This window comes from Podarcis pityusensis, assembly GCF_964106645.2.
Source record: "Podarcis pityusensis genome assembly, chromosome: 5".
NCBI lineage: Eukaryota > Metazoa > Chordata > Lepidosauria > Squamata > Lacertidae > Podarcis > Podarcis pityusensis.
The window spans coordinates 17364935-17509113 of NC_138032.1; the positions used below are offsets into that span (position 1 = coordinate 17364935).

General features: G+C 42.5%; 1 protein-coding gene across 1 annotated transcript; it reads left to right on the forward strand.

Annotated features, from left to right (window-relative positions):
* The first annotated feature begins 32526 nt into the window (after positions 1 to 32526).
* BCHE (butyrylcholinesterase) lies at positions 32527 to 86913 on the forward strand. The gene is made up of 4 exons (XM_081008022.1): positions 32527 to 32653; positions 39176 to 40688; positions 80448 to 80614; positions 84970 to 86913. Exons 2-4 carry the CDS (start codon positions 39181 to 39183, stop codon positions 85092 to 85094), a joined length of 1800 nt encoding a protein of 599 aa, XP_080864148.1. The 5' UTR covers positions 32527 to 32653; positions 39176 to 39180; the 3' UTR covers positions 85095 to 86913.
* Positions 86914 to 144179: the final 57266 nt, after the last annotated feature.

A 144179-nucleotide genomic window follows, 5' to 3' on the forward strand; every position in this document is an offset into this window, starting at 1 on the left:
CATTTATAATTCCAACAATAAGCCCCGTTAGTGGTGGCATAAGAAAATGATTGTCTGCAGATTCACTAGTATTCCCTCATCACTAATGTGTACATCACATACAGTTTGGGCCCTAATGAATTGGATTCTGCAGATTTAGACCTCTAAACAAATGTGACCTCCAACATATAAGAGCAGGGTAGGCACAGTAGGGTGGGGGCAAGGGAAAGACAAAACTGCCCTGGCTCCTGACAGCAGATAGCGATAACATGACAGCAGACAGCGTTAAGTATCGCCTAATCCAATCCAGGGGAGAAGGGTGGGCAAAGATGAGCCTGGCGTAGTAGCAAGGGCCAAGGGTCACACATCCAGGATCAGTGATAAGAAGTTCAAGACTACACAGGAGTTGAGAAGCTGTTCCAATAAGTTCCCATGCCCACCTACCAAGCTTTAAACCCAAGGCAATGCACTCCCCTTGCTCCCAATAATCTCTATTCTGGGGAAAATGTCTAGCTTGCAAGTGGGTTCATGTCTTTTCCCTCCCTAGAGGCAACACCTTAACCTGAGGGAGTGTCAGGGTGAGGGGAACAAACCAACTGTTTCAGTAAGGGGTATCCCGAGAATATCCATGCATTAGCTACTGAGCTTAGTGGAAACTCCAGTTCTCACTCTTCCCCTCAGCTTGTATATTGATTTACCTGTCACAGTGGGTTTTAACTCCTTGGTCCTGGAAACAAGGCCACTGGTGTCATTCTCACACTGGCCCTTCTACCACTGTAAAATATGAAGGGAATAATCCAAATGCTTGGGGGGGGGGGGAGCATGCAGAGAACGTCTGGTGACGTGCCTAAGTGAGAAGGCCTCACCTCATGCTCATCCTTCCTTCCTCTAACACAATGTGAAATTTTGAGAGAATTTTCATTTTCATATATAAGTGGAACATCTAAGGAAATGTAAGGGAAATAACAATGGTTTCAGTAAGATGAGTGATGATTCAAAGGGGTTTCATACCTCTCTGGGGTGAGAATGCTTGACTTGTAGGCATTCTTCAACACACCATGTTTTATTAAGCACAGAACGGTCTGATTATTATTATAATTATTGGCTTATTTATATGTCACATTCTCTGTAGAACTCATCTGAGAAGATCTGCACAGTACAGAATTTAGGATGACACAAGAAGAGTTCTGGTGGATCAGGACAAAGGCCAACCTTGCCTAGCATCCTCTTCTCACAGAGGCCAACCAGAAGCCCATGGAAAGCACTCGAGCAGGAACTGAGCATGACAGCACTCTCTTCTCCTGTGACTTATGACAACTAGCATTCAGAGGAATACATTGAAAGCAGAAAATGGCCATTAAGGCTAGTAGCCATTGAAATTTTTTTCTCCATGAATATGTCAAATCTCCTTTTGAAGCTCTCCAAGTTGGTGGCTATCTTGTGGTTGTGAATTCCACACTTTATTTAAAAGAACTGCATGAAATACTTTGTTCACTAGTACTTGGTTTTAGTATTATGATAGAGGGAGAATTTTCCCGCTCTTTACCCATTTTTTAATACCATGCACAATTTTATACCTCCCTATCATTTCCCCCCAACTCACCTTTTTTTCTAAATCAAAAAGCCCCACATGTTGCAACCTTTCCTCAGAGGGGAGTTTTTTCAACCCCTGATCATCCTGGCTGCCCTTTTCTGAACCTTTTTGAGTTCCATAATACCCTTTTATTGAAGAGAGGCAATAACAGCAGCAATGGTTAACAATCATGATCCCAGAGAACAACCTCAGCAGTTTGCCATCTACGCAGCTACTGGGAAAAGCTTCTGCAAGAAGAAAGGGTTTTCTATTCCTGGCAGAATGGCAGCAGGGCTGTAGTTCACATTCAAATAGGGTGTTTTAAAATATGGATCTTGTCATCTTAAGATGGAAGGTGAGTTCAGACAAGCCTCTGGAGTGGCAAGGGAAGCAGTGAAGCCACCAGCTCAGGGCGATTTTAATTTTGTCATAGTAGACATTTGTGTGAACACTCTGACCCAAGCAGCAAACAAAGCCTGCTGGTGGGGAATAGAGTCTGCCAATCAAATTGTGATCCTTTACATTATTTTTCAGTGGCGGATGTCTCACATCTGAACCAAGTCTGAATTCACCATGTAGGTGATGAAACGTCATGTCACTGTATACTTTAGACATTCAGTAGATGGGAATGTGAAACCCAGGACTTTTTGTCAGCCAGAACATAGTTCTGGCACTTCTCAGGTAGAGAGAAGTGCCATTATAAGAGAACATTGCCATTATAAGAGAACAATTTTCACTCTGAAGCTTTTGTCTGTGTGTGTGTGTGTGTTGTGGGGTTGGTGGTGGTGGAACTCTAACTATTTCATGGCTGTTGACAGCTGTTTCAAGCTTGGATACCTGTTTATGTCATTCCTTCTTGAGTGATTCTAGACAGAGGCAGACCTTGGTAATATGGCACCCTGTGCGAGGCCAAATGTCCTGCTCCCAGCCCAAAGCCGCCTTCCCAAAGCTGCGTAAGGGAGACACTGGCTTTGGGAATGAGGCATAAGGCTTTGGCAAGATCCTCCTCTCTCCTTCCAAAAGCTTGGCAAACACTAACTAGGCTTTGGGAAGGAGGCAGGAGGACTCTAGAACACTTTCAGATCCCTAATGTGTGGTTCCCGAAGCAAGTGCTTATTGGGCTTTGGGAAAGAGGCGAAGAGGCTGGAAGGTGGCCTCTCAGCTCAGCACTTTGTGTGCCCAGTCACATTGCCCTAAACCCACCTGTGCAGAGCACTATTTGGAACATCAGATTTGGCTATGTGGTGTGACAGAAAGCAGCTTAAATGATCTAAATAGCTGCAAGGGTAGGAACAGTTCTCTGTTGTCGAGGCTAGCAGGCCATTGCTTCTTGTCATGCTGTCCACACTCGGACCACAATTTCATATCTCATCTTCCAGTCTGAGCTTAAAACATTCTTTCCTGGTTCAGCTGTGATGGGTTCCCCAACCTCCCGGTCTGAACACATTTCCCTGCATTTAAAAATCAGTCCACGGAATACAAAATGGATGTGTCAAATGTTCCAAGTTAAAGGCAGAATTTTGTGGGAGGAACCATAAGCGGCCAACAAATTGTAACAGCATTGCAACATTAAAGATGTATAAAATGTAGCGTTTTTATAATTACAAATAGCATTGGTCATAAAATGAAACACTTCCAGAATACACAATGGTCTCTATAAAATATTAATTTCCCAATTTTACTGAATAAATTAAAATTGACTTTGTGTTCAGGAATTTTGAATAAAACATAATAAAGACAAGGCCTGTGCAGTTTATGTAGATCACAATTTTTGGAACACATTTCACTTTATTACTTTAAACAGTGAAAGGTTATAGAACAGAAAGTCCCTGATTTATTTCTCCCCCACTTGCCCCAATTTTATAAGGATCCCACAGAGATCTGTTCAGCATTATATACTAAATTTGGGCCGAAGTGGATGTGGAGTTCCAGCCCCCTTGGAAGGGGCAAATTTCACTGAATAATTTTTTTCCGGGGGGGGGGGGGAGAGAAATTAGGTGATGTGGTGGATTTTTTTCTTTGCTTCTGCATTTTTTTTAAGCCTTGCAAAGTCAGCTGTACCAACTGCAAATCTGATTTTCCTTCTGGGACCAGAATGCAGTGGGAAGATGCTACATGGGTACCCTGTAAAGGTGGGTGAAACTTTCAGTTTGGGTATCTCTCCATTTTGCGTTAAGGGGGAAAACTCTGCATTCCACTTTGATCTGGTTTGGAGGCAGAAAAGAAAAACAATAGTAAAATCTATAAAGCTGTTGCCATATGTCAGTGACAATATGCAGTTCAGCTCTCAGGTTCAAAGGCACGTAGGACTGAGACAATTTGCATTCAGAAATGCAGCCATGACATTGCTTCTTTAGCTCAAAGAATTATTATTATTATATTATAAGTCCATCTTACTCCATATGGCCTACACTGATGGGCAGTGGTTCTCTAGGGCTTCAGGCAAAGTGTTTGAGGACCGGGACATTCGCAGAGAAATCAAAATGCTTGTTTACAAAACTATTGTACTACCAATCTTACTGTATGCTTGTGAAACATGGACCACATATAAATGCCATCTCTAACGCCTCGGAAGAATCCATCAATGGTGTCTCCGAAAATTTTTACACATCACTTGGGAAGACAGGTGAACTAATACCAGTGTACTGGAAGAAGCAAAGATCACCAGTGTTGAAGCAATGATTTTTCAACAGCAACTGCATTGGACTGGTCATGTTGTGTGAATGCCTGATGACCATCTTCGAAAGCAACTACTCTATTCCGAACTTGAAAATGGAAAGCATAATGCTGGTGGTTTAAAGAGCTTTAAAGACCGTCTCTAGGCAAATTTTAAAAAAATGTAGTGTAAACAGCAACAATTGGGAAACACTGGCCTGCGAGCACTCCAATTGGAGAACAGCCTTTACCAAAGGTGTCATGGACTTTGAAGACACTTGAACTCAGGACGCAAGGGAGAAACATGTTAAGAGGAAGGCATGTTTGGCAAATCCACACGGTGATCAACTCCCACCCGGAAACCAATGTCCCCACTGTGGAAGGACGTGTGGATCCAGAATTGGCCTCCACAGTCACTTAAGGACTCATTGTTAAAACTGTGTTTATGGAAGACAATCTTACTTGGCTATGAGTGATCACTAAAGAAGAAGCTCAAAGAATGCATTACATGCATGCAGGGTATACTTGTGGATGGAGTAGAGCAGCTGCGACTCATTATTAAAAGTTCTAGGCAACTGAGGTCCCTGACTGTGTGGATACACCGATCACACAGAGCCCTACATACAAGCGCTCCATGCAATCAGGACACACAAATAAGAATGACAAAGCTGAAAACATTTATTGCTCCTTAAGTAACACAGCAGGAGGCCACCTCTAATCTACAACATGAGAGTCACTTTGAATGTTTTACTGTAAATATTACCTCTCTCCAGATTCCCCTCTTTATTGAGCATTCATCCTGATTTGCTTGAGCAAAGCTTACACAGAGGTTTAACTGTGCCTGGTCTTTATTGAGCATTCACTGTGATTTGTATAACCGGGTGGTTATACAACAATGATCGTTCATCCTGATTAGTTTTGCATGGTGTTTACACATCTTCCCAATAGCCATTTGCTCATCTCACACTTTTCAGTGCGTTTCCTTGCCATGTTCCTAACTGGAAAACAACAAAAACAAAAACATTTCCTTTAGAGTAGATTTATCGTGTTAGGGTGACAGAGTGCTTTAATCTGCTTTAATTGCATAAACCTACATTCCCAGGAGGCCTTGACAATCTGGAGGTGACTCCTCTCTCTCTCTCTCTCTCTCTCTCTCTCTCACACACACACACACACCCAAATATAGTGTGTTACCTTTGACATTCTGCAGTTCTGCTGTCCAAATTCTAATGCACTTCTTATGCCTACTGATAAGATAAGATGGGATCAAAGGATTCATTGCAACTTTAAAAATGATGCATAGGCACTTCAGAAATTCACCGCTGGGTGATATATTGTCACATTTTTCATAGAGCTATCCCCTGGTTAGGATGCTGTTGGCTACAAGAGAAGAACATATGGTGGAGGAAAATAAGGTAAGAAACACGTCAGAGATATGGCATCGCTCATCCTAGATTGAGAAAACAATTTTGGTGAATTGACGGGATTCTCATTTGGCAAATTCAAAGGCATTGCAGTGGAGAGATGAGATAAATGAAGGGCTACTTTTTCCAATATAAACCCAGAGAGAAGCATCAGATGGGGACAATCACAATGCCAATCAAAAGGAGCTGAGCTTGGTAACAGAATTGGAAGCGAGAAATGGAAACCTATCTCTCATTCTCAAAGCTTAACTGGAAGATCCCTTCATTTCCTGCCTCTGCTCCTTCCAAAACAAATTGCTGTTATGCATACTAACGATGGTTGAATTTTTTAAAAATATATTGTTACCATTTATTGTCAAACCATTATATGTAAAAGGCCAGTGCTTACAGGAAAGGCATGATCCAGACACTCAGTGCATCTCCCCACACCTCTTCAATGCACGGGAGTTTTCTGCTCATCTAAATCTCCAGGGAGGTGAAAGTGGGTTCACATGTGTCAAACCTACACGCGTTCAGTTGAATGACCTTGAAAAACAAGAGGTCCTGATCACATGAAGAGAGCCCTGTGCACATTTATTTATGTAAATATTTATAAACCATCATACACCGCCATGGGATTTTGTATAACCATTTTATTTTTTTTACAAAAGAGATAAAAGACCATCAAAAACATGGCATGCGTTGGGACACTTGCAGATGTTATATTGAGGAAAGGCTGTAGCTAAGCTTTTATGCATAAGGACTCAGATTTAATTGCCAGAATCTCCTGGTAGGGCTGGAAATGTACCATGGGCGTAGCCAGGAATTTTGTTGGGGGTTGCAGGCTTTTGTCAGTGGGGCAGAACCCCACTATTAATTCATATTGTTTTTATTGATGTGGAAGGGCAGCTGCTCCCCTTGGCTACACCCAGTCTGGAATCCTGGGATCCATTGGCAGTCAGTGCAAACAGTACTGAGCAAGATGGAGCCATGGTCTGATTAGGAACACAGGAAGCTACCTTTTATATTTCTGGAGGTCAGGTGTGTGTGATGGTGGAGAATTTCAAGTCTATTCACATTTAAAAGTGAACCTGCATAATTTTCACCTTCTGGAGCAATTTGAGAACTGAAACAGCCATCCTTTGACATTCACAGTCCTCAAGATTTTGCAATGCAGTTCTCCAGCCATGTAATGTGTACAAAATGACAACACTGGAGCAATATGCACATAAAGGCATGTACAGTATTAGTGAAAATAATGCATTATATTAGGGAGGATTCAATTTCAAGATCAATTTCAAGACCGTTTGAAAGTGACTGGGGTAACCCAGTCAGATGGGTTAGGTACAATTATTGTATTATTATTATTAGGTGATATAATTGGAAATCTTTGGAGAGTTTTGTCCTTTTCAAAACCTTCAAAAGCATGGTCATTAAATATGTTGGTGGGGGCGATCATGGAGATAGACACTAATCTCAACCTACTGAATGTCTAGTGGGCATTGGAATGGCACGCCTGTTTGTGCAGAGCTCCTGATCTTTTATCTAGAGCCCTCCATACTTCATCTCTGTGCATGGAGCTCCATTTGATGAATTCATGCAGGTTGGAAGGACAGCCTGTTGTTCTTCCTCCTGTTTACATTTATTGGATGTTTGAAGAGGGCCATTATGCTGCTGATTGCCTCAAAGGTTTGGTCGTATGGGTTTTGCATCAATATGAACAGCCAACACAGATTAGGCAGATGGAGAGAGGAACTTTTCTGTAATGGTGCCCGTCATGGAAACTCTCTCCCTGGACATTTTAACCTGGCACCATCATTGTTACGTTTCAGATGCCAGGTCAAGTCTACCCTGCTCGAGAACACAGATGTTAGCTGTGACTGCATTTAATTAGTGTTTGAGTTTCTTGTACTATTGGCATTTGAACAGTGTTTTGTAATCTCTCTTGAAAGCTTCTGAAGTGGAAATAAAACAAATGAGATCCAGTGTGGTATAGAGGTTAGAATGGACCAGGACATTGGGAGACCAGGGTCCAAGTCTCCACTCAACCATGAAGTTCATGGTGTGACCTTGCGACAGTTGTTGTCTCTCCATCTAACACACGTCACAAAGTTGTTAGGAAGATAATATGCGGAGAGGAATAGCAGTGCAAGCCAACTTGAGCTTTATGAAAGAAAGATAGGCTATTAATATAATAAAAACAGACAAACAAACAAACACAGTCAACTCATCTTCACTCATCCCAAAGCAGGCCATTAGCACAGCTGGAGCAGTACATCAGCTATTAATAATAAATAAATAAATAAATAAATAAGCAGACATATACAGTCAACACCCCCAACGCCAAATGCTGTGATTCTGATATTTCACACATGCGCACACAGTGGCTACCAATAGCATTTTGTTTAGAAAAAATATACCGCAATGGCCTGAATATAAGCCTCACTTTCCCCCCCAAAAAAATTCAGACCGTGAAAAGTTAAAGTGAGGCTTAAATTCATGACCTTACAAAACTAGGCTTTTACGATATCGCTGCTGAAACAGACATATGGTAAAACGGAACGGGTGTGAGTGCCTGCGGAATTTTAAGGGAGCGGCTTATATTCGGGTATTGTCTTTTTTTCTCTCCCCCGCCCCCCCCGGAATTTTAAAGGTGCGGCTTATATTCGGACCAATACAGTATACGCATGTGTAGTGTGACCCTCCAAGATTGGCTCCCATTCAGCAGATCTCAATAACTGTGTGTAGGAGCTCATGCTCACTCAGAATTTAATTTTCTTCCAATAGATCTAAAATGTATTTCTGCATAGTCAAAACCTGCAACATGTTTTCAATGTCACCAGAACTTCTTCAGCGATTGATGGACATGTTTATCAGTTCTTTTTAAGGCAGGGCGGGGAAAGGAGCTATGAAGACTATTATTCTTCCTATCACAATAAATTCAGGGCTCCACATGTTTAATTGTGGAGCATAATGGAGGAACAGCTCTCCCTCTCTGTTTCCATGAGAATTATACTTCTGCCAAAGTCCTTCCTCTCAGTCAAACTTCAATCAGAACTGCTAGTTTGGAACACAAGGGGAAAGTAATGTCTTTTAATGTTAGTGTTCTGCACCTATTTCCTGCTATGAAATGACAAATTAAAGCGTTCTTCAAGTTTTCCATCACTTTTCAGCTCAAAGTTAATGGGTAGGTTATATTTTTTGAAATGCAGCTATTTTTCAAAATGTCTTTACATAAAGGTATTGTTTCCCCTCATCCGTGGCAAAGCTTAATTTGTTTCCATTTTTTTTCCTGATTAGCATTTTTACAAATCTCAAAAGGCATTATTTGTCTTTTGCTCAGTGATAGATCTTGCAAGCAAAAGGGGTTTTATTGTATTCAATCCAATAATAATGCATCTCATGGCAATGGGATTACTGATGCCTACTACAGTTATTTCCAGTCCTTTACAGTCCTACAATTTCATTAACAGAACATGGACAGGATATTGGTTAATAGTAGATCTCAGGGAAAAATTAATAAGAGTATCCTATTCTGAATAAATATTAGAGACTGTCAGCAGAAAGACAAATTGAGCCAGGGCCTGAACCAAAAGATGGATTCATATTTCATTTTCCAGTGTTGCAAGAGAACCCGAGCATGCATGTTGAACCTAAACTAGAGAACAACCAAGGGAAAAAAGTGCAAAACCAAGCTCAAATCAGGTCAAAATAAGAATATATATTGTGGTGGAGTATTCTCTGCTCCCCTGTCAGAATAAGAGGCAATCTATTAAAGTGGAAAACTACGTGGTGCAGCTTTTCCTAGCTTGTACCAAATTCAGTTTGAGAGTAGACTGATGTTCAAATAATCCTGTGTGTCACAGAAGATAGCTTGATATGAATTTTAATAGTGAACATGCTCCAGCAGCCTTCTTTGTGGCGGAGCTGGACAAAGCTCTTTTGCTACCTGGAACAGAGGACAAGAGGACCCCATTACCCATTCCATGTATATTAGGATAAATTTCCCCTGAAATTCTGATAATTTTTTGTGAGGACTTGAAAAATTCACAGACAGATGTCAAAAAGTGGAGAACAGAACTTAAGTTTGGAAAACTGAGAAATTGAAACTGACAGAATTGCCCACCCCTGCCTCTCCTGCAACATCTTCCCCTTCCTGGAATCCTGAGCAAAGAACGGCCGCCAAGTGAGGGAACATGGCAGGCAATCCATTTGTGGCACCCATGTCTTCTGCTTCATTGCCTTGATGTTTTCAAGCAAGGACCTCATAGCTGGCAACAGGGAACCCCTGCACTGATACGCCGTAGAACCCAGCACATTGTTTAGATAGCTAGCTAGGTAGCTAGCTATAGATAGTTATAGATAGATGATAGATATAGATAGATGATAGACAGATAAATAACAAAAGCACCGAGGGTGTCTACCAAAGCTAAAGCAAAGCTCAACACTGTTTGCAATTTGCTGAACAGCAATATATTCAGACATCTCTGATAGCCTCCATGTAGCAATTTATGCGGCAGCAGAGAAAGCGCTTTTGTATCCAATTTAAAAACATGAATGTTCTTGTATTTACCCTAGAGCTTCGAGACAATTTACAGAAGTAGGGAAGTATGAAGCATTGCCACAATAAACTGTTGTTTTACTTCCTTTTTATAGTTAAAAAGAAGAAGGAGGGAGGGACACAACTCATATTGAGACTTGAAATATATTTACAATAAACATCAAAATAAATAAAAGCCACCAGGCTTATTTAATTTCAGCATTCTCCTTCATCATTCAAACCTTTTGCAGGATCCAATGTGATAGTAGGGTGTTTGGGGTTTGGGGGGTTTTTTGGGGGGCGGCGGAATTGAGAACCAACTTGGTCCTTTTGATGCGCATATCATCTACTACCATGCTACTTGTATCATTTTGCGGGTGGCACTGTGGTCTAAACCACTGAGCCTCTTGGGCTTGCTGATCAGAAGGCAGGCAGTTCAAATCCCCCAAAGGGGTGAGCTCCCGTTGCTCTGTCCCAGCTCCTGGAAACCTAGCAGTTCGAAAGCACACCAGTGCAAGTAGATAAATAGGTGCGGCGGCAGGAAGGTAAACGGTGTTTCCGTGTGCTTTGGTTTCTGTCACGGTGTCTTGTTGCGCCAGAAGCGGTTTAGTCATGCTGGCCACATGACCCAGAAAGCTGTCTGTGGACAAACGCTGGCTCCTTTGACTGGACTTAACTGTCCAGGGATCCTTTACCTTAACCTTTTTACCTTTACCATCTTGCTGTGCACCAGATTTACTAAGAACTAAGGGGACAAGTTCAACATTTCATATAGCCCTTCCCCAGTGACCACTGAGACTTTCTGCTGGGAGTTTGAGGGCATCCCTGCTCCCCCTTTCAAAGTGGATGATTTTGAGGCACACCAGGAAGGGCACACCCTTCCTCTGAACCACCTCCTAAAGTGTTTCCTACCCTGGATTCCTTTGGGTAAAAAGGTGGAATACAAATGAAATTAATAAATAATAGATAGATATAACCCAATACATTAAATCAATCAGATCTACAGTGGTACCTCGGGTTACCGACGCTTCGGGTTACACATTTTCAGGTTGCGGAGTGCGGGAAACCCAGAAGTACCAGAAAGGATTGCTTCCGGGTTTCGCCGCTTGGGCATGCACAGAAGTGCTAAATCGAGCTTCGTGCATGCGCAGAAGTGCCAAATCGTGTCGCATGCATGCGCAGACGCAGCGCTGCAGGTTATGAATGCTGGGGGTTGCGGATGTGCTTCTGTCACAGATTACATCTGCAACCCAAGGTTCCACTGTATTACACACACAAAAATGCCCTACATCAGTTAGGAAGCATGCTTTCTTTTCAGGCAGATACTATAAATCACACAACATAGCCATTCCTCCCTTTTTCTTCTCAAACCTGCATGCGTGTCATGTCTCCAGCCTTTTAGCTGATAATTTTTTTTTTTTTTTTGCTCTTAAGACTTGTAGATTTTAAGGCAGATCTCAAGCACGCTTCTTTATCATCAGGTGTGCCGCTTTAGAAGAGATTAATTGCCATGGCTAGAATGGTTCCATCATATATCAGTGTTATTAGAGCACTTGAGTATCATAGACCACAGATCACTTATTCATTTCTATATATAAATATGTCCTGGCCATGTATCTGGAGAGGTCATTTTCTTCTTTTAAGTACCTTGCGAAAAATGATGCAATAACCACACAATGCCTCTAAATTATTTCATAGAGAGGGTCAGTGTTTGCAAATCACATTTAATTCAGATCAAAGTTTGTTCAGGAACACAACCTAAGCAAAATAATTAAACTTTCTTGACAAAAATCAGAGGGCCCTTGCTCTAGATTCCAGGTTGACTAAAATGTTACATTGTAAATATTATTGGGGGGTGGGGGTGGTTGGACCTAATAGAGAAACTGTCTGTATTGGTGAAAACAGCTCTTTCCAAATCCTAAACCAAACTGGGGCAATTTGTGCCATATGTAGATCAGGTCAAGGTAGCTACAGATTGTTACAGATTGGGTTGAATGGACCTGAATTGCTCTGGGACAATGTGTACTGATCTGGAACTAAAAAAATGATCTCTCTGAAGCCAGAAAAACTGTCTCCAAAATGTTTCAATTATTAATTAAATCACTTTGTTAGGAGAGGGGGACAAGGGGACCTGAACTTTGCTCATTGAGAGCTCTAGTTTCCAATCCAGGCTTAGAATCTCATCCAATGCTCTCCAATCACAGTGCTTGAAGGAAGGGATGGTGAAGCCTTAAAATGAAGCAAGCTTACACTGTCTCTCAGAAAGACTTTGGTGAAGTTTGGTGGCATTTGCTCAGCTTGTGTTTTGTTTCCTTCACAGTATCCTAACCAGCCTCATACCTGTTAAGTGTCATCATTTCCCAGTCAATCTCAGTCACATCCTTATACAAGCAAACATCAAAGCCTCTCCTCCCTACAAGAGGGGAGGTGTTGTGGGCGGGACGCGATTTCTGCGTCAGGCAGGGGGCGTTATGCCCCCTGCCCCCGCTCACCTGGCTGGTGCACCATGCCCACAGGTAAGCGCCCAGCTGGGCGGCTTGGAGGGGGCGTGGATTGCAGTTTAAGTTACTGCTGCACCAGCCTTTCTCCCTCATTTTCCGCCTTCCTGTCGCGAGTCAAGAGATCGTCGTCACTACGCTCACGGAAGATAGGGAAGTACTTTGCCGTGAGGCTTGGAGGGGGGTACTGCGTTCACTTACCCCTTCAATTTTGGGTATTCCGTTAAAGGAATCCGGCGGTCGTGGATCCTGTCCAATGCCTGTGTGGCGGGGGGCCATGGCACGACCCTCAGTGACATCAGGGGAGAGCCTATAGTTGTATTAGCATCAACAGGCTCCACCTTCTGGTGAATAAACCCCCCTTTGGGCTCACCCCCTCTCCGAGTGGGTGGAGTCAATCTGTCGTGGTCCAATGCCTAAGCCAATACCTTTTCACTTGCTGTAATCAATAAAGTTGTGGCCTTTTCTTGCCCATTAACCTTATATTCTGTGTCTGTGTGTCTTCATTCCACAAAGCAGGGATCGGGTCCTCGAACCACAACAGAAACTTTCTTGTCTGTGTCTTAGTCTTGGTTACTTAGACAGTATTTACATTTATCATTCCCCGCCAAACCCCCCCCCGTTTTGTTTTAGATAAGGATTGCATATCATTTGCAGCCATTTTCTATATAATTTGTTTTCCACATTGCTGCCCATCTTGGCTGCCTTCCTCTGCGCTGATTCTAGTTTGTTTGTATCCTTCTCAAAATGCCACATCATGTTCCCCACTGGAAAACAAGATTCTAAGCAATATTTAAATAAATAAATGGGCAACTTGCATGTATTTTTACAAATCTGCTGTTGACTAAAACCCACAGCATGTTTCCCTTTGGGAAACTGATCTCTAGGCTCCAGTGAGATATATGGATGGATGGATGTTATGATCTGAATAAAGCCATCTTGTACAGTGGATCCTCCGGATACGAAATAAATTCATTCTGAGGGCCTGTATTTAACCTGAAAAGTCCATAACTGGAGGCGCCACTTCTGCGCACACATGCGGCGTGATAGAGCGCTTCTGTGCATTGTGTGCAGCGCATGGAGCATTTTTGCGCATGCGCTCACAGAGAAACCCAGAAGTACCGTATACACTTTCGGGTTTGCCGCATTCGCAGCCCGAAAGTTACGTATCCAGAGTGGTATGTAACTTGAGGGTCCATTAACACATCCATCTGGGGACATAGATGCAGGTTGATATTTGAAACTGCCTGAAAGTCACATCGTGGTCCCTACTGGGAAATACATCTCTTTGTAGATTAAACCCCATTGTGAGATGTACTGTGATCTTCAGAAGAGTTGGTAGGGAACCCACTTTCTAAATGAGAGAGTATGAACTTCTGCATCCAGTCCCCATTTTCTCCACCTGTCTTCTCTGGGGTTCAACTGGAAACATTCACAACATTCTTACACCTGCTTCATATCCAGGAATCAAAATGATCTGCAGTACAGCTACTTAAATCACCACCCACTGGTAGATGGTGATGTTGTTGTTGTTGTTGATGATGATGATTTAGTAAACAGAAAAGTTTTATTTAAAGTTGCAGATAAGTCAGCTTATCTCTCTGGTCAGCAATTAAGTCCTCATTTGACTCACCTGTTTGCTTGCCCTGTTTTATGCTTGATTACTTTGAGCAAGGTGGAACAAAGAAGGCTGACATTACCCCCTTCCAGTCTGCTCTGTTTTCAGGGCAGGCATGGATCAGCTTAACAGAACCAAAGCCAGCTCAGAAGAACAGTGGGAGATGCTGAAATAAAAAAATTCCTTCCTGTAGCACCTTAAAGACTTTAAGGTGCTACAGGAAGGAATTTTTTTATTTCGACTATGGCAGACCAACACGGCTACCCATCTGTAAGTGGGAGATGCTGGCATTTGTTCTACCTCTTAATGAATTAATACTGTAAAAACAGAGTTGTGGCATTTAGTCAGGAGTAGGAAGTGAGAAGATGCAAAGGACAGCAACATTTGCAATTCAGAGGGATGTGTGAAATTGCACTTCTCAGGAAAGTGTGTTATTTATTTATTTTTTTAAAGCAAGTTTAACATTAAAAAAGTGAGAAAAAGGTAAAACATCAGCTTACATTAATAATACAACATCCATCTCAGTTCAAACCTATCAGGCAGTGTATGCCATCCAAATTTCATGGCAGATATTCAAATGAAATTGACATTTTTAAGAAGAAAAAATGACCAACTGTTGCAAAGGTGATAAGTTCCATAACAGGTAGGTGGTATTTGGATATATGCTTCTGTTGGATAATGCCTGGATCAGAACATAGACATGTTTTTTTATGACTGCACAATTCAAGAGCTGTTCCTTATATTTTCAGAAAGTGTGGTGGGGAAGAAGAAGAAGAAGAAGAAGAGTTCGGATTTGATATCCCGCCTTTCACTCCCCTTCAGGAGTCTCAAAGCGGCTAACAATCTCCTTTTCCCTTCCTCCCCCACAACAAACACTCTGTGAGGTGAGTGGGGCTGAGAGACTTCAGAGAAGTGTGACTAGCCCAAGGTCACCCAACAGCTGCATGTGGAGGAGCGGAGACGCGAACCTGGTTCCCCAGATTACGTGACTACTGCTCATAACCACTACACCTACTGACTCTCAAAGTGACCACATTTCTTATGCAATCTTTTTTAAATAATCCAGTTACTAACTTCATTTTAATTGTTCTTTTTAAAACTTCTCAGTGTCCAGATGCATTCTTTAGTCTGGGAAAACTTCCAGTCCTGTAATTAAAAGATGTGAGATATTTTAACAGGCCCTCCAAGAGAGTGTAAATTCACAGCAGCCGTTTTGGCATACCTGTACTTCTGTTGCTGCTGCTGTTGCTGAGATCCCATAATAAGCAGGGCTCTCATATGTACAAAGAGCTCCACATGAACAACAGTGCCCTGCGCACTTCTATATCAGTGGTTGTTCCATTTGTACATCTCCTAAACCTTAACCTTAATGGTGCACATGCACGAGTTTGTGTGTGTGTGTGTGTGTGTGTGTGTGTGTGTGTGTGTGTGTGTGGAGTTTGTGACATACTTCCTAAGCCCTGCAAATGGTTGTAATGACCTTCTTTTGTTCGATCCCACATCCTCCAATGGGAAGGAAATAAAAATTTCACCTCTCGAATTGAGGCAGTTTCTGGCTCTCTCTTTTTGTGGGGCAAGGGGGGTGGGTGTCATGGAAACGAAGGCATCTAGGATCCTGTGGCTACCCAAAAGACTGGTCACTCTAGGCCACTGTCACACCTCCTTGCACCATGCTCCTTCTTGCTAGCGGTGAACCACTGAGTGGTTCCACCACATAGTGGTGGAAAACTCTGACAGGAAGACCTCCATCAACAAACTTCCCTTCCTGTACTGCAGATAGACCTACATAGAATGAGGCCTTCAGTATTCCATGATGCCCTCCAAGGGATTGCCCCAGTCCTTGTTTAAGCATATTAAATGTATAGTATATACCACAGAAAATCAACAATTTTCAATAAGATGCACCCATCAATTATTTATTTATTATATTTTATTCCCGCTCTTCCTCCAAGCTGCTCAGGTAGGGCACATCATTCTTACTGCACCCATTGTAGCCTCGCCGCAGCCCTTTAGGCTGTTTTGTTAGGCTGACAGGTAGTGACTGGCCCAAGCTTCATAGCTGAGTGGAGATTTGAACCAGATTCTGCCTAGTCAGAGTCTGATACTTAGCACTAGCTCTGAATTTCATCTGTAACAATACAAATTCTAACCAAACATTGCAATAGTTGGAGAAGTGTGCAACATGGTAGATAGCCAAGTTCTGGTCCACACAGTGGTTTAAGAGGTGCAAAACTTGCCATTTCATATTGAAATTCGCAAGCATCCCTTGCTACAGTCTTTCTGCTGCTAGTAAATTTCTGAGCTTTGCCTCAAGAGACAAGATCTTTGTCTTCTCCATTTCAGCAAAACACTCACCATATCAAGTGTCTTGTTGGAGTGGAAACCTACTCAGATATGCCAATAGTCCTTTCACTGGCCAAATTATATGTAGGGATAAGTGGCTCAAAAACACACCCACATCAAAATCACCATACTATGCAGAGTTTACATGTTGGGAAATGTCTAGCCATGTATTCATATTCAGGGAGATTTTGGCATGTGGTTGGTTTCAACCCAATCCTGTGAATACTGACATGGTACAGGTTCCCATCAGTAGCAATACATTCAAATCAAACCCCCCAGAGTCAGAGAGGTTTGTTTTTGTTGTACTCTGGGCTGGTACTTGTTGTTGTTTAGTTGTTTAGTTGTTTAGTTGTGTCCGACACTTCGTGACCCCATGGACCAGAGCACGCCAGGCACTCCTGTCTTCCATTGCCTCCCGCAGTTTGGTCAAACTCATGTTCCTAGCTTCAAGAACACTGTCCAACCACCTTGTCCTCTGCCATCCCCTTCTCCTTGTGCCCTCAATCTTTCCCAACACCAGGGTCTTTTCCATGGAGTCTTATCTTCTCATGAGGTGGCCAAAGTATTGGAGCCTCAGTTTAACAATCTGTCCTTCCAGTGAGCACTCAGGGCTGATTTCCTTAAGAATGGATAGGTTTGATCTTCTTGCAGTCCATGGGACTCTCAAGAGTCTCGTCCAGCACCATAATTCAAAAGCATCAATTCTTCGGCGATCAGTCTTCTTTATGGTCCAGCTCTCACTTCCATACATCACTACTGGGAAAACCATGGCTTTAACTATACGGACCTTTGTTGGCAAGGTGATGTCTCTGCTTTTTAAGATGCTGTCTAGGTTGGGCTGGTACTTAGCTCCCCACAAATGCCTGGCCATATACATCAATAGATGTGACAAATTTCCAGTTTTTGAGAGCAATCCTAACACCTCCTTAGATGTTGAAGAATGGGGATTGGCGTAGAAGTGTAGGATTGTGCATACTGGCCCTTCCTCCAGTCTCTGTTGGCACTGCCATTTGAGTGCACTCTGCCATAGTACTGGTCCGAGTTTCTCCCTGATGGCCGGAACATAAGAAGAGTTTGCTGCATCAAAGCAATGGCCTATCTATTGGAGCGTCTTGTTTTCACCATGGCCAACCAGATACCTATGGGATGCACACAAGGAGGTCTTGAGAAAAACAGTCTCTTCACTTGTGATTCCCAGCGACTGGTATTTAGCAGCTCTGAAAATGAGGCATCTGGGGGCAGGGAACTGGTGGGTTTGGATCCCCCTGGACCCCCATCCCTGCAGATCATGGCAATCACCCAGCGCTTGAGCCCCTTGCCTACACCAGCTGTGAAATTGCAATAAACTTTGCCTCACCTTCCAATGTGTTGAGCTGTCAAGAAGATCAGAAGATCTGCCACATCACACACACGTGTCCCTCTGATCTGAAATGGCTAAACAAGAATGAACAGAAGAGACTCAGGCAGTTTCATGAAAACTGAATAGTAAAAACATGCGAGCCACTAAAGCAGGTTAATATAATGTGAAATACAGAAAGATCATTTAACTAAATCAGGGCAAGCCTCCTGACCATGTCCATATGTTATACTTAGGCAGACCACGGCCATTACGGATCCTCAGGGCATTTCTCTATTAACCTCTTTCTATGCTGAGAATTAGCCATTTGTACTCATCCTCTCTTCCCTCTGTATTTTTAACCACTTTTTAAATCCATGGTACAGACATTTTACCTTTTACCCTGTGGTTTCTGAGTTCCTGTAATAACGTTTTGTGATAGATTTTTATCAGGAGCCTTTGAAAAGTATAAATAATTTGCTCAAATTGCACTCTACATTTTTTTATCTTTTACAGAATGTGAACGGGTTAGGCACAGCTTTTATTTTCCTCGTGGAAATTTTGCTGGTTTTTACCAATTCTCTTGTAATCTTCTAGGAGCTATAACTCTCCCTTAGTTATGTCTTTGAGCAATAAGAAATATATCTCCTAGGTTTAAACTTAAGAACCTTTTCTGGTAGTGGCATCTAAATATCATGCTCAGCAACCCTTGTAGACTTTTAAAAGTTATTACGTTGGATAATGGAAAATTTGAGGACACAAGGTAAATGTGAAAATAGCTGGAGGACATTTGATGCTTCTATATTGTTACAAAGAAGCAGATCTCATTCTGGTGTATAGCTGGATGAGGAAGAAAAGTACCATGAAAGTCAGTTGAGATTCCTAATTTTTAAATGGTACACACACACACGGAGAGAGGGAGGGGAAAAGAGATTTTGTGACACCAACATGTAACTTTGTTAGCTACTAAAAAGCTTATACCAGGCATAGGCAAACTCTGGCCCTCCAGATGTTTGGGACTACAATTCCCATCATCCCTAGCTAACAGGACCAGTGGTCAGGAATTATGGGAATTGTAGTCCCAAACATCTGGAGGACCAGAGTTTGCCTATGCCTGGCTTATACATTTTCTCTGGAATGCATATACCAATGATGGCCAAACACGGCCCTCCAGCTGTTTTGGAACTACAGTTCCCATCATCCCTGACCACTGGTCCTGTTAGCTAGGGATGGTGGGAGTTGTAGTCCCAAAACAGCTGGAGGGCCAAGTTTGGCCATCACTGGCATCTACTGTCATAGATCTGAGGTCCAGAGTCAGTTAGTGAATGGTAGAAATTAACAAATGTTGGTATTTAGATAGTATTTGGGATATGGAAGGAGAATGCAAGCTGCAGAACTGTGCCAGACAATAAATTCCTGGGTTGCCAAAGCGATGTCATGGGCGAAAATGTGTCCTTTTTGAAATCTAAAGGTGTTCTGGGAACAAGAAGGAGGAAGTAGGCAGACCATTGTAGTGTTGGCTAAAGGAGGCTGTACCAAGGGACTGGGAGCCATGACAGACTGCTGCATTGGAGCCAAGTCTGCTGAAGCTCTGAGAGGGTCAATGAGAGACACCCTTGGGGTATAATGTTCTGCGCCCCCTCCACTCTCCACATTTGTGACTCCCAGCAACTCCCATGCTCCTTCCAACAGTGGAGGGAGAATAGCTGGGCCTGGCTACTGGCCATTGATAACCATGTCCCCCATGAATTTGTCTAATCCACCTAAGATGGTAGCCATCATCACCACTTCTTGTATTCAAAGAACATTGGTTGCAATACTAGTCTTAATGAATGAATGGTGTCCTGCAAGATGAATGGACTCCTAAGACCACATTCCTCCAATATATAATCACCCGAGATAAATTCCCATTGAACTCAATGCAGCTTTCTTCTGACCTGACATGTTTATGTTAGCTTTGTAGTTGCCCATCTTTCGAGAAGCTTTGCATCATATGCTTTTCCAGGTGAGTTATTTGTTTCCTGTGGCATATGTTCACAGTTCACGGCCAGTGAACACCGCTGGTGCTTGAATGATGGAGCCAAAGCTCTCCAAGAGAATGCTAAGCAGTTAAACGAAGGAGAAAATGAATAATTCCTTGCCTCTGTGCTCCGATGTTTAAGTTCCTTCCCAGAGACAAATGTCAACATCAGAGAAACATGGTAACACAGTTCTACCATTGTATATATTTATGGTGCATAAGTGCAACAGCACAACCTGGTGGTATCTGATTATCATGTATCAATAAGGGGAACATGTCTTTTTAATTTATTAGCAACTATTTGTTTGCAGCTGGCAGAAAAGAACTGCTTTTAATTAAATCGGTTGTAGGACACTGGGCTACCCCAGGCTTCATTGGGAGTCCGAACATCATGCAGGAGAATTGTGGGGGTGTGTGGGGGTGTTTTCTCATTTCTTTTTAAGATAGTGTGTCCGCTGAACAATGTTGAGTTTGATTAAATAGACCTCATCCTTCTTAAATGATCCATAGACTTGTAGCTGTAGCTGTGGCCAATTGCATTCTGTGTTTGGGGGACTGGATGTGTTTGGAGCTCTGCTTTGTTCCAATCAATCTGCCAGAGGCAGCTGGCTAGCATGAAAATGCTGCAATAAGTTATAAAATACACTAAGGGGTAAAAATGTTCAAAGTGGTTGGGGAGTGGGGGAAGCACCAGTTTATCTTGCTAGATTCTATATGTCATAATGAAACGGAAGACGAGCAGTTTGCATAGGCTAAAAAATATTCAAACAGAACAGAAAATAAATATGTTTCCCCCCCTCCCCTTTCTTCGGCTTTTTTGGGGTATCTGCCAGGTCTTGGACTGTGTTTTTGGAATGGAACAATGGAAAGAAATGGGGCTCTGAAGGGATTTTCAAAAACAATTAACTGAATTTTCTATTTTGCTTGGTGTTAGAGGACTTGTGTGGTTGATCGAGATGCACCTGCAAGCAATGTGGTGGTAGCTGAGAGAAATGTGTGCCAGCTGTTTCTTTTTTCTTCATAAAACCACTGAGCCTCCTGGGCTTGCCAGTCGGAAGGTTGGCAGTTTGAATCCTCTTGACGGGGTAAGCTCCATTGCTCTGTCCCAGCTCCTGCCCACACAACAGTTCGAAAGCACACCAGAGCACGTAGATAAATAAGTACCACTGTGGCGGGAAGGTAAATGGCATATCCGTGTGCTCTGGCTTCCATCACGGTGTTGCGTTGCACCAGAAGTGGTTTAGTCATGCTGGCCACATGACCCGGAAAGCTGTCTGATGGCAAACGCCAGTTCCCTCGGCCTGAAACAAGATGAGCACCGCACCCCATGGTTGCCTTCGACTGGACTTAACCACCCTGGGGTATTTTACTTTCTCTTTGTTTAACCTTCTTCTTCTTCTTCTTTTTTATTTCCAGTATAGCTGCTAGCTGCTAGTAATGCTACATGATACTGAATGCAAGGTGGTGTCAGGGACTGGGCCAAGGAGGAATGGTGGAGTCTACCTCCCCAACTTGACCCTTCCAGGGAGGAGGAAGAGAAAGACACTTTAGATTTACAATGGGGCTTGAGGAAGGTCGTAGCTCAGAGGAAGATGAGGGGGAAAGTTGAGAAATAATGGGAGAGGAAGAGGAGGAGGAAGCACCAGGGTGCCGACAGCTAATGGACAAAATGTATTTAGAATAAGGTTACCAGATGTCCCCGTTTCCCGGGGACAGTCCCCAGATTTACAAATCAGTCCTCATACAAAATCCATTGAAGTTGAAAAGTGTCCCCGGATTCATTGAAAAAAATCTGGTAACCTTAATTTAGAAAGCATTCCAGATCCCACCCACTCCCAGAACCCAACGAGTCTTGAAAGTAGGAGAGCGAAGAGCTCAAAGACAGAGGGCATGTAGCAGCACCCATAGGAGAGACGACGACAATCATGAATGAGGAAGAGGGAGAGATGGGGCGGGGTGGACAACACCATTATGTATGGGTTCTATAGCCTCTCTCTGTAAATACTGGATAAAAAGTGGACGGTAAGAAACATTCTCTTTTCTTTGTATGTTCCTGGGCAACCAGCCGGGAGTCGTTGGCAGTAGCCTGACAGGTGGGGTGGGAGGAGGTTTTCGGCCCCAACAGCTATGTTGGAATCAGGGCAAGGCCAGAGAAGATTGTGACAGTGCTCTTTCTGAGAATGGTAGGGGGAACAGGATCAAGCAAAATTATTTGCCTGTTGCAACATTTGTATGTATTTACTCAGCAATCATGATTTAGGACAATGGGGTTTTCCTCTGTGCATTTGTGTGTTCCAGGAGCTTGTTCTACATTGGGCCCCATCTCCCCTGTACATTTAAGTGGTATCATACCAATATATACCATATGTAGTTCCCCTGCACACAAACAAAATCCTGTGAAGTGTAGAAGAAGAAGAAGAAGAAGAGTTTGGATTTGATATCCTGCTTTATCACTACCCGACGGAATCTCAAAGCAGCTAACATTCTCCTTTCCCTTCCTCCCCTACAACAAACACTCCATGAGGTGAGTGGGGCTGAGAGACTTCAAAGAAGTGTGACTAGCCCAAGGTCACTCAGCAACTGCATGTGGAGGAGCGGGGACATGAACCCAGTTCACCAGATTACGAGACTACTGCTCTCAACCTCTACACTACACTGGTGTAGCTTGTTTACAGTACTGAGAGTTGCTAGGAGAGTCCTGTTCCCTCCCACAGAGCTGCATGAGAGCATCATCTGAGTGGAGATCCACTAGGACAATTCTAGTGGTGGAGGGCAATAACACACCCCAGTGCCCACCACAACCATTGGCTTGGGATACTATGCAGAACAGTGTGGGAAGTGGCTGTGGAGACTGGAGAAGTAAAAGAGAATCAACAAAAGTCACCTCTGCTCTCTGCCGGTACAGCCTCTCCACTGGATCAAAAGCCTTGCATGGATGGAAGGTTTCTTTCTGCCTGTGGACAGTGATCAGTTTGCCCTATATGTCTTCCCTTGACTGCTTCAATCTATGGAGCTGACAATGTTTCACTGCCACAATAATACTCATTTTAGATTTTTAGATTTTTTAAAGTTTTTTTAGTTTTTTTTAAAGATTTTTTTTAGATTTTTATGTTGATAATTTTAGTATTTTTTTGCAAACCACTAAGAGGTTTTACCTCATTCAAGCAATATATACATTTGGTTAAATGAATGAGAATAAGTAAGTCTGGTTCCAGATGAATTGTTATGTTTGGATAAGTGTATGCATTTTCAATTTGATGTTATGCTTCTCCCTCTGAGTCTTGCTGAGATCATTCAGTATATGCTTCCTTTTTAGGTAGCCCGTGCTAACTGTATTAATTATTCTATTCTATTTCTGTTCCCTCCGAAGAACTTCTCTTACTCTAGCATCGACAGAGACAACAATAATTACCAACCTGACAGTGTTAATGTCTGTCAGGTTTAAGCCAATGAGTCAACATGAGGTTCTGTGCTGTTAAACTTTCTTCCAGAGTTTGCAGGAGTGTGGACATCTTTATTGCAAACAAACTAAATCCTATAGTCCTCACCTCCTCCGAATTTTTGACACCATTTGGTATTGTAGCATTATGCGCTATGAATTATGCAGTGACAAATTGACATACCAGCTCCAGGCATCTGCCAGTCTGGCCAGGGACTGATGTCCATGTGGGTGTACAATGCTGAAAGGCAGAAAGAAAGTGTAAAACCGGTTGTCACAGCAGTATGAAAAGTACCAGAGTTGCAAGGACTATTCAGGCATTAAGAGCTGCCTGATTTATAAGATCCCTGCCTGAATCACTGAGATTTCCTAGGGAGTTTTTATATATATATATATAGTGATAACTCATGGCTCATATCCACCAGATGGTGATGACAACAACAACAACAACAACAACAACAATTTATATGCCACCCATCTGACTAAGTTGCCCAGCCACTCTGGGCAGCACCCAACAAAAAATTATAAAAGCACAATACAACATCACATACTAAAACCTTCCCTGAACAGAGCTGCCTTCAGATGTCTTTTAACCATCACATAGCTGTTTATCTGTTTGACATCTGCTGGGAGGACGTTCCATAGGGCGGGCACCACTACTGAAAAGGCCCTCTGCCTGGTTCCCTGTAACCTCACATCTCACATTGAGGGAACCACCAGAAGGCCCTTGGAGCTGTATCTCAGTGTCCGGGCTGAACGATGGGGGTGGAGAAACTCCTTCAAGTATATAGGGTCAAAGCCGCATAGGGCTTTAAAGGTCAGCACCAACACTTTGACTTGTGCTTGGAAATATACTGGGAGCCAATGCAGTTCTATATGGTCCCGGTGACTGCTCCCAGTCACCAGTCTAGCTTCCACATTCTCGACTGGTTGCAGTTTCTGAGTCACCTTCAAAGGTAGCCCCACATAGGGTGCATTGCTGATCTTGGAACTTCCTCCCAGCAGAGATCATACAAGCCCCTGTGGAACATCAGGCTCCTGATGAAGACGTCCGTATCACATCAGGCATTTAAAGGAAGCACTGCATTTTGCAAGGCTTTTCTACCTCCATCACATTCCCGGTGGCCCTGTTGCACCATATGCTGCTGGTGAAGGGCTGAAACTGGGAGTCACCTGTAGCATGCCTAGGCTCCCCATATGATTTGACCCTTGCATGATCAAGGTGACAAGCATAGGCATGGGGAACCTGTATAGAAATGTAAGTATCCCTGGTTCAGACATGGACCATCAGGTTGGAGCCATCAGAGTCAGGGGAGCATAGCCAGTAGGATCAAGTGATCCAGAGTGAAATAGCAGCAGCCGGGGGAGGGGAGCAGATTTAACCCTTTCCCTGAATCATTTCCCCTGAACTACACCCCTGTCCCCTCCTTAAGGAGTGAAGAAAAGTAACGGGTCATCTTTCGAGGAAAGGAAAAGAATACTACCTATTCATAGATAAATGATTTGTCTCATCTTGTTCTGGATACAACAGGATGAGAGTTAAGAAGACCTTAGTCTGCTGTCTGCCCCCTCTTTGTGATTTGATCTTTTCTTATTTCCTCATCTTTGATTTGGCCATTCTCCACTTTTATCATTATTTCACAGTTATTGAGGCTGCAACACCTGTTGTGTCAGGGATTCATTAATGAGAGGTTACCTCATGGCAGTCACTGTCCTTGCACCCCTGCCTTGCTTCAAAGATCCATTTCGCCATTTTGTAGAATGGATTGACACATGTATTATATCAGGTGACTTGTGAAGATGTTGTTAAAAGGTCCCCTGTCAAAAGCAGATGTGTTAATAGCTCCATAGCTCACACTGGCGCAAGGCTTCATGACAAACAGTCCCACTTGTTAACGGCACCATAGCTATTACCAACTTGATATGTAATGTCAGGAACCCACCTGTTAACAGCTCCAACCTATAAAGTGACAAAATAAAAAGAAGTGTATGTAATGTCAAACACCTGTGGCAGATGAGCTGAGGTGTCCAACAATTCATTTCACATATTATTCTGACAAGAGGGATTTTCATGGCAATATCTTATTGTTAATTTACATCAGAATGCAAGTTTCTTACAAAGCTAAGCCTACATTTTCTTCAACATATTCCCTGGCCACTGAAATTTGAAACCACTATAATGCAAGGCAAATATGGCTATTTTGTCATATTCCTATTTTCTCCTTAAAATTTTGTGGTAGTTTGGGAATCTGCTTGATTTTGATGAACCCCCTACTCATTCATTGTGTACTAGGATGGTTTTACCATTGTCACATAGCAATGCATACTATGTAGTCTTGTGGTATCTGTGATCACAGATCCCGTGATCTTGGGAACTGGCCTCTTGTGGTGAAGGGTAGTATAAAAATCAAATAAATAAGGAAAGGAAATGCTAACATTTTTGTGTACTGTAATATCCTGTGATGATGATGACACTTTTAGACTGTAATAGCCATGATGCAATGCACAAATAGAGAAATTTAAAGCCCTATACGACCTAGGACCCTCGTACCTAAGGGACCGCCTCTCCTGGTATGTCCCACGGAGGACCTTACGGTCTTCAAACAAAAACATATTGGAGGTCCCGGGCCACAGGAAGGTTAGGCTGGCCTCAACCAGAGCCAGGGCTTTTTCGGCTGTGGCCCCGATCTGGTGCAACGCTCTGTCACAAGAGACTAGGACCCTGCGGGACTTGACATCTTTCCGCAGGGCCTTCAGGACAGAGCTGTTCCACCAGGCCTTTGGCCAAGGCACAGTCTGACCCCCTCCTTTGGTAATCCTCACAGAACGCTAGCCCAATGGTTGTCATTAATTTGTTTTTGAATTGATTTTAAAATGAATTGATTTTAGAATGTTGTGTTACTTTTTGTTAGCCGCTCTGAGCCCGGCTTCGGCTGGGGAGGGCAGGATATAAATAAATTATTATTTTTGTTGTTGTTGTTATTATTATTATTATTATTATTATTATTATTACTATTAAATAATAATAATTATTATTAAATGACTGTTATAAGTACAGTGGTACCTCGGGTTACATATGTTTCAGGTTACAGATGCTTCAGGTTACCGATTCCGCTAACCCAGAAATAGTACCTCGGGTTGAGAACTTTACCTCAGGATGAGAACAGAAATCACACAACAGCGGCAGGAGGCCCCATTAGCTAAAGTGGTACCTCAGGTTAAGAACAGTTTCAGGTTAAGAACAGACTTCCAGAACAAATTAAGTTCTTAACCCGAGGTACCACTGTAATAAGCTCTAAGCTCTAAGCTTATTACTGCTATAAGCTCTAAGCAAAACTGAGGGGGGGCATGTCTTGTCTGGACAGCACAGGACCTCCATACACACTGCCCGGGGTTGTGCCCCAAGTGGGTCACTTCAGTGCTGCCACCACAGCAGTTTGACTTCACCCCTGGAGGCACACTCCATTGTCTCTCAAGACAGATGGATGCCAACAACAGCACCTAAGTGTGTATAGGAGTTCAGGTCACAGTATTAGTACATACATGGGACTAAGACCCAGGGCTTTTTTGCAACCAGAACTCACCTCTTTGGTGCATTCTGGCCTTGTAGAATGGGGTGGCACATCCCCACATCCCCCCTAAAAAAAAACCTGCACAACTTTGGCTGGGTCAAAGGTCAACAAGCAACTCTTTTTCTAGAAAAAAAAAGCCCTGCTAAGACCCATTAAACTAATTTGGACTTACTTCTGAGTAGGCAAGACTCAGATTGCACAGGCAGTCACTACGTGACCCCAGACCACCATCACTGAAGGGAGATTTTCAAAGATCTCACCATATTATGCTATTTATGTCCTTATGTTTTGCTCTCCGCTAAAACCAACCTGTTTTGAAGTCATTTTCAGTGGCATGCTTTACGTATCAAATATATCTGCATACTTGAACACATTTACTATATTTTCCCACTAACACACCCTTCTGACAAGCCATGTCTTCTAAGCAGATGGTACCGTGATATACTTACACAGTATGCAGAAATCGTGACATATTCCTGGAAATTTTTCACAGATGTTTATAATGAGATCTTCATGATCACACACCAATTGCATTTTCACAGACTGACAGAGCCTTCTGTTCCGAAAGGAGTTTGTACTCTGAAGTTGCTTCCATTTTGCTTTGTTCATTTTTAGTACATTTTAAGACTATGCAGGCTAACCAGGAAGCTTTTTAGAAGTGCCCAGCAAACACCAAAATAATACATTTATTTATGTGCAATAAATATACCAGAAAAATATATTCATAAGAAATACCTAGCTATGACAAGAACTATACCAAGAACCATTTTTTCATTTAGTCTTTTCCTGATTTTTTTCTGTAAACTAGCAACTTATAATTTTACTAATGAATAATTTTTTTACAACAAGCTATAATTAGAGCAATAAAGAGAAAATTATAGCTCTGCATGATATACTGACATATATATATAAAAGAAGTATTTCACTGGTTGTAATGTAGTTAAAGATATTCCCATTTGCTGAAATGAGCAGGTAAGTAGCGTGAACTTTCCTAATATTGGAAAGTTATTCTACAGAAACATATATCTATTTCACCTTTTCATTGTGAGAGAATTATTGGGGAATTTTCATGTAATACAAAAAAGAAGAAGAAGAAGTCTAAAGCTCTGCCTAAGTATTTTAGACCATATTAACTTTCCCTTTTTTATTGTAGTAGTGGGGGACATCTGGCCAATGGGTTCCTGGCACAGGTCTCAATTTGACCTGCGAGGCCATTTTCCACACCACCCACCTGTCCTACATCAGGTGTGGGACAAGTAAAGACATGGCTACAGAGGAACAAAGGAAGGCCCCAAATCTTCCTTTGCAAGTGGAACTTGTTGATGCAGGGCCATCTTACCTATAGGTTCTAGGGGTGTGGGGCACCCAGGCGCCGGGTTTTCAGGGGCGGCAGACCAAGAGTCCTGGACTGGGATTTGGAGTCCAGGGATTGGGAAGAGCCAACAGCCGCTGCCAAGTGGATCAGAATCCATCAGAGTGCCTCAGCTCTTCTGTTGTGGGCGAGTGAGCTGCTGAGGCAGCCCACCAGCTCCACCCTCCTGCGCACATGGGATTGGTGGGCCATCAAGAATCTGCTCACATCAGGTGCCCAGCTTCGCTCATTCACCACTGCTGCCTCGAGTTCGACTGCTGTTGCACTGGACTCTGCTTGCCCCCCCCCCGGCACCCGGCCCCGGCCTTACTCTGCTGTCACCACCTCCTCGGGCTCCTCTGTTGTTGCTGAGGTGGGCGGCCCCAGGCCAGCTCTGCCATGCATGCCTTGCCGGCCCACCCTAAAAAAAGGTTGACAACTTTGGGGTTCCCCCCCTAAAAAAAGGTCAACTGGGGTGGGGTGCCAAGCAGATCTTTGCACCCCAGCACTGCGTATGCTTAAGACGGCCCTGTGTAGATGGCACCAATCAGCTGATTGACATCAATGAGCTCCAATAGGATTGGCTATACAATGCTGTTCCCCACCCCTTTCATGGGCTGTGAGCTCCTTTTTTCTTTTTTCTTTTCTTTTTTTGGAAAGTTTGCTTTTGTTTCATTTTATAATGTATATATATAACAGAGAGAGCAATTATAACTTATGAAAATTAAAAGATGAAAAACAAAGCTATAAAATTGGCACATAGAATGAATATATTTGCATACTGGTTAAAATAACAGCATTCAAGTGAAGACTATCGCTATTACCAAGACTGTGCTGGAAAGGAGGCACAGTCCTTACCAGGGAAGATTGGCAGATTAAACTGATGGACCATGCAGAAATGACAAAACTGACCGGAAGAATTAGGAATCAGGATGACCAAAATTTCAATAAAGAATGGGGAAAATATATAATTTACCTTAAAAAATCATTGTAAACAATTAAAATTATTACTAGGATTGGAATGACGCTTGTAGTTAAACATTGGACTATGGTTTTTTCAGAGATTTAATGGAACTGAACTAACAGAGAAGATGCAGGAGAAAAAGTTAAGATAAGGGCCCACAAAAGGGAGGGGGAAAGTCCAAGGGAACTTATGGAAATCGTTTTATTTGTTTGCTTGATGACTGTTTGTAAATCTGAAAATTTAAATAAAGTTATTTAAAGAAGAAGAAGGAGACTGTGAGCCCCTTGGAAGATCCCTTTGGACTCTGAGGCAAACAGACATTTTTCCTCTTCAGATGGGTAGCTCAGTTGGTTTGGACGTGGTGCTGATAACGCCAAGGTCGCAAGTTCAATCCCCATGTGGGACTGCTGCATATTCCTACATTGCAGGGGGTTGGACTAGATGACCCTCAGGGTCCCTTCCCGTTCTACAATTCTATGATTCTATGATTGGTGGTTACAGGGAACCCCTTTGAACTTTAACAGATATGCATCCTTCGTCACCTGTCACAGTTGGCCCACAGGGCTGGAGGCCCACCTAGGTCCAGACTCCCATCCCTGCTTCATAGGTTTAATAAAAACTGAGCCTGCAAGCCTATACATATGTACCTGGGAGAGCATACAATTGAACTCAATGGGGCTCACTTCCAAATACACTCGCAAATCCTGTGTGCCTTGCTTCTTTTGAAGTATATCATGTGGTTTCTTCTTCCCAGTTTCTGTAAGCTTAAGTTCCACCATTCTCAGCACTACTGGGCTCAAAGGAATAAGTAATAATCACAACAATAATTGCAACTTAGTCCCCACTGTGGGTTCCAATCTCCCTTCCCAAGCATTTACATTTACTACTTTATTCAGGTAAAACGTTATCTGCACCATCATTTGCATTCATGGGAGCATGGAAGTGTTAAACTACTCATTGGAGAGTTTTTAAATGCACTAAAGATGCACTCAGAGCAGCAAACAAAATCTAAAGACTCAGCTAGAGGCTAAAAAAGTGTTTTAAGTGCAAACTTTTCACTTCTCCACAGCACTGGCATAATTTTGTACAAACTAGGAGCTAAAGAGAGAGAAAAAGGACAGATCTAAAAAGAAAACCTTGTCAACAGCTTTGAGTAAACCCAATTAAACTGTCCTCACCTTGACCAATTAAAGTGACAGAAGCAGGAGCACAGGCTGTTTTAACAAGAAAGGAGGAAATGCTTTTTAAAAATCTATGCTGCGTTCACACAATGATGTCACTCCAACAAAGTCAGATTTATGCAAATTAAAAAGTCCAGAATGTTGACTTATTTGTTCCAAGATGGCACGGTATTTTTTGGACTGTACCGTTCTTCCTCCTTGACATTCATTCTCCTGACTTGAATTCACAAATTTAAATTCAGATTGAGAGTAGTCCTCCCACACACAGTGTGTGAAGAGAAACAGACACTCATTTAAGCCAGAAGACTGTTTTATAGGGTGCAACTTGAACAGCTGCTGAAAGCTGCATCCAGTCAAAATTCTTTCCTGTTTTTCTGCCTCCATCTCCTCCAATCTGCAAACACGTCCCCCCCCCCTCTCACACACACATGATGTCACAGCCGACAACACCAGCCACGCCACCATCTTCTTTCTTGGAGGTTTTTAAGAAGAGGTTGGGTGGCCATCACTCTTGGGTGCTTTAGCTGAGATTCCTGCATTGCAGGGGGTTAGACAAGGTGACCTTGGTTGTCCCTTCCAGCTCTACAACTCTATGGTTCTATGAGTTTAAGGATCAACTCCAGGTGTGCACAGATACAAAGATGGCACACTCAATGACTGTAACAGGTGAACACGCTTTGTAGTAGAATTGTATTTTATGCTGTTTTAATGTTTTATGATGCCTTGTATGCCTTTCATGCTTTTGTATGCTGCCTTACACTTTTTACACATACAAAAAAGGCACATATAAGTGGCTTAATAATATAAACAAACAAACAAACAAACAAATAAATAAATAATGTTATTTATACCCCGCCCTCCCCAGCCAGAGCCGGGCTCAGGGAGGTAACACCAGTAAAATTACAGTAAAAACATAATGGGGGGGGGGGGAAACCCAATTTAAAATACAGCTTAAAATGCAATTTTAAATGCAGCCTCATTTTAAAAGTAGCCCATAGATCAAAACCATAAGGGGAGGGAAACATAAGGGTCAGACTGAGTCCAAACCAAAGGCCAGGCGGAACAGATCTGTCTTGCAGGCCCTGCGGAAAGATGTCAAGTCCTGCAGGGCCCTAGTCTCTTGTGATAGAGCGTTCCACCAAGTCGGGGCCAGTACTGAAAAGGCCCTGGCCCTAGTTGAGACCAATCTAACCATTCCTGGAAAGTGCATTCCTGAAAAGCATTTGGGTAGGGTCTGCTCCACAACTGAGCAAAGTGCCTCTGGTGGGTTGCAGGAAATTTCAGTGGTAATAATAGCGGTGATGAACAACAGCAGTACTGAAATTGGCACTAGGTGGCTTGCAGCTCCCTTTTTAATTCATCACAATTCCCCCTACATAATGTTGCTTCTGGGCATTGTGGGGGATTTTAATGATAGCCTCCATACCCGAGAGATGGAAAAATAATACCATGGGGGGGATCTAAATAAGTCTCTGCTAGGTGGTCCAGATATCAGGTGGCACACCTGGGATTTTATGCATTATCTGTAGCTTGTTTGACTTTGTTGTAAACCATCCTGGGGCTTCTATGAAGAGCAGTATAAAAATCATCTAAAACAAAACAAAACTGTAGTGTGTTTTATTTTGAATTAAATTTAAATTTATTTCTCTTCTGCATTATTATTTTCTCTCTCTTCCTCCCACCCACCCCATACTGGTGATGGTGCCAAACAAAGTCTCAAGTCCCACCAACCACTCATATGATAACAATGATTCCTCTAGACCTGCATGTGAATGTTACTAAACATGGGAAAATGCATGGAAAAAGCTTCATTGTTTTTATACTTTGTACTTCCAATGGACTGGCTTTTCTAAATATGTATGCACTTCCTTCATTTCCCCGTCCCTGACGAAATCCTGAAAATTGGAATGCTCCGATTCCCTACTTGACTTAACTGCAAAGCCTTTCAACAATGATGGCATTCTCCTTTGAGCAGATGTCAGATATTAAGACCGCCTGCTTTCAGATCAAATTGCTGTTGCCAAGTCTCGCGAGCTTTCTCTTAAACAGTTCATTATAATGTCAGCACAGTCCAATTTGCAAGCATTAAAGAAGCAGCTGAACACTGCCTTTTGCTGAAGTATTAAAGATCTTGGATCTTAAAAAAACACACACTTTGGCATCTCTGTAATACAAAACGGGGTAAGAGATTCTCTATTTACGTTGATCTCTATCAGCATAAGTTATAGTTAAGCTCGATTTGTATGGGAATTGCAGTCTACTAAAATGTTATGCTCTGTCCATTTGTTGCTCTGCTGGGAATACAAAGTCTATTCTGCAAATGGAACTGATGGAACAAATAAGCAGGCATGTGTATCGAACCATAGTATTATTCAATGGATTCTGGGCTAAGTAAATTAAACTGAACTAAAAAAAATCATTTATTAATTCAACTATCTGCTGAATTTAAATAGAGATTACACAGCCTTGTGTATAGATTTCTTGGTTGGCTAAAGATTTGCAAGGAGAGGAAACAATCATTGAAATAAATTGTATTGCTTCACTGAATGAGAATACCGAAGTCTGTCCTGTTGAACTTTCATGGATAAAGACTAATGGAAAAAAACTTTAAAAAGAAAAGAAAAGTAGATGCATCTACCAATGTATCTCCATTTGGATGACAGCCTAAAAGAATCTTCTGACTTCTTTTGTTCTGGAAGTAATAAAGTGAGTTTTATTTTCTTCAGTCTGTTTCACGTTATCCTAAGCACAGGATCAAATATTTCATACCAAACAATGGCAGTTTAACTTTTAGCTGAGAGTTGGCTTTTGGAAAATATTTGAAAGGGAACTTCATACCTGCTCTTGAGTGCTTTGCTCCATCATGCAGGAAAAAATAAGTCAGCACAAGCTGTTATAGGGATAATTGTGACATGCACAACATTATGTGTGGTTCCAGTGTGCATATTTAATAGCTGACACTTGGCTGCAAGCCAGAACATTGTTTTATGTATTTGCACCATGTGGAAATTAATTGGACTAACTGTGTCCTAGAATACCATTAGGACACAGCTTTCTTCGCCTTTACTTGGGAATAAGGATGGACAAATTTTTTAGTTTTGATTTCTTTCAATTTCTTATTTTTCCAGTCTTAAACTCAGCTCTTCACATTTCCACATCATGAAAACTCTTCAGCATTTTCTGCATGCCATATACATGTTTGCAAGCAATTTCCCCTAATATAATGCATTTTTATGTTATTTTCATTGACACACACATTTTATGCCCATTTCACTAGTATATACCCTTTTGTATCCCAATGCTTTCTTGGTGAATTGCGTTGCAAAATTCGGAGAAGTGCAAATTTTGAATGACGCCTTTGGTTTTAGGAAGTGCAAATTCAGCAGAATTTGAACTGAATTGGGTTGCTTCTTTGTGCCTACTTGAAAGGAAACCCATTGACCTCAATGGTGCTTCTTTTTGGCATGGGATTTGCAATCACTGACTAATGCAAAAAGGAAAAGGAAAAAGAATTACAATTTGCTATGACCTATTTGATTTGATGGCAAAATTGTTAGTAAAAACTTGTCTGCTTGATCAGTTCTCACCATTTGCAGAAATCATTGCCTTCGATTCTTCAGAGAACTATGTGGAAGTTGTGTAGCTGTTAGGCTGTTAATTGCCCATTATCACCATCCATTTGCATTCCCACAGGGACATTGAAATGTGTATTGAGGTGTGTGCAATGTGAAGTCATCACAACACACTGCTTTAGTTAGTTTTAACAGGATCATGTCCACTTTGTGAAAAGAAGTATGTGTGAAGGGGTGAGTTGCCCTGATATATTGTTGCTTTCTTTTTTTAATCATGTATATATTATTTGCCACAGGAAGACTGGAAGAAGTCAAGGTGAATCAGCCTGCAAATCATAGGCACGCTTTGCTAGGAAATAAATAGGACTGAACTGGATAGGTTTGACTTCTGAGTAAATGTGCATTGGATACAGTGCAAAGTTCTCCATACCCACCTCTCACAATCTCCTTTCCTCCTTTTCTGATTCTTTACTTTTTTATCTCCTTATCTTGCTCAGAAGGCAGCCTCCACAGTGCTCACTTGTATTTGTACTGTTGATAATTAACTTGCAAATCAATTCTTGAATCAAATTGCCTGTTGTACCTTCTGCAGTTTGAAACCAAAGCGCAACCTTTAAGCCCGGTAATCTTGTTCATTTTACACCTATCTCCCCCTCCTGAACTGAAACCCAGGCTCTCTCTCTAGGCATACACAAACACACACACACACACACACACAGAGAGAGAGAGAGAGAGAGAGAGAGAGAGAGAGAGAGAGAGAGATCAAAACCAGGGCAGGCAAGATTCTTTATAGATTTTTGATGATTCCTCCACGTTAATTCAACATTCTGGAAGTAAAGGAAGTCCTGTTGAATTCCATGGAGCTTACTCCCATATAAGTTGGGTTAGGACTGCAGCCTCACTGAAGAAGTTGGTGGGGTGTAGGCAGGCAAGCTGAAATCTGATACGCTTAGGAATCAGCTTGCTTTCTTCTGAAGTCATAAAAAGCCCCATCCATCACTCAGTCTTTTGCCAACTATGTTGAAAAGGCTGAGACCCACCTACTTCTCTCCCTCTTATGTACATTATAATTTCTTAAAAGTACCCATTTATAAACAGAAAAGCAAGAAACAGAATTTCACCAACATAGCCACTTTACTACTCTCTCTGTGTGTGTGTCATCCTCCCCCGATTCCTCCTCTCAGGCATTTGCAGTACAACAAAATAATATATTTTACCATTATTTTCCCCACCATGATATTTCACCATTATTTCTCCCACTTAGGAATGGAAAGTATTTGTGTTTCCTGCCCTGATGCTAAACACATTTAGTTGGGAATGAGCTCCAATCTGTTGTAGAAAGGGACAGTGTATTTAATTAATTAATTAATTAATTAAATTAATAAAATGAGTGCCTCTAACCAAGCACATGCCTGGCCACCCGTGCTTTGATCATAACATTCCTGTGGGTATGTCATTCCATGCCCATTGACTTCTGTGCTCCGGTGTGTATGTGATACTGTACCCATTGACTTCTATGTCACTGCTTTTGTCTTTTTAAAATAATTTTTTATTGGTTTTAAAACAACTGTGAATACAATAACCATTAAACACTTAGCCAGCAGTGCAGCCAATGGTGTTTGTTTTATCCATCGCCTCTAGACATAAACTTACATATTCAACAATCAAACATATTACTTAACGTAACATCTCCAAGAAGATTTTGGTCATTTCTGTGAACACATCATCCATCTAAATCACCACGTGGATGTGCTCTAAATCATGTTTCGTGTCCGGTCATTAGAAGGACTTGTAAATGACAACTGGCACTTGAGTTTTCTTATCTCCTTCTCTGCCCCAATCCACTTCCCTTTTGTGTCAGGTTTCTTCAAATGTAAGCCTGAGAATAGAGATGGTCATATTTTCATTGATATGTAAACTGCTCTGTGGGCCTTTTTTTGGTGGAATGTTGTGATGGCATGTTGAAGTCAATGGGCATAGCAGGACACTTTCAGGAACACTGAAGGCAAGGGGAATGGCATGACCCACCCAGGGGAACAAAGAAGTGAATGAACATCTTTCCCAGCCAAGTGATATGTACAAAAAATGCATATATTCATGAAAATATCATGCACACAGGGCTGTGGATCTCCATGTAAAACCTTGCGCAAGCATTCTGCATGCAAGCCCAGTGTCATTGCCAAACACCTGGCAAGCACAAAGTTCACAGGTGTGCAGTTTCCTGTAAGATCTTAGGTGAGCAAAGTTTAAGGATAGATTAATGCTCCTTTATCATGCTCTACAGTTCTTTATGAACCGCCCCAAGAGGCTTTACATAAAGTCTACTATTACTTTAAATCCTTTCCTTCAGTATTCGGCCTGTACGCCATGGCTTTTTATTTGCTCTCACATTCGACTGAATCTGTGAAATATTGTCTCTGATAATCCCCCTCTCCTTCTGTTCCTTTGATGCTCTCGCATACTTAGGAAGCACTTCAAGCAAAAATGTTCCTATTTTCCACTCTCAGCTTTCAACTGTAAGCAGACAGCCAGCAAAATGGCCCTCAATGAGCCACACAGCTGTATTTTGCACAGAAATTAACTCTGCTCCTTTTAAGGATAGAAGTACTACTCAATAACCTAGAACAGACTGTTTACAATGACAGTAATGAGGACACAGAATTCTTTCCTTTCCCCCATATCTTTTCACCCTCCTCAAGGAGAAATTACTCACAACGCCCAAGTTACTGCAATATCATTTTGGAGGTTGTTTTTTTTTTACTAAGGTCAATATCAAGGCCTGAATCTCAAACATAACTCCTGAAAGAAAACTCGATATGAAAGAAAGCGCAGTCGTTAGTGGCGTGATGAATAAACACACACAAAGTTTCCAGGAAAGAGTTTGGTGTAAAAATATGACTTGGCATAAGATATGGATATTTTGCTCTCCATGAAATGCCTCAAAATGGTGTCAACCTAATTCTTTTAGATCCTGTGAAGTAACCAAATGGTTCAGTCTGTAGGTTCCTCTGCATTCTTTTGTCTGAATCAAGTTGGGCAGAAACAAGAAAATACTTCCTCATACAGCACACAGCTAAACTATGGAACTCATTCCCACAGGAGGCAGTGATGACCATGTAACCTTCCTCTTCCATAGTCTCTGTATTGTCCTTGTAGACCTCATCAGGGTGGGCAAAACTTTTTTTTTTTTTTTTGAAAATGATATTTATTGAAGTTTCAAAAAAAGGTTACAAAAATAGGAAAAAGAAAAGAAAAAAAGAAATAATACAAAATACAGAAAAGTAAAAACATTTAAAAACAAATAAGTCTTTCCATGTCTTGTCTTTCATTTACTTGTTTCCCTGACCTCCTCACACCTCCCTTTTTTGTATTCCAATCCAGTTAGCTAATTCAGCAAATCCTTTCCCTCTTTGTTTTTATCCTAATCCTTTAACTTAATATATTGTAACTTTAGATTCTCACCTGTTAACAATCCATTTTTACATACTCCTTTGTAATATTGCTGCTAAAACCACGTAACTTCATTCTGACATCGTTCTAACATTCATTAATTTTACAGTATTTCTGTAAGTAGTCTTTAAATTTCTTCCAATCTTCTTCCACCAACTCTTCTCCCTGGTCATGGATTCTGCCAGTCATTTCCGCCAGTTCCATATAGTCCATCACCTTCATCTGCCATTCTTCCAGGGTGGGTAGATCTTGTGTCTTCCAATACTTTGCAATAAGTATTCTTGCTGCTGTTGTAGCATACATAAAAAAAGTTCTATCCTTCTTTGGCACCAATTGGCCAACCATGCCCAGGAGAAAGGCCTCTGGTTTCTTCAGGAAGGTATATTTAAATACCTTTTTCATTTCATTATAGATCATCTCCCAGAAAGCCTTAATCCTTGGGCACGTCCACCAAAGGTGAAAGAATGTGCCTTCAGTTTCTTTACATTTCCAACGTTTATTATCGGGCAAATGATAGATTTTTGCAAGCTTGACTGGTGTCATGTACCACCTGTATATCATTTTCATAATATTCTCTCTTAAGGCATTACATGCCGTAAACGTCATACCTGTGGTCCATAACTGTTCCCAGTCAGCCATCATTATGTTATGTCCAACATCTTGTGCCCATTTAATCATAGCAGATTTCACCGTTTCATCCTGAGTATTCCATTTCAACAGCAAGTTATACATCTTTGACAAAATCTTGGTTTTGGGTTCTAACAGTTCTCAGGGTGGGCAAAACTAGAATTAGTTTGCTCTGCCTGTCTGTCTGAAGCTCCAACTAGTGTTGGTCTGCCTTACCAGTCTCAATGGGCAGGAGCCACCCTTGGAGAAAGCACTCCTGGTGAATTTGACTAGAAATGGGAGAAGCTGACTATAAGTGAAAATGGTTGGTTCATTAAGCTGGAAGGGACCTCAAGCGTTACATGCCCTACCAATGCAGGAAATCCACTATGACAGAACCCCCCGATATGTGGTCATTCAGGGAGGATGGGGATAGTTGTAGTAGAACATCTACCTTGCATGCACAAGGTCTCAAATTCAATCACCACCACAATCTCTAGGTAGAATTGTGCTAGATAGACCAATATCCTGCCTCTACTGTGTACAACAACTTCCCGTGGTCTTATGATGAGGTCAATGCTTGTGTACCCCTCCCTTTTCATTTTTCTCCACTCCTATTTGGCTACATTTGTAGCCAGTGTGGTGTAGTGGTTAAGAGCGGTAGTCTCGTAATCTGGGGAACCGGGTTCACGTTCCCGCTCCTCCACATGCAGCTGCTGGGTGACCTTGGGCCAGTCACACTTCTTTGAAGTCTCTCAGCCCCACTCACCTCACAGAGTGTTTGTTGTGGGGGAGGACGGGAAAGGAGAATGTTAGCCCCTTTGAGACTCCTGAAGGGGAGTGAAAGGCGGGATATCAAATCCAAACTCTTCTTCTTCTTCTTCTTCTAATTCAAAGCACTAGGAGAGCTTGGTCTTAGGTCCTCAAGTTAGCTCATTTCTTGGTCTCCCCAGGGTATGCCTACTATTTTGTGATTTTTAATGCTTTTAGGCTATAGCACATTTTTCCCCTGAATGCAGTCACCTCTTGCATTGCTGCACTGAAAACATATTCCCCCTCCCCCATTTCATTTCAGGAAACATGATATACCCTAATGGAGCATGCACTCTCATGTGGCTTCTTGTGCTGTACATGTTTGTCAAGAAGGTGGTCCCTCAAGATGACACCGTCGTTGCTACTAAGAGTGGAAAAGTCAAAGGGTTGACGTTGCCTGTGCTTGGTGGAACAGTTTCAGCCTTCCTCGGGCTTCCTTATGGAGCTCCACCTGTTGGGAGACTTCGCTTCAAAAAGCCGCAGCCTCGGGAAGAATGGGGAGGGGTCTGGAATGCCACCAAGTATGCAAACTCTTGCTATCAGAACATAGACAACACTTTCCCTGGGTTTTCAGGATCCGAGATGTGGAACCCCAACACAAACCTCAGTGAAGATTGCCTCTACCTCAATGTGTGGGTTCCTTCACCCAAGCCTAAAAATGCAACTGTCATGGTATGGATCTATGGTGGTGGCTTCCAGACCGGGACCTCCTCATTGAATGTCTATGATGGCAGATTTCTAGCCCGTGTTGAGAGAGTCATTGTTGTTTCAATGAATTATAGGTTAGGAGCATTGGGATTCTTGGCTTTGCCAGGGAATGAAGATGCTCCAGGAAATGCAGGGTTGTTTGATCAACGACTGGCACTTCAGTGGGTCCAAGACAACATAGCAGCTTTTGGTGGGAATCCTAAAAGTGTGACATTGTTTGGAGAGAGTGCTGGAGCAGGAGGTGTCAGCTACCATCTCCTTTCTCCACAAAGCCATCCTCTCTTCACTAGGGCAATCATGCAGAGCGGTGCTGGGAATGCCCCTTGGGGTGCACTTCTACCCTCTGAAGCAACACGGAGAACTCTAGCTCTAGCTAAACTCCTCCACTGTATGAGCAGCAACGAAACAGAGATCATTATTTGTCTTCAGAGCAAAGATCCCCAGGATATACTTGCCAATGAAGTGTCTGTTTTACCATACAGGGCTCTTTTAGAGCTGTACTTCACTCCAGTAGTTGATGGCGATTTTCTTGCTGATCTCCCTGGAACCTTGTTGAAGAATGGGAATTTTAAACAAACACAGATCTTGTTGGGGGTGAACAAAGATGAAGGTACGGCTTTCCTTGTGTACGGAGCACCTGGCTTCAGCAAAGATAACAACAGTCTTATCAATGAAGCAGAATTCCGGGCAGGCTTGGCACTATCCTTCCCAGAAACAAGTGAAGTGGGATTGGAATCTATTGCTTTTCACTATACGGACTGGGAGGAAGAGCAGATCCCTTTCAATTACCGTGATGCTATGGATGATATCGTTGGAGATTACAATTTCATATGTCCTACTGTGGAGTTTGTAAAACATTTTGCCGAGGCACAGAACAACGCTTTCTTATACTTCTTTCAGCACCGATCTTCAAAACTACCTTGGCCAGAGTGGATGGGAGTACCACATGGCTATGAGATAGAATTTGTATTTGGACTACCTCTAGAGAGAAGAGCTAATTACACCAAAGCGGAGGAAACTCTGAGTAGGTCTATTCTGAAGTACTGGGCAAGTTTTGCAAAAACTGGGTAAGTTGTGGGTATGAAGGTGTGGGTGTTTGGGGAAAAATATTTTTATGTTTACAGCTTAGTCTCTTTCCTAGTTATTCATCGTACAAAAATTCAGAAAAATTCCATGCTATAGAGTATTTTTTCGGTGCTCGCTTGCAGAAGTGTGTGTGGGTGTGGGGGGGCTAATCTCTGAATCCTATTATTCCTTCTCCTTTCCCACTATTAATATGGTGGCAGTGGTGGTGGAACAAAAACTCTAGCAAAAAATAAAGTGCCAGTAGACAGTATGTAATGAAAAAAGATGATGCTAAAAAGAACTTGAGGAGCACGTCCCTAAGAACATTAAGAGCAACAACAAGAAGTTATTTAAATGCATTAGCAACAAGAGAACATCTAGGGAGGTGATTAGGCCCTCAGATGACAAGGGATCCAAAGGTGTGCCAAAAGAGGATAAGGAGATTATAGAGAAGCTGAATGAATTATTTGTATCTGTCTTCATAGCAGAATATAAAAGGCAGATCCCGGTGCATGAACTAACTTTTGCAGTAAAGCAACCTGAGGAACAGAGGCAGATAGTGGTGATGAGAGATGAAGTTTTAGGCCTAACAGAGAAAATAAAAACTGATAAACCTCCAGGCCCAGATGACATTCCCCCAAAGGTTCTCAAATAACTCAAATGTGACATTGTTGTTGTTCTAACAAAAAAATATGTAACTTGTCCCTCAAGACAGCCTCCATACCTGAGAACTGGAAAGTAGCCAATGCAACACCAGTTTTTAAAGGGCGATTCAGTGGGGAATCTGTGGGAATACTGGACATTACAGATTGGTTAGCTTAACAACTGTCTCAGGAGAACTGGTGGGAAGTGTTGTTAAAGGTAAAATAACCAAGTATGTAGAAGAAGACTTGCTGAAGCAGAGCCATCCGGGATTCTGCAAGGGGAAGTCTCAGGAACGCATCAGAGTTTCTGAGAACAATAATACAAACAGTGGTCATCCAGCTGACATAGTGTACTTAGACTTTCAAAAAGCTTTTGACAAGGTACCTCATCAAAGACTCCTAGCTAAAGAATAAGAGGAGAGGTCCTCTTTAGATCAGGATTTGGTTCAGTAGGAGGAATCAGAGAGATGGGGAAAAGAGATGGGGGAAATGGCAGAGATATAGAAAGTGGAGTCCTCCAAGGACTGGTATTGGGATCCATGATTTTTAACTTATTCATAAAGGATCTAGAGTTAGAGGTGAACAATGAAGTGGCCAAGTGTAGTGATCTTACTGAATTGTTCAGGGTCATTTAGTAGTGGAGCAGGAGAAGGAGGATACAGGTTGTGGCAGAAGTAGTAGAGAATACTGATAGTTGGAGCAGCATTTAATAACAATATGATTGGTTATGCACTTTCACAAAGGCTGCAAGGAAGTGTTCATTGCCTCTCAAGGCAAGATGTCTCCTATTATTTCCAGAAGCTGGCAGTATCAGATGTGTTTATAACAAGACAGGATATGGTTTCAGTGTTCTTGATCATTTGTTGCTTTACCTTACAAGTGAGCGGAACCTTATTTCATCACAGTAACAGCTGTTGCAAATGAACGCCACAGTTTTCAGTTGCAAAAAAAGTATTCTATTTACAGCCCCGTGACCCCTGGCACCGCCACCCTCTTTGGCTCTCTCACACAGAGAAATTAACTCCACTCTTCCCAAAGGCAGATATAATAACTGGGTTATATGACCTTGCATTCTTGCAAGCGCTCAGGAAGTGTCCATAAAGCATGACGTGAGAAAGAAAACATTGGATAAGAAATCCCCCACGTATTTTCTCAAACTTAGCTGTTGATATTGCTATTCTCACATTATATTGGTATATATATATATATATATATATATATATATATATTGGATGGGGTGAAGCCATGTCTATAAAACGTAACATAAGATGCACCCAATAATCTAAGCTTTAATTCCCAAATTTGTTACTGTACATCTATTCTGGTGGTGGCATCACGAAGGGCACCTTTCGTATTCCTCTTCTTAATTGTGGAGGTTACCCTTTTGAAAAAAAAGAAGGGTTACAACTATGCATTATTTAATTATTACAATTTAAATAAACAATCCCACTTTTTACTATCTAGGTCTCAAAGTGGCTTATAGTAAAAAATTAAACATAATATACAAAATTTAAAACCTCAAAAATTGAAAATCTTTTAAAAAAATAAAATCGCAAAATTTTAAAACAACAGAGAAGCATTCATGATGAAAAAGCCTTCTGAAATAGAGCAGTTTTAATTACCCGAATTTTAATTCCCAGTTTTAATTCCCGAAACCTATCGGGAATGGTGTCTGTCTGACTTCTATTGGGAGGAAACTCAGTAGAGTTGGACCCAGAGCAATGAAGCCACAACTTCTTGTTGATATGAGCTGTGGTTCTGCTCCATGGGGGGGCCAGTAATAGCACTTCCCCAGATGACCTAACTGACTAAGCCTATTGGTAATATGTCCCTAATGTTTTAGTAGGGATCTGCAACACCCTCTTGGAAAGAAAATATATTTATTGCTGGTCAAATTGATACTCCTTTTGCTTGGCACAAAATTCCTCAATATTAAACCAAGCAGAAGCATCCACATTTATGTTGAATTTTTACTTTAGGCAGAACTCAGTAGCAGCTCAGTTCTCTCTCTCTCTCTCACTCACTCTCACACAACAGAGAGAAAAATTCTTTGGAGGTTTCCCCTAAGCAGGAACCTCCACATTTGACTCAAAATGTTGCTTTAGGCCCAATTCAGCGGCAACTCAAATAACAGTGTTTATCTGTCTTCCTGGGATGCAAAAGGAGCAAGTGTCTGACATTTGCAATGCCCTGCTAGTTAATGCCAGACTTTCAGCGCAGATAACTGCAGCCTATTTGCAAGACAGCCATTCAAACAGGGGGGAAGAGTTTGCTACTTTAAAATGAGCAAAAGAAAAACAATTCTCACCACCACCGCCCCTCATCTGCCTTCAGAAACAGCAGTGGTGGTGCAAAATGGGATTTCTTAGCCCTACAGTCAATTTGCCGGCAAGACTTGGCTTCAAGTCAAGAAGATGTAAATGACAGGGTTGTTGTCCCTCTTTACACAATAAAGACAGTTCTCTTTTTGTTCCACGCTGCCACTTCCAAAGTAAAAGAAATGGTGTGTTCATTGTTGCTGTGTGTTTTTCTGAAAGCAAAATTATTCTGGTTACCTCGATTTTTCAAGAGGTTCCCATTCTTTCAGGAGTTCTGTGTTTCCCTTGCAAACACAGCTTCTACTTCCTTGCAGAGTCTAGCATTTGAGTAGGCAGCCAGTTAAGATGATAGGCTGTCAAAGTTTGGATCATCAACCTTGGAAGGTAGTGGTGTGTTTCATGGTTCTGTAATTGTCAGCCGCCTCCCCAGCCCCTGCCGCAAAGTTCTGATTTTATAATTTATTCTGCACTTGTTTCAACAATTGTCAGGTGCTGTTGCGGTTGCTCGAGAGTAAACAGGCAAGACTCCGACCTGTCTTTTACAGGCTTTATTTTGGTGCAAACTATTTACAGTGAAGAGCATCATGTCTGGCTCAATCGCTAGCAGAATCCGGGAGTGGTCTGTTTTTGTACCTCCCCCAGCATAAAAGTCTCATCACCCCCAGCCTTTTTTGCCCCTCCCTGCGCTGAAGACTACTGCAGAGGATGGGCAAGGGCGTGCTCCCTGCCTCTCCGGCTTGCTCAGGCTCGGTGTTAAGGCTCTCCCTAGCATCCTCTGGTCCTTGCACCTCTTCTCCACTGGAGGTGGGGCTTTCCTCCTCACTGGAAGCGGAACTGCTTCGCAAGATTTTCGTGGCTCCCTGTAACACAACTGCCCTTCTATCTCTCGACTCCGAGCCGATGGCAGTTCCCTGACAACAATTCATATACTGCTTAATTTACAGTCATCTCTACAGTCATTGGCAGAAGACCCAATGCAATAGAACTATTTAAAAAAACCCACACACTTTTAAAAAATCAGAATTCAATTTAAAAGCTTGTTGGGGCTGATGGGACTTGGAGTGCTACAGCATCTGGAGGGCACCATGCTAGCTACACTTCACACATTTTAGTGACGTCTCACTGCAGTCTTCATTTAAATAGAGATTTCTGTGCTCTAGAGTTAGAGTAGATTTCTCCAAACTGCTGGACTCCAGCTCCTTTCAGTTCCAGCCAGCATTTGTTGTTGTTGTTGTTCAGTCATTTAGTCGTGTCCGACTCTTCGTGACCCCATGGACCAGAGCACGCCAGGCACTCCTGTCTTCCACTGCCTCCCACAGTTTGGTCAAACTCATGCTGGTAGCTTCGAGAACACTGTCCAACCATCTTGTCCTCTTTCGTCCCCTTCTCCTTGTGCCCTCCATCTTTCCCAACATCAGGGTCTTTTCCAGGGCGTCTTCTCTTCTTATGAGGTGGCCAAAATATTGGAGCCTCAGCTTCATGATCTGTCCTTCCAGTGAGCATTCAGGGCTGATTTCCTTCAGAATGAATAGTTTTGATCTTCCTGCAGTCCATGGGACTCTCAAGAGTCTCCTCCAGCACCATAATTCAAAAGCATCAATTCTTCGGCGATCAGCCTTCTTTATGGTCCAGCCAGCATAGCCAATGGCAAAGGTGGTTTTAAGGTGGCACAGTGTGGGCACCATAACAATGCTGTAGATTGAAGTGCAAGAGGTGGGGGCACCAAGTTTTAGCATCGGACAAATTTGAGAGCCCAAAGTCCACCAGGGATGATGGGAGATGGGGTCCATCAACATCCACAGGGTACAAGATTTGGGAAAGCTAAGTTAATAGAGTAGGAATCAACTTCTCACCAGCTGTTCCAATTACGGACATCTGTTATTGGACTAAGTCTAAATCACTTGGATGTGAATTGTAATATTAAGTTACATGACCTATATTGTTGTTGGACTTCTTAATGTTTTAAATTAGGGATGAGTGAATCAATCTATTTCTTCCCCAAATTCCTTTACATGCAGGTATCTTTAAACACACCCCATCCTGTTTCTGCATTGATCTAGGATTTATTCATTTACCTGTCTATTTACATTAAAATATGTAAATAGGAAACATCCTTCAAATACAGTTCTAAACATTTTTTTTCTATTCAGATATGATTTTTGTAAGTATGTTGATACAGACAAAAGAACGTACGTCACACAGCACATTGTTAAATGGTGGATTTGGCTCTCACAAGATGTCATTATGGCCACTAATGAGACATTACAATGAGAACATCTTGGATGGCTTTAAAAGGATATTAGACAAATTCATGGAGGATAGTGTCTACTAGCCATGATGACTATATTCTCTTCCATTAATAGCCGCCCTGAGCCCGGTCTTGGCTGGGGAGGGCGGGGTATAAATAAAAAAATATTATTATTATTATTATTATTATTATTATTATTATTATCATTATATCAGGTACAATATGCCTTTGAATACCAGTTGCTGAGAACCAGAATTGTTAAGAGTGATGTTGCACTCAGTTTCTGCTTGCAAGCTTCTCAAAGGCATTTGGCTGGCCATTGTGAGAACAGGACGTTGGACTAGATAGGCCATTGGCCCAAACCAGCACAAACCTATACCTTTATATTTTCTGAGTCAAAAACGGAGTTAGTATCATGAAAGCTGATGGATAATTTTGTTCTGCTTCACACAGTTCAGGAGGTATGGATCAGACCAGTCTTACCTGGTATCCACAAATTTGTCAAGCATCCTAGATTACTTTAGACTCCTGATAATATGGTTTGTGGCTTGTGTTTAGGGGAGGGGAATCTTGCCATTCTTACAACTGAAAGGAATATGTACATTTTGTGTGAATTACATTAAATATGTGCTGTTGTGGGTAAAAAAAAAAACCCCTTCTGCAGAGTTGTGACATCATCAGAGCCAGAGTATTTCACAGGAAAAATAAAGCTTCTTTCTTGTTACGGCATTTTTAGAACTGGTTCATCTTAATAGCAGGAAATGCTGTAAGGGGAATCCTTATTTTTCATTATGCGTTATTTGAAATGCTTTTGTATTGTTTCAAAATGTAGTTGCCTGCTTTGAGACTAATGAAGAAGATATTTCATTTTGACACGTAGGCTGCAATTTGGGATGCTCAGAGTTCAAAGGAGAAAAAAAGAGTAAATAAATTCTTTAGGATGTCCACTTAAGAGTTGGAGTAATATTATTAACAAATGGACCAAAAAAGCCATCATGGAAAAGACAAATTGCTCCATCAAAACATTACTCTAGCGCTGTTCATAGAATCAATTACTCTTTTGTATCTGGCAATAGAATGAAGCTGTCATTTGGCCTGGAGAGATCCAGTGCAATGAAGGCCACAAATCCTTTACAGAAGAACACAGGCAATAACACCATGTTTATAACTATGTGTGTTGTGCTGTAGAAAGTTATTTTTCTCACAAAGTCACACTATGGAATTTGAAACCACAATATGTGGTGATGGGCACAAATTTAGAAGGGAGGAAAAGGCAGTCAATGTTACTAGTGATGAGTAAAGATGGATAAATCTGTCAATTTCAATTTCTCTCAGTTTTGTATTTTTCCATCTTAAATTTAGTTTTCCATCTTAAATTTAGTTTTCCACATTACTGCAGCAATTTGTGAATTATTATTTTTTGAAGGGGGGGTGGAAGTCCTCATGGAAATCACCAGTGTTTTAGTGCAAATTTCTCCTCATATACACATTTTGTATGCCATTTTGCCTGATGTACACTTTTTTTGCAAAGCAATTTCCCCAAATGTAATGCATAACAGTTTAATGAATATATGCATAGTTATGCTCCCTTTCCCCTACTATAAACCACAGAGCCTAGGGCTTGCCGATCAGAAGGTTGGCAGTTTGAATCCCCATGACAGGGTGAGCTCCCGTTGCTTGGTCCCAGCTCCTGCCCACCTAGCAGTTCGAAAGCACATCAAAGTGCAAGTAGATAAATAGGTACCGTTCCAGCAGGAAGGTAAACAGCGTTTCCGTGCGCTGCTCTGGTTTCTCCAGAAGCAGCTTAGTCATGCTGGCCACATGACCCGGAAGTTGTCTGTGGACAAACACCGGCTCCATCGGCCTATAGAGCAAGATGAGCGCCGCAAGCCCAGAGTCATCCGCGACTGGACCTAATGGTCAGGGGGTACCTTTACCTTTTTATGCTCCCTTTGCCCTACTATAATCTTTCTCTCTTTTCTCTTTTTTCCTTTGGTACACATTGCTTAGCTGGAAAATAGCATTGCAAAATATGAAGTGAAAATTTCAAAGGCCGTGTTTTAGTTCTTATGAAGTAGGTAGTTTTGCGAACAAGTGTGAATTGAATCAAATGTCTCCCCCATGCCTAGTCATGAAGGCTGTGTACAACTTCCAGGACCAGAGACAACATGCCTTTGAATACCTGTCACTGAAGAACCACAAGGAGAGAAGGCTACTGTGCTTATGTCCTGGCTGTGGGCTCTTCCTATACATTTGGTTGGCTATTGTGGGAAAACATGAAGCTGAATCTAATAGGCATTTGTTCTGATCCAGCAGGGCTCTTTTTATATTCATTCTGTTAAAATCCCTGACCATTGGCCTCAGTTGCTGGGGCAGATGGGATTTGCAGTCTGAAAACATCTAGAGAGCACCAGGTAGTGGAAAGTTAGATTATGGTGTTGGACTAGGAATGGGCAGACCCAAGTTCAAATCAAAGTCATAAAATTCACTCTGTGTCCCTTGACCACCACAAAAAGTTCATATGAGTTTGTAGATAAGAGGGGGGTGAATTCCTTGGAAGAAGTTTGGGATATAAACAAATACTGCTAATTCTGACATTTTGCATCACCTTTCTGTATAATAATATAATTAAAGCAATTACCTGATGAATTTAGAGGTTCTATGCATTGATAACTGGTCCCTCCCCACTTAATATGTGCAATCCTATACACCTTTTTTGGAAGACCCATAAGGTTGAGCATAAGACATTAGCCTCATTGATGAATTAATTTTATTACAGAGAAAAAATGCTGCCTGGAAAGTGGTTATGAATGAAGAGATGATAGGAAGCGATATCATGTGACACATTCTTGATCTGCAGCTGTCTCAGTGTTTTTCATGCTTTGGAGGGTGTAATTTTTTAAAATTTATTTTGTGGCCTTCAGGATATGCTTCAGGGGTCTTGATTTTTCAATAATTACACGATTTCCTGCAGCTCAGACATTACATTCCCTAAAGGGCAGAAGAAAGCAAATACCTCTAAGCTGTAAATAAGATTCCAATGAGTGGGCGTCAAAGCCTTGCCAATAGCCAGTTTCTGTTGCTCCATTAGTCACTTTAGCCTTTAGTCAATGGAACTGGAGTTCATTAGATGGAAATGTATTTGGATGGAGAGTTTCAAATTCCACAGATTCTGACTGTCCCAGAATCTGCATGGCTGAGAAATTGCTGTCCTACAGAGTAGTTTGAGGAAGATAAATTTCCTATTTCCCCCTCCCCACCCTTACATGAGAACGTAAGAGCTCTGCTGGATCAGGCCAAAGGCCTGTCTGCTAGTATCCTGTTCTCATAGTGGTCAACCAGATGCCCGTGAGAAGCTTGCAGAAGCAAGATTTGAGTGCAATAATGCTCTCTTCATTTGCAATTCCCAGCAACTGGAATTCAAAAGCATTTCACTGTTGATGGTAGAGACAGGACAAAGAAATTGTGGCTAGTAGCCAAGAAAGTAGCGTATTGCATTTTAGGGTTGCCCCAGGCGCAAAGTTGCTAGGGACTCAAAATTTCAACCCCTGGTTCTGCCTCAATACAGCTGCATGCTTCTGTCATGGGGCTCCATTGAAAATGACTTCTCCATGCAAACCAGGAAATGACCTCTCCAGACTCTTCTTTTCTTATCTCTGTGGCTGCGATTTCCTGGGTGACCTGGACGCAGTTAGGCAGTTGAGTGTGCATGTACACTCCATCTGTTTCCCTTTTTCCCAATCCCACCCTCTATGTGTCCCCAGGCACTGGAAACCCAAGCTACACTACTGGCTAAGGATAGCTTTATCTTGTATGTAGGCCATTCCTACCTTTCTTTCCAAATTTGAGAGATGCTAAGGTTCTGTTTCTGATGTTGGAGGGGAAAGAAAACCTGAGTCCCTCGTGCCTCTTGTTCCCACTGCAACATTAAGAGGTTCAGAGAACCCCACTCTGCAGATTGAAAGCACATGTGAGAGGTTAGTTGAGTAAAGTCAGGCTAGCTCACCCTTTCCTCAAGATGTGCTACCTCATTAGCTGCACAGTCTCCAACCAGAATCTAGGACAAAGATACATATTTGTAAGCAGCCAAGTGTCTCCTGTTTGGAACAGAATTTAAGCTAATGTCTTCAACTTGGGCCATGTTAAAGACAAGGAAATGAATTATTTGTGGGATTGAGTGTAGGTATGTTTGAACACTTTTAAGGATTGTATGAAATGTATGTATGTTTGTATGCTTGTATATTTGTGATATATGTGTATTAAATAAAATAATTTTAAAAAAAAAAAAAAATAAGGACAAGGAAATGCTTTTCAGTGTCACCAGACACTTCCTCTACCCAAACATTACAAAATCAGCATAGGTGAATCACAACTCAACATTTCCTAGATGAGATAGGTGAGCAACACACTCATTTTCAACTCAAGGAACACTGACCAAGCTCCATCACCAGCATTCTCATATGCTATATTGGTCAGAGATTTAACTTTTAGTGAGTCTTGGGAGACAGCTGAGCCCTGAAGTGTAGCAACGAGGGCTCCCCAAAAAGCAAAAAGGGAGGGACAAAATAATGACTTATTCTTGATTGGTTGAAAACATAAGGCCTGTCAGAAGAATTCCACAGGGTCAGAATATCCACGAGACAATACTGACTTATTAACTAATGTATTTTTATTGTAATTATATCCCCACAGAGAGTAGCCTGTGGCGCTTTTCTGTCTCAGATGGCAAAATAACATTCCTAGTCTAAGTTTACTGTGCCATCTTGATTTAGGATGTGTGTGTGGGGGGGGGGGTGACATTTGTTGTTCTGTCTCAGGCAGCAACTATATTGGACTAGCCCTGTATGCAATCATAGTGGTGGGCTGATTTTGGACTGATAAAGCTATTTTGTCCATGTAAAAGTTTCTCAGTATCTCAATACAACTTTTGATTCTTGGCCAATTTACTTCTCTGCAGTTATTTATATGAATATTAATCAAGGCATGTTTTCTTGGAACGAGGCTATTTCTGTCTGTGGTTTCCTCATGTGACTTATTTTAAGTTTAAATCCACGATGACAACTTAGTTACTTTTTTATTTATTTTAAAATACATTTTTATCCTCATTTTTCTTCTTGACTTTTGGTGTTCTTCAGAAAGCCTTTGGAAGTAAATGAGTGACACTAACCGGTACGATCAATCACAGTCAGCGGTATGCTCCGCTAAACCCTTGCAAGGCAAAGCTTTATTTATCATGGAAGAAAATGCTTGTCAACCAACACTAGAAGTTGCTAGGTTATGCCTTTTCCATTACTTTATTCATTATCTTTATTCAGTACCGTTTTCCAGACATGAGTGAAGTTAAAAAAAAACCTGACAAAAAGATAGACAAATCAGATGAAATGAAAGCTGCAAAGAAGTAAGTGAAGGGAACTCCCAAAAATACCATTGCTAGGCCTTTTGGGGAATGCTTCATTTAGAAGAACTGACAGAATACCATCTTTCTCTTTTCCATTCTAGGAAACAAATGCTTTGCAGGCTCTAATTGGGATCTGAGTATTTGAAATATTCCTCCTTTTATATTTTAAGACATCTTCACATTGCTTATTGTTGTGAAGGCATCCAAAAGGTTTTCATTGAGTTATTAAAGACCATCATGAAGAGACCTACTTTTAGCCTATCTAAGCTTTAGATTACTTAGTCATTGGAGTTTAAAATTTAAAAAAATCTGAATGACAGCCCCCTAACCAAATAGAACCTGTCAAGGCCCACACTCCAACAGGGTCCCACTGTCATTTGCATGTTCAGACCCAGAAACCTCCCCCCTACATAAATTCGCACTTGACCTAAATTTTAGTTTGGTTACAGAAAGTGACTGGTTGCATAGGCTCTGGTCGACTAGCTCCCTGTCATGCAGGTAGCACTGACCCAGGGTTCCAGCATAGGTCAGCCAAGGGTGAACACCTGGATAAGCGGAAAGCCAGGAACGGGCTAACTCCGCCACCCAAATGTCCCCCTGGACTCAGGCACGGGCACAACCCCCTCTCAGGGGTTGACCAAACCATCAAGTCCCTAGATTCTTTTAATGGAATACCCTTCACACGGGGATGGTGAGAGCGTTCTCCCATCCCTATCACCTGAACCAGAGCCTATCCGCAACCTTAGAAGTTGTGATGATTTGCTACGTGGCAGGCGAAACCCAAATGGCAACAGCCAATCAGCCAAGTGGGGAAATTCCTGCCGTGCCCGTGTCCCAACGACAGACGACACACGACGGCATAGCAAGGTCAAGCGTAAAAGCTCTAAATATAGGGAGAGGTTGGTGGTTGTTCCGAATGCACGCACCAAAAGAGGAAGCTCTGGGTCACGTGCATGGGCATAAATAGGTGCCTCAAACCGTTTGGACTGTGTCCCATTGGCCAGATTGTGCCCAGCTTCGAGGGACCTACGAATCAGGAGTTGTGGCTGTCCAATCATACCCACCCACAACACAGGGTGTCGGTTTTCCAGGTCTCACCGCAATACGTGCCCTCTTTAAGGGAGGACCCGATATCCCAAAGCCCACTGACATCACTGCCTGCTGTGCCTTGTTTCTACTTGTCCTCTCCAAGCAAGGGAGCAGTAACAGGACTAAGGACAAGTAGAAATAGACTCTATTTATCTTGCTTTCACTCTCTGGGTATGTTGTGGATGGGGCCCAGAGGAAGCTGACTTTCGAAATTCCCTTAGAATTGTATTATTTTATAATAAAATAACAGAGACTCAAGGCAGCTTACAGATAAAAAGAACAGTTTAAAACATAAAAAATAAAAAAATAAACATTGGTAGAGTTAAAATAACACACACACACACACACACACACACACACACACAGCATACAGAAAATTACAATAAAAACAGCACAGCACATCTTGCCACTACCACTAAAAATAATAGTATGGTCAGTACTGTTCAGACCGGTTACAATGGTGAGTATTTATAGGGGGAGGGACACTAGAAAATGAGAGGTGTTGAATTTTGCTATAAATAATATTTTCTTCACTTTATTTGGAATTTGCTGGCTTTCTTATCATAACAGGATGACTGTCCACACCTATTTAATATTGTGGGATGGTAACAAAAACCACTTAGCTGTTTCAATAAATTTGTGTTTTGGACTTGAGGCAAAAAACCCATAACTGGAGATGAATGTTTGACAATTTTATAAAGTTCTGGCTTGCGCACTGACAGGCTGTCAGAGACTCTCATAATTAAGCATATTTGAACCTGCTGTTGTTTGACAAAATAAGTTTGGGAACCAGACTGTTGATACTGGGAGGAGGGCGGGCATCTGCAAATTGTTCAGCTCCTTTAAATGACCTTCCTCTCTTTGTTCGTGAAAGTTCTAGGCTGCTGCAGTGAGGCAGTTATCAAAGGGGATGCTGGTGACACGCTTGCTTGCGGAACCAGTGTTTTCAGCTCGCATTGTCCTTGACCACTAGCCATGCTGGCTGGTGTTGATAGAAATGGGAGTCCAACAAGACTGGAGGGCTACACTACCCCCACCCTGGTAGAGCTGGTGGTCTTAATGGGAACCACAGCATACAGGGATTAGGTATTAATTGTTTCCCTAATGAAAATACCCTCTGTTCCTAAGGTGGTACCCTCTGTTCCTAAGGTGGTCTTTGCCATCATAGACAAGATACATGTAATATTTTCCTACTGGTTCTCATTCATGAAAGGGTGCAGGGATAAAGGGATAAGTCCCATCCACTATCCCCCTTTGCCAAGGTGTCAATCCAAATCACCCCCACAGCACACTTATCTACGTAGTCACCCAGTGGCTGTGAATTGCAAGTCAGGAGACCACTCTCCACCCCCATCGTTCAGCCCGGACACTGAGATCCAGCGCTGAGGGCCTTCTGGCAGTTCTCTCATTGTGAGAAGTGAGGTTACAGGGAACCAGACAGACGGCTTTCTCAGTAGTGGCATCCACCCTGTGGAATGCCCTCCCTTCAGATATGAAGGAAATAAGCAGCTATCTTATCTTTAAAAGACATCTGAAGGCAGCCCTGTTTAGGGAAGTTTTTAATATTTAATGCTGTATTGTTTTTAACACTCGATTGGAAGCCACCCAGAGTGGCTGGGGGAAACTCAGCCAGATGGGCAGGGTATAAGTAAGAAATTATTATTTATTATTATTATTATTATTATTATTATTATTATTACTCTTGTGTTCAGGTTCTGCTTGTGAGATTCCCATATGCTCGACTTCTTATGGTCTTATCTGCCGCATATCACCTAGTTTGGCCCAGAAACATTTTATTTTATTTCAAGAAAAAAGTTGGGGAAAAATATCCCAGAGGTTTCCTTGGTAGAAAGAGTATAAGTTAGAAACTTTCAAATCCCATTGGCTTCCATGGGGGATTTACAGCAGCAGCATAAACACGTTTTTATCCGAAAGCAGGTCTTTCTGTGCTCAGTGGGACTTACTCCCTAGAAAGCATGTTTAGCATGGTAGCCTTAAGCATAGACTTAAATCTCTCATCACTGAGGAACCTCAAGTGCTTATAGTGTTTTATTAACACGCACCACACCACTCCTTTTTTTCCCATCACAGTAATTTCAGTAATTTCAGAATCGCCACAGTTTGATGCAGAGTGCTTCTTGCTGTTCGCCTATGTACTGACCTTTCTTGTCAAACTAGCTTAGTTGACTGACCACCTACAGGATTGAAGTCCTCACTGCAGCCCTCATTGCTGGAACTGCATCTTCTCATGTCAACCCTTTCTTACCCTTTGTCATGACTCCTCTCTCCCCCCTTTCTCTCTTTTATTGGCTCTTTCTATATTTTCTTCCTCTGCCCTGCCTTCATTGTCTCCCCTTTTTTCCCAACTGTAAGCTCCTCCGACAAAGATCTTATGCCTTTCCCTCGTGTTATTCTATATTAACATCTTTTTTAAAAAAATGTTGACTTAATTTGTATTCTACCCTTCCACCCAAGGCTTGAAGGTAAGGGCTATTGGTGTTTCGCAACTTTAACCTGTTGCAGGATCTTAGCCAGACCGAGTTGAACATAGCAGAGCATACATAGACTTCCAGAAGCAATCAGTTGCAGGCAGGAAGGAGACGCTGCTACCAGTAACTTGGTTACTTAGAGGTGTTTATTATTTACAGTAGATTCACAAGTTACTATATACATGAACAGGTACGGATCTAAACTAGCTCTCTTAACAAACTCCAAACAACTCTCAGAACACCACACTGACCAACACACTATCCAGTAAGCAAGGTCATGAGTCATCATGCCTGTGTGGAGACCTCAACCAATAGTAGAGCTGTATCCAAGGTCCCCTGTATCTCTAGACAGAATAACTCCCTCTGCTCAGTCTTCTTGGCCTTTGGCCAACTCTTAATTGCTGTGTGTGAAGCTGCAAAATCCCAACAAGGGCAAAATCCCAACAGGCAAAATCCCAACAAGGGCATCATGGCTCAGTGGTAGAGCATCTGCTTTGCATGCAGAAGGTCCTAGGTTCAATCAATGGCGTCTCCAAGTCAGGGTGGAAGAGACCTGAAATTCTGGAAAGCCGCTGCCAGACAATACTGAGTTAGATGAGCCAATAGGTTGATGTGGCATATGGCAGCTTCCTATTTAAAATTCCTTGGGAGGTACATAGCAACATAGGAAACTGCCTTACACCAAGTCAGGCCAAAAGTCCATCTCACACAATATTGTCCACACAGGCTGGCAATGACTCTACAGGATTTCAGGGAGGGGAAATCCAGGCCCTTCCAGGATAAGCCAAGGATTGATCCTGGGACCTTCTGCATATGAAATGTAAAATACAGCCGCACCTTGGAAATCGAACGGTTCCATTCGACTTCCAAAACATTAAAAAACAACAACAAAGTGTGGCTTCTGATTGGCTTCAGGAACGTTCAGCTTCCAAAAAGTAGTTTGCAAACCAAAACAGTCACTTCTGGGTTTGCGACGTTCAGGAGCCAAAACGTTCTGGAACTAAGCTGTTCGACTTCCAAGGTACAACTGTATGTATAAAAACCATATAACAATATAGAACATCAAGAGAGGCAGACAGAATTAAATTAAGAATGAGAAATTGCAAACAGTTCAACAGCTTGTGCAAAAGCTCTCCACCAATACCATTGGCCTGACACTAAGCACTAACGCAGAGAACAGTCAAATTTCTGTGGGGATTTCTACACCCAGGGTGCCATAGTAGAGAAAGTTTTGCTCTATTTCTCTGTACTAGGGGTACCAAATTGAATAAAATATTGGGGGCTGGGGGGAGGTAAGCCCTTGGTATAACATTGGCACAGGTCACTGTGTGAAATTTTACACAGCAACTCATACTACTCTTGCCAGTCATTGCCACTGCTAGTTAAGCCCATTACTAAAATAGTAAAGGTAAAGGACCCCTGACAGTTAAGTCCACTCTGGGGTTGCTGCGCTCATCTCGCTTTACAGGCCGAGGAAGCCAATGTTTGTCCGCAGACAGTTTTTCCAAGTCATGTTAATTAATTAATTTTATAATGAATGATTTTAGAGTGTTGTTTGTGCTGTACTTTTGTACTGTTTTATTGTTGTTAGCTGCCCTGAGCCCGGCTTCAGCTGGGGAGGGCGGGATATAAATAAAATTTATTATTATTATTATTATTTGGCCAGCATGACTAAGCCACTTCTGGCACAACGGAACACTAAAACCAGAGCAGCGCATGGAAATGATGTTTACCTTCCCACCAGAGTAGTACCTATTTATCTACTTGCACTTTTTGGCGTGCTTTTGAACTGCTAGGTTGGCAGGAGCAGGGACCGAGCAATGGGAACTCACCCTGTCGTAGGGATTCAAACTGCCGACCTTCTGATTGGCAAGCCCAAGAGGCTCAGTGGTTTAGACCACAACGCCACCTGCGTCCCATGACTAGGGGTCTATTAATATAGGAGAACACACACTAGAGAGCACTTTGCTATGGGCATTCTCAAACCATGACCTGGTCTTCACTGCTCCAGGTGGTAGTCATGTCCTTGCTATTTATATATTTTTTATTTTGTCAGGACATACAAACAGGTGTCTTCTCTGCTGGTTGTTGTACATTCTTCCATCATCAACCATAACAAACAATTTACATCCTTTGGCAATAGCCTAAAACTGCTCTGCGTAATTCCTAGACCTGTTAATTTCTGTCTTAGGCAGTGTAGCTGCTCATAAAACTACCCTTCTTCCTTATCTTGGCTAACCATGACTAATGAATTGGCCTGAAATAAATGCGGTTGCAGAATGACTCATTCGGCCTTGGGAGTTATTGCAAATTGTTTGTTTTTAACGAGGCCAGTCATTACAGAGGGCATGAGAACAATGCATTCTTTAATTTCTGAGTATAATGGAGCATTATTTAAAAAGAGGGCTTGGGTTCTCGGGTCAATGCAACAGTGTACACCTTCTGCCATCAGTGGTGGACTTTGGGTTCTCATATTTCAGTAGTGCCCTGTGTGATGCTAAAATTTGGCACCACCTTATTGTGCTCTGTTCTACAGTATTGTTTTGGTGCCCACTTCACCATGGCACCCAGTGTGACCAAACCAGCCACATTAGCCTAAAACTGCCTCTGCTGTCATTGATATATTATACATATTTGAAGTGTAGGGGTAAATACACTGATCTCAGCCCTGCCTCTTTACACAGAGGATACACAAATGTGCCCTACCCTTACACCATGGAGGGGGCCTTCAGTCAGAAATGGGTGCCCCACATCAGTGCACCTATTGCATTGGAGCACCTATTGTCAACTTAGGTTGATACACCAACTATGCCCTTCTCTGTTCCGGGATAGTTTGGTCACTGTGATGTTACAGGTATAAATTTTATATCTATGAAATGCAATGTTTGTATGCATTCAACTTTGAAAAACTTATATAAAGATTTACATTTGGAAAGTCGAGAAGTTTGCATTGGGCAGGAGGTTTCACTCTAGCAAACATGGCAGAAAAAGTTGGATGTTTCCAGTCTTTACGCTAACTGGCGACTCATGCTGGAAAGTCAAGCAGAGGGAAGATGAAAACTGAGAACTCAGTATCTTTGTCTGTCGATGGAGCCAAGAGCATTAGCAGTAATGACTAAGTTCAGTGGTGATGATAGGTTGCATTGGCAATTTCTCTCCCTAAAGAAGAGGGGTGCACGTTTCTTGCTGTTTAAGAGCAATGTGTTACTTTGCATTTTGTAACATTTCTTTGTAACTATTTTAAGACTATTCACTAAAGCATTTCTACTCTGCACGCAGTCCACATCAGGGATTCAACTTGCATCAGCTCTCACATGTGATTCATGCACTGGTAACTTCACAGTTGGACTGACCTAGAGCTAAATCATACCTGGGCAACTACACTCAATGTGCAACTTGATGCCACTTCATTTCCTGCTCTAAATGTCATTTTGAATTGAGTGTCCCAAGGAATTTACAGCTAAGATTGCTGTCACCTAGTAGGAATGTCAATGGAGAGGACCGAACTTTATTTAGCATGTCTAGGCATCAGAAAATTGAGATGCTCAAGAGCTTCTCAAGTTTCTGGATGCCAGGATGAGAGCCAACTGGATCACAGACATTTCTCAAGGGATCAGAGGAAGGCATAATGTTTGCTTTTAATATCCTTTATCGAGATTGCAGTTTGTTTTTCTTCTACAAAATGTATGATTCAAAATGATATTCTAGGAATCAATTAGAAATCTTTTCAGAGCTAGATTGGAATATAAATGTAGTTTCTTCTGACCTTTCCCAGTCAGCTGGCCAAGAGTTTTAGTGGGGCAGTGGGCTTGGATACCAATGAGTACCTAGATTTTGGTTCTTCTGTCATTTGCATTCTTATTCAGCAGGTTCAGCATACTGGGTTTGAACTTGCTGAGACATTTCTCCACCAGTTGTTTGCAAATTCCTCCTGGCAGACAACTATATTTGTCAGTGGTTAAAGCAGTCTTCTCCAACCTGGTTCCATCCAGATATTTTGGACTAAAACTCCCATCAGCCCTGGACATTATTGCCAGTCATCAGGGGGCAATGGGAAATATAGATTTAAACATCTGGATAGCAACAAGCTGGAAAAGGCTGGGTTAAAAGTGAATGACCTGAACCGATGACATTAAGTTTGAGTAGTAGTAGGCTTAACTCACTTCAGGGCTACTCATACAATAACAGGAAAGCAAGAATAACGGGTCAAGGCAATGTACAGACAGAGAAAAAGTTCTACTAGGGTAACTCTAATTCTTTGCCCAAAAGCCCACCTGGTCTCAGACTGTATGAATCACACACATTAAAAACATTTACATAAATGTGCTTATTTGGCCCTGTTTTATTGTGCTAGTCATAGGAAACAAAAAGCAGACTTGGAAAACTCCCCCAGGACGTATTAACATCTGGTACTTCTTTGAGAAATCTTGTTCCTCAAATGCGTTGTTTGCACAAAGTGATCTTTTAAAAAGAGCTCTAGGTGAAACCCTTCAAGACGTGTTGAACTAGGTCACAAAGTTTGCTAATGTTATTGAAAAACTTGTTGTTCCTCTTCAACATTATCGGACTGGTTGGTCAACAGAGCAAATTCATCTCAAATTGTCACTTTGGGCAAAACCCTACTATAAATGATTATGGAGAGTGACGTGTGAACTTACCCCGTCAGAAACTGTACTCAGTTCATCAAATCCCACATTAAAAACTTGGATGAAAGTTCTCTGTTTTTTCCAGATCTTGTAACCATATACAATTTTTTTTTGGGGGGGGGGCTCTTTAGGGAGGAAAGGTAGAGTATAATAATAAGCAACCAAATAAGTTAGTTCATTCTGGCAATGTGTGATTTATAGTGCAATAGACTCACGGCATACATTGCGATGTCATGCATCACAAAGCTTCCTTCTCTGAGAAATTGTTTTCCTGTCTTACAGCAAGTTTGACTGTTGCTTCATAAGTGATCAACTGTAGATGGAGTTCAGATCCAAACTTTAAACCTAATTGATTTGACAAAGAGTAGCTAAAAGGGTTAAAATAACACCACCCCATGGGAAGCACCTGAGTATGCAGAATTTAGATGATTAGTTATGTGGAAAGTGCATGTACAAAAAAAATCTGGAAATGAACTCAGAATTAATTTAATTTTGAAATATGGTAATTTTAAGATCTGTTAGACAGATAGCTGGACTTGGTCACATTCAGCCATTTATGAACCTGATAGTTCTGGCATATGAGCCACCTAATTTTGAGTTTTGATGGCATCTCAGGATATGGGGCATAGCTTCTCACCCTCATGTCTTGCATGAGGACTTCTGGTTGGCCTCTATGGGACCAGAAGGCTGGACTAGATGGTATCAAGTCCTTATTTCCCCTTCAGCTTAGTCTTTGTATATCTCCCTGAATTCTCTGAGGTTATTGGACTTTCGCTGTGAAAGGAACTGAAATCAAACATTTCTTTAGTTCTAAGGAGTTGAAGCATTGTATTGTAGTGGTGCAGCCTTTTATTCACAGAACTTACATTAAATGGACAAGACAGATGGGTGGAAATGGGCTAGGCGAGAATGAGATGGCAGCAGAGAGGTTGGTGAGCTCAATCTTCTACTTTCCCCACAAATCATAAACCCTGGAGTCTCATCGATGCAAACTAGCATCATGAATAAAATCCGAAATTGCAAAATGAAATATTTCTGTCATTTGCCTTTTATTTTAGGCTTATAGGTATGAAAACCCTGAATAGACTTTTTTTGTGAATTAGGCATAAGGCATGATGAAATTGCACAGGGAATCCTTCACATCATTTGATGAGATGATAAATGACTAGCTGAAGTGGAGAAATGCTCTGAATTTAAAAAGAAATCTAGAGAGAGAGCTCATTATATCAAATCGCACATCAATGGGCCCCAATGACAGCAAAAGTGACTTCAAATGAAACTGAGCATTCATAAAGAGTGAGGGTGTCAGATTCCCATGTTATTCATTCTGGAGTGAAGCTTCTTCTAATTCTGTTATTTCAAGTGACATCATTTGGTAACTTGAGGAAATCAGAAGGGACCATTCACGTAGCACCTATAGCACATTCTTAAAGGACCCCTGACCATTAGGTCCAGTCGTGACCCACTCATCTCGCTTTATTGGCCAAGGGAGCCGGCGTACAGCTTCCGGGTCATGTGGCCAGCATGACTAAGCCGCTTCTGGCGAATCAGAGCAGCGCACGGAAAAGCCGTTTACCTTCCCGCTGGAGTGGTACCTATTTATCTACTTGCACTTTAACGTGCTTTCGAACTGCTAGGTTGGCAGGAGCAGGGACCGAGCAACGGGAGCTCACCCCATCGCAGGGATTCGAGCCGCCGACCTTCTGATCAGCAACTCCTAGGCTCTGTGGTTTACCCCCCCCCCCTTAAAGTCAGTGTGTATCCAAAAGGGAACTTTTCTACACAATAAACCTATCATTTCAAATGCATTGGATTGTAACAATCTGACAACTGATATTAGAGACCTTTGGAGAGGAACTTCACTTTGTAAGTCATCATATAGGTGGTTCCAGTTTGTGGTCGCACCACTATTGTATATTACCTTGCATTATCATTCTTCTGTTGGGCTTGTATCAGTGAAGCTTCCTGACACTGATTGACTGAGCTGGTGTGATGGCATGGAATGTTCAGCTGCTCAGGCAACTAAACAGCAGCAGTGGCATTTCTAAGAGGGAAGGGAATGTTGTCAGTTTGGCTGGGATTAAAGCCCCCTGGTAAAGGTGAGGATTGAGAAGAGGTTTCAGAATGTATGGAACCTGCTGTGTAGCAGGGGGACAGGTACCCTACAGCAGACTCTGGCATCCTCAGATATTGGAACACAATCCCCATCACCCCCTGCCAGTTTAGCCAATAGTCAGAATTGATGAGGGCTGTAATCCTAATATCATTTGGAGACCCAACTTTGAAGAAGGCTGCTCTAGAAGCAGAGGCCCAAGTCACAGCATCATAGAATCATAGAATCTTAGAGTTGTAAGGTACCCACAAGGGTCATCTAGTCCAACCCCTGCAATGCAGGAATCTCAGCTAAAGCATCCATGACAGATGGCCATCCAACCTCTGTTTAAAAGCAGAGAGTCCACCACTTCTTATGGGAGTCTGTTCCACTGATGAACAGTGTCAGACTGTCAGAAAGTTTTTCCAAATATTTAGTCAGAATCTCCTTTCCTGCAACTTGAAGCCATTGGTTCGAGTCCTACCTTCCAGAGCAGGAGAAAACAAGTATGTTCCCTCCTCCATGTGACAACCCTTAAGATATTTGAAGATGGCTATCATATCTCCTCTCACTCTCCTCTTTTCCAGGCTAAACATAGCCAGCTCCTTCAAGTGTTCCTCATAAGGCTTAGTTTCCAGACCCTTGATCATCTTGGTTGCCCTCCTCTGCACACGTTCCAGCTTCTCAACATCCTTCTTAAATTGTGGTGCCCAGAATTGGACACAGTATTCCAAATGTGGTCTGACTAAGGCAGAATAGAGTGGTACTATTACTTTCCTTGATCTGGACACTATACTTCTGTTGATGCAGCCTAGGATAGCGTTTATTTTATTTTATTTTTTGCTGCTGCATCACACTGTTGACTCATGTGAAGCTTGTGGTCCACCAAGACCCCCAGATCCTTTTCACATGTACTGCTAGTAAGCCATGGCAATGGAGTGAGAAAAGAAGGCTAATCAGCCTGAGGGAAAGTGCAATGGTGACAGAGAAAGCTGAAGAAAGAAAGGACTGAACAGAAAGGAGTCTGGGAACTCGCAGTACAGGAGAGCAAGATGGAGAATGCCACAGAGGATGGTTTAGAGAAAAGGTAGCTAAAGGTATATATTGTAGTTATAACAGAAAAGTTATGTTTCTCCAGCATTGTGATCAATGTGAGTGTAGGGTGGTAGGGTGGTTTTGGTGAAGCAACCCCCCCCTCTCTCTGTGTGTATATACAGTGGTACCTCGGGTTAAGAACTTAATTCATTCCGGAGGTCCGTTCTTAACCTGAAACTGTTCTTAACCTGAGGTACCACTTTAGCTAATGGGGCCTCCTGCTGCCGCCGTGCAATTTCTCATCCTGAAGCAAAGTTCTTAACCCGAGGTACTATTTCTGGGTTAGAAGAGATTGTAACCTGAAGCGTCTGTAACCTGAAGCGTCTGTAACCCGAGGTACCACTATGTGTATGTGTGTGTGTGTGTGTGTAACTTTGCATATCAATTCGCAGAAACTGTGACTCCAGGCTTCTAGATCTCCATATGGTAAACCAAATGTATATGAATGATATTAACACATGTGCTAATGTAGCATCACAGAGAACCGTAAGATTATAGAGAAAAAGGGAAGTCCCTAAGTGGTGGAAGCTTGTAGTGTACCCTTATTGTAAGAAACCCAAGATGCATTGCTGTGAAGAAGTCCACTTTCCATGTTGGTAGGAGCTGCAACACTGAATTGAAACTGCTGCAATATGCTTACCAGCAAAGGCTGCTTGGGACATCTGTGCCTCCCACCCCCACCCCTTGCCACCCTCATTAAATAAGAAATCACTAGCAGTGCTTGAATTCTTTTCTCTGTGGAATGAAGAGGTTGATTGCTTGCTTTTAGTCTGAATTGCAACTAGGTCTCTGACAGCTGATCTACTGTTGAGTTGAGTGCATGAAGCATGCATTTGTGCAACTCTTCAACAAAGTCTCCCATGCTGTTGAAATCACTAATATGTGAGTGCATCATGCCTTGGTGAAATCACTTGCTAAGGGGGGAGGTTTGTGAGCTGGTAGCTGGATCTTGCCTATACTTCTGATTGGCTGAATCTCTTTGCTGCCATCTGCTGGTTGGAATATAAATTTGCTACAGCCACCAGTTGGCTGAAGTATGTATTTGCAATGCACCCATATTCCTGGCTCTCACCTTCTGGAGAGCTGTCTCATGTAGTGCTCTCAAGATTTGCTTCTTTGTAGTAAAGACAAGGGATCACACATCACTGGCTGAATTAGCCGTGAGTTAGGTTCAAACAACAAAGATTCCATTGGCACATCTAGGTCTTTAGGAGGTGGACAGCTTTGAACTGGATGAGTGCTGCCAGGTTAGAGAAAATGGGGGGAGGAGGTGATCAGTTATCATAATACCAAAATCCAGGTCAGGATCCTAATTGATAGCCCAGGAATTGCCCCAAAGGGAGAGGTTCTTCCTCCAGTATGCTCCTGAGACCCACACTCCCAGAGCCAACCACCACAGCCAATTGCTATGGTCAGCAACCCAGTCAAACTTTTAAAGATGTATTGTGGTGGCAAATTCCACAGTGTGGGCTGTGCACAGAGGTTCTTTGTACTTCATCTCCCCAATGCACTTAGTTTTTCTCATTCTTTTGCGTCTCCTCACCACCACTGTACTGCCAATGTTCAGAAAACAGTACCAAACAATTTTGATATGACCGTAGATGTGCTTGCACCAATATTTTGGTTTGTGTGGTGTCTTACTGGCCACATATCTGCTCCCTTATGCAGTGATAAAACACCATACCCAAAGAATCATGATACCACCCAAGAGAAATATTGCAGCAGGAGAAAGATTGCTTTTATTTTATATTCCTTTTTTGAAACACACAGGCAAACTCATGGGTAACATTGACAGGGAGAAGACACAAACCAAGTCATGGAGCTTTGGAAAACTTGCATTGTATACGGTGGAATTTTTTGTGGGCAGAGACTCCAAACAATGCAGATTTCCTACTGCATCCATTCTAGTTTGGAAGCAAAGACCAGGTGCCTTAGAAATAGAAGATCTGGAGTGAAACGACAGATGGGGAAAATATCTGAAACATCCCTAATTCAAATAGATGGACGTTTGATTTGACCCAGAATAGTTCAGCTCATGTTTTTAATCAGATGTGGCTTAAATTCTTACTCCTCTTCTGTGAGAGGTTTGGATGATGGCAACATAAGAGTGGATCTTTCCTGTGGTGGCCCCCCTTGTGGAACTCTCTCCCCAAGGAGGCTCACGTGGCATCTTTGCTGCATATATTCAGACACCAGGCAAAAACACCCCTCTGCTCCTAGGCCTTTGGCTCATTAAACAATCAAGTTTTTAACCTGGGGGCGGTGGTATTTTTTTGTTTTTATGTTGTGAAGTGTCCTGTGTTCGTCAGGTGAAGGGTGGTATAGAAATTTAATGAATAATAAATAATAGTAACAATCAGGTGTGTTCTTTAAATGTAGATTGCAGGCACTTTTTATGATGGTACACTTTGCAAAATAATCAGTGTTTTCTGTGGAATATAAAAGGAGTCCTGCTAGATCACACCAAAGGCCCATCCAGTTCAGCACTGAGCAACCAGATGCCTCTGAGAAGCCAACAAAGAGGACACAAGCACATCAGCGTCCCCCTCTGATCTCCTGCTCCTGGCATTCAAAGGTCTGCTGCTTCTAATACTAGATCCCTTTTGCATCCCTTTTAAAGCCATCCTAATTACAGCCATCACTACATCCTGTAGTGAATTCCATAGTTTAACAATGCGCTGTATGAAAAAGTACTGTTTTTCGTCAAGTGGGGCCTGTTAATTTTCAGTGTCTCACGAACCTGTCAAGCAGCACAGTTTCTAAACACACACACACACAGAGAGAGAGAGAGTGGTTGGCTTGCTGGAATTCTATTTCCCGAACAAGTGCTATTTTAAGAGTAGTTCAGCCTCCTAATGTCAGCCTCTAAGAATTGAGTCTGGTTCTGTCAATAGGCAGAACAAAACTTAGGAAGCAGTTTCTGGGGCTAGAACAGCCCCTACCATCGGCCCAGAGTCTCCTAAAATGGCCTGCTCTGCACCCTTTAAACTATCATGCTGCCCTTGGGCAAGGTGGAGGAAGTTGTCACACCCTCACTGTTGAAGTAAGAATCAAATGGCAGCCTGTTCAAGTTCTGTAGGTGAAGTTGAGGAGAGGAATTTCTTCTTGATCTTCATTTGAGGCAGGCAGATGTGCTGAGCTGGCCCATTACTTGCCATGAAGCTAAGATGGAAAGAAAGCATGTCATACCATCCAACATTTTCTGATGCAAAACCAGGACACACATTTTCTGGGACGCACACCTTCCAGGATGTGCTCCCCGGCGAGTCACATGACGCATGCCTTGTTCTTGCCCCCCCCCCAAAAAGTGCAAGTGGGGGAGGGGAGAGCGCAGTGCAAAAGCACAGGAGAATGTGGCATCCAAAATGGCTGCCAAGGTCCTGCAAGAAAAAAACTTGGAAGATATGGTTTCTCTCTGTGAGATATAAAACACTGGTTCCTAAGGCTTAAAGTCCTAGGAGCCTTTATCCTTTCCCCAATTGCAAAATCCCGCCCCTGTCCTCCAGTTGGTTGGTGGGTGGCGCAGAGGTTACAGCCTACCAGACCGCCTGATTATACTCATTTCCCAGAACCCCAATGCCCATTCCTTATTGCCCTTACTTGGTCAAAGCCTCCCTAGCATTTACCTATTGACGTTAGCCTTATCCAACCACAAATTAACCTGAAACTGTTCTTAACCTGAGGTACTACTTTAGCTAATGGGGACTCCCGCTGCCACCATGATGCAAAAGGAACCCGAAGCGTTCGGAGCAGAGCGCGAGTTCCTGCTGTGCTCCGGAGGCTTCAGGTTCCTTTCGCTGAAGCCAGGAGAGTCTTGCTCCCCCGGCTTCAGCAAAAGGAACCCGAAGCCTCCGGAGTGCAGCGGGAGCTATCCCTGAAGCCTGGAGAGCAAGAGGGGTCGGTGCGCACCAACCCCTCTCGCTCTCCAGGCTTCAGCAAAAGCAACGCGAATCCTCCGGAGCATGGAAGGAGCGCTCCCTCTGCGCTTCGGAGGCTTTGTGTTGCTATCGCTGAAGCCAAGAAGCCTGCATTCTCTCCATAGGACGCACACACATTTACCCTTAATTTTTGGAGGGGGAAAAGTGCGTCCTATAGAGCGAAAAATACGGTAACTACTTAAACATTGAAACACATCAGTAAGAACTGGCTGGCAAAGATACCCTGGTTCCAAGCTCCACAAGGTTTTGCATGCTCGTACCTGCACCTTGGATTTAGCCTGGCAGCTTATTGGCAGCTACTGCAATTCTTTCAGCAGCGGTGTAACATGATGAATAGTCTGCCTCAATGAGCTGTCGAGCTGCTGCATTTTGCACTAGCTGCCATTTCTGGGCCAATCTCAGAAGCTGCAACCACATAACAATGATGCCAGCTATGCAACAGCTGATTTCCCTTGCTAATTAAACATGCATATGCACAACTTCAATTTACCTTTATATAAGGTGATAACAGCCTGGGAATATGATTCAGCTCTCCAAACGAACAAGCTTTCCTTTCTCTCCTACTAGCTCAGGGCTAAAATAAGCCATTTGTGGGGGTTAGAAAGAGACTGCTTAGTAGTAAATCTTCAGCGCCTCTCATTCCTGTCTGCATCTTAGAGCAGGGAAATTGCAGGAAGCGTTGTGCATTCTGTCACTGGAATTCTACTTCTTAACTCTCCCAGGAATTGCACAAAGGCTCATGATGGTTACTTGCCTTCAGTTGTTACACTGTGAGTACAGAATAGGAGAAGGTCTACACTGAAGATCGTGTGTCCTCCTGGCCTTTAGAAATTATGTGAGACATCTGGATGTGTTATGTCTCTGTAATGCTGCAAATACTTCTTGCCATTCTCTGATTGATTGATGACTTTGCACACACAGATAGCTGTGACTTGATTGTCTGGGGGCAGAGTAATCATACGTGGTTTGCTCTTCCAGCTTTCAAACTAATTAGGAGCATCCTTCTATCATGGACAAAAAAGGAGGAGGACTCTACTTCCAGTCATAAACAGTGCAATTTATTGATCTTCTCCAATAGGCTAGCAAAGGTGGTGCGCAGTTCAACAAAGATGCATGGTTATATCTAAGAGTTAACCTTCCTCTCAAGTAAGTTCACTATCCCAGAGAACTGACAAAGGTTTACTGAAAAACCCAGCTAAAATGGATACGGGCATCTGATGTGCTTGCTGTGCTTGGAGACGGGAGATGCTGAGCTTTCAAAGTGTCTTTGCTGATGGCTGGATTTCCTCCCCCACTTGCTGCATCCGTCCCCTTCCCTAAGCACGAAGGACTGCTTATTGAGGAAGGCTTTCCACACAGCAGGCAACAGAAAATCCCCCAAAGATGTGGCACAGTGGCACAACGGACTCTTCTCCCTCCCCTGAGCCCTATGTTAGTAAAGCACAACGTGGCAGCATCATTTTATGCTGGGGGATCATGGCAATTATAGCTCATCTTCCACGGTTCCCAAATATTGTTCTCCTGAACTTATTATAGTGGTTTGCTGACACCGCTGAATTGATTTACTGCCTTCACTAGGTTGTCTGGATTGCCTCAGTATTGCAAGATAGCATAGGGAGAGCATTATTGCTCTGACGTCTCGTTTGTCGGCTCCCCATAAGTGAGGAGATTTCACCCCTCCCATATCCAAGAATCTCCTGAGGAGTCTGCTGATTCTCCAGAGAGGAGGAGGCGTGTTCTGCTCTCTACTTATTCTGCTCCAGCACCAAGTCAGTCAGTCAGTCAGTGTCGGGGAGAGAGAGAGAGACTGAGTGTTAGAGATCATGTGTAGAGATAAGGTTGCTGCTAAGAGCAGCTGCAGACACTCAGTGCAGTGCAGCATTCATTTATGCTTAGACCTATTTAGCTCTGTATATAGTTGTATAATAGTTGTAGATAGAATAAAGAAGATAGTCTACAGAGCTGCTCTCCGAGTTGTTTATATACTCTGCTAGACTCTGCTGTACTCTGCTGTGCGACGACTGTCTTCTTGTGGGAGTGAATCCGGTGCTCACAACTCTAAGCTGTGAGTCCACAGCACTTTGACCTGTTCCTGTGCAGAAGGTGGTCTCTGGAAGTGCTACCCAGCTCGCCTAGCCCAGTCGGGGCTGAAGTGGATGAGTCCAGTTGGTGGCACTGGCTCAAGGGCGATGCTGACAATAAGCATCTAGTTGGCCACTGGATGCTGAACAAAATGGGCCTTGGGCCTGATCTAGCAGGGCTCTTTTTAGCGGTTTGTATGACAATGAAATAAAAGGAACAGCATGCTGCGGGACGCCTCTCTAAGTGAGAGCGATTACTATTAACTCTAATTGTCTTCATTGAAGATAAGGTAGCACTTGGCTTCCAAGAAAGGCTCTCTGGTTGGTTAATTGCAGGACAGCTCACCTATTCTGTTGGTGTCCTGGAGTGCCCAGGAAAGGTCTATGGCTTGCTGGTATCTGAAGATGACAAGCACTGGTAATCTTCCTTTTCTTAAGGTGTCAAGAAGATGCAGCCACTACAGTTCATTAATAAGTCTCTGTTGTGGGCAGGTTTTGTTTGGATGGAGCCTTATGGGGAAAAAATGCTTTTAGTGAAGCTTTGTGGGCACAAGTGTTGCACTACAATGTACAGTGGACACTTGGGTTGCGAACGTGATCCGTGCCGGATGCATGTTCGCAACCTGCAGCGTTCGCAACCTGCAGTGGCGCATCTGCGCATGCACGGGTTGCGATTTGGCACTTCTGCGCATGCGCGACCGCTGAAACCCGGAAGTAACCCGTTCCAGTACTTCCGGGTTTTGGTGGGTCCGTAACCTGAAAAAACACAACCTGAAGCATCTGTAATCCAAGGTATGACTGTACTTGAACAGTGTTATTATTGAATAAAAGTAGTTAACTCAAAGGTAGGCAATATGGTACCCTCAGTATGGTATGGGACTCCAACTCTTATCAGCGCCAGACAACATGGCCAATGCTCAGGGATGTTGAGAGATGTGATTAGCATATGAACGGCCACAACATTGGCTCCCCCTGGTTTAAATGTTACACTGACTTACGTTAACATCAGTTTCCTTGGTGAAATGGGTTCTCAGTGAATTGTAACAAAAAAGAGGACTTAACAAACTTGTGAAAGTTGTTTGTAGAGATTAAAAATTAAGCTGACTGCCTTTTTGCCTGTGAATGATAAGTTATCTATAACAATGTGGCTTTTAATAAAAAAAACAAGTTAATGTCTGCTTACATCGTGCTTTCAGTTTGCATTAATCATATTAGTGCAAAAACGATAATGGTCAAAAAAATTCATTTTAATTATGGAAGTTTTCCTTCCCAAGTAAAGATTTCCACTAAGGTTACTTTGTTGGACCAAAAAGTATTTATCTGTCAGCAGCGAATCTACGAAAGTCAGCTGCCAATAAACAGTTTCTTATGGAATTAGTGGCTAATAAGCAATTGCTTACAAATGTAATGTTTATTAAAAAGCAACCTTTAAAGGCAGTTTTACTGCTTCTGCAGAGTTTTCAGTGTCCCAAAGGCCTCATATTGATCCTCCACTAGCATAATGCCAGCCTAATGCTATTAACTGAGATTTTTCTAACTTGTAAATTTGGAGAGAGAGGCATGTCTTTTGATGGAATATGACCCTGCATGAATGGAGCACAGCCAATATGGAGAGATTACTAAATATGAAATATATTTAATAGCTCCACATCTAAAAATATTTAATCTCTGTAAACATGGCACCCAGATGAGATTTGAGATTATTTTTATCTGAAATCTGAGGGTAAAAAAAATTGACATGCAAATCAAAGAACAGATGGAAGATAAATATTGGTGGGAATTCAGACAAAATCTTGGACAATGTGTTGCATTTAGAGCTGCAAAATCTACATTTAAATTCATTGAGGCAGATGTCAGCCTGCTTCATCTCATTTACAGATAGGTAGCCGTGTTGGTCTGCCATAGTCAAAATAAAAAAAATCCTTCCAGTAGCACCTTTAAGACCAACTAAGTTAGTTCTTGGTATGAGCTTTCGTGTGCAAGCACACTTCTTCAGATACACTGAAACAGAAGTTGCCAGATCCTTCTATATAGTGAGAAGGTGGGGAGGGGTATTACTCAGAAGGGTGGTGGGAATGGGAGATTGGCAGATAGCTGAGATGAGCCTGCTGACGAATCTGAGATGAGCCTGCTTCATCTCATAGCTTCCTTCTTTCCTTTGCTTCTTCCTTTTGTTGCAAAGTTAAAAGAAGACAATAACATTAAAACTTTAGCTGTATCCAGGTATTCTAGACTGAGAAGGACTGGACATCAGTAAGAAGACAGACAGGTGTAGGATGGATGAGGGGAGATTGCTGTCCCATTAGAACAGACCAGCCTGTACTGAACATGCATAAAAACTCTGTTATAAGTTCTGCAACGTTTTTGGTGAATCTGATAAGTGGGAATTTCTGTGTATCTCCTGTTAAAGTACTATGTATTCTCTAGCAATGCAAGGAATATACATATATCTCAAAGTCTCGTGTGACAGGGCATTATATTAAACACATGATGTTTTCAATCACCTCCTACAAACTGATATCTGCATCCACAAGCATAGCCCCCTTCCCACCTGTAAAGTACAATTTGGAATGTCATGACTTGCTTCATAGGGCAGGAGTGCTTAAATGAATTCTGACAGTGCTATTAGTGTCCTGATCTTGAACTGAAGTACTAGTCAGCTCTGCTTAAGTCACTATTCTCAGGAGCCACAAATAAACATGCAATTAAATGGGTGCCATAAGTTAATCAGAGCAGAATTAGCGAAGAAGTGGGCAACTGAGGAACCTAGGAATTGCCATGCCAGATCAGATTAAGGGATATTTTAGACTAAAAGCTTGAATTCACTAGTGTCTGTCCAGTGGGCTTTCAGGAAGAGTTACTGTATTTTTCGCTCTATAACACGCACCTGGCCATAACACGCACGTAGTTTTTAGAGGAGGAAAACAAGAAAAAAATATTCTAAACAAAACAGTGGATGTATGATTTTTGTGGTTCATGCTGTGGCCACAGACATGTGATCTGACGGTGAGTTTGGGGTAGCCCAATGCAAAAATCCTGAGGATCCATGTGGGTCCATGCTGTGTAACCACGTTTTTGCGCCATTGCGGCCCCATGAAACAGTGGGTGCGTGTGTGTTTTTTGTGCAGGCTGTAGCCATGGACATGCTATGTGATCTGATGGTGAATTTGGGGTGACCCAGTGCAAAAATCCTGAGGATCCATGTGGATCCGTGCTTTGTAACCACGTTTTAAGTGGGGAGGGAAGGAAAAGCACTCAAGGGACAAGGAGCACACGTGGGGGGGGGGTGGAGAAGGATGCTGCTAATAATGCAGGAGAGGCTCCTCTCCAGCTTTGCTCCTTTAGAACAAGCAGGCTCTGCGTCTCTCCCTCCTCCCCAGCAAGGAAACCACGATAGTAACCACTCTGAGACAAATCAAGAAAAAGTGCGACCAACACTCTCCCCCAACAAGCACAGTGAGGTCAAAACACACACACACACACACAGAGAGAGAGAGAACTGGCCCTAAAGTTGCAGGGCGCTGGAAGTCGCAGGGGCGCTGGGGGAGTGAATGGGAAGCAAGAGAAGGAGAACGATCCCTCACACACACACAGACACACAGAGTGTCAATTCTAAAGTCGCAGGGGCGCTGGGAGAGTGAATGGGAAGCAAGAGGAAAAGGAGCCCTCACACACAGAGAGACACACAGTGTGGATTCTAAAGTCGCAGGGAGAGTGAATGGGAAGCAAGAGGAGAAGGAGCCCTCACACACACAGAGAGACACAGAGTGTGGATTCTAAAGTCGCAGGGAGAGTGAAGGGGAAGCAAGAGGAGAAGGAGCCCTCACACACACAGAGAGACACAGAGTGTCAATTCTAAAGTCGCAGGGAGAGTGAAGGGGAAGCAAGAGGAGAAGGAGCCCTCACACACACACAGAGTGTGGATTCTAACGTCGCAGGGAGAGTGAAGGGGAAGCAAGAGGAGAAGGAGCCCTCACACACACACAGAGTGTGGATTCTAACGTCGCAGGGAGAGTGAAGGGGAAGCAAGAGGAGAAGGAGCCCTCACACACACACACAGAGTGTGGATTCTAACGTCGCAGGGAGAGTGAAGGGGAAGCAAGAGGAGAAGGAGCCCTCACACACACACAGACACACAGAGTGTGGATTCTAAAGTCGCAGGGAGAGTGAAGGGGAAGCAAGAGGAGAAGGAGCCCTCACACACACAGAGACACACAGAGTGTGGATTCTAACGTCGCAGGGAGAGTGAAAGGGAAGCAAGAGAAGAAGGAGCCCTCACACACACAGAGACACACAGAGTGTGGATTCTAAAGTCGCAGGGAGAGTGAAGGGGAAGCAAGAGGAGAAGGAGCCCTCACACACAGAGAGACACACAGAGTGTGGATTCTAACGTCGCAGGGAGAGTGAAAGGGAAGCAAGAGGAGAAGGAGCCCTCACACACACACAGAGTGTGGATTCTAACGTCGCAGGGAGAGTGAAAGGGAAGCAAGAGGAGAAGGAGCCCTCACACACACACAGAGTGTGGATTCTAATGTCGCAGGGAGAGTGAAAGGGAAGCAAGAGGAGAAGGAGCCCTCACACACAGACACACAGCGTGTCGATTCTAAAGTCGCAGGGGCGCAGGGAGAGTGAAGGGGAAGCAGGAGGAGGAGAACGATAGCTCAAGCACACACACACACACACACACACACACACACACACAGCCCCTACAGTGGCTAATCCAAAATCGGACATCAGAAAACTGCAGGCAGGGACAGAGAGCAGGTGTTGTTTTAAAGCAGCCAACTCCCGCTCTGCTTCTCTCCCTCCTCCCCGGCTCCGCTAGCTGTTTCAAAGCGAGCCACGGACTGCTCACGACTGCAGCAGATTCCCCCGCCATCTGTAGGCATTCGCTCCATAACACGCACAGACATTTCCCCTCACTTTCTAGGAGGAAAAATCTGCGTGTTATGGAGCGAAATTTACGGTAAATGCCCGGAATGTAGTAACTAAAAGCAGAGCTTATGAAACGACCCATGAGTTATAGTTGATCCTAGTTTGCTATAGTTACTACTCCCTTCTCTCCATACATGTCTCTCTGTGTGTGTATCTGTATGAAGGTGAGGAGGATTCTAGTAATTATCTGGACTAGAAGAAATGAATTACGACTATCCATTACATTTATCAGTCACTTTATGCAACAAAATGTCTCAAGGTGATTAGACAAAGTAAAATGCAGCACATAAAAACAGCTTGAAACCATAACAGTTTTAAAACACTGAACAACCCGAAATGCATAAAATGCTCCTCCAGCAATATGTTAAGTCAGTCCTACCCAACCCATTAAAATATGTCCAGTCATGAAAACTATGTGGCTGTGCTGCTCAAGATAGTGATCTTGAGGCCCCATTGTCAGTCATGGTGGCTTTCACCATCAAGTAGAGTTTTGCTTAGCAAAGGGAATGTGTGCAGAGGAGGGCAACCAAGATGGTCAAGGGTCTGGAAACCAAGCCTTATGAGGAACAGTTGAAGGAGCTGGTTATTAGCCTGGACAAGAGGAGAGTGAGAGGAGATATGATAGCCATCTTCAAATATCTTAAGGGCTGTCACATGGAGGAGGGAACTTATTTGTTTTCTCCTGCTCTGGAAGGTAGGACTCGAACCAATGGCTTCAAGTTTCAGGAAAGGAGATTCTGACTAAATATCTGGAAAAACTTTCTGACAGTAAGAGCTGTTCAGCAGTGGAACAGACTCTCATAAGAAGTGGTGGACTCTCTGTTTTTAAACAGAGGTTGGATGGCTATCTGTCATGGATGCTTTAGCTGAGATTCCTGTAATGCAGGGGGTTGGACTAGATGACCCTTGGGGTGCTTTCCAACTCTATGATTCTGTGATTTGATGAATGGGTAGCACTGGCAACAGTCCATGCCAGTTTTGATTGGGACCCAAACTTTGGATGGTGTGTGTGTGTAGACATGGGATTGGTCTCAGGGTGGGCAAAATACACACATGCTTATTATTGAGCCTGCCCTCCCTCCACAGCCTGACATTCACCAGCTTCACTGTCTGCCACAGCAGGAGGAGCAAGGAAAGTTGCTTCCCATTGCTACATCTGGGTAGTCACTTCACAGAGTTGAGATATTCCAGGCATCCAGCCAGTGGCCTGTAGCAAGAACAGCTGGTGTTCTTTTCATTTTTGCATTGGCGGGTTGTTTACCTGTTTAACACATTTAGCTGTAGCATCCTTTGTTGTTTTAAAACAGCGATATGACTACCCAGCCCGTGTACAAATCGAGCGATCTGTTTCCAACAGCCTCCTGCAAAAGTGATTTTTCCTTAGATGAACATGAACCTTAAACCCAATTCTCTTTCCTCGAGGCCCTCCAGCTGCTAACCGTAGCATACATTAACAACCATGCCACTTAGGAGATTTCTAAAGCACACCCTGAAGTAAACATTTGCAGTCCAGCACTCTTTCCTAAAATGGCCACTCTTGACCTCTACTTCAGCAGTGGTAAACAAACTGAAACTCCCACTGTCTTCAGAAAGAGTTAGCTTTCTCTCGCTGGTTTTCCTGGCTGGAGACCATGGGAAAGGAGACCCAATTACTCTTCTCAGCCCTTGCACTTTTCAATTCTTTTATTGCCTTCTTCCTCTCTGAGTGTTGTTTAAATAATCATTCACGGCATTTTGTAAACCTCTTTTAAGAGAAGCTTTTGTAGCTTTCCTCTTGCTTTGGAGAATTTGCTTTGCAATTTCTTTGCTGTGCACAAGCTTGGACAGAGCCCTCTCTAGAGAGATGGCTGATAAACATGAATAGAAGTCAACAAAAGAAAACTCTGCTCCTTCTTCCTATTGATTCATGCTGATACCGAGCTTCTTAATTGGTGATGGGATGGGAAGCTGCCCCATAGAGAGAGTAGATGTGGTGGTTAGAGTGCCAGACTAGGGTCTGGGAGACAGGGGTTCAAATCCCCACTCAGCCATAAAGCTTACCAGATGACTTTGGGCCATCTTTCAGCCTAATCTATGGAGAGGGGGAGTAGTGTGTAAGTCACCAAGAGCTCCTTGCAAAAAAGGTGGAAAGGAATAATAATAATAATAATAATAATAATAATAATAATAATTTATACCCCGCCCATCTGGCTGGGTTTCCCCAGCCAATTTGGGTGGCTTCCAACAAAATATTAAAATACAGTAATCCATCAAACATTAAAAGCTTCCCTAAACAGGGCTGCCTTCAGATGTCTTCTAAAAGTCTGGTAGTTGTTGTTCTCTTTGACATCTGGTAGGAGGGCGTTCCACAGGGAGGGCGCCACTACCGAGAAGGCCTTCTGCCTGGCCCCCTGTAACTTGGCTTCTCGTAATAACGTAATAACAAACAAACGTAATAACAAACAAACAGATCGGGCTATTGGTCCCTCTACCCTACCACTGGGAGCAACTCTCCAAGATGTTGGGTAGGGACCTTTCACTGGATGAGGGGGTAATGTAATTCATCTAAAGGCAAAACTATCTAAGTTGCACTTTCTGAAATGGTATGCAAACTGAAACACAATTATCCTTCAAAATTCACAGTTCTCAGAATTTTGCCGTGCAGTTCTCCAGCCTAGTAATGCGTACCAAAATCCACCTGCAGTCCTAGGGTAAAGGATACATAGAAATGCATACACTGGTGAAAGTAGTATACAAAGATACATTGTATTGGGGGAAATTGTTTTGCAAAAATATGTACTTTGGGGGAAATTGCATACAAACATGTTTGGAGAAGTTCACTGTTGTGGAAATGTTGGGAACTGAACTTCAGTTTGGGGAAATGAGAAACTGTGAGAAAGCCAAATGATCAGAGCTTCCCATTCCTACTTGTACCTGATCCCATTTTAGCTGGAGACGGAAGCTGGGGCCAACAGCATGCAATATGTGTGTTCTACAAGTGAGCTACATAGAGCAAACATGCAGCAGGATCACACCAGTAATTCCTGTTCCCACTTGTGCCTGTTCACTTGACTGTTTCAACACATGTATGGAACCTATATGTGTCCCTTTTGCACATACATCAGCACTATACAGCCCAGCCTTCCCCAACATGGTGTCCTCCATTTGTTTTGGACACACCCATCAAGCTTCAGCCAGCTTGGAAAATAATAAAAGATGGCAGGAGTTGTAAGATAACAGCATGTGGAAGACAGCAGGTTGGAGAAGGCTGGTACAAGCAGTCTAGAGCAGAGGTGGAGAATTTGGCCACAGAGCCTAGGACTTGCTGATCAGAAGGTCGGCAGTTCAAATCCCTGTGACAGGGTGAGCTCCCATTGCTCAGTCCCTGCTCCTGCCAACCTAGCAGTTCAAAAGCATGTCAAAGTAGGACTTCCGGGGGAGGCGCCTCCGGTAATGGCAGAATTCCTCTGACCGGGAGGAATCTGCTCCGTGGAAATCTGGGTCTGGCCGCCACGGCGAAGGCGGAGACCCGTTAAAATCACAGGCGGGAGAAGCCTGTGAATGTGGGATTTGGCGGGCACCTTTTGCGCCTCCCCCACTCGCGGGGAACCCTGGTTTTTGGGGCTCCGGAGCGACGTGGGGTGAGCGGCACGGTGCATCGAATCGTCTGCTTCTTCCACGGAGCGAAGCCGCATAGCTGTTGCCAGAGAGCGCTGACCTTTTCCTGTGGACAATTTGACTTTAAAGTAATTACCCGTGAGTAGAGCTGAAACAGAAGAATTGGATTTCTAAAAGTTTAATTTGGTATCGTAATGGGGAGGTTCAAAACAGGAAGTCCGCTTCCCCTTTTGTAAATAGACTGAGGCAATGAAGTTGCAAGCTGGAGTCCTGGAAGGTCTTTTGTAAAAGATCAAATTTCCAACGGTAAAGAACATTAAACCCCCTCTTGGAGGCAGGAGAAGAGAGGGGGAAGTTGCGGATTGAGTATGCCTGCGGGAGAGAGTGAAGAGATTTAAAACACCGCCGCTCTGACCCTGGAAATGGGCTGCTAGTAGGACTGACGTCTTTTGGAATGTTCATTGACAGCGCTTAGAATGTTCATTGACAGCTAGCTAAATAAGAGAAATACATTGTTTCTACTGTCTCCGGCTGCTTTAAAAAGGAGTAAAAGTAACTGAAAATTGAAACTAATTTGAAACTAACTTTGGATTGTTTAAAAGAGGATACTATTGACTATTACAAATAGAAACTGTTTCCCCCTAGTGGAAGCCTTTGAAACTGGTTGATTTACAAGAGTTGGACTAGGGGAATTTCCAGCTGCAAGTTAAAAACCGTGAGACTCTGGGACTGACCTTGAATCTTTCAAATGTTATGGTAAATGGAAGAGGAAAAACAGACCAGTCAACTGTTGATAAAACATTAAGGTCTGGGAGGACTTGGTAACAATCCAGGAGAGGTCTATTATTAGGCCCTCCTGTTCTTTTTTGTTGCTGTCTTTGTACTAGTATATTTGAAACGAAGAGGAATGTCGACAGAAGAGGCTTTGGTGGCTGCATTATATAAGATAAATGACTCATTGGATCAGCTTCACAGGAAAATGGACATGATAAATGTGAAAGTGGATGTTTCAATTGTTGAGGTTGACTTGAATGCAGGGAGTATGGACAATACCAATACGGAAACCACCCAGAAATTGATACAAGAACCTATTTTGATATGGCAAGCTGTGGAGGAAGTCAAGGAAAAAGCTGTTGCTGTAGAAGGTACAGAAACACAACTGGAGAGAAAGAGAAAGAGAGCCCCAGCCCTACAGAGGCAATTTGATGAACATAAGTTGATGCTCGCTATGACTGAACTTAAGGAAAAACAGACGAATTTGAGGATTAGAGTTCACCTTTGGTGGACATGCCCAAGGATTAAGACACTCTGGGAGATGATTCATAACGAAATGAAAAAGGTATTTAAATATACCCTTTTGAAGAAACCAGAGGCCTTTCTCCTGGGCATGGTCGGTCAATTGGTGTTAAAGAAGGATAGAATTTGTCTCATGTATGCAACAATAGCAGCAAGAATACTCATTGTGAAGTACTGGAAGACACAAGATTTATCCATTCAGGAAGAATGGCAGATGAAGTTGATGGACTATATGGAATTGGCGGAAACGACTGGCAGAAATCCGAGACCAGGGAGGAGAGCTGGTGGAAGAAGACTGGGAAAAGTTTAAGACTATTTATAGAAATACTGTAAAAATAATGAATGTTTGAAAAATGTTGGAATGAAGTTATATGGCTTTAATAGAAATGCTATAAGGAATCAAGTATAAATAGATTAATAGTGTATTAAAGGGAAAATAAGGCTAGAATATGTCAAGATAATTATAGGATAGAAAACAGAGGAAGATGGAAAGGAATTGCTGAAATAATTAATAGAAGTGGAAAACAGAAAGGGAGGTGTGAGGAGGTCGTGGAAATAAGGGAACGAAAGATAAGACATTGAAATTGTTCTGTGTTTGAAATGGTTTGTCTCATGCTTTGTTAGTTTTATGTTTTTCTGTTTTTTCTTTTTTTGTTCTTTCTTTCTTTTTTTTGTCTTTCTGTTTTGTTGTGTTTAAATGGTTGAAAATTAATAAATATTATTTTTAAAAATACAAAAAAGCATGTCAAAGTAGATAAATAGGTACCACTCCGATGGGAAGGTAAACAGTGTTTCCGTACGCTGCTCTGGTTCGCCAGAAGCGGCTTAGTCATGCTGGCCACATGACCCGGAAGCTGTACGCTGGCTCCCTCGGCCAATAAAGCGAGATGAGCGCCGCAACCCCAGAGTCAGTCACGACTGGACCTAATGGTCAGGGGTCCCTTTACCTTTACCTTTAGATACTGTTGGTCAGCCCCCCTCCATCAGCTGTAATCAGCATGGCCAATGGTAAGGATGACGGCAGATGCAGTCCTGCAACATCTGGATGCTTCACTGGTTTTCTAGTCCTGGTCTACAGAGCATGCATAATTCAGGGCTGTGATCCTACATGCCCTATATAGATTCACCTTTTGCTCTTATATTGTCACTCAAGTGCTGAGCGATCCTTTAATGTGCATGCCTGTGGATGGAAGGATTTCTTTAGCTAGGAACTTTCCTTTCTTTAGCTAGGAACAGGAAGAGGGAACCTGTGCCTCCCCCCCAGATGCAATGATCCTGCAAGTCCCAACATCACCCACCTCTACATTACTGCATCATGTCCAAGATAATCAATTCCAATATATGACAGCACTTCTGCACATCGTCTCACATTAATTATTTTGAACAGTGGAAAGGTGCCTTTTTCCCCATTAGGAAACTCATTCTTTCTCCAGGATACAATTTTCGTTCATTTCACCCATATAGGCGCATATCTTTGCAAAATGTCTACCTTAAAAAAAATCAATATAGTATTCTTGCATATTTGAATAAGGCATTAGCATTCTTATTAAGAACTTTGGGCAATCCAGGCTAGTGAATTTATTGTCCTTAATGTTATCCATGAGATTGCATTTTCTCACTGACCTCTTGGGCTCATCCATGGAACTGATGAACAGTGATTTTATTACTGTATGCATATTTCTCTATTCTTAATTAAACTCCCCCCCCCCAAATTCCCATTTAAAGTTTGGGGATGTTGATATTTATTCCTATCTAGTTTTAAAAGTACTGGGGTAATTCCGTGCAACCCTACCAATCTTTGAAATAAAATAACTTTTCAGCAGTATAATTTTAAACTACTGATGTGCACAGGTAATTTCCCATGAGAGATCTAATGCTTCTCTTTAATCCTTTAGAACACCCAATGGGACTCAGATTAATGGGACAAGATGGCCAGTCTTCACCACCGCTGAACAAAAATACTTAACATTAAGCACAGACGCTTCAAAGATTCGTACAAAATTACGTGCCCAGCAGTGCCGATTCTGGAATATATTTTTTCCCAAACTCCTGGAGATGACAGGTAATTTTGGTGGCAAATGTATGTATGTACAGTAAATTGGTTAATGCAAGGTCACTTTGCTGCTACTAAATTTTAATTTCAATTTCAATTTCAAGGCATTTATGAGCAAGAACTATCTGTGTAAAATTAAATCCAGAGGTCCTTCAAAAAAGACAACCTCTTTCACTTAACTAACACTCCTCCCCCCCCCCACAATCAATTTGTGTAATATATAGTTTTGTGCAAGTTTTACATGCTCTCTTCAGCTTCATTCACATAAGATTTGTTGTCCATTCCATGAGCACAGTCTGCTGAGAACATCTGCTGCATGAGCCCCGTTGAAATGAAAGGGTGAAAGAACAGCTGCATTCCTACACAGATTCCATTCATTTCAAAAGCAAAATATGGAAGTGTGATAGTCCCTTGGAATCAAACCCTACCAAGATCAGCTGGACTTTCATCTTAGTAAGGGTGCTTAAGGTTACAGCCAGGGATGGGTGGAATCTGTCATTTCTTTTTCAGTAATTAAGCCAAAACTTGAACTAGTTGCAGACTTTACTTTGTAATAAATTTAGGCTGAAGTGCAATCTTAGAAGCAGCAATGATGAGCCTTCTAAAATGGGCTGAACTTCTGGCTTGTCAGGACTACTTCAGGGTTTTTTTCCTACTAGAAATCCAAGATCCACCCACCAATGGTAGGTGTAAAAACCTTTAGAATAAAGAACAGGGTGTCATTGCATCCAATGAAGCCATTATGCTCACAGAACACCTTCTGTTCACACAATGGAAATTCCTGTCCCTCTCGCCTCCTCACTCCTGCAGGTCCACAGATCTTGCCCAGAAGATTCCATTGCACAAACAGGCATTGTAGTAATGGGTAATGATAGAGTTATGAACTGTCTCCAGTTGTAAGGGGTTGAAGCTAAGGTCCCATCTGCACTGTATATTTGAAGCACTATAATACCACTTTAATCAGTCATGGCTTCCCCCAAATAGTCCTGAGAACTCTAGTTTGTTAAGAGTGTGGAGAGTTATTTGGAGACCCCTATTCTCTGCACATAAGGGATGCGGGTGGTGCTGTGGGTTAAACCACAGAGCCTAGGGCTTGCCGATCAGAAGGTTGGAGGTTCGAATCCCCATGATGGGGTGAGCTCCCGTTGCTCGGTCCCTGCTCCTGCCAACCTAGCAGTTCAAAAGCACGAAGTGCAAGAGGATAAATAGGTACCGTTCCAGCGGGAAGGTAAATGACGTTTCCGTGCACTGCTCTGGTTCAACAGAAGCAGCTTAGTCATGCTGGCCACATGACCCAGAAGCTGTACGCCGGCTCCCTCGGCCAGTAAAGCGAGATGAGCGCCGCAACTCCAGAGTTGTCCGCGACTGGACTTAACAGTCAGGGGTCCTGTTACCTATTCTCTGCACAGAGATACAATTCCAAGAGTTCTCTGAGCCTACAAAAGTGAGTAAGCTGTAAGAAGTTAACAGTGACAATGGCCACAAGTTTAGGTTTCATTTTGGGTTTTTAAAAAAAGAATTACACAAATTTGTGGGATATAGATCTGTTACTAGGCATTAGCCATGAGAGGCCAGTTAGGACGTTCATAAGTAGAGGCAGTGCTCAGTATTGCATATCTGTTTGAGAGGTACCTATACCTGGGCCCAGATCTTTATACAAAGTGTGAACGAGCTGCTGCAACATCTTCATCTTATTTCTCTTTGGTATGCTTCAATTCCTCTTGTGTACTTATACTCAACCAAGTGGCACATGTCATATCTTTATATTGTGTTTGGGATTGTCTGTATCTCTGACAGCGAAAGCTAACAAATAAGCTGGCTTTGGTTGGTTGGTTTTTCAAATATCTGTTATGCGTAAGGCTTCCTAGTGGGGAAAGAACATAGCCATCTTCATCTGACACATTGTTTTCCATTTGACGTCTGAGAGATTTTATCATCTCTTGCATCATGACATCCCATCATATGTAGGATGTGGGAGACATTCAAAAACAAGCATCCTGTGTGTGTGTGTTATGTGTGAACCTGGACCAGTTTCAAGCAAGATGTGGGTATATCGTGAATCTGACGAAATGTTCCTTGTGATCATCTGACATTACTCACGGAAATCATAACTGAAGACACCATCTGTTTGGAGGATGATATTGACGAGCAACTGTGCTGCATGTAACCAAATGTTCTGTGAAATAACCAATATCAGTAAGATATGCTTCTGTGTTACATAATAGGCCAGTAAAATAATCTCCAGTAATGGGGACATAAAATGAAATGTAGTCTAACTCGATGGGGTCAATCCTAAAGCAAGATCTGCTGAGATGAACAGCATAGACTGCAGTAGATCTCCAACTCAACTGGCTGAGTCCCATCTGAGCTCAGATGGCATTATGTCCCCAACCCCAGATGAGCTGAAGGTACTCTGGCATAACTTGCTCATTCAGGCAGGTGTCAGTTCCCCAAAGGGGTGGCGGTTCTGGGGATGTGTTGGGCAAGTGGGACTGAGGGGGCCTTAGGCTGGATCCTGAGCCCATTCGGCTCAGTGACATGACCTGGCAACCTGGCATAGGACACTGCTTTAAAGACTTGTTTTCCTTCTGCCAGGCTTAGGTGGCGCAGTAGCTGCAGTCCTACTCTTAAAAAGTTCTTGGATCTGGTGTAACTTTATAGCAGCTCAAACTATACTGGCTTGCTTTATGCCAGATTCTTGTGCATAGGATTGCTCCCTAAATGTTGCAGATATCAATATTGCGCAACTTGAAGTGACTGGATGCAAAAAACAACAACCCTGACCCATTAGATTGTTCAAAACTTTACTTGTCGAACTTTCTTCAAAGCAGAACAAAAGCATCAAAGATACATCCAAATGATTCCATACAATATCTTGTGCAGTCTAGCACAGGCTCATCATCTTAGAAATAAAATATGAAATACTTCAAACAGATCTAAAATCAGAGGTTTGTCTCTCCTTACAGTTTCCATTTTGCCTGGAGCTGTATTCACTCACTGGAGAGGGTCATTTACATGTCCTTACTTCCATAGAGCATGAGAACCAAGATGAACTTGCAATTCAATACCTCTCATGTGATCTAAGGTTAAAACACCACGTCAGAGCTTCCAGAGAACAATAACAATAGATAATTATCAACCTGTTTAGGCAGCTCAGAGAGCTATTCTTGACTGGATAATATTATGGATGCTTACCCTATTCCTATTTCATATCCTACAACTAAGGCTGAGTACGTAGCATACATTTAAAGCTCATTCCCTCCAAAATAATCCAGGAAGCTGTAGTTTGTTAAGGGTGCCGTGTGAGGGGTAAATTACAGGTCCCAGGATTCTCGCAGGTGTGGTGAGTGCTTTAACTGATTTGCTATTGTTTGTGATAACAGGGCTGTTTCTCAGTGCTTGTTATTGCATATTCTTAGTGACTCTGTACAGCTGCTTTGTTGTTGGCATCCGTCTGTCCCGGGAGACAATGGAGGAGTGAGCCTTTGAGGGTTAAGTCAAACTGTTGGAGAATTGCAGCGCCTGCTGTGGCTGTAGAGACCGATATGGGAGAGACATGTTTTGTTGCACCTGAGGCAAATGAAGGTTTTCCGGTTTTGCTGCCACAGGTGCACCATGGAGTTTCATCTCCCTATACTCCTCACAGTGGTTATTCATCCTCTGGTCACTGCTTTGGATACATGGACCTGATTGTCTGTTTCCACCTGTTTTAATTATCAAACATACTGAACAAATAAGACTTTTCTTTTTCAGGTCCATTTTGACTTCTGTTTTGTTTGTTTTTTAACACATTGTTGCTATATTTGGGACACTGTTCTGCAACTGGGAATAGGTGATGAATTTATTTGTTTTGTTTCCAGAAGGAAATCCATTCCGTCTCCCTTGTTCAAAGATGGGGAAACTGTGACCTTCCAGGTATTGTTGGACTACAGTCCCTATCATCCCTGACCACTGACTATGTGGTCTGTGGCTTATGGGAGATGGAGTCCAACATCATTTGGAAGGCCATAAGGTCCCCATCCTAATTAGAAGCCAATATCTGGATCCAAGTTACTAGGTGCCTATCCATTATGAACTATACACTGCTTGGAAAATGTCAAAGGGGTGTAAATATTGAAAATGAAATTCCATATGATACTCTACATTGATCTGTAAGAATAATTATTCACTTCAACCGATTATCTCAAGATCTAGAGATAAAATGTTGTCCTTTCGAATTTGCAATAAATCAGGTGACAAAGGGGAGGGTGTAGTGCTGTGTAGTGTATTTAGAGGAAAATGGCATTGGTAATCAGAATTATTTTTCAATTAATGTACAAAGAGATTTAAATTTAGATTAATGCCACCCATTTCATGTTTTACAGGCAATATTGATGAAGCAGAACGAGAGTGGAAAGCAGGATTCCTTCGCTGGAACAATTACATGATGGACTGGAAAAATCAATTTAATGATTACACTAGTAAGAAGGAAAGCTGTGCAGGTCTCTAATTAAAAGTTCCAGCCTTTCTGGAATGCCTTCATTGTCAAAGATCAAGGCAAACACAGAGATAGCTAATGTAGCATATCCAGCAATAAGGCATGTTATGCAGGCTCAGTGACACGTCACAAATATACTTGTCTCCCAGGTCCATTTCTATTTATATCAATAAACGTTATAAACTGCTTCTCCTCTTTGAAGCTTTGAGAAATGAAAATCAGACCAAGTGTGATTAAAACCTGAGGATTATCATTAGAAGCCTAATGGCCCCGATCCAACTCTAGCCGCATGGCTAGTTGCACAAGCATGAGGATGGAGATTTGATTGCACATCAGGAATTGTAACCCATTGCAAGTGATGCAGTACTCTATCTGTCCTTCTGAATACACAGCCCATTTGTGGCTGTTGTTCCCAATCCAGGAAGTGGCACAAATGCATAAGCCTATTTGTATACATGTGTCTCCTGAGCTGGATTGCGGCAAGTAAGTTTCAGCGGAAATAAATATTTGTTGTATGTTGACAGATAAATGCAACATTTCTTTCACCGTAAAGGACACAGCATAAATATCAGTATTCCAGAACACTGCCATCAAAAGCTCCATTGGCTCAGATCTCCAACTGCAATGTCACAACATTTTAATCCTGCTTCAGCTGTAATTTACTTGTTAGGGGTATATCAAGAGTTGCCAATGTTACAGGAAATAAAAAAGATGCAATTTTCTTGTTAAGTCAAAAGAGGCTTTTAAAACTGACTGCCTCGCTCCTTGAAAACTAAACATTCTGGAGACCCAAATGCTCATTGTCAAATTATACCAATTTTCCCTACAGAGAACAGAATTATTTCTTGACACTGTCAATGAATCAAAGGAGAGCTATTCAGGCAAACCTTTCTTCACCCCTTCACCCTCTTCCACTGGAGCATATCATCTGCTGAGAAAGAGCACTCTTTCTATTATCAAATGCTTATCTGGCACTTTTAATTTGTAAAGTGCTTTGAAATCATCAATTTAACTGGTCTCCCAACATCCTTCTGCAGTAGGTAGGAATGGATGGATAAGGGGGAAATCCTATGGTGAGATCCCCCAGGATGCGCAGCTTAGGATACAATGGAACTGTGGATCAGACAGCTGGTTCTTAGCTCAGCTGGTGTTATGCCTCCAACCATGGCTCAGCCCAAAATATGCTGGTGTGACTTGCTCAGCTGACTGAAGCAGGCAGTGTAAGTTTCCCAAAAGGGATCTGGCTTTTTCATGATGGAATCAGGACCAGAGGGTGGACTTAGGCTGGTTCCTAAACCCATTCATCTCAGTCCTGTGACCTGGCAACCTGGGCATAGAACACTCTTTTAAAAGTGTTTTCCTTCTGCCAGGCTTATGCAGAGCAGGAGGAGCAGCCCCACTTTTGAACAGGATTTGGATCTGGTGTAACTTTCCATCAACTTAATTTACAGCAGCTTCCTTTATGCCGGCTTCTTGTGTGTAAAAGATTGCTCCCTTAATGCCACTTAAATCTCACAGTCTGTTCACTGAAATCTCACTGTTCATCCCATCGGGTCTGTCTTCTCCATCCAGGATAATCTCAATGGAGTTTGGTACCAACTTTGAATCCCCAGGCACCTTACCAAGGTTTTGGACCGGCAAATTGCAGATTGCTGCTTTAGAATGTTGCACACTTTTCATTTCACCTTTCCCTTGAAATGAGGAGTATATTCTGAGAGTAAGACTCTCCAAATTTTATAGGCAATCACATGTTTTTAAAAAATAATAATAAAAGGAGATGTTGTGGACGAAAGCAAACCAAATAACCATAATAAAATTCACTGTAAAACCATTCAGCTGAGATGTTGGTGTGTCAGTGTTGATGATCTCTGTATATGATGTAGTATTATTGGTTGGAGTTTTTTAGATATGTACATCAGGGGATACTTAGAAAATAATCATAACAGATATTGCACCATCTATTCAATACAGTAATTCTACTTGGTTGCATTCTACACTAAAGGGGCAGTCCTATGGAGAAGATCTGTCAGGTGGGGCAGCTTATGATGCATTGGATCTTTGGCTCAGCTGGCTGATTCCTGGCTCAGCTGGCCTCGGGCGGCATTAAGTTCCCAACTCCAGCTCAACTTAAGATACATGGCTCAGCTGGGGATCAGTTGACCGAGCCACAGCTGGCTTTGCTGAGACCAGTGTAAGTTCTCTAAAAGGGGTGTGATGCAGGTAGGGCTGTGGGAGATGTAGGCTGGATCCTAAGAGGGTTCAGCTCAGACATGTGACCTGGAAATTCAGTGTAGAACACTATTTCAAGGCTTGTTTTCCCATTGACAGGCTTAGGAAGAGCAGCAGCAGTCCCAAGGTTGAATGGGACTTCTTGTACACAGGACTTCTCCCTTACTGGAATATATCCAACATTCATTTACTTTTTTAGCTCAAGGACCACCTTCCTTTCTGAACAACCTTCTGAGGGCAGTATGTCAGGGGTGGGCAGGGCGAGAGGCATGAGCAGAGCAATGCATGTTCATTTTGCCATTGTACAGTAGCCTACTTTCTCTATGGACTCCCCCACTCCTCGCGATCCTCCATCTAGTCATTATCAGAGTTCAAGAACACATTCCAGCCAAGGCAAAAACAGTCAAGGAGGGTGCAAAGAACAACTGGTGTCAGGTGTAGCACAGGAGGGTGGTTGGCCTGGGAAGACTCCTGATGCAAGATATAGTAGCCTGGAGGACTGCATTTGACCCTGGAGTCTGAGATTTCCCCACCCTGTTATACAGTAGGTGGGGATGAACACCAAGGTTGGTCAAACACATTTCTGTATTTTCCTACATTTCTTCTCTCTCTCTCTCCCCCTCTCCCTCCCTCTCTCTCTCTCTCTCTCTCTCTCTCTCACACACACACACACAGTACAGTGGTACCTCGGGTTAAGTACTTAATTCATTCTGGAGGTCCATTCTTAACCTAAAACAGTTCTTAACCTGAAGCACCACTTTAGCTAATGGGGCCTCCTGCTGCAGCTGCGCCACCAGAGCATGATTTTTCTTCTCATCCTGAAGCAAAGTTCTTAACCCGAGGTACTATTTCTGGGTTAGCGGAGTCTGTAACCTGAAGCGTATGTAACCCGAGGTACCACTGTATTCAATTTTATAATGGACTGAACTTTTGTATATGTAACAGGCATATGGAAAATTGGAAGTCCTTTTTTTCTTTATTGTTTCTTTTCCCTTTCCCCCCTTTCCTTCCTGCTTCTTTCTCTTTCTTTTTATTTTCTTCTCTTTCTTCTTTGGAGACCTCTGATCAGGGCATTGATTGGGGCCCAGGGATTGTACACCCATGGGTGTGGTAGATGGCTGATGGAGGGACCCTGGGTGCGAGGCAGGGAAATATCGGTCCCCCAGGGTGAGCGGCTGGGAGGAGAAAGGAAATATCCTATGTGAAAGCTGGGATGGGCTACTACTTTCTGGGGTGGTAAGGGTTAAGAACTACCTCTAAGTGAGGACTCTGTATTCTATTTGTAATTTTTGTAGATGTCTTTGTTTTGTTTTTTATTTACATTAGTTTTCTATATCTTACTGTTTTGTGAAAACCTTTAATAAAAATCTTGACATCCAAAGCCATACAAGTCAGGGCCTTTTTTTCAGCCGGAACTTAGTTCCTGCACCTCTCAGGTGGGCACCATTGCCATTATGAGAGAAGTGTTCATGGTGAGTTCCTGCACCATTTTTCCCTCAAAAAATAGCATTGATTATTTTTGGCACATGAGAAATAACATATAAACTTCTCTCCTCCTTCTTGCCAGTGAAAATACAACAATAATGAACTAAATAACTAATAATTTGTTGACTTTCCTTGACACCCCAAATCTGTTGCCTGAGGCAGTCAACTCTCTCTGACTAATTGTAGGGCCGATCTAAGCAATCACTGCTTTATAAGAATCAAGATTGTGATAGACATGTATAGTGTTTTAGAAGGTGTCTTTCAGTAATGTGAAACAGCAGTCTGGAGATGATAGCAAGACCAGGGGGCAGAAAACCTTAACTTCAAGTTCGGAGTGGTAGACGTTGAACATTCAACATCAACTTTCATCTTCCCCAGTGATCTACTATTTCTGCAGGCCATCTTCCCACAGACTTGTAATGAACTGCCCCTTCATGTTATTTCCTGTGAGTTTTCTGCTAAACGTTTCCCGAATATTCTCTGACAGCTGATCTGCAGTAGCAATTAGTTTCTGACACAAACTGGCAAGCAGCTATCAGCTTTGGCAGTATTTAATTGATAGATTGCAGTAAGGTTTGCAATAGATTTCTGTACTTTTTTTGTATTATTAGCTTCTGTTGTTTATTTGCAGTACAATTTTATGCTCCTTTATTCAGCTCCACTGAGATGAATGGGACTTCTTTGATAGCCTGCAGCCTCAATCAGTCAAAATGGTCAAAGTTTGAATTTGGAGGTCAAATTTCAGTTCTGGGATGACTAAGGTCAAAACTTTGAAATCCAAATCCAAATGATGGCAATTAAAAGTTCACTAAATTTTGAAATTCAAAATAGAAAACCACACCATTTGGGGGCTCCTTAGTTGTAAATCCCTGATTTGCTTTCTTTTCATAATAATGATGGATCTTCCATTTGTCGATTCCGTATTTCAATTTAAGGTCCTTCAACCATGCTGTGTGTGGGAGGGGGTCTTGAATCCCTACACTGAGAAGACTTTAACCGTTAGCATTGCTTTTGGTGTTCTCCAAATCCTTCCATGGCAATCATGTATGTAATAAAACCATAGGACAACAACAGGGTCATATGTTTAGCAAGGGAACAAAGAGCTGTTCTCACTTCAGCATAAGATACTTAGAAGAGCCCTGCACATGATTGCACTGCTAAATATAACAATTACAATATCAATAACAGTTTGTATCAACATCAGTCTTAGAACATGCCCTTTGAAATTAATGGACATGACTAACTTAGGTCCATTAATTTCAGTGGGTTTACTTAGAACTTATTTGCAGACAACCCATCAATAACAATAGATGATGTCTAACTAACTCACTGAAAGCTATGGACTTAATTCCATTGAATTGAATTCAGTGTTGAAATTAATGGACATTATTACCTTGGGTGTATTAATTTCACTGAGTCTTCTCCCAGTAGAACTTAGTGGAGTGCAGCTCATTGATTTCAATGGGTCTACTCTAATATTAGATTTATTTTATTTTATTGCATATTGACTGTGAAATATTTTGTGGATCATTAACTGGTGGGAAAGTAGGATATAAATGCAGCAGAAACAATGCATAAATTGATCCTGAATTTGACTCTGAATTCTGTATGTCTGTGATAGCTTTTCAGTTGATAGTTGCACTTTCTGTGGGTTAAAAATGGCTGAGTTGACTACGTTTGCTCATGTACTGACAGTGGCTGCCTTTGTCTATGTGCAACACTTCCCACCATCCACGAAGACGCACGTGCCAAGCAGGATATCATGTCTATTTTTACCAACATGCTTCCGCTTCCAGTGCCAGTGAAAAGCAGCCCCGAGGCCAATAAATCTGTCTGCTTTTGGCCAGCTCAGAGTTACAAAAAACCAAGCACCTGTGGTACAGACATTTGCAGCTGGATATGTTTATCAAGCCAGATCCATCTGCATTAAAGGCTTGCATGCCAATGGATTTGCAGTGGGTGGACTGGGAACTTGAATCCATAAGATAAAATCCCTGGCATAATTTAGAAGAATCTCCCTCTCTCTCTCTCTCGTGCATGCTCTATTTTTTATCTCTAACCAATCATTTAAATATGTGGGTGTTGCTGTTTTTGCTTGGGGCGGGATAATGCTATGCAATTGTTCCTAGAAAGTTGCTGATAAAGGGGTAATTTAACTGGTGGCAGACGCTGTGTCTTTTGTTTTGTTGTTGGTTGGTACCATGCCAACTCTGAAGTGTGCACCATCTACAACACCTTAAATTAGCTCAACAGTATTTTTCTATTTCTTTCTCTCCATGGGGAACCTTGCAAGTCATAATTCTGTGGTGTGGGGTTGCCAAATAACTAGGGAGGAGAAACACCTGACCCTAAAAAAAGTGGTCAGGTGTTTGTTTGCCTGTTAGCTGAACAAAGAATCCCACACTGGATCCCAAGGGGATCTAGTCACTGTACAACTTTCAGTAGCAACCCTGTGCCATTTGTCACATCTAGTTCTGCCCTCAGTTTGGAGCTATACGTTCCTTCTCAGACCATGTGGTGTAGGGGTTAGAGTGCTGGACTAAGACCTGAGGGCATCCCTGTTCAATGAAGTTCTCTGTGTGTCCTTGGGACAGTCACTGCCTCTCAGCCCAACTTACCTCACAGGGTTTTTGAGAGGATAAAATGGGGGAAATAACAACCATGTACAATGCTTGGAGCTGCTTGGAGGAAAGATGGAATGCAAATAAAATGAACAGATAATTCCTTGTGGAAGAAATGTCAAAAGGCAAGGCATAAAGGAGTTTTCTTGCCATAGGGGCGAACTCCTAAGGGCCAAGCTCACCTCAGGGCCCCCAATAAAATATTTGAGGGGGCCAAGCCCCTCTCCCCAAGTTGATGGTCATTTCAATTAAAATGGTGTGTGACCAATTGTTCAGAGTGGGGCTTACCTGCTCCCCATATTTTATTCTAGTTGGTACCCCTGTGTTTGTCTCCGTGTGAAAGAGAGCTGATAACATCTACATATTACCTTATGAAGCATTATTGTGGGGAATAAGGACAGAAAACAACATATCCAACTCCTTCAGACTTGTGAAAATCTGGAAATGGGGATGTGTGAAATTGCCCTCCTCAAAAAACAAAACAAAACAAAAAATCATCCACATCCATAGGCAGTGTGAAAGAGATTTCAGTGGTTTGGGGGAAGGGGCTATTTCATAGTAGTAGCTGCTGCTTTCCCCCACTTTACTTTCTAAAAGCCACCTCAAGTTGGAGGTGATATGCCTCTGAATGTTGACTGCCTGGAATCACAGGTGGGGAGGGGGCCGTTGCACCTTAGACCTGCTTGCAGGCTTCCCCTGGGCATCTGGTTGGCTGCTGTGGCCACAGGATGCTGGGCTGGATGGACCACTTCTTATGTTCTTATTTTCCCCACCTCTGGAGTCATTTTCACTTCCCTGAATTTCACCCACCCAAAATCTTCAAAGCACTACAGAAGGAAGGCAAACCCCCCCCCCCAAAATCAGACTGCATGAAAAGTATTACTCTTCTCTGCTCTTGGCCACTTGCTCCCGGTCTTTAATGTTGAACTTTTGTAAGTAAGTGCAAAAACGATCTCAGATCTTTTGGTTGAAATATCCCCAGTTCGCAGTGACATGCTTCAGTTGCAAAGATATACCTCTTTATGAGCTTGTTCTCTATTTCTACTTTTTAATTTATATTCAGCCTCCAGCTTTCCAATGATGGATTCCATCACATGCTTCTCTGTTCCCTTCCACGTCTAAAGCTTCCCACACTCATCTGTTCTTTGTCCAAGATAAATGTTCGGAATCTTTCCATTCAGTCAACTATTCTCTCCCCATATTTCAGCTTCACCCAATTCCTTTTCAGCTGGCATTAAATTCAGCTTTGTTTACATAAGAAAGCTCCATCATATTTTATCTCTCACCCCTCCCAATTCATTTTATCTCTTAGAAGCTTTCCATTTTTGGTCAAGCACATTTTCTTTTGGCTTTTTATAATTCCATTTTTCTTTTCCATTTAAGCCAGACACCATTTTTAAAATAAATAAATAAAATAAATGGATCATTTGGTTCAGTTTACTCTCCCCCCCCCTTAGGTGTGCATTCATACAGCACAGCTGTAAATTACATCCATGCTGAAAACTGTAGCACCAGAAAGGCTTCGTTCTCATGCTCTTTTTGGGGTTTATGCACAGAATCAGACACCTGAGAACAATTAATCACAAACCATATAGTTCTGAAGAGTGCACATTTCTTTAAACTGATACTGCCCCCTCCTCTCCCTCTAAATGATGTCTCATGGTGCTCAACAACATCCTCTGCTTCCTGATTTTCTCAAGCCACATGACACCAGAAGAACCTGCTTTTGCTGAGTCAAACCATTGGTCCATCTAGCTCAGTATTATCTACACTGACTGGTACTGTGCTCCTGTTCAGGATGTCACCAGACAGCCAGGTCATCTTCAAAGAAACACTATTTTTGGAAGGTGTCCATCTGGGTCCATTAAGCTCTCTTCTAGGTCATTTAAGAACAGACAAAACAATGTGGGGGCCAAAATGCATCCCTGTCTCACCCCCCTAGTCATCTCGATACTGTTTGATAACTGTCCCTGCCGACCGCATCGGACCTGCATTTTCTTTCCATTGTACAGGGCTTTTATAAGAAAGAGGAGTCGTTTGTCCTGCAAAATCAGATTTAGTTTGGACCATAGATGGGATCTGGAGATGGAGTCAAACACTGATTTCAGATCCATGAAGGCCATGAAGAGTTTACCCTGTAGAGGCCTGGTATACTTCTCGGCTAGGAAGGACAGCATTAGACAGTGGTCTGATGTTGAATGGTTCTCACAAAAGGCTGCCTGGGCTTCAGATAGTATATTATGTTCATTTAGAAAGGTTGCCAGTTTGCTGCTGAGGAATTGGGCATACAGCTTCCCAATTATTGAAAGCAGGCTAATTGGCCTATAATTGGAGGGTACATTTGGGTGGCCTCTCTTAAAGATTGGGACTACTATAGCATGTTTCCAGCTATCTTTTTCTTCCATTTTCCCTCACCCCACTCCAACAATCAGCTAGCATTCCATGGCAATGGAAAACACCCAGTCCTCATTGAGCTATGTTTGGTCCTTTCACATTAGATTCCCTCCCTCTAAATATTACTTCTGCAAGCTTGCCAATACTTGACCATAGATGGTGCCATTTTGACTACATCCAATCCTTCACATGTCTTCTCAGAAGTAAGCCCTACTGAGTATAACAGGGCTTACTGTGTATAGGATTGCACACTTGGACAACTGAATTGAATGGTAGTATATAGAGAGGGGTGGAGAACTTGTGGCATTCCAGATATTGCTGAACTATAGCTTCCAGTCTGGTGCAGTGGTTGAGAGCGGTAGACTCGTAATCTGAGGAACCGGGTTCGCATCTCCGCTCCTCCACATGCAGCTGCTGGGTGACCTTGGGCCAGTCACACTTCCCTGAAGTCTCTCAGCCCCACTCACCTCACAGAGTGTTTGTTGTGGGGGAGGAAGGGAAAGGAGAATGTTAGCCACTTTGAGACTCCTTCGGGTAGTGATAAAGCGGGATATCAAATTGAAACTCCTCCGCTTCGTCGTCGTCGTCTTCTTCTTCTTCTTCTTCCATCTTTCGTCACCATCGTCCAAGGTGTCTGGGGATAATGGGGGATGAGGCTGGTCGTAGATTCCCCACCTCTGGACCACACTATCTTGAGTCAGTTTCCACTTTGCAGGGCCGTAAGACAGTGTCCTCCTAACTCTCTCTCTTTAGCAATCTTTCACCGGAGGGGGTACTGCAGAGCCAAACTAGCTTCTCAATTGCCTGGGCACATTGCTGAGATCTAGAAAAAGCATCCCATCCTCTCGCTGGTCCTTCCCCATTAGCATATATAAATGCACAAGCAGAAGACAAGTGCTCATCCCTTTGCGTTCTTATCTAATTTTCACCAGCTAATGTGTGAGACACTAATAATAGAATAAATGCACAAATGATGTAGGTGGTTCTTTCAGTTCAGGACTGTGGTGGTTAATTCTTTCAATTTATAAAGTATTTAAAGTCTCAGTCATACAGAGCACTGGTAGAAGTGTGTAGGCAGAAAGCAGTTATCTCTGCACCTCTCAATCTCCCAAAATGGTCAAAGGCCTGGAAACGATGCCTTATGAGGAACGATGCCTTATGAGGAACGGCTAAGGGAGCTGGGCTTGTTTAGCCTGGAGAAGAGGAGGTTAAGGGGTGATATGATAGCCATGTTCAAATATATAAAAGGATGTCACATAGAGGAGGGAGAAAGGTTGTTTTCTGCTGCTCCAGAGAAGTGGACACGGAGCAATGGATCCAAACTACAAGAAAGAAGATTCCACCTAAACATTAGGAAGAACTTCCTGACAGTAAGAGCTGTTCGACAGTGGAATTTGCTGCCAAGGAGTGTGGTGGAGTCTCCTTCTTTGGAGGTCTTTAAGCAGAGGCTTGACAACCATATGTCAGGAGTGCTCTGAGGGTGTTTCCTGCTTGGCAGGGGGTTGGACTCGATGGCCCGTGTGGTCTCTTCCAACTCTATGATTCTATGATTCTATAATTTATTCTTGAGTTTCACCAGCTAATGTGTGAGACACTAATAATAGAATAAATGCACAAATGATGTAGGTGGTTCTTTCATTTCAGGACTGTGGTGGTTAATTCTTTCAATTTATAAAGTATTTAAAGTCTCAGTTATACAGAGCACTGGTAGAAGTGTGTAGGCAGAAAGCAGTTATCACTGCACCTCTCAATCTCCCAAATTAAATCTATTCTTGCTGCATGGCTAATCACTTTCAGGGCATCTCATCACCAATCTCTTTATTACCAACTGCATTTTTGGTTCAGAAATAGATATGTATATTCCAATGGAGTCCTAGATTGATCTGATTTTATTATCTCAACTCACATGAGTATCAGGGGTTAACCTGGTATAACTCCAAGGGATGTGATGGATCATCTATCAGAGATTGTTTAGAAAGTAATTCACATGGATTTTTATCTAGGGCTGCAGGAAGCCAGTTGAATTAAACATCCAAAGTGATATTTCTGAAATATTAAACCTTCTCCCACTCACTAATTATAGAGCAGTGCACTGTATAGACGCTATCAGCTGGAGATCTAGGAGTGATTCAGTAACTCTGATAGGTGCATGGCTATTAAGATATTTGTTTCAAATCAGGAGAAATACTAATAATTAATCAGTGGTGACAAAGGAGGAATAATGTCAGTTCCTTCTCTGTGTGCTGCTATGATGGCTTGTCATCCTTTATTTTATGTTGGTACATGGAAATATTGAAAACACATTGCAGAAAATGTGTCTTGACTATTACTGACAATTGATTGCATTCAACTTAGAGTAGAACCATTGGAATCAAGACGTTTAAGTTAGTCAAGCCCATTGATTTTAGTGCACATACTCTATGATTTAATTGGATGTAACCCCAAATAAACTGATATTTTTGACAGTGTATCTTTCTACATATTTAATTGTAATATAGCAATAATGATCAGCAGCTATGCATTATCTCTACAAATCACCTCAAACCATTTCACTAGGGTTTCTTTTTGTAAGGATATTTGTACCATTTAAATGAATGAAAGGTTTGCTATTTGATTTCAGTAGAAAGAATAAGCTCTTCATGTTTGTAAAAACCTATAATGAACCCTCAACACCAATATATTAAAATGAACTGAGAGATCATTTTTCATCACACATTAAAGAAAAATCTGTACCCTCCTGTTCCCCTGGAACATTTCCCTTTTCTTTGAGACACAAGGTCCTTATTTGGAGGTAAGATCAATTAGAAAGGTGAGATTGTGGAAATGAAAGTACTTTGGAAGGGACAAAATGACGGAGCTTTTGTTGCTGTTTTGGATGGACTATTTAACCTGGGGTAGCTAGTGGGGCACTCTCTTAGGTGTGGTCCGAGTACAACTTCCATCCGCCCAAGACAATGCAATGTGGCCACTGGTCAGGAATTATGGGAATAATAGTCCAACAGTGTTTTAGAGTCAGGGGTTAGTCATCTCAAGCCCACCAAGCCTAATCTCCACCTCCTCTCAGAAAGTGAGTGCTAGCTGAGAGGAAACTACACTCATGTCATTGCTTTCACCTTCAGAAACATCAGGTGATGTTTCTGAAACATCAGGCAGCAACAGCAAGGATGAGGAAGAGCAAGCCTAGGAAGCTTTAAGTATTGCCCATGGGCCCCCTGCCCAACAATGCTGAATCCAGGTGCTGGTCCTGAAACCAAGTGTGTGTGTGTGTGTGGGGGGGGAATAATCTTGTGATGGTAGCTCAGCTCTTTGTCAGAGCTGATTTGCTGTGATAGGACTATTGTTTGTGTTCTGTGGCATGGGTCATGTGACTCATCTACACATTGGCCAGGCCACCAATTCGAACAGGTCCACAATCAACTATGTGTTGACTGCAGCACAGAATAGCTAGCCTGCAGATTTGCATCTGTGTAGCCTCCTTTTTTCCTGCAACCAACCCCCTCTCCCATTCCCAACTTCTAATTTACAAAAGTAGATGATAATGAATGGATCTAACATGGCAAAAGTTGCCTAAAGCAGTACAGTATCTCCTCCTTCACAGTCTGTATTACTACTATTCTATTTCCAGCTCCTGGCTTTTCACCCTTTGATATTTTAATAATCGTTATACCCTTTGATCTTTCTGTCTTTCTTTGCAGTATCTTGAAATGCCAGCTAATTATTCATTATAGGGTCACATAATTCATCTGTAGAATATACCTTTTGGTCCTGTCCGTATTTTAAAGTAAAGTTACCTGTATTGGGCATCCCCTTAAGTTACGGCCATATTCATTTCTGCAAAGTGATGCAATCTGTACAGACATGCCAATTCTCCGTTGCAAAAATGGAATGCTCTCCCGTCCATAGAAGAGAATGGGGGGAAGCTCCTGCACTTATAGAACTCCTTTTGCACATCTGATTTCATAGAATCTTAGAGTTGGAAGGGAGCAAAGGGTCATCTAGTCCAACCCTCTGCAATCTCAGCTAAAGCATCCAAGACAGATGGCCATCCAACCTCTACTTAAAAACCTCCAAGGAAGGAGAGTCCACCACCTCTCATGGGAGACTGTTCTACTGCCAAACAGCTCTTACTGTCAAAGTTTTTTTGAATGTTTAGTCAGAATCTGTTTTCTTGTAACTTGAAGTCATTGGTTCAAGTCCTACCTCCAGAGCAGGAGGAAACAAGGTTGCTCTATCCTCCATGTGACAGCCCTTAAGATATTTGAAGATGGCTATCATATCTCCTCTCAGTCTCCTCTTTTCCAGGCTAAACATACCCAGCTCCTTCAAGCACTCGTCTTAAGGCTTGGTTTCCAGATGATGGTCAGTATTTTAATAAATACGTAGATATTTAGCACAATCTGTACACTGATGTGAGCTGATAGAACCAACGAACAAATTCTGGTGTAAAGAAATAATACACAAGGCAATCAAGTCATTCCAGGTTTAGAAAATATATCTGTGCTGTAAATAACTTTTAAAAAACCCCTAAAGAAATACAACTCCCACCATGGAGATATCTTCACCCTTGCAATAATAACAATTCCCACACAATATTGGCAGGAATGTTATTATGAAATCCATGTTTTATTATAAACTCTAAAGACTGGTCTTCTGCTTTCTGACATATTTGTAAAGACAATAAAGTTCTACCACATTCCAGCAGAAGTGCCTTTATGTTTTTTTCCTCTTGCCCATCATAATGTTTGTGTTAGCTTTTTTGTACAGTCTTCTATACCAATATTTTAAAGTTTCCCCTTTAAGGATGTTCCAGAAGTTGGCAATGACCATATGCACTGCCACCAGAAGAAAAAAAAAAAATCCAATTAAAGGTTTGTCAGTGCTGTAAATAATTCTGAGAACCTAATCTTGCATATGGGAGTGTAAACCCGAAACATTAAATGATGTATTAAAACTCAGTCACTTCCCATCTATCAAAACCCAGGTACTGAATCTCAGGTTTAAATTTTGAAATGATGGATTTATTTGCAAATCCCAGTGACAGCACAACATCCTCTGTTGCACATGACGGCAGCAGGCTAGCATAGAGGGTGCAGGCCTGGCCACATGGTGCATTCAGCTCTTCCTACCAAAACCTCATTGCTCCCCAACATCTGCTGCCAGAGGCAGCTACTTCATTCTCCCTGATGGCATGGCAAGCCCATTTAGGCAGAGAGTTGACACCCCTTTGTCCCAAGACCCATCACAGGTAAGATCCTTAGCATGTAAATGCCCAAAAGGAGTTTCAGCCTTAGCAGCACCCATGAGCACCCATTTACTACAAACTCTCACTGAGATTGGCATGAGCTGGCATGCCACTATAACTAGATGTAATTGAGCAATTGTAACAACAACAAAAAGTCAATACAACAAAGAAAGACCTACATTGGCTCCCAGTACGTTTCCGAGCACAATTCAAAGTGTTGGTGCTGACCTTTAACGGCCTCGGTCCAGTATACCTGAAGGAGCATCTCCACCCCCGTCATTCTACCCGGACACTGAGGTCCAGAGCCGAGGTCCTTCTGACGGTTCCCTTGCTATGAGAAGCCAAGCTACAGGGAACCAGGCAGAGGGCCTTCTCGGTAATGGCATCCACCCTCTGCAACGCCCTCCCACCAGATGTCAAAGAGAACAACAACTACCAGACTTTTAGAAGACATCTGAAGGCAGCCCTGTTTAGGGAAGCTTTTAATGTTTGATGCATTATTGTATTTTAATATTTTGTTGGAAGCCACCCAGAGTGGCTGGGGAAACCCAGCTAGATGGGCGGGGTATAAATAAATTATTATTATTATTACAAGATGACTCTTTTATCTGCCACACGCAGGAATGAAGGTTATGTGGTTCAGCTTTTGACAACCTCAGGCAGCTGGTGGGATCTCAGCACCATGCAGGCCCCACCAGCTCTGATGCTGGACCTCATGCTAGGCTTTGAGAAGGCATGAAACTTCATTTTAAGTCACCTACAGTGACCCAGACTGCTAATTTTGCATCACTCCAGAGTATTGTCAGGCACCCTGGAGTATTGTAGGAGATGTAAAATGGAGGCTCAGCTTCCCATAGCTGTGCGATGTGCAGAAAACATCTCTCCAATTCGAGGTCCCATTATTGAGGCTGCAAATTCGTGTGTGTGTGTGTGTGTGCGCGCGCGCGTGCGCGCGTCCGTGTGCATTTTGGTGGTTTTCTCAGGGTTGGGAGAAAGTCTATGAACTTTTGTGGAGGGGGGCTTACTGGGAAAGCATTTAACAGACCTGCCTTTTGAAATAAGTGCAGCTAGTTCTATTTAGCACTGAAGAAGAATGGATGTTTTTTAATGAGAAATGGCATCCTTTCATCCCATGCACAATAGAACATCAAATACAGTGGTACTTACCTGCAACTTTGGAATAACATTTTCCCAAAGGATTTGGAAATTTGGGGTGTATGGAGGGGAAATGTTTTATAAGATGGCTATATTTTCATGTATGTTCCTTTTGAAAAACCAATGAAAACCATTTATTTAGTTATTGATTTAAATGAAGATGAACAATAAAGCAAGCAAAGCATTTCCATCTCACCCCTCAATCCACTTAGCCCTAGTGGCCACCACTAAGTGTGGAAGGATCCGTCCATTTTGGTTCTCTGCTTCTCGTTTCTCCACTCTTAAATTCAGTTCTTCAAATTCATGCAGCAATTCACAGTTTAAAAAAATCTTCATAAAACATCATTTGAGTTTTAGTACAAATTTCTCATAATAAACACATTTTTGAGTAATGTACAAATTTTTTGTAAGATTGTATACTATCTCCCCCCCCCAATATATTCATTTTATGCACACTTCCCTGATATATGCAAATTTCAAAACATTGTTTGGTGGGCGAACCGCATAACAAAATTCAGATAAGTGCAAATTTCAAAGGACTGTGGCATTTCAGTTCTCAAATTCTTTCAAGAAGTGCTACTTTGATAGAGTCACCTTTAAATGCAAACTGAATCAAATTTCTCACCTGTCTCTTGCAACCACTGTAGGAAAGGTTTCACTAAATGCCCTTTACTGATGGCGTGTGCAAACCTTTTCAGCCTTTAAACTTTCTGAAAACACAAAAAAATTGAGAACACACACATGCATCAAATTAGGAGAAACTGCTGGGGGGAAAATGTTCCAGTTCGGCACAATTGCATACAAAAATCTATATGCATAGTAGACAAAACAGGCACTAAAATGCTGATGAGTTGTTATGCGGATTTTCAAAAACTGCAAACTGATGCAGAAATGTGGTGAAGTGAACTTAAGACTGGGGAAAATGAGAAACCGAGAGAAACCAGAATTGACAGATTTGCCCATCCCCAGTGGATGCACAAAAGGCTTTGTGAAGAGCTGAAAATCAAAGAGAGCATGTATAAGAAATTGAAGTAAGGACAGGTAACAAAGGATGGCTGCAGACTAGTATCCCAGGCATGTTGAGATGTGTCAGGAAAGCTAAAGCTCAGAATGAACTGAGCTTGGCAAGGGATGTTAAGAATACAAAGAGAGATAGATAAAGCACTTTTTCTGGTATGCTCAAAGGAAGAGGAAGGTACAAGTGCTAAGTAATGGGTGACAAAGAGAAGGTGGAACTGCTCAACTCCTCCATATTCTAAAATGAGAGCTGTGTGCAACCTTGGACATGTAATTTAACTGGAGAGGACTCAGGATTGCAGTTCAAAACTGATGCCTAGCTACCTTAAATGAGCTCAGAACTGCCAGGGCAGATGAATGGGCATCCCAGGGCACAAAAGGTGCTTGCTGAGTTGATCACACAATGTGCTGTCATTTTTGACAAATCATGGAGAATGGGTGGGCTGTCCCAGGCCTGGAGGCATGCAAATACTAACTATGGATTGTATTCAGCTCAGTCCTACTCAGAGTAGACCCACTGAAATCAATAGGCATGGTTCATTAATATCAGCCAGTCTACTCTAAGTAGGACTGAGTTGAATACTGATATTAATGAACTGTGTCTATTAATTTCAATGGGCCTACTCTGAATAGGACTAGCACAGAATACTTGCAATCTTCAAAACGTGAGAAACTAGAAGATCCAGGAAACTACAGAAACGTCAATCTGATAGCACGGAAGATAGGAGAACAGATTATAAAGAAATCAGTTGCTAAACACCTGCTTAACAGTGCAATGATTAGTAGAAGTCACCATGGATTCGTTAAAAATGAATTATTCCAGTCCAATTATTCCACTCTCACTCTTTTTTTAATTGGGGTTACTAGTTTAGTAGATTGTGAGAATGCCAGTGGATAGAATTCATTTTTATTTCACCAAGGCATTTAACAAGATACTCTATTATATTTTGGTTAGCAACCTGGTTACATTTTTTTATTAAAGAACCAGACTTATTGAAGGTATTTAGAAGGCGGAATACAACATCATGTTAATCTGGTTATTCCATCAACTCAGACATTTCTGCTTGCATGACCTCCCCACCCCAAAAAAAACAATGTCAGGAAATGGGAGAGGTATGTGAATTGCTTGGATGATTCCCCATTTACTGTTTTGGGGGTTCTACTTTGTGGGGCATCTTTGTGGGGCATGTAGGGGGACAGGAGTGGGAAAGCTGTTCTGCTGGCTCACACTGGTGCAACTATTTAGTTAAATCTGGCCCAGATTGATACCAAATTTATACAGACTTCCTGGCAATAAATATGACCTTACGCAGTTGAATCAGCTGCATAGTGTTTCATTACCAACTTCTACAGAATCATCAAGGGGCACTGGTTGCGACAGCACTACCCTATAGAGCAAAGAAACAAATCCACTGGTTGGGATGACAGCAAAAACACATTAAAGGGACACCATACTTTTTCAGTGTGTAGCACATGTCTGGAATAGCTCAGCTGGTAGAGGATGAGATTCTGGATCTCAGGGCCATAGGTTCGAGGCTCACATTGGGGAAGAGATCCCTGCACAGCAGGGTGTTGTACTAGATGACCCTTCCAACTCTATAATTCTGTGCTTCATGCTTGCACTCTTGTCATCATGATTCAGACCACCATTGGTGAATTTGGACACTGATTTGGAGGAAGACTGCCCAGTTGCACCAGCAGCAGCACCAGATCCATGACTAAGGACAAAAGCTGAGACCACTGAGCCATGACCCCACCCCACCCAGGGGCTACAGCTGGATTGCACCTAAGAGCCAATATTCTTGCATCCATGGCCTTACATATCAGTACTGCTCACCCCACAAGCAGCACATCTGGCAAAAGATGTCTGAGTGTCCTTTGAAGGTTCTCCAGTCTCTTGAAGATGATACGATTTGGGAGAGGTGGATAAACACAAGAAATTCATAAGGCTGTGATAGCCAATGTTCCGCCCTCCAGATGTTATATTCCAACTCTCATCAGCTCCAACAAGTGTGGCTCAGTGATCAGGGATGGTGCGAGTTGTAGTCCAACAACATCTGGAGGGCACCATGTTGGCAACCCCTGACATAAGGACACAATTAGCACCCACGCCTTCTCTGAACACATTGCTTTTAAAATGGGATCTGTCCAGGGTTCTGAATGACCTTCTGTGAGTACTAATGCCTTCTGCTTCTCAGGTTCCAGGTAGCAACATGCCCCTTGCTGGATCTGTTTCCACCATTTTCCATTGTTGGCTCATCCTTTTCCATTGTTGGACTCTCACATTAGACTTGTAGACAGCATAAGGATCTGCTGTGGTGATCTCCAAGATGGCGCTCCACTGAAAATTCCTAGATTGTGGAGTACAAGGGTAAAATATCACAGACCTCTTGCACAATGTAATGCATGTAGGAGAGTTTTTATACTGACCCCGCCTACCCCTTGCATCCTAAAATGGTGCAGTCTAGCAATGGAGCACCTCTCACATATATGTAGCTTTTGACAGTATGGTTAGTCCTATTTGCGGTTTAGTAAATAAAACAGTAAGTGCAGCAAGTGTTTGCTCTTTAAATTGGAGTGTGGTTGCAATTCCAGCTCTGAAAGACCCATAAGAGCATTTTGAGATGAGCTGCCTTTTAGCTTCTCTCCCCCTCAAATATTTCAACGGGTGTGCTTTTCTCTGTCCTCCAGGCCAGGCACTGTATCTTTTGGCAAGAGTTAAAAAAAAGCTTGCTTTCTTGTCCTAGCAGAGACAGTTTTTTATTAATTTAGTCCCTTGTTCATGTTCATGGGGGAACCAGGGCAACTCGCTTATTCTGATAACATTTCCACCCCACAAAGCCCCAAACTTCCATGCAAGAGTCATTATTATGTATGCCCCCAGCACTAGCATACACGTTATTTCATTCCTCACTCCCCCCCCCCCCGGCTGCTGCTGCCAATATCCCTGTCTTTCACTTTGGTGGGCTTGTTTTCTTGCCTCTCTCTCCCCCCCCCCCACTGTTAATCAGCGGTTACATTACCTTAAGATATTGGCAGCACTCCTCAGAGTCCCTTTGCTCCATTTATACTTATCAAACAGAAAAGAAAAGAAAAAGCCGGCAAGGCAATTTTCCATAGCCGTTGCCAATACGTGGGTTTCGAACAACAGGATTTCAGCTGCATTCTATCTCATTTCAAAGAGGGTTTTCTCCCCTCTCTTTCTTTCTCTTCAGCATTCCCTGTTGTTCAAGCCTTTAGGCTGAGCAGCACTGCTCAGTTGCTCTTTGATTTCCAAGACCTTATCCCTGACCTCGCTGGTGCCACCAGCAATTCCTGTAACAGGATTCACAGTTGTATTGGAAAAGCTACAGCCATTTCGCTCTCAAGTGTCTCTAACTTCTCCTTTGTGTTATCCTTCCCCTCCCCTTCTTCCCTAAACAGCCTCAATTCCAATCCTGTGTCCTCAGAACCTGATTCAAGGGAGTGGAAAAAGCCTCGCAATTGACTCCGCTCCAAACTTCACTTGTCAGCAAAACCATCTTTTGACCTTCAGCGCTGCTTCAACGGCTGTGCAGATGGGGCCCCATTTTGACCGGCAAGCAGCAATTATGAAATGTATTTATGACAAGGAGAAACAGGCAGGATATGTCATCAAGCGGGACATGTCACACATGCCTAAGAACAGCTTTGCCTGATGACCTACTCTCTGTGCACACGCTGCGAGAGCTTTACACTGCAATGGCATTTCTGGTTTGATTTCAAGCATACGAGGCATAAAATGGCTACTTCTGCCAGTGGGAAAAATATATATATTTATTTAGGCTCTTTGCATAGATACCTTCAGCAAAATGCCTTGTACCCACTGTTTTCCGTATAATGATATAAGGATAAGCTGCAAAAAGGTCTTTTGTGTATTTCTTGTTTTGTTTTGTCTCCTGCCCAAGGACAAGCAAATCAAAAGAACTAAGAAGGATTTTCATGCCCACGAAAGTGCTCATTAAATTGGAAGGTCCCAGAGAGATGAATCCCAGCAAATCAAAAAGCTTGTGAAAAAATAGACAGTTGGCACTCTGCCTGCTAGCATGGAGAATCAGCTGCCACGGTGCATGGGGCGATGGAGCAGGGAGTCTAGTGTTATTTCTGCAGCGCCATCCGTGGGCATGGAAGTAAATGAAAGAAGAAAAAAGGAAGAGAGAGAGCTCCCTGCCCCAAGGAGCTTACAATGCTGACAGCAGAGGAAACAGCAGAGACCAAAGTTGGAGGTGGGGGGGGGGGGAGGAAATGTTAACAAATAGAAAGAGAAGGGACACTGTGAGAGAAAATCAGGCAGACTATTTGAAATCATAGCAGTTCTGTCCTAGGTGTGGACTGAAATGGCTCCCTTTTTACACTGTTCCATTTGAAGGTGGCAAGTTGGTGGCAGCTCTTTCAATACCTTCTGGAGGCTGTGATTCAACCCCCCAAAGCATTGCGGAGTGAGGGACGTGTCAGTGTCTTGTTGGTAGCAGCAGCAGAGCTTTGAATGTTGCTTCCATCCTTTATTTCCAGAGGTCCATCCTCCCCCTTTTTGTATCATGCCTGTTAAACTGTATGCTATTGTGTTTTGCCACAGCAAAAGTGCACTTCTCCATTGTCTCTCGAGACAGATGAATGCCAGTGACAACAACTGGCACCCTGAGTGCAAAATGGTGATATAGAAATGCTGGAAGTAAACAAAATAAGACCAATCCTGTGGTTTTCAAACTCTGGGCTGTTGCTTTTTAAATGCAAGTTTAAGCTTCTCAAATTCTACAATGGTGATATATGAACATGCCCTATTGGGAGTAGCTATATTTATGAGTGGTAAACCCAGTATAATGTTTATAGCTTCAATTGAGCTAAAATCTCCCAGAAGACATTTTTTTACAAGCAAATTTCTAAGATATTTCTTTTGCTCCTTCCCTAAGGCAGATAAAGAAGGCAATTTTGCACAATTTTCTCTGAATATTCTCTGCAATTTTTTTGTGGTGCCCCACACACACACACACACACAGAGAGAGAGAGAGAGAGAGAGAGAGAGATGCTAGGCCTGGGACATGGAGAAAGGAGGCCAAGATGCCAACACAGCTTTTAGGGGAAGATAAATTCATTGTACTACTGCCACTGCTAACAACATGTGCCAGTCCTGGAAAAAAACTTTTGGGGAAATTTGCTGAACACTCACTCTCCCAGGTTCTCTGCCTACAAATAGATGGAGAATTTTAATACGCCACTAGTGCACAGCTCTGGCTGTAACCAGACTCCCCTACCATTATAAAAAAATCATAAGAAACTAGATGCCATAGCCAACATTGGTCATACTCAGAGTAGACCCATCCATGACTCAGCTGGCTGTTACCCTAGCATTCTGCCGAAAGAAAGTTGTCTAATCTAATGCTCCTCTTGAGTGTTTTTCTCCATGAAACTTTGTGGAAATATTTGTCTTGCCTAACTTAGGGAGAATTATGTGTTTGCCATTAGTTGCCTTAAGGACACGGTTCATATGTATAATAGATTGTCCTTGTTCGACATTACTTCAGAGTACTCTTTTAACTGCTAATTGGTTCCATTTATTTTTCAGGCAGATTCTTATAATCAGAGATGATGGATCCCCCCCATTAGGGCTATATCATTAATATACTCTCCAAGAAAAGATTAATGGTTACATGCAGGTGTCATAAACACAACACTGACAAGACACTTCTTGATGCCATCAGCTTTCCACAGTGAGGAAAGCCATTGAACTGTGAAGCAATAGGTTCTGGAGATCAATCCTCCTGGTTATGCTAGGGCTGCTTATAAAAGATACGCCTTCCTTTAAAAAATAAATGTAAAATAAAATCTATTTTTATGTAGACCATGAAACCAAAGAGTTCTCTGTTTTCTTTTTCTTTTTTTAAAAAAGCAATTATTTTAATGCAAAGTTCAGAACATTTTCTTCATTAAAGTTTGGGGATAAAATAAGGTGGCCAGTTCTTCTCAAAAAGTTTTTGTTTAAACTAAAACAATCTTTGGATTTAGAATGTGTGATATAGAAGCTTATTTCGTTACTGGATATAGTTATTTTAAAGAACCACAGCAATCTCCCAGGGTGTTTCCAGGTGCTTTGTGTGGACTTTAAGATGGTGCTGGGAAAAAGCCAACCCTCTCTGACTGCAACAAGGTCCCAAAGGACTCAGTAGGACCTATCTTTCTCTCTTCCTTCAAATCTCCTTCAAAGCTATTATTTTAACTGCAGTCTGCTGGAGTTAAGTTCCTGCAAGTTCCAAAGATCTCAGAAGCCTGTTCTGTGGAATAGCATTGCTGTTGAGATAGGAAAGTGCACTGTATGCACTTTCCAGAAACAGTTGAAGATATTTCTGTTCTGACAGGCTATCCCAGTTGTGTAACTGGGACTTTATCAAGTGTCTATTTGGTAGGGTTTTCATCTTGTTTTAAATGCATTTGCTGTTGTTTTTTAACTGTTTTTAAATATCTTATGTGTAGATCACCTTGAGATGGTGGTCTAGAAGGCAAATAATAAATTAACTGTAATTGTTCTTACTATTATATCCTTATTAATAACCATCCTAATATGCTAGTAGTGGTAGGAGGAGCAGCAGCAGTAAAACAATTTAAAGCTAATAGTTCTTCCAAAATTAAGCACGGCTTCAAATAAAGTCCTTTAAAAACATCAAGTAACATAACATTGGAACTGAAAATGTTCTGTTAGAGACTAGCAGTCATGCTCAGATGTCTGTAATTTCCAGGGTTCACCAAGGGTTATTTGGTAAACCAGCTGCATTAGTTTGGAGTAAATACATGCAGGATTCCATTGTTAGTCTGTAAATCTCTAGTGCACATGTGCTCTGAATCATTTCCTTTCAACTTTTGGCACCAAAGAAACGTTGATTTCTTTGTTTGCTCATCAGGTTCAGTTCCCAGCATCTCCAACTTAAGAGTCTCAGCAGAGCTCTGCCTAGATCATGGGCTTGAGACCACAAACTGCTACTGTCATCCAGAGGAGGCAATAACGGAAAGGTGGACTTGTGACCATGCAGTATAAAGCAGTTTTGTATGTATATAGGTAAAGCTAAAGGGACCCCTGACCATTAGGTCCAGTCGTGACCGACTCTGGGGTTGCGGCACTCATCTTGCTTTATTGGCCAAGGGAGCCAGCGTTTGTCCGCAGACAGCTTCTGGGTCATGTGGCCAGCATGACTAAGCTGCTTCTGGCGAAACCAGAGCAGCGCACAGAAATGCTGTTTACCTTCCCGCCAGAGCGGTACCTATTTATCTACTTGCACTTTGACGTGCTTTTGAACTGCTAGGTTGGCAGGAGCAGGGACTGAGCAACGGGAGCTCACCCCATCACAGGGATTTGAACCGCCGACCTTCTGATCGGCAAGCCCTTGGCTCTGTGGTTTAACCCACAGTGCCACCTGCATCCCTTGTATGTACATACAAAGTACAATTTGGCTCCAAGATACTCTTCACTTGAGATGGTAAGTCTGAAGATGTTCTGCATGAAAAACATGGAGTCTACCACAGGGCTGTGGCCCACTTTTGGCCTTGCCCATTAAAGCAGAGCTGAAATGCCTCCCCCAGAATTTTCTACGTCACTCATGCCTGTCCAAATTGGTGGCATCTGGGCAATTAGCAGAAGACTGTAAAAAGTGGGTGCGTTGATGACATTATTCCCCTCCAATCATGCCCCATTTTGAGCAATATAGCACCATTCTGAAAATGGATGGGTTCTGCTGACTGGTGGAAGGAGAACCAATGCTGCAAAACCATCAGCAGTAGCAAGCAAACTGTATGCCAGCAGGGGCAGTTTCAGCCCCTTTTCTCCCCATGCCCTCCCAACTAACACGAGCTGAAAGAATTCTCAGCCCTAGTATTGATTAATCTGTTGCATTCTAGCTTTTTGCATTACTATGTACCAGCTACTAAGGTTGGCAGTGGCTCTCCAGCATCTCACATGCACATCTTTCCCAGCTCCGATGCCCAATAGCTTTTGAACTAGAGATGCTGGTGGCCAAATGAGAGTCTTTCTGCATGCAAAACAGGTGCTCTATCACTGAGTATTGGTGTGCCTCAGCTTTCCCCAACCTAGTGCCTTACAGACGCAGTCTCCCATCATCCCTCACCATTGATTATGCTGGGTGGGGTTGATGGGTGTTTTCGTTCAAAACGTATGGGGAGGGTACCAGGTTGGTCTGTCCCCATTAAATAGCTTTTTAAAAAAAAAAAAATGACTCCCATTTGGGGCTTAATCTACACAAAATCTTACTATGATGTCTAGTAGTTTGTTGACATATAACAATGTTTGCTCTTATTCCTCCATGTCCTGTTTCCCTTTCCCTTCCCTTTCACACAGCGTTCCTCACTCATCTTCCCCCTCTACCATGCTTTAGACTGGTGGTTCCCAAGCCTTTTCGGCCCACTTTCCACCATTCCCAGTGCCCCCTATTGTACCAGGAAAAAACATTGTTTGGGATAGTGGTTTGCACAACTCATGGAGGAAGATAATAACACAGTACTATTCAAAACCAAATAACAGTTAATTGCAGCTTTATTCAAAATTCAATTACACTATTAAATTAAATTAAATTAAATTAAATTAATTCAACAAAATGGATTAAGCTGACCAAAGGAAACCAGCTTTTCAGAATCTGATAGACATTAGCATCTCCAGTGCTTCCTGCTGCTCCTTCACCTCTTAGCACCCCACTAGGTAATTTTATTGCAGGTTGCACTTGTTTCCAGTCTGCATCCAATCCCTTCCCCTTATCCTCATCAGGACCATTGACCTGCTTCTTGAGCATTCTGCCAGCTATTCAGCCTCACTCGCATTCAATCTTCCTGATACTTCTCCCCTTGTTTCCAGACATAATCCTGCCACCTTTTTCTTAGGCAGCAGCAGCAGAGAGAAGTGCTACCTCTGCTTATGCTCCATTTTCTCTAACGCGAAGAATTGGGTTAGGGCAGCAGTTGCCTTGTGCCAAGCTCTGACTGCCACCTCCATTGATGCTGATTGACAGATCACACATTGTTCATAAGAGGTTGTCTATAGCAGGATGGAAAGAGTAACACATTTGGAAAGATGTGTCAGTTTGGATTCATACACCCTAATATTATTGAGACACCCAAAACAGATGCTGGAAAGTTTGCTAGCTCCCTTTTCTTTTCTGGCTTATTTTATGTGTTGGCACGTCAAGATCCATTAGGGATACTTTTCTTCTCTTCAGCAGACAGATGGTAAGTGGAGAGAGAGGGGATTTGTGGATTGTTCTAGGGTTGTTCCCCAAGGGGTAGCAGTACTTAAGTATTTGTGACTTGGTGCAGCCCCTAAGGCTAAGCGACTGAGATGCTCCACTGTGCCTGGGAGGTGATCACATTCAGATTTGGGAAGCTGGAGGCGACAATGGTTTCCTCCTTAGCTCTCTCGGTTCCTGGTTATGGCTGGGTCTATCCAGCTTTCTTAACCTTTACTTATAGTTTAATAGAGAACTTGTGGCCCTTCAGAAGTTGTTGAGCACCAGTTCCCATCAGCCCCAGCTAACATGCCCAATGGTCAGAAATGATGAAGGCTGTTGTCCAGCAACATACGGCAGTCCACAGATTCCCTCCTCTTGATTTATAGGTGTAATTCAAGCTCCCCACAAGTTGGTGCCCTCCAGATGTTTTAGACTGCACCCCCACTGTCCTTGCTCATTAGACATGCTGCCTGGGGCTGCTGGACCCTGGACTACAGCAACATTTTGAAGGAACCAGCTTGGGGAAGGCTGATCTAAGGCAAAGGGTCCTTGATAAAGGCAATGTGAGGAGAACCTGAGCTTACAGGGTTAAACAGCTCAGAGTGTACGCCCTGCCTACTATTTGGGAGGGGGGAGATTCTGCGTCATATCCGAGAGTCTAAACCCTTTGTTTCTCTCTACTTTCGCTTTTGAGGAGAGTGGACGTGTTTTCACGATCGACAATGGATAGTCTGCTGTAAATAAAAAAACTGCTTCTAGCGGTTAAGATCCTGAGTGGACTTTATTTAAGCACACTGAAGAATGCACTGGAGTTTTGCAGCTTTCTCTTACCGCTGCTGATCTCTGCGTATTGCTCAGAGCCTTTGGAATGTGGCCTTTGAAGTACGGAGGCCTGGCCGGTAGCTGCGCGGCCGAAGCGGACTGGACGCTGGGACTTATCTGAGCAATAAATCTTCTTCAGGCAACACCCACTACACTGAGGCTGTTTCCCCACTGCTTGCTTGCTCAACCACCTTGCCTTAAATTTTGCATTTTTCCCCCCAATGGATATGTGCATGAAAGTTATAAGCAGCTGGGCTTGTGAGATCCTGCAAATAAAACACTGAGCTATGACTCCTCTTATGGAGTGTGCATACCCTTTACTTTGTGCATCAGAAGATGCTCATCCACCACGTCCCCCCTTGGTTGCTGATAATGGGGAAGACCAGCAGAAGGGAGTTCTGTGTGCATGGAAACCCCTTTGCCCACAAGCAATTACAGGACAGGTGGGCAGCCTGTGGCCCTCCAGATGTTTGGAGGAAAGGGCTATAGCTCAGCGGTAGAGCATCTGCCTTGCATGCAGAAGGTCCCAGGTTCAATCCCCAGAAACTCCAAGTAGGGTTGGGAGACACTCCCTGTCTGAAACTCTGGAGAGTAATTGTCAGATAGATGGACCACTGGCTCTAACTCTATATGCATCACAACTCCCCTGACCACCCTTGGCTGAGGTAGATGAGTTCAACAGCATCTGGAAGACCACATGTTCGCCATCCCTGGATTTACAGCATCAAGGCAAATAGCACATCTCACACTGCAATACATTATTTTATAACCAGGGGCAGAAGCCACCATAGTTAAGCACTTGTAAGTCCCATCGATTTCAAAGGGAGAGTTAAGCAGGCTCTTAAATCTCTCTCATAGAAATCAATGGGACTTAAAAGCAGTTAAATCTGCCCCCGTGTTTGTGACCTAAATCAATAAGCAATAGTAATTGCAGAGGAAAGCGAACCAAACAGAAGAAATCTGGCTTCATATCTGGCTTTTGAATGTTACATATATTTCAAGAGCTGGAGGAGGAAGAAGGGAATAAGAGCATGGTTTTTTTAGTTGCGGCCATCAGCAAACTGCAGCTTTTCAGATTTCATAGCTCAGCACGTCCTGATGAATATGTGCCAGATCTGTGCAGCAAACAGAACCTAATGTGCTGCTCATGCAGTGGAGTGTGACATGACAAACTACCTGAAGCACTGGAAGACATGTACATGCCTGAGATAGAAATTCCTGTATATAGCAAGCAAATCACACCCCTAAGACATGGCCTGTGTAACTCACAGAAAACACTGCTGAGCAGTGTATCTGTGTAATATCAACTACAGATGGTATAATAATAAAGAAATAGAGGAGTTGCATGTACATCCGGTGTTGCCTGACACAGTTTTTTGACCCATCGAGTCAAGCAGAAATGCAGCAATCTTCTTCCCAATGCTGCTGACCTGAGATCCTGCTTTTGTGTTGTTCTGTTAAGTATTTTTCAAAGACAGAGATACAAGGGGTTGGATCTGAAACTTTAAGCAGGCAAAAAGAATAAGCTCTGCCACCAAGATGCTGGCAATGGATGTACTCTTTGCTACGTAATTGCAATTCCCAACTAAGGATTCGACTCAGTTTTCAACACCACTCTAGTAACAATAAAAACCATCATGTGGTGAGTTAATTCTGTGCAGAGCGAAGCAGTAGTTCTATTGAGTCCCAAACCAATTGCCAACCAGTTTCATTGGGTGAAGTTCTAGTGTCATGACAGAAGGGAAAAAAATTGATTTAAACATCAAAACCCCACAATCCAGCATGTCAATACCCATTGCGTATGGGATAGTTCAGTGTGATCCCACATCTCTGCAAGAAGAGGGACTGCCCCATGCATTTCAGGGCTCCATTGATGCACTGAAAGGTGTGCAGCCCTCTCCATCATTGAAGAGAAACCCTTTGTGAGATTACTTAATGCTTCCCCTTTAATATAAATGTTTCATTTTAGGTTCAGCATGCCTTCAGAACCCCCGAACTGCCTATAATTCATTGAGGTGTTTGAATGAGTCCTTCATTCCTTCAAGGAAAAGTCCAGGGCTCTTCCTATCACCCATATTTATCTTTTATATATATATATATATATATATATATAAGATATTTATTGAAATTTTCAAAATATTACAAAATAAAAAAAAGAGAAATACAAAATAAAAATAGTTAAAAACAACTCAATCTTTCCATTACTTATTTTTCATTAGCTTATTTCCCGGACCTCCTCACGCCTCCCTTTTTTGTATTCCAGTTCGGTTTGTTGGTTCAGCAAATCCTTCCCCTCTTTGTTTATCCAAGTCTTTAATCTTAAAGTATTGTAACGTTAAATTTTTACCTGAAGAAGTGTGCTTGCACACGAAAGCTCATACCAAGAACTAACTTAGTTGGTCTTAAAGGTGCTACTGGAAGGATTTTTTTTATTTTGACTATGGCAGACCAACACGGCTACCTATCTGTAACTCAAATTTTTACCTGTTAGTAATCCATTTTTCATATTCCCTTATAGTATTACAGCCAGAAACCACTTACTTTCTATCCAACATCATTCTAACATTCATTAATTTTACAATATTTCTGTAAATAGGCTTTAAATTTCTTCCAATCTTCTTCCACCGACTCTTCTCCCTGGTCTCGGATTCTGCCAGTCATTTCCACCAGTTCCATATAGTCCATCACCTTCATCTGCCATTCTTCCAAAGTGGGTAGATCTTGTGTCTTCCAATACTTTGCAATGAGTATTCTTGCTGCTGTTGTGGCATACATAAAAAAGGTTCTGTCCTTCTTTGGCACCAATTGGCCGACTATGCCCAGGAGAAAGGCCTCTGGTTTCTTCAAAAAGGTATATTTAAATACCTTTTTCAATTCATTATAGATCATCTCCCAGAAAGCCTTAATCCTTGGGCATGTCCACCAAAGGTGAAAGAATGTACCTTCAGTTTCTTTACATTTCCAACATTTATTATCGGGCAAATGATAGATTTTTGCAAGCTTGACTGGTGTCATGTACCACCTGTATATCATTTTCATAATATTCTCTCTTAAGGCATTGCATGCCGTAAACTTCATACCTGTGGTCCATAACTGTTCCCAGTCAGCCATCATTATGTTATGTCCAACGTCTTGTGCCCATTTAATCATAGCAGATTTCACCGTTTCATCCTGAGTATTCCATTTCAACAGCAAGTTATACATCTTTGATAAAGTCTTAGTTTTGGTTTCTAACAGTTCTGTTTCTAATTTTGATTTTTCCACCTGGAAGCCAATTTTCTTGTCCGAATTATATGCCTCCATTATCTGATAATAATGAAGCCAATCTCGCACTTTATTTTTTAGTTTCTCAAAACTCTGCAGTTTGAATCTGTCTCCCTCTTGTTCCAGAATTTCCCAATATTTCGGCCATTTGGCCTCCATATTGAGCTTTTTCAGTGCTTTCGCTTCCATTGGTGACAACCACCTTGGGGTTTTATTTTCAAGTAAATCCTTATACCTTATCCAGACATTAAACAATGCTTTCCTGACAATATGGTTTTTGAATGCTTTATGTGCTTTGACCTTGTCATACCACAAATATGCATGCCACCCAAAAACATTATTAAAACCTTCTAAATCCAAAATGTCTGTGTTCTCAAGAAGCAGCCATTCTTTCAACCAGCAGAATGCTGCTGATTCATAATAAAGTTTAAGGTCTGGCAGTGCAAATCCACCTCTTTCCTTTACATCAGTTAATATTTTAAATTTTATTCTGGGCTTCTTGCCCTGCCAAACAAGTCTAGAAATGTCTCTCTGCCACTTCTTGAAACAGTCCATTTTGTCCAAGATTTGCAATGATTGAAACAAAAATAACATTCTTGGCAATACATTCATCTTTATAACAGCAATTCGACCTAACAAGGAAAGCTTCAAGTTTGACCATATCTCTAGATCCTTTTTCACTTCTGACCAACATTTCTCATAATTGTCTTTAAATAGGTTTAAGTTCTTAGCGGTCATATTAACCCCCAGGTATTTTACTTTCTTAGCCAATGTTAAACCTGTCTCCTTCTGAGACCTCTCTTTCTCAATCGGTGTTAAATTTTTCTCAAGCACCTTAGTTTTTAACTTGTTCAACTTAAATCCTGCCACATGACCAAATTCCTGAATCAATTCTAATACTCTTTTAGTACTAGATTCTGGCTCCTGTAACGTCAATACTAAATCATCTGCAAAAGCTTTCAATTTGTACTGTTTGGCTCCGACCTGTATACCTTTGATCAGACGGTCCCTTCTGATCATATTTAGCAGAACCTCCAGGACCGAAATAAAAAGCAATGGGGAAATTGGGCAGCCTTGTCGTGTCCCTTTCTCTATCTTAAATTCCTCTGTCACCACATTTTTAACTATTAGTTTAGCCTTTTGTTCTGAATAAATTGCCTATCACCCATATTTATCATGTATCATGGCTGTCTGCCCCTTTTTAGTAAAGAACCCCTCACAATTCTGCTCTTCTATTCAGGGAATTGACTTCACACTCCTAATTATCAGGTTTGCAATTCCGCCCCACTTGTAGTCAGTTCTTTCTTGAGTGTTGGTTAGTGGAGCCAGTATGCTACAGAGTCCTACTCTGTTTAATGTTCAAAGTCAGTTGCTCTCAGATGCATGATGAGCCTTACTCTGCTTTTCCTGGCTGCTGTCTCCTCTTCTATGCTAGAGGGAGAGGACAGGCCATGTGTCTACCTCAGCCGGTGCCTTTTCACACCCTTGCTCTGTACCTGCATCAAAACCTTTGCTTCAGGATCTGTGCCTGCATGAGACCCCAAAACCAAAGGATTCTGGGCATCTTACATTCTGTTTAAGGTATCCCTAACAAAGAATTTTAATTAGCTGATGGATACAATCAAAGGTAATGTTACTGTTTAAATTTCATTGAACTTGGCAGTGTTCCCTGTTGCAAAATACAATAATATGTCATTCCATGACATTCTGAAAAGCACTGGATAGAAAGCGGTCCCTATGCTTTGCCAGGATTTATTTTATGTCGGGTGACTTCTGATTCTGCTGACTATATATTAAGGGGTGTTGACAGATAAATACTGATGTTTTTACTTTCCTGGAGATTACAGAGTGGTGTGCTATGAGGTCTCCTCTGCCTGGCGAGGCAGATTAGGCAAACCACTATTCCTTTTTTAGTGGATTTTTATGTGGGTTTTCCAGCACTATCATCTTACTTGTGCTATCCTTCAATTACTGTCAGCTCTGGTTAAAAATACAGAGACACAGAATATAATATTGAGCTTCTCCTCTCAGGAACTACAATTTCAGTTGAACTTGATACTGAAGGTTGGTGTGCACGAAACAGTGACTGCACAGATACCACTTTAAAGGGCTACTGCTGGCAGTTATTGCTAAGTCATTGTCCTGGCTCCCACACAGTGAAGAACTTGCTCAGATTGCGGTTTCTACTGAGATAAGATTGGTGAAATACATGGGCAAAATGCAGTCCAAAGGCACAGCAGCTACTACACATGGCTACACAAACAGAGATGTTGATCCAACAATGAACCATGCCCTGCAATCCTGTTATAAGGGAAAGGGGTGGGCACTGTTAGCAACTCCAGAGATGGAGTTTGGGGGGCAACAGGCAAAATAAATGAGCCAGAACCAGAACAGCTCTGGAGACAGAGACAGAAGTGTAGTCCTTCAGGGATGTATGGGGAGATAGGACCTTCCACAGGGTCATCTTCTTCAGGCTCTCCTGACCCAGGTAGAAACCTCTCCAGCCCATTGGATCTCTCATTGGGGTCATCTGTTGACCATTCCTCTTCTCTGTCTTGGCCAGCCAGCCTTGTGGGGACCATGGCTGTCATGTAGAACAAGGACAGGTAACATGCTGCCTTCCAGATATTGTTGGAATGGGGGCTGGTGCTTCCATGAAGCAAAAAGAATCACATGGCACACTTTGTGTTATGTAGTTGCAGGGCTTTTTTCAGCTGGTAATCACCGGAACTCAGTTCTGACACCTCTCAGGTGGGCGCCATTGCCATTATAAGAGAACAGGGAAACAAGGGAGAACAAGGGGGGCCATTCTTGGTGAGTTTTGGCACCTCTTTTTCTAGGAGAACAGCACTGTGTCCCACCTTCTATATATAATTTCAAGGCAGCCCGAAATATTACATTCACACGAGCTGAGAGCCAGTGTGGTGTAGTGGTTAAGAGCAGTGGACTCGTAATCTAGTGAACTGGGTTCGCTTCCCCGCTCCTCTGCATGCAGCTGCTGGGTGACCTTGGGCTAATCACATTTCTCTGAAGTCTCTCAGCCTCATTCACCTCACAGAGTGTTAGTTGTGGGGAAGGAAGGGAAAGGAGATTGTTAGCTGATTTGAGACTCCGTAGGGTAGTGATAAAGCGGGATATCAAATCCAAACTCTTCTTCTTCTTCTGAGAACTTCAACACTATGGTTCCATTCAATGGGGCACAAGTGATTTATTCCATGTTATTCCAGTGCAATTTAGCGGCCAAGTCCCACGATTTTTACAGTGCATGGTAGCTACAAGACATCGCTGTGTGCTCCCATGACTATGAGTCAAGATTCAGCTTTTGACACAAGACAGCAAATGCTCCAAAAACAAGCTCCCATGACACTGTGCAAAGAATATTAATTCTGCAGAAGGTGGCATTTGCATACAATTGCGGGGCAGAGGGCAGGAAATGGTCCTCCACTGGCATTTCAAGAGATTTGCCTGTAGTTTCCCCCAGTGGCTGTTTCTCTAGGCCCTTAAACACACTCAATTTTCTCCTTGGGACAATGCCTGGTGTACACCTGAGACTCCAGAGTTCTGTGATGAATTCTCAGCATCTGAGCAATTAAAACCCCAAACTCCAAATGGAAATGGAACATCCAAAGAATGGGAATAGGATATTACCACAGCTTGGTACAGATCATGCTGCTTAGGGCGACTCTTTCCCAACAGAAGCCTCAGGTTGGCTATTTTTATGATGTTGCCAAAGGGATTTATGAGTGTTTTGTTACCAGGCAGGAGGCACAAGGATATATCATGTAATGGCATTTGAATGTGAAACCTTCCATTTCACATTGTGCTATCTGGGACAGACAATCTGGACTAGAACTGGAACAAATATTTTGTCAGTGGTGGAGCCAGCTGACAAAAATAGCCTGTAAAACCAGGAATGGAATGCAAAATTCGTGTGGAATTTTGACAAGGAAATGGAGGAGAGTGAACGTTTAAAATGAACACACAGAAACATACTGATTTTCAAATTCTGCTGGGTTGATGAAGCTAACTTGAGGTCAGCTTGTGAACTATTGAAACAGAGTTTGCCCAGCAAAGTACACTGCCTCTCCCTCTCTTGTTACTCACTGAGATACTTCAGAATCTGCTGTGATATAATTAAACAAAGGAGAGCAGGTGCAACACTCATACCAAACAACCATCTTTATTTTAGCCCCTACAAGACCGCCCCCCACCCAAAAAAATTTGTCGTTAGATGTCATGAAATGCCCCACACTCCATGCTTGGTCTGAGGAGGAAGAGGACACTGGGGAAGGTTCCAGCAGAAGCTGGGGAATGAGACCTGAGCAAGGAGAGAAGCTACCAACAGAATCTGATCAGGATGGAGGAGAACCCCCAGTGCCATTTTCCTGCTGCCACTGATACCACGATTGCACCACAGGGCAAGAAGGGAGGAGCAACGGCAGTTGCCTCAGTGATGCAATGGTCAATACAAAGTCACTGACAGCTGAGTGCAGGTGGGGAAAGTCTATTACGGCTGTGCACCAATGGGCAGGCAAGCGGCAGGCAAGCGTCGTGTGACTCCCACACCTGTAGCAGGTGTAGTGGTTAAGAGCGGTAGACTCGTCCCTGCTCCTCCACATGCAGCTGCTGGGTGACCTTGGGCTAATCACACTTCTCTGAAGTCTCTCAGCCCCACTCACCTCACAGAGTGTTTGTTGTGGGGGAGGAAGGGAAAGGAGATTGTTAGCTGCTTTGAGACTCCTTAGGGTAATGATAAAGCAGGATATCAAATCCAAACTCCTCCTCCTCTACTTATGGTGTGAGGAGGCACCCTTACCGACACAATGCCTTTGGGTGGACATTTGGCAGAGGAATTGCATGAGGACCGAGGATTGATGGTGGGCAACAGAGCCTTGCTGGAGGAAGGCAGCACGGTTGTGTCAGAGGGGGATGTGAGGCCATGTCAGAGAGAGGAGTGGCAGAGCGAAGAAGAGGGAAGACAATGGCTGCAAGCTGCCAAGTTGGACCAGAGGGTGTGAGTTTTGAACTCTGAATAGTGGACTGCTATTTGTGGGGGCGCTCTCCCCGGACCCTGGTGCCAAACGCTGACCCATGACATTACTGATATATTTTTAAAACTGAAGTTGCTATTTAAAAAATTGACAGCGCCTGTGGGCCTAGAGTAGCTGTAAGAGTGCTAGGCCCTCACAGTCTCGTGGCTTACAGTCTTGGGATATTGTTTTTGCAAAGTGCACTTCTGTGTGACTATTCTGGAAATATTACTTTGCACATAAACCAGCCAAGCATTTGGGAGATTCCTTGATTTCAGAGCTTACACCTCTCTTGATGAAATCAATATGACTCTGGGCACACTCCAGCTAAGCATTGTAAAGATTCCTTGAAGTGTACAGAAATGCATGTATTAGCTGGGAGACTTGCTTTAAAATGTATCTCTTCATAGAAATAACATACAAAAATGTATTACATATGGGGAATTTTTAAAAAATGTTATATTAGACAAAATTGTTTTTAAAAATGTGGATATTAAGAGAAAAGTGTACTAAAATGCTGGTGAATTTTTCTTCTTTTTTTAAAAAAAGGAAACTGATCCAGAAATCTGGTGAACTGAACTTAGTATTGGAAAATCAGTAACCTAGAGAAACCAACACTTGACGGCATTGTCCATCCTTCTCTGAAACATGCACACAAATGAAAGCCATTTCATGAAGCAGATCTGTTTTTGTTTTGTTTTGTTTTCAAAAACCCAACAACGCTAGCACCTCAGACTTGGCACCCACAATCTTCAATTTTAAAATCTAAAACTTGGATTCTGAGAGGCAAATATTAGCATGCAAATCCAAACAGTCAGAATCCGAGACCTTTTCTCCACAAATTCATTTAAGCTATAATTGGAAAGCCTCTTGGACATCATCCAGTAACTCTAAACTCTAATAGATGTGGGATCAGACCTTGAAAACATTCTTCATAAAACCACTAGCTCCTAGCATTTAATATTTAAAAACCCACAAGTTTTCCACCCTCCAAGACCTCATTACTTTAACCCAGTATTTTGAACTTGTAATGCTAATTGCCTAGTTTGTTAAGAGTTCTTAACTATGTGGAACAGTACTGGATTTATTAAATCATTGTCCTGCAGTTAATCCCTTCTTCATGAAAGTGTAATACAATTGCTTTATCCATACACACCAAGCAATTAGGATATATATTTTTTAATTTAAAAAACCAAGGTTCATTGGCAATGTCATTGCAGGTTCAGGTGAAACACAAAAAAGCATTTATTCGATAAATATTAAATCCCGAAAGCCTTTTGTCTCGTCCTGATTTATATTCAACGGCTTTGTATTGTGAAAGGAAATTTACATCAAGGCACATGTGATCCTCGTAGTTTCAAAAGCCAGAGCATTTTGATTTCCTATAATCTTCAGTGGAGGCCAATACAATGGGATTCCTAGTCATACATATACTAATTATCACTCTGTAACACTCTAGGTGAATTTTGACATACGCTTTCTAATAATGTAATTAAAAATGTATAAAGGGATTAAAAATGAATTAAACAGAGATCAGGAAAAAGCTCAGAAAACTGGAATAAATTATATAGCTTGATTGAAGTCCAAGCTCTTCAAATCAGTACATTAAAAAGCAGAATTTTTGAGGTTACTTACACTTTAGTGTCCAATAGCCTATCAAAGGGTGCAGAGGGAGGGATAAATCTTTCCAGGTCATAAAAAGCAGAGAAGGGCAAATTCACCTCAGATTGATTTGGATTCAACTTAATTTTTATGAGCTTTCTTGTTTTAAGTTCCTCTCCTTTCCACAACTTCCCTCCTGTTTTGTAATCTTGGTATAATCTTGGTGCACATGTACTGATAGTTACATGACAGCTATTGGATTCATTCTTAACTGCAGTTCTCCACATTTCTACATCAGTTACTTTTTTTAAGGTTTTCATGATGATTCATCAGCATTTTAGCACAAATTCCTCCCTTTTTGCATTCAATTTTGTTCAATATACGTATTTTTGCAAAGGTGCCTTTCTGACTCTACACACCTTTTTAATTTATTTTTCTACTGTAGTAATGGCAAGAGGCTGCTTCTTTCGAGTGTTTGAATGAGTAGAAAATGTCTTCGTAATGTACTTATTTTTAAATCACTGTATGAGGCTAAATACACCCCTTTTTATAACTGAGGTGCAGTTAGTTTATTCTTTCATTGAATATTGTCCCCAGTGGTCAACCAATATGTATTAGAGTGGGAGAGAGTTGTGTTGAAGATATTGGAGATGGAATGCACAATACATTTCCTTAAAATTGGTCCTTTCACATATTCATTCTGATTTATTGCTTTCTGGCAGGTATGTATGCTCCATCAATTGAAGAATGTAAAGTGTTGACTAGGAACAGGATTTCGAGATGTTTCTCCCGTTCAGAAATGCACACTCTTGTGTCTGATCTCTGCCAGCAAAACAATGAAACATCTGTTTACCTGGGAGCATTTCATGTGAAAATATTTAGATTGTGCCACCTGAGTCCAGTGCATTGGCAGATGCAGGTTTCTACATGAGACTGAAGGATGGGAAATGGCATGAGAAATCCAACAGTTTTGTTCTCCTGGTATCATCACCACAGGCTGCTTGACGTAGGAAAGGTGACTTCCCCCCCGTCCTCTGCTTTTAGCGGCTGCATGCTGGCAGAAATTCAATAACAGTAAAATGCTGGTGGCGCTGTGGTCTAAACCACTGAGCCTCTTGGGCTTGCTGATATAAAGGTTGGTGGTTCGAATCCCTGCGATGGGGTGAGCTCCCATTGCTCGGTCCCAGCTCCTGCCAACCTAGCAGTTTGAAAGCACCCAAAAAGTGCAAGTAGATTAATAGGCACCGCTCTGGGGGGAAGATAAACAGTGTTTCCATGTGCTGTTCTGGTGTTGGTGTTCCGTTGCGCCAGAAGCAGCTTAGTCATGCTGGCCACATGACCTTGAAAAATTGTCTGCAGAGCAGACAAACACCGGCTCCCTCGGCCTGTAAAGCAAGATGAGCGCCGCAACCCCAGAGTCGTTCACGACTGGACTTACCGTAACTGTTAGGGGTCTCTTTACCCTTTACCTTTAAAACTACTTAGCAATTATGGAATGTTTGGGAGGAAATAAGACGGTAAATAGCAAATAACAAACAAAATATTGATGTATGTAATTTTTATTTCTCAATTATATTTCATGGTAGTATGGTTGTGAATGTTTTTTGTAACATAAAATCATTCAATAAAAAATATTTTTTTTAAAAAAATAAAAATAAAACTACTTAGCATTATATTATACAAGTGGGGCCCGCAACAAAATGATGCGGTTTCGAGCAATTCTTGTCATGGTTCCTTGTAGGCAGCCACATCTCTTTTTCCAGTATACTCCATGATGTCCACTCTGCTTTTCCAATTCCCTTCCCAAAAGTTAGTCTGCATTGTGTGGCCAATGAGTTGTTGGGCTGTTTTGGAGTTTTCTTCCCGCTGTCCCCCCTCCCCTGCTTAGGGTTTCTCTGAGCTTGCTGATATCTCCTTCTTGTGGGTGGGTGGTGCCATCTTGGCTACATAAGGATTACATTCCAGGAGTGGCTGGCAGGGAGGAGTAGAGTCGCTGCTGCTTACCAGGACAGTGAATGGGAAGGGTGAGGCAACGAGGAGGTTGGTAGTGTGGGGTGTCCCACAAAGAAGGCAATTTGGCCCCCCTGCAGATGCTCTCTCTCACACACAAAATCTCACCATTCTACCTGCTCTTCCCTTCTCCCTCCCAGTAAGCAAAAGCTTTACTGCTGCTGGCAGGCTGTGAACAGCCTTCTCCACCATTTGGACTATGTTAGTTTTTGAAATACAGGACCATCCCTAGACTTTTTCCTCCCTGAAGTGGAAAAGTAGATGGCATCCCACCTACGGTTCACATATATCCAGAATTTCCTGGATATATTCGGGTTTTGGCCATTGGAAACAGTGTCCGGGACGTATGGCAACCCATGTCGGAAGTGCAGATTTTGACCAGGGGGCAGGGAGGGAAAGAATTATGTTCTGATTTTTTTTAGGGGGGTGGTGAGCTCAATAACCTCTTTGTCCTGATTTTCACTTTTTGAAATATGGCAACCCTAATCCCACCCCCAAATAAAAGTGCAAAATAGAAGTTATTTTGGTACTGTGACAGAACATCACACATTTCTTCTTCCTTGGCAACAGGGGCGGGCCTTGCTAATATGCCATCCTGTGCAGGGCAGGAGGCAGAAAAACTGTAGAACCCTATAAGAGCCCTCCAACCCACTTTGTGAAGCCAGGCAAGAGCTTGCTGGGCTTTGAGAAGACGCCTTCCTCAACTGCACACCCGTTGCAGCTGCACCACTCTCACTGCCCTAAATCCACCTCTTTTGGCAGTCAGTGTCAATGCAACAACAATAAGTTTAATGACTAACCATTTCCTGCCCTTTTGTAACACCTAAAATAAGTTTACTCACTATGCCTAGTCATAAAGCCTACCCAAGAAAACTTTAGTACTTTAGTATGTTACTTTAGTACTAATCCTTAGAACTGATTTGTAGTGACAATTAAAGCAATTAAGTAAAAATGGTCTCCTGTCTTTTGCAAGGCTATGTGACAGAGTTCCTTTATTTGCTTGTTGCCTTGGTTTTGGTCTCCTGACCTGGTGAATTATGCATTTCTTTTTACTGTCCCCTTGCTTACTCCTTCATTCAACATTTCTCATGCACTGACCATCAATGTACATTTTGTCTTGAATGGAAAACATCAACCTTCCCTTTACTACACAGTAACTTTTCAGGACATGGGTGTTAAGACTTGTTAGCTATGCGCTGTGTTCATTGCACTCAGCTACTCCAAAACTGTTGACTGGAGAAAGATAGTACTTAAACATATGTGTTCTGCTTCATCTTTGAAGGGTTCCTGCTTACTAGTTTACAGTGTCACGACTGAGGACATCAAAGAATATAAGGATGGCCTTCCTTATTCCTGCATCCCTCATTGACAATAATCTGGAGAGGAGGGGGAAGTATCAAAGGTGATTTTAGGGTGGCATGACTGGTTGTTTTTCTGCAGCCAGCACCACAAAGAATGCTGTAAAACAGAGGCTGGGGGAGCCAAATTTTAGCATTGCACAAGGCACCAATGAAATTTGAGAGCCAAAGTCCATCATTGGAAGTACAGTGGTACCTCGGGTTACATACAAGGCACCAATGAAATTTGAGAGCCAAAGTCCATCATTGGAAGTACAGTGGTACCTCGGGTTACATACACTTCAGGTTACAGACTCCGCTAACCCAGAAATAGTACCTTAGCTTAAGAACTTTGCTTCAGGATGAGAACAGAAATCGTGCTCCAGCGGCACAGCAGCAGCAGGAGGCCCCATTAGCTAAAGTGGTGCTTCAGGTTAAGAACAGTTTCAGGTTAAGGATGGACCTCCAGAACGAATTAAGTACTTAACCCGAGGTACCACTGTATTAGGTTTTTGGCAGCCATTGCATTGCTGAATCTGACTGGTGTTTTCTTTACACTGCTGTTACTACAGGATGGGGCAATTGCTGTGATTGGCTGGGGACTGCAAGGTTACTAGGAAAGCACTGGGAGTGGTTGCCATTGTTGCTGCATTTATCATTACTGTTCTTGTGTCGCTGGCCTGCTGCTAGGTGTAGATAGGATCCTGTCATGGACGTGCGCCAGCAATGACAGCCATATTGGTGGTTCTGTCTAACCAGTCTGTGTTTCTTCGCACGGATGACTTAATTGTAGCGTCCAATATTCTCCTGCCACAGAAGTAGCCGCGTTAGAAAAATGAGCCTGTTGGTCACTATTCATGTATTATTGATCAAAGCTCTTCCTAGAAAAAAAAAACAAAAAACACAAGCACAATTCAATAAAGCTAACTATCTATCTATGCCCAGGAAAGACAAATGGGTAATCAGCAGGGAGACCAAATTGCATCAACATTTAAGTAATAAAACACAGCAGGACATGTCGTTGTTACGGTAGACACCCTGAGGTGTCTTAATGTGATTATAATGTGGCTTTCTTAAACAAAACAATTATAACCATCCTGGGTAATCCACAGCACCGATGCTAATATACAGGGTTAACTGTAAATCTAAACAATTAAAGTTTTCTACAGATTGTGTCCTTCTAATAATAAATCTTTATTTTGGGGGGAGAGAGAAATGCACTTCTTTAGTTATATAGATGGTTGCTCATTTTTCCATGCTTTACATTTGCTCAAATATACACCCACCCCAGAAAAATGGTATTTCTTATTCTGCTAATCATGTACAATGTATTCAGCACTTTCTTCTTTGCAAAATGCTTTCCCTCATCATCAGAAAGCAAGCTGCAAGTGAAGTTGGATTCTTGCATGGCCAAGATGGTAGAAGAATTTCAAGGGAAGCAAAAGAGTTTCAAGATGATGATTTATTATTAATTTCCCCCAGACTTTTCCTCGTACCTCCAGCAATGGAATATTACCAGTTACTATCAGGTTGGAAAGAGAGTTTAAGCAATATTTATTTATTTACCTTATACTATATTTACAAACCTCACCTATCTGTCAATGCACTCAAGACTTTTCACAGTTTAAAATGATGGCTTGCAGCTTACTAGACTCAATATGAAAGGGGGAAAGGGATAGGTAGGGAAAGGAAGAGGACCATATGCAGAATCAGGTACCAGGACTACTGCACAAGAAAGTGTGCAAAGAGGAGCCAAAGGTTGGTTTGACCCAGGAAGATTTAAAGGGATTCACTATCTCACCTTCATCTGGCACTTGCTGGGTGTATGGCTTGGTTTACTTGGCTTAGGTATAGCTGGTGGGGTGGTGGTGCAATATGTTGTGGACTACAACTCCCATCAGCCCCAGCCATCATGGTCAATAGCCAGGGATGATTAGAGTTGTGGTCCAAAACATGTAGAGGACACAACACTGGCTAACCCTGTCTAGTTTGTCTCCAGTTTATCTTCCATTCTGGTTTAATATTGCCATCTCCACTGACTTAAATGTTTTTCTTGCACTAAGAGTAGAACTTCCTTGGGCTCCATGATCACTGCAGATGGTGACAGCAGCCACGAAATTAAAAGACCCCTGCTTCTTGGGAGAAAAGCAATGACAAACCTAGACAGCATCTTAAAAAGCAGAGACATCACCTTACCAACAAAGGTCTGTATAGTTAAAGCTATGGTTTTCCCAGTAGTGATGTATGGAAGTGAGAGCTGGACCATAAAGAAGGCTGATCGCCGAAGAATTGATTCTTTTGAATTATGGTGCTGGAGGAGACTCTTGAGAATCCCATGGACTGCAAGAAGATCAAACCTATCCATTCTGAAGGAAATCAGCCCTGAGTGCTCACTGGAAGGACAGATCCTGAAGCTGAGGCTCCAATACTTTGGCCACCTCATGAGAAGAGAAGACTCCCTGGAAAAGACCCTGATGTTGGGAAAGATGGAGGGCACAAGGAGAAGGGGACGACAGAGGACGAGATGGTTGGACAGTGTTCTCGAAGCTACCAGCATGAGTTTGACCAAACTGCAGGAGGCAGTGGAAGACAGGAGTGCCTGGCGTGCTCTGGTCCATGGGGTCATGAAGAGGCGGACACAACTAAACGACTAAACAACAACAAAGAGTAGGAGAATGCAAAATCTTTTAAAAACTTAAAATAATTAAGTTTAATTATGAATTAATTTCATTATTAATTAATTTACAGTCAACAATTATAATTAAGTATTTTTTATTTAATAAAGATAAACACGGTCCCATGCATAATTGGGGTCTCTGGCCTCATTTTACATCTAAGCAAATGATTAATCATTGTGTTAGTTCTTTTAAAGTTAAAAATGTTTTTTTTTTTAAAAAAAACTATGGAGAGAAGCAAGGTGACATTATACAGAAAGAGCTGATTTGTCATGAGTGGGCTACCTGATAAGTATCTCAGAAGCAATAAGAATGGTTTCCAAGAGCAGAGGAAAGAAATATCTTAATTGTTTCCCTTATCTAAGTATTGCTGAGTGAGTTCAGTATAGTCCCCATCTTTTAAAATCACCTATGCTGGATGAGCTCTTCAGAAAGACCATTTAAATTATCAGAGATTTTGCTCCCTGTGGCCCTTGATCTAATACTTTGCATGTGCTCAAAGCACAGACAGAGCCTCTACACAGTGGTAGTGCACAAAGTTAGTCAGCACACGTGCATCCCTTTGTATAAATGGAGATGTCTCCTCCAAAGGCATGAACAGGGAAGTCCTTATGTGAAAAGGATCTCCAGTACCCACAAGGAATCACTGGATCAGATCAAAGATGTAGGTCACAGAGGTGGATCCTGCTCGTGAACATGGTTTCTGTGTTAAGAAGTCTTCTGGAAGGAGGCAAAGTATAATTCAATGCACAGCAGAATTACAAAAATCTTTGGAACATTGTGGACCAGTTTCTGAAAGCTACAGGAGAAGATACACAACACTACCCTCAATTTGCAACTGGGACATTTGGCTGCAAGGTAGGGTCAGTTTATACCACCAGACATTCTAGGCTGTGAACATGGGGCAGCACACTCAAATATATCTCAATATTTCTACACAAACAAAACAGCATGTCCGAAAGATGGCAGCATAACAAACCTGCTGCCTGAAATGGTGCAGTCCAGAAAAAAAATGATTGTATGTTTTTAATCTTTGAAAAGAAACAAGTCTTCTCTTTTAGTTTCCATTCCATTTCAATGTTCTGATAGTCATGGTGGCAATGGACCTCCTGACAAAATTCAGAATTAGGGGAACTGCTTTAGACCCCATGATGCAATGTCTTAATTTCTTTGCCCCAGGGCCTGCACATTCAGTTGTTAACCAGAATTGGTGCTATAGTTTCATAGCACCTGTGACCTCTTAGCAAGGATGCTGTTAGGAATTGACCCAGGTGTGAATGAGCCCAAGGTCTTCTGTGTCTTCTGTCCCTTCCAAATGTTGAACAAGCATAACAGTTAAAATGGTTAAAATAATACAATCAGAAGGTCAGTTCCAGAGAATGCTTATCTAAACAGGTAAGTCTTCAGGAGCCAGTGGAATGCCCATACTGATGGAACCTCTTCTATTTAAGCAGGGAAGGTATTCCACAACACTGGGACCACCAGTGAAAAAGCCCCCTTCCATGTTACTACAAACCAATCTTCAGGCTCTGCTTATACAGCTGGCCACATTCCAAAGAACAGTGCAGGTGAGAACCCAGTTACCTACCATTTTAATTTATTCCAGAAGCATTCACTGTTGGAGGAATTGGACATGGAGGAAAGAGTTAATTTCCTTCATGAGCACAAATCACTCCATATATGAGATAAGCCAACAAGTGTAGGGTCAGCCAAGCCAGTTGCTATGGCAGTGCCCCAATGCTGTCTACATAGCTGATTAAGGCCCACCAGCTCACTTGTGCCAAGGTCTTGGTCTGTGCGTCAGCGTCAGTCTTGAGAAGTGAGTCAGAGTCTGTATTACGTCTTGAGTTCCTGGAGCAACAGAAATACTTTGTACTGGTATATATCTGTATCTGTAGCTGCAAAGCCAACAAGCTGTATGTACTGCGTATATCCATGTCCAGCACTGTGTTACAGAAGCCTTATCTTCCGCTGCAGTAAACTACTTTGGACCTTAAGCTGCCTCTGTGTAGTGACTGGAACTGGGGACAGCTTCCATGAAGTGTGTATCTCACCTCAGATTCCCAACATCTGCTTATGCAAGTTTCATGAAAATTTGAGTCACCGGCCTGAGTCCTTTAAGTACAGTGGTACCTCGGTTAAGAACTTAATTCGTTCTAGAGGTCCGTTCTTAACCTGAAACTGTTCTTAACCTGAGGTACCACTTTAGCTAATGGGGCCTCCTGCCGCCGCGCCACTGTGCAATTTCTGTTCTCATCCTGAATCAAAGTTCTTAACCCGAGGTACTATTTCTGGGTTAGCGGAGTCTGTAACCTGAAGCGTCTGTAACCTGAAGCGTCTGTAACCCAAGGTACCACTGTACCTAGGAATTCTTCCACCCCTTGCTAGGTATAACTTCAGGCCAAATGTAGGCCTCCAAGCCTGTCCAACTGGCCCTCGTGACACTTCCCAGGCCACAACCTTCTCAGATGATTTTGCTTGACAGGAATGTTTAGCTGTAATAATGCCTCTTGTCCAACAGGAGGGAGAAGCATGTGTTTGAGGATGGAGAATGAATTTGCAAGGCTGGAATGTAACCTTCTGATCATATCCACAGGTCTCTCCAACCCCTAAAGTAAACCCTTCACCACATACATTTGCAATCTAAAGGTAATGAGGCACTTTTGCCCTTTGATTTTCTCAAAAGTTCCCTCAATAGAAAGTGTACAAATATAACCTGAGCAGCATAAAAACCTCAGTCTGGATGGTTACTTTAAAACATTTTTAAAAAAAATAACAACCAAGTATAATTATCAATTTGTCCACTAGAATCTTTAATCAAACTTAATTATATTTGGATAAATATATTTTTTTTGTCTCCTCTGAAGACCTTGAAATGAGATGCTTAAGGGCAATCAATAATTTAAGCCATACAAATAATTTTCACTCTTCACTTTCTTTGGAACAAGGAGGATATTAATTATGTGGGGCGTTGTTTGTCCCCCCCCCACTCCCCCGCAAGTGAGTCTAACGTCTGTTAGAAGTGATGGGTTTGTTGCATTCCAGAACAGCTTTAAAATGTAGCTCAGGGATGTGTTTTGCTTGACAGTTGTGTGGCACGGAAGAAAGGAATCGCATTTCTGATTTCCTTGGATCAAAGGAGGTGAGAACTAAATGTAGCAATGTTCCTTGTAAATTGGATTGCTATGGCTTGTTTTCTTTATGCAAATATTGGGAAAGGAACAAAATTAACTGAAACGAAATGCCTGAGTTGCAAAGCTGTCTTCCTGGAAACTGAAGATGGGAGATATAAAGGTGGATAAAAGTCCACACCTTCTGAGGTGATACTTATGCACAGAAATAAAAACAGATAAACTATGTTTCAAAGCCATATAATAGACACATGAGCTTTCATTTTGGGTATTATTATACTTTTGTGAGGCTCTAACATGGGGGTAAGCCAACATGGTGACTTGCAGATGTTTGGGACTACAGCTCAGGAAATGGTTTGGGAGTCCAAAACATCTGGAGTTGACTATCTTGGCCACATCTGCTCTTCCATGAGATGTAGCCCAATCCTACCCATGCTTATGTGGAAGTAACTTTCACCAATTTAAACAGGTCTTGCTTCCATGTAATGATGTCAGAGGATTCCCTGTTTTATTTATAATTACTGTTGTGACCTGTGCCAAGATCACTTGTGATGGGGGGTGGGGGCAGAATATAAAGTCAGTAAGTAATGAGTGACCCTATTGCACCCTTCCTGCTGACTTTAGAAAAGGAAGTAACCCAACATGTTGTTGTTTAGTCGTTTAGTCGTGTCCGACTCTTCATGATTCCATGGACCAGAGCATGCCAGGCACTCCTGTCTTCCACTGCCTCCCGCAGTTTGGTCAAACTCATGCTGGTAGCTTCAAGAACACTATCCAACCATCTCATCCTCTGTCGTGCCCTTCTCCTTGTGCCCTCAATCTTTCCCAACATCAGGGTCTTTTCCAAGGAGTCTTCTCTTCTCATGAGGTGGCCAAAGTATTGGAGCCTCAGCTTCATGATCTGTCCTTCCAGTGAGCACTCAGGGCTGATTTCCTTAAGAATGGAGAAGTTTGATCTTCTTGCAGTCCATGGGACTCTCAAGAGTCTCCTCCAACACCATAATTCAAAAGCATCAATTCTTTGGCGATCAGCCTTCTTTATGGTCCAGCTCTCACTTCCATACATCACTACATTCTGGCCCCCAAACAGTCATCCTCAACACCCATAAGTCCCATCCTATATAACCAGGGCCAGGAATTAAGGGTGTTGTAGTCTGGTAATGCCTGGAGGGCCACAGGCTCCCCACCCTCCTTTACAAGCATGGAGAACCCTGCACTCTAATATAGATAGAGAACATGCAGGTTGCATTTGGAAACCGAGTGGCCACTCTGAATCTCAGCCTCCCTCTACAACAATGATAATCAAAACTCATTTCCATTTCCAAAATAAAAACTGGGGTGTGTGCAATAATGCATGGAGTTACAGTGGTGGGCAAAGAAATCTGTGCATCTGTCTTTCTATCCACCCATCAGCTCTATTTCTTCTTTACTGTACATCTGCTGCCAGTGACAAAGTCACATAAAAATCCCCAACCTCTGCCAAGTGTTTCAGGAAGGGTGGTCAGCACATCTGAAGCACATTTGCCATCTGTTCGCTCTTTGTGTACTGAAGAGCCACCAGAGTAAGTGATCCAGAAATTTACTACCCAGTACTTGAAGTTAAGACTATCTAACACTTGCTGGGTAAACTTTATGCGTGCCAGCTAAAGGCAACGAGCAATGAATGGAGCGAACAACAAAATACTTAGGTCCCTGGACTTGGTCACAAATGTCCTGCTGGTGCATGCTGTTTTGCATTTCATTTTTCAGTCCCCTTTTCATTATTGGATATTTTGGTGTATGGAAACTGTGAGCATCCGCTGTCCAAATGCTGTTATTGTTTGAGGTTCATCTTGAAAACACTACAAGCATAACTATGCACAACAGTACATGAGTAGCATGCAGCACTATCACCATTTTTAAAATTAATATATCAAGAGGGTGGGGCTTTTCATCCTGAGGGCTGCATTTCCTTCTCCATAACCTTCTGAGAGCCACATGCCAGTGGCAGATGAGGACAGAGGCAAAAGTGCACACAGCAAATAATTCACATGTTACCTTTCTACAGTTAGGCTACTTTCCACATGAACACACATGCGCACATGCCCCTTTGTATCCTGCAAGCAAGAGGCATTATCTTCAAAGTCACAATGAAGCCATACAAAAAGGCTCAGTGTGCAAAGCAGTGTGAGTGACAGGTGTGGCCTGAGTAAAGGGTGTCTGGCTTGGGGAGAGTTCAAAGGGCCAGACAGAGAGAAGTCAAGTTTCCCACATTTGGGGAAATCACAGGGGTCAGCACACGTGGAGAGCAATGGATGAGCCTCCACTGGGAAAACCTATTGTAGTTATTAATATTGTGCATTTAGAAGCAATAGGACAAATAAAACCATACTCTTCTTGGAATAAAAATTGTCCAGTCCAAAAATATGGTTCAAAAGTTTTACTAACAGAACTTGTTCCAAAACAGACACTCAAAACAACAAGGTTACATCCAAATAGTTGCATAATATAATGTGCTTGTCCAAGCACATGTATAGCATCTTAGGCATGTGAACTAACTTTATCCAGAACTGAAATCAAAGCTCTGTCTCTCCCACAGCCTTCATTACAGCCTGAGGTTGTGTTCCTGGAGACAATCATTGGCACATCCTTCCTTTTCTGTCTGCTTCAGACAGAAGAAAAACTAACTCACATAAAATGGAGATTTGCAACTGAATGCCTTTTTCATGTGATCTAAGTTAAACACCATGTGAAAGCTAGCAGAGATACATTCTTAATTAATTATCTGCTCTTAGGCACTCTGCTGCTCATACTTGGCATCAATGGAATTTTCCAGTGTCAAACTTTTAGCAATACACATGCAGAGTTTTTTTCCCATTTCCATGTATAATTAAACTTAACAAAAGTTAAGACTAATTATACTTAACAAAACCTCTTTCATGATCAAGATATCTCCCCTGCCAGGTAAGATCCAAAGGAGGCATGACTTTGGGACAGAGGTCCAGGTCCCCACTCAGTGGGAGGACCTCCAACTGCAACAGTTTAGCCACAATCTGAAGTAAGTGTAACAATACACATTGCCATTTAAATCAGGGAGCAATAAGACCAGTAAATCCAGAGACTAATGTTACCTAACTGCGTCAGGGGGTGCGCCCAGTGCCTCTGACGTGCCTTCCGTTATTTAATTTATTGGTTGCTCACAGCAGTTCCCTGAAGTTATACTGACACACAGTTTGAGAATGATTGTTTGCGGGTCGGAAAGATTGAGTTGTTCCTCTTCTAAAGTCGACAAGTAGGGTGCGATCAGGTCATTTTAGGACACTTGCTCCAGAAAAGGAGATGTTTTGAATATCTTTTAGGTAGGCTACAAGCCCCCTACAGCATCATTTATTATCTCATGCCTGAACATAACAGTGCTAGCATTAGGTTAATAATGCACAAATGGTTCTACTAGAAAGCAGCACAGCATTATTGTCTCGAGCGAGAAAGGTGGGAGTCTGTCACTTCTTTGCAGAAGGAAATGCAAAAGAACACCTCCTCTGAAAAGGTTTATCTCTCCCCCCCACTTGTCATCACAAAGCTAATTTAAATTGATTTAACCCTCCTCCATGCTTTAGTTAAGATTAACAAAGTAGCAACATGTGACGTTGCCCATTTCATTATTTCAAATCTCTATTTGCTTATGCCCAGCTAGAAAAAAAAGGGGGGACAATTAAACACATAAATTTGCATTTGCTTGGTGGAGGGGGTGGAGGACACGCTATCAGACTTCATTTTTGCTTTAGGGTAATATATGAAAGGGTAAATAATTGAGAGAAATGTTTCAGAAGGCTTAGCCTGTTTTGCAGTGATCAAAGGCAAATAGGCTCCAGTTCAGCAAGGAAACTAAAAATGCTATATGTGCTTGCTCCCTTCCCCCCGCTCACTGCAGATGAAATTGGAAAGCCTCCTTCCTTCCCCAAATTGTATCTAGTTTAAAATCCATTACCTAATACTGTGTGCCCTAAGGTTCGAAACAGGGAGAGGGGGAATCCAAAAGTGGAGACCATATTTCAGATGGAACTTAAGACTTCCAGTTTAACAGATGCCCCGCTTCTTATATTGCTGCAAGTCATCCCAATCTCCAAATGGTAAGAGACTCCAGGACTCAGTTTCCTTGGAAGGAAGGTTGGTGGTCCGTTCTTAACCTGAAACTGTTCTTAACCTGAAGCACCACTTTAGCTAATGGGGCCTCCTGCTGCCAGAGCACGATTTCTGTTCTCATCCTGAAGCAAAGTTCTTAACCCGAGCTACTATTTCTGGGTTAGCGGAGTCTGTAACTTGAAGCGCATGTAACCTGAAGCATATGTAACCTGAGGTATCACTTTATTTGATATGTGATGTTAGCTGACCTGAGCCGGGTCTTGGCCAGAGAGGGCAGGGTATAAATAAAAATTTCCTTCCTTCCTTCCTTCCTTCCTTCCTTCCTTCCTTCCTTCCTTCCTTCCTTATCTTAGAATCATAGAATTGTAGAGTTGGAAAGAACCAAAGGGCAATCTAGTCCAACTGGAATCACAGCTAGAGGAATCACACTTAGTGAATCTCTGGCCATCAACCTCTGTTTCAAAACAAACCTCCAATGATGCTGAATTCAGCGCATTCCAAGTCCATCATCTTTTGATGCCTGAGCAATATTCATGCATTTCTCTGTGCAGAGTGAAAGTGTGGAAGAGAAACATGCATGTTTCAGCCAAACATGCCAAGTTCTGGGGCAGGCCCTGGGGTCACAAGCTTGTTCCCACATCCATGGGTTCATTCTACCTGGATAACAGCAAGGAAATGGCCCTCGTGGATCGTCACATATGGATTTCTGTTATCTTCAAGGCAAAAAAAAAAGTACTTTGAATAATATTTTTCAAAGATTAATGAGGATTAAAATATCAGCAACACTGTACTCCAAGTGACAACTTACAAATCGTAAAGTAGAATGATGCTCTGTTTGGGCATTTTTCACTGTGACAGTGGTTATTTTAAAAGAAAAGAAAGGAATGCTACAACTGTGGCGTATGATTTCTCTCTCTCTCTCTCTCATTCCTAAAATAGTCCCACACACTATATAATATTTTAAGCCAGCTAATTGAAATGGAATATTCAGTAGATTCATGATGGCAAGGATCCCAATTCTGCCAAAATGTCATTTAAAATCTTGAATCTTACTTGGAAATCTTGACAGGTGTCAATTATAGATTATTTTTAATTTATCACTTAGAGCATAGAACACAGATAGCCATGTAGGACTTTTCCACTGTGCATATGCGCAGTTGCTGATGACTTTTTTTTTTCTTATTTCAGCAGGCATTTTAGGTAGGTAAGCATTTATGCTTACTTTTAGCAGTTTTTATCTTTTGCATCTCTTTTGCAATCTCACTGCACACTGTTTAGAAACCACAGTGCCAAGTGATACCCTGTGTCCTCCCCAAATCTTCTCCAAAGGATTGGGGATGGGCGGGTGTGTGTGTGAGAGAGAGAGGAGGAGGAGAGTGGGAAAGCTCCACTGTGCAAGTGGAAATGTGTGGAATGAGTTACTTGCATAAACACCTATAGGGCATGGTTCAGCCCCATTCATTCATCTATCTATCTATCTATCATCTATCTATCGATCTATCAATCTATTTTATAAAATTTGTATACAGCTCTCCATCCGAAGATCTCAGGGCAGTTCACAACAAACAAAATACAAAATAAAAACACATATTAAGAACAAGCACAAAACAAACCCACAACCACCCCTCCCACAGGTACATTAATAAGGGTACAGACTGTTAATCAGCCCAAGACCTGGTTAAAAAGGAATATTTTTGCCTGGTGCCTGAAGATGTATAATGAAGGCACCAGGCGAGCTGGGAAGAGCATTCTGCAAAGGGGAAGCCACTGCAGAAAAGGCCTGTTCTCGTGTTGCCACTCTCTGGACCTCTTGTGGAGGAGACACATGAAGAAGGGCCCCAGACTGCTGAGTCTTATTGATTTCAGTGGCGAAGGCATAGAGCTGGGTTGATGTTGTTTTGTTTTTCTGTTGCATAACCCTCCCACCTCTCTGCAACAGAAGAAAACTGAAGATAGCAACCTTGTTAAAAAAATCTGTGCCTTAAGCTCAGACTTTTATGTAAAGTAGGTTGTTGCCACACGCATAACGACATTCCCATATTTGAGTTGTATTAAATTTGGATGTATTAAATGTTTGTTTATTATTTATTCATTTTTATTCATTGCATTTATAACTCACCTTTCCTCCCGGTAACATGCATGGTTCTCCCTCTCCCCATTTTATCCTCAAAACAACCCTGAGGTAGGTCAGACTGAAAGACTGGCCCAAGGTTACCCAGTGAGCTTCATGGCTGAGTGGGGATTTGAACCCTAACCTCCCAGGTCCTAATCCAGCACTCTAACCACTGCACCACACTGCCTTGTAGTTCTTAGCTACAGCAATGCCAATAGACATAGACTGTAATCCACTGACTCATTGCTTAACATTCTCAATGAGATCCATGGGACTCAAAAGGCTTTACTGCCAGGACCATGCCATTAGGATTTTCCCAGTAGTTTTGTAGAGTCTGCAGCTATTCATAGTCATGTGGCTTCATGAATACAACTGATCTGGAAGATAGGATTGGGAAAACAAGGCCCAGAGGTCTCTATTTAAGAAAATATCCCTGTGCATTTCAGAAGTGTGTTTCTGCATGGCTGTGCAGTGACATTTTCAGAAGATGCAATTGCTTTCCATGAATGGGAACACTCAGTAATGAGAACAATATTGTTTTACACTTATTATGTTTTATGAGTTTAAAACCTCGTGCTTTGTGCACATAAACCGGTTAGCAGATGTACTGCATGCAAAACAAGCTCCGGAAATTAGCAGTGCTGCTGTCTACAATTATATATTCAATTTATTGGTCACTTTTGGGCTGAGCACAAGCTGGGATTCTTATTAAAGCTACAGCTGTTACTGATAACAGACCCTCCAAGTGTCCCTATTTTCCAGGGATGTCCCTGATTCAGAGAAGCCATTCCAGTTTCTGATTTGATCTTGGAAGGTCCCACTTTTCCTTAGTAAAGGTAAAGGGACCCCTGACCATTAGGTCCAGTCGTGACCGACTCTGGGGTTGCAGTGCTCATCTCGTTTTATTGGCCGAGGGAGCCGGCGTACAGCTTCCGTGTCATGTGGCCAGCATGACTAAGCTGCTTCTGGCGAACCAGAGCAGCACACGGAAACACCGTTTACCTTCCCACCGGAGTGGTACCTATTTATCTACTTGTACTTTGACGTACTTTTGAACTGCTAGGTTGGCAAGAGCTGGGACCGAGCAATGGGAGCTCACCCCCTTGCGGGGATTCGAACCGCTGACCTTCTGATCAGCAAGTCTTAGGCTTTGTGGTTTAACCCACAGCACCACCTACGTCCCATACACGTTTCCTTAGGATGTCCCTATTTTCATTGGAGAAATGTTGGAGAGTATGGAGTTATCCGACCCCCGAGCCATCTGAAGACAATTCTGTATAGGGAAGTTTTTTTTAATGTTTAATGTTTTATTATGTTTTTTATATATGTTGGAAGCTGCCTAGTGTGGCTAGGGCAACCCAGTAAGGTTTGTGGGGTATAAATAGTAAAATTATCATTATGGAATGGAATGTTGAAGGTTATGTGATAACTTTAAAAAAAAACAAAAAACACATCAGTGTGTATGTGGGTTGTTGTTCCTGAACTTCCCTTAATGTTCTTCCCACAAATTCACCAGTGTGTACGGGGGAGAAATTCAGTTCAGTTACATTAGAATGCAAGTATACCTAATTCTCACCTTTTCTGGAGCAATATGTGAACTGAAAGGCATCTATACCAAAATCCCGAATTTTAGGATGCAGCGCCACATCCAATTTCAAATGGCCCTCAGCCACTTACATTCCTTCCTAGTTACATTCAGCCCAGGGATGGAACTGCCTGTCAGATTCCTCCTCCTTTGTCTCAGTGTAGAACTCATTGCAGAACTCAGCAACGGAGAGGGGAGGGACTAAACTAGGGCTAGGTGACTTCCCTGTTATTGGTTATGGCGCCACCTGCTGTTTAGCTCCCTAACTTCTGTCCCACCAGTCCCATCGGGCACTACTTTCCCCAACAGTAATTTGAAGATGATGATGACGATGATGATGATGATAATTTATTATTTATACCCCACCTATCTGGCTGGGTTCCCCCAGCCACCCTGGTTGGCTCTAAATCAAATATTAAAAACACAATACAGCATTAAACATTAAAAATTTCCCGAAACAGGGCTGCCTTCAGATGTCTTTTAAAAGTAGAAGAGTTGCTTATTTCCTTGACACCTGCTGGGAGGGCGTTCCACAGGGCAGGCACCACTACCGAGACGGCCCTCTGCCTGGTTTCCTGTAATCTCACTTCTCGCAGTGAGGGAACTGCCAGAACGCCCTCAGAGCTGGACCTCAGTGTCCGGGCTGAACAATGGGGGTGGAGACGCTCCTTCAGGTATACAGGACCGAGGCCATTTAGGGCTTTAAAGGTCAGCACCAACACTTTGAATTGTGCTCGGAAACGTACTCGGAGCCAATGCAGATCTCTCAGAACCGGTGTTATGTGGTCCCAGTGGCCACTCCCAGTCACCAGTCTAGCTGCCGCATTCTGGATTAATTGCAGTTTCCGAGTCACCTTCAAAGGTAGCCCCACGTAGAGCGCATTGCAGTAGTCCAAGCGGGAGATAACTAGAGCATGCACCACTCTGGCGAGACAGTCCGCGGGCAGGTAGGGTCTCAGCCTGCCTACCAGATTAGGGAGGAGAACAGCACATGCTTGCCATACATGTAACCTTAGCATTTCCAATTAATATATATTGTTACAGGCCACCCAAATCTCTGCCAAGTGGTAGCAAGATCCCTGGAATAACTATTATCCCCAGGTTCCCCAGTGAAGAGGGTATTATGGTTAATCCAGTTTAAGTTTAGAGGGGAGGTGTGTCCTATGAAATGCACCTTGCTGAGATATAGCATGTAAGCATCCACTGCTAAGCATCCAAGCTGGAGCTGAGCTGTCAAAACTACAATTTGCAGCTGGCAGAAAGGGATAAAAATAGCAGGAGAAGGAGAAGCAGGAGAGGAGGAGGAGGAGGAGGAGGAGGAGGAGGAGGAGGAGGAGGAGGAGGATGGAAGGTTACATTGATTCATATAGGCAGCAGTGAAATAATGGCAACAAATTGAGGAAGCATGTTAATGTTTTAATTGGGAAATGGGACAGATTTTGGCTGAGTGATTGGGCATTTTGCTGTGTTCTCTTCCCATGCATGTTAATAGCCCCTCCTCCTATTCAAGGATCAGTTCTTCTCATAGCACTAGCAGTCAGCTTGTGTAAAACGTCAGCAAGCTGTTGATTTACAATGTAGAGCCAAGTGGAAATGGAAATATTCTTGGGAGTTGTGGAGCAGCTGCAAGCTGCACCAAGCATATACTGGATATACTGGAATCTTGAAGCTACAATTTAACGTTGGCTGCCATCCCACCCCACTTCATTAAGATCGGGGGGTTGGGGTTTAGTTTAGTGTTTGTTTGCTTTGGACTTGGCTAGGACCAGGATTGTACCCTTTGGATTGTTGACATCACATTTGGTGACAATGCCAAGCTTCGGAGGAAGGAAATAAACAGCCAAGATGCCAAGGTTAAACAGGTCACAACTTTATTAGAAGAACATACTGTGCTATTTTATGTTTTATTTTATTTTTTAAAAATTCTAATTCGCTTTTTAAAAAACCACAAATCTCTAGGTGGTCTATACTCTGTACAATACAGAAACAATATAAATTAAAATAAAAAATACAACCTAACACTAATAAAACAACAGCATAAAAACATACAAAAGCAAATAAAACAAGGAGTCAGGGATTCATACACATAAAATTCATATCCATGCCAGCAGACCAGTGTGGAGGGGGTGGTTCTACCTAGAGACTGACAGATCAGCCTATTTCCAATCTGCATCCATGTCTCGTGTTCATTTGTGAGTCCACTCCATCTTGTTTCTTCGCTAATGGTTTTTTAAAGAACGAAATCCCCATGGAAATTCTCATTTAAGTATTTAAATACGCATTTCATCTCATATTTTATCACAAAATACATCTTTAGACCATATTTTACCGCAGCACATGGATTTTTAGACATACTTTATTCTAAAGCCTGTGTATTGTTGAACGCAGAAGTGTGTGACAAGTCTGATGGGTGAGTAGGGGTGGACCTAGTCAGTTGACACACGTTGACACAACATGAGAGTACAGTGGTACCTTGGTTCTAGAACTTAAGTTCTAGAACTTAATCTGTTCTGGGAGTCCTCTCAACTCCTGAATTGGCTGCTGGAGCTTCCTGCACTCAATTGGAAGCCGCAGAAGCCGCATCAGATGTTCAGCTTCCGAAAAACGTTCGCAAACTGGAACACTTACTTCTAGGTTTGTGGCGTTTGGGAGCCGATTTGTTCGACAACTAAGCCATTTGGGAACCCCCTTCATCTGATTCGGAATCCAGCATATGATGCTTCAGAGTGTCAGCATTTTCCACTGCTACTATTGCAGAGGGTCAAGTGATCAGGCAATTTCATTTCTTATCACTGTGTGTGTGAGCGAAAGTCAAGCCAACAAGCTTCCAATCTTTGCTCTCTGTCCAGCTAGAAAGCTAGAGAGGATGGGTGAGAAGGAGCTCACACAAACTGCCATGTTTCTTTTGTTTCTTTTGCTGTAAATAATAAAATACTTGATGCCACAATTCCTACACAATTTTGCTTTCGCTGACTCTGCTAATACACTTTATAGCGTGCACATGTGTCTTGGATGCGTGCCAATGCTTTCTGCGGGACTCCAACAAGAGGCACCTCCCATCACATAATAATAATAATAATATTTTCTTTGTATCCCTCCCTGCCAAAGCAGGGCTCAGAGCGACTAACAACAAGTAAAAATAGCACACAGTCAATTAATTAAAATACATTCTAAAATCAATTCATAATCAAATTAATGGAAACCATTGGGTTAGAGTTCTATGAGGATTACAGAAGGAGAGAGGGGGTCAGGCTGTGCCTTGGCCAAAGGCCTGGCGGAACAGCTCTGTCTTGCAGGCCCTGCAAAAAGATGTCAAGTCCCGCAGGGCCCAAGTCTCTTGTGACGGAGCGTTCCACCAGATTGGGGCCACGACCGAAAAAGCAGTCCCAATCTGACCTGGGATGATCCAATGCCAACCCAACCAAGATTGGGGGCTCAAACCAAATAGGTGTCCTTGCACAGTGCTTAACTTGAGTTTTAACATGCAGTCAGGAGGAGGCAGAAGGTAACCCAAACCAGGCCACCTGCATCTCCTTCTTCCCTCCCTCTCACCACTGACAGACCTTCCTCTTTTCTGACAGAGCTAGACTGTTCCAGTGGGACCTGATCTCATCCCAGGGCAATCCAGGACTGCAACAAGTGAATCCCAAATCAGCCCAAATCAGCCTGGTTTGGGTCAGGATCTGTGATTTGGACAGGGTGGTTATGCAGTCCCAGTATATACTGTATTTTTCTGTGTATAAGACTAGGTTTTTCCCCTTAAAAAGAATGTCCAAAATTTGAGGGTGTCTTATACACAGATAGATCTTCCCCCATTTTCTTAAATCAGAGTACCCCCAAATAGGAGGCGTTTTATACATGGGGGCATCTTATAGACGGAAAAATACGGCAATTCCAGTTGTCTGAAGCGCTGTTATTCAAAACGCCTGCCTGTTCCTTCCTATATAAGCAGCTATCCAGTTCATTTCAACACCCCCACTGACTACAATGGGATTAGCGTAGCCTAGGCATGTATAGGAGAAAGGCAGTCAATATGTTTTACATGCCTGCTAGATCATTCTGTTAAAAGCAATTTGTATATATAATTTTTAACCCCAAAATGATTGTCTTCCTAACATAGTATCAATATAAGTTTATTCCTATTCTGTGTATTGGATTTGTTCATAATAAAGTAGCTTTATGTTAGCTTGAGGAGCTGTATTGAATTCTGAAATGGTTGGAAATCTCCCTAAAGTTCCTCTCCCTGCTTTCCCTTTGCAAATGAAGCTCTAATACTTGGAAATTCTTAAATATTTATGGATTGACTTATGAATCTGCAGGCATTTGCAAATTTCCCACGAGAGTGTGTATTCCTGTATTAAGACTCATCTGGTAACTGCAAGTGTCAAAATTATTTCTCCTCTGCTGAATCAGCTTAAGCCTGTCATCGCATCTCAGAGGAGAGGAAAATTAAAAAGGAATTTCTTTGCTTCGTGGTTTTGAAATATAAATTGTCTTGTAGAAATCAGAAGCGTGTACCCATACATAGATTTCCAGATATGATATAAGACCACGAACCGAAAATCCCTCAAGATATCTCACAGGTTCTTGAAATTATCCCTGACTTGCAACCCAATTTTGCCTGAAGTAAAATTGCTAGTGACTTGGGGAAAGTCCTGTAGAGATTAGGCAGATGTAGAAATGGAAGCAGTAGCAAACCAAAATGCCACTTCTTTGGACAGGATATTCAGCAGTGAATGGAGCTTGCTTGGGCTATTTGCTTTATGGTCTAGTCAAACGACACTTGGTTCTTTTTTTCCTTTGTTGGACGGTTGTCAGAGAGAGGAGGAGGGAAGCAGAGAGAGGAGGAAAAGCGAGAGACTTCCCTCACCTGGGAGAAGAGAAGGAAGTTGGAGAAGGTGGTCTACTGCCTTCATGAAGATGGCAGCCATCCAAGCATCTGCTAAGGGTGCGGGGTTGAAACAGAGAAAGTTATCTGTTTAGGATTAAATTCTGAACTGGAAAATGAATTAAGGAACTGTATGGCGGGAAGGTAAATGATGTTTCCATGCGCTGCTCTGGTTCGCCACTCTGGCGAGACAGTCCGCGGGCAGATAGGGTCTCAGCCTGCGTACCAGATGGAGCTGCTAAACAGCTGCCCTGGACACAGAATTGACCTGCGCCTCCATGTACAGCTGTGAGTCCAAAATGACTCCCAGGCTGCGCACCTGGTCCTTCAGGTGCACAGTTACCCCATTCAGGACCAGGGAGTCCTCCACACCCGCCTGCCTCCTGTCCCCCAAGAACAGTACTTCTGTCTTGTTAGGATTCAACCTCAATCTGTGTGCATTGGCTCCTAAAACTATGCATTTTTTTTTTCCAAAACAGTGTGGTTCTTATATGTAAACAGTTAATTTTATATCTCCTGGTAGCCCCTATCATCCCTGGCAATTGGCCATTGGTCTTGCTGGCTGGGTTGATGGAAAATGAAGTCCAACAATATCTGGCGGGGCATAGGTCCCCCACCTCTGCTCTAGACAAACGTTAACAACAGGTTGCTAATGTCTACAACAACCCTGTGAGGTAGGTTAAGTGGCTGTGACTGGCTCAAGGTCACCCAATGAACTTCATGACTAAGTGGGGACTTGAACCCTGATCTCCCAGGTCCTGGTCCAACACTCTAACCACTACACCACACTGGCTTCCTAGAGTACTTCCTAGAGTAGGTAAATAAATATGGGAAAAGCAAAATTTCACTTGGAGAAGGACCTGAAATAATTTCCTTGAATCTTGAATTTGTTTTATTCTGAATTGTTTTATTGATGTTTCAGTGTGTTGTAAAGCACTTTGGGGTATTTTTCTTTAAAATATAAAGTGGTATAGAAATGGAATGAACCATCATCACCATCTCCATGTAGCTATTGGTTGTGTCTAAGGATTCAATTGCATGTATTATATAGCTGATTTCCACACTACTCTAGACTTGGGGCAGTCCCTGACACTGGAACCTTGCCTGACTGTATTCATATCAGATGCAGGTTATAT

Excerpts from the sequence above, each read along its gene's own strand:
- BCHE (XM_081008022.1), top strand. The coding sequence starts at position 39,181 with ATGATATACCCTAATGGAGCATGCACTCTCATGTGGCTTCTTGTGCTG. Across the intron at positions 40,689-80,447 it reads GCAAGTTTTGCAAAAACTGG|AACACCCAATGGGACTCAGA; the intron begins GTAAGTTGTGGG and ends TTAATCCTTTAG. Across the intron at positions 80,615-84,969 it reads CAAACTCCTGGAGATGACAG|GCAATATTGATGAAGCAGAA; the intron begins GTAATTTTGGTG and ends CATGTTTTACAG.